This window comes from Mustela lutreola, chromosome 9 (assembly GCF_030435805.1).
Source record: "Mustela lutreola isolate mMusLut2 chromosome 9, mMusLut2.pri, whole genome shotgun sequence".
Lineage (NCBI taxonomy): Eukaryota > Metazoa > Chordata > Mammalia > Carnivora > Mustelidae > Mustela > Mustela lutreola.
In genome coordinates this window covers 11,273,571-11,403,277 of record NC_081298.1, presented here as the reverse complement: position 1 = coordinate 11,403,277, position 129,707 = coordinate 11,273,571, and the positions used below count along the sequence as shown (strand labels likewise).

At 44.9% G+C, this 129,707-nt stretch overlaps 1 protein-coding gene across 2 annotated transcripts; it reads right to left on the bottom strand.

The window, feature by feature from the left end:
• Positions 1-8,772: 8,772 nt before the first annotated feature.
• B4GALT5 (beta-1,4-galactosyltransferase 5) lies at positions 8,773-101,316 on the bottom strand. Of its 2 annotated transcripts, none has more exons than XM_059132863.1 (9): positions 101,226-101,316; positions 28,021-28,155; positions 19,051-19,164; positions 18,009-18,133; positions 16,890-17,006; positions 16,079-16,266; positions 15,255-15,377; positions 12,865-12,966; positions 8,773-11,932 (listed from the first exon to the last, which is right to left on the bottom strand). In XM_059132863.1, the coding sequence occupies exons 1-9, from the start codon at positions 101,299-101,301 to the stop codon at positions 11,785-11,787; spliced, it is 1,128 nt and encodes a 375-aa protein (XP_058988846.1). In that variant the 5' UTR covers positions 101,302-101,316; the 3' UTR covers positions 8,773-11,784. The 2 variants fall into 2 exon arrangements, with proteins under 2 accessions (XP_058988846.1, XP_058988845.1); XM_059132862.1 differs by lacking the exon at positions 101,226-101,316 and adding an exon at positions 85,074-85,405.
• Between the last annotated feature and the right edge of the window lie 28,391 nt (positions 101,317-129,707).

The window sequence follows — 129,707 nt, the reverse complement described above, 5'->3', positions numbered from 1 at the left end:
GCCACCTCCATGCTCGCCTGTGGCTTTCTTGCTGGTTTCTCTGATGCCACATTTGCTCCCAAGGGCAGCCAAAACAGGTCACTCCCCTGCTGAAACTTTGCACTGGCCTCTGGCTGCTCTCCCGCAAGTTCCAAAGCTCTCCCCAGGGCGTCCGGGACCCTCCTCTGGCCTCCTCCCCTCCGTTTCAGCCAGACTGGCTTCCTTTCACTTGCTCCAGCAAGCTAGATTCTTTGCTGCCTCCGGGCCTCTGCATTTTGCCCTTCCTCGTTCTGTAACGCTTATCCCTGGTCTCTTCATAACTGCCTTGTTTCTTTTAACCATCAGCTAAATCATGACCTCCCTAGAGGGCTCCTCCCTGGCCCTCCGACAACCAAAAGAGCCTGACCCTGTCCCTGGTCACTCTCAGTGCCATTACCCTGTTCATTTCCTTTATCGCTCTTAGCACGTCTGGAGCCCACTTATTTATTTTGTATTCTGTCTCTAGCTCTCTATCCTCTCTCTATCCTGCTAGCCTTCCCAGGATGCTGGTTCCGTGAAGGCAGGGATTTAGGTCTGTCTTGTTCACCGCCAGAGATGGAAACTGGGAATGCAGAGCCTGGCACATAGTAGATGCTCAGTAAATATCTGTGAGCTGACAGGATGGCTGCATGGAGGGGTGCCTGGGCAACCAGATAAATGAACTCAAACTAGGACTTCCATCATTCCACTCTCCCACTCCAGAACCTTCCTTGGCTCCCCACTGCCTGTAGAATAGACAGCAAGCTCTTTGGGCCTTCAGAGCGTTCTGAACTGGTTCCAGATACGATGGTGACGGCACTTCCGGCAGATACACACATCATTCGTGCTAAGCCATTAGGAAGTGGGCTGGCCAGTTCGCTGTCTGACAGGTCAGCAGCAGCAGAGAGGCTGGACGAATAAATGCAAGGATTCGTCAGTCGCTGAGAGAGCGAGGGAGCCCAGCCCGCTTTGGCCGAGCAGCCAGTAAGCAGGAAGGCTCGGCAGCAGACGCATCACGCCCAAACCGCTGACCTTTTCAAATTTAGATGGGAGTCATTCTGCTGTTTCAGGTGACTGCTCCTGGTCAGAGTTTCAAAGTGTATCAAGCTGGAAAGTGTGGCAACGGGGAAACTTTGAAGTCTGCCAGAAATGAGGCTGGCAGGGCCTCTGAGGAGGGGATGATTTGAATAACGACCCGGTTCTCTGATTAGAAGAGCCCTGTGGCGGCAAGTTAGTAAAAACACACTCCTGTGTAATCTCAGCGAAAGCCACAAAGACCCACAGCATCAGGAGCGAAGGTTCTCGGGGCTTCTGGAAGGTCTTGCCGGCCCACTTCTAGTCTAAGCCTTTCAAACTGGACTCTCTCGTTCGATGGGAGCCGCTCGGTGATGGAGGTGAGGTGGCTATGTGACCATGGGTGGGGCCCGCTCCTGAGTCACCGGCTCTGGAGAAGGGACCTGCCCCCACAGAGCAGTATAGCCTGTTTCTACGGCTCTTCAGATCAGTCCCTACCCCTGGCTGGGGTCACTGGAAAGCAGACTCTGATGGGTTGTCACACAGGCCACTTAGCTGGGGCCTGACCGGCGAGGGAGTGAGGGCAGCGAGAAGGGGCCCAGAGAGACTGGGCTGTGATGTGGCCGCAGCCGAGCTCTGAAGCTGGCACGGCTCTTCTGCCCCCATCAGGGCAAGAGGACGGGGTCTTTGGATCTCTGCGTCAACCAGACATGGGTTACAGGTGCCCCTGTGGAGGGGACATGGCTGCAGGCTGAGGGAGTCCTGGAGACGGCTGACTTGGTCCTCCACGGGGAGGTGGGCATTCCACGGTGTGGGTGTGGACTGTGGTCCGCTTCTCTGCACCTTCACCACCTAGAGCCAACGATGACCTGCTGGACGGCTGTCATTGGCTCCCCACTGGTGTCCCAGCTCCTGTTCTTTTCCCTCCTCCAACACCAACTCCATTACCAGTGACCTGAAGCCAGAGGAGCTCTCCCAATGAATACATCAGACCTCCTCACTCTGGTACTTAAAGCCCTCCAGTGGCCTTTGGAGACACTCAGACTAAAATCCCAATTCTTCGCCACGGTCCACAAGACCCTGCCTCTTGAGCCCCACCTCTGCCTGTAACCCCTGTCTCCCTCCTCCATGTTGTGCCAACCCACAGCCTTCTCTTTTTCTGAAGGAAACTGTTCTACCCCAGGACCTTTGCACTTGCTGTTCCCTCTGCCTAACACTCCTTTCTTCAGATTGCCCATGGCTGATTCTCTGTCCCTTATGTCTCATCTGAAATGTCCCCTCTCTACAGCCCTGAGCCACCCTTGATGCTACCACCGGTCATCAGGAGAAGGGGAGCCCCCAGGCCTGCTATGAGGCTCCCGCTATGTGGCAGACACAATCGCTCACTCCAAACCTGGCACCCATAATGCTACAGTAGAGTGGGGCTGCGCTGTCCCCCTAATAACCATGATCGCTGAATAATGATTCAGACTCACCATCACATGCGAATTCGCTGTGAGGACAAACAGCTCCCACGTACGCAATGATATCTGCTTGTCCCTGGCAGAAAACTTGCCGGGGAGGGTATGAGCCAAGCAGCTCCCTTAGGAGCACAGCTCTCCAGCCTTCTCTGTCACCCCCAAAGGCAGACCTTTCCTCTCTGTCCTCTATGCCACCCGCCCAGGTCCCGCCGCGCCTCACGACTGCTCACCAGGGCGTGCACCACAGAAGCGGTGCGATTTACTTCCAGAACAATAGTGGGTGGCTGAAATAGGCTCTGTGGGGAGCCTAGGGGTAAGGAGGAGAGGAAGTCAGGGAGTAAATCTACTCTTAATTCTAGAAAGAGCGGGGATGTGGGAAGATGCCCGATGGCAGGATCCCACTTCTGCAACCAGGGCTCGGCTGCCTGGGGAAGTCACTTCCCTTCTCCGGACTCCACTTCCTTCGCTGTCAGATAAAGAGAAATTAGATGAAACCAGGGGTGGCCCATAGAAGGACAAATCGAGAAACCTAGGAGTCTGGATAGATACACCTGCCCCCCTCCACACACGCGCACACCCCTCCTGTCTCTCTCTGTCTCTCTTACTTTCCAACAAATATCTTAACACCGTCTCCTGCCACGGGCCATTGTGGATGGTGGAGAGTTGAGATTCTTTGCCTTGGGAAGTTTCCAGGGCTGGGGGGGAGGGGCAGACCGCTCACACACCAGGGAACAACTAAATGAACAAGGAGATCACCTAGTGATCTGCTATGAAGAAAAATCACACGGGAATGGGACAGTCGGCTGCTTCCGACTGGGTGTTCGGGGAAGACATGTACCCTCTGAAACCGAAGTGTCCCCAGCACAGGGAAAAACAAGGGAAAACCCCCCTGAGGCTAATGTCCCCAACGTCAGCTTTAAGTGCATTCCAATTATTCACTTACTACGCAAAGTGCCAAGGCCCAAAGACAAAATGTAACCTTCGGTACATGAAATGAATTAGGGAGCCAGAGGCTGGCAAACATTTCCCGTCAAGGGCAGGAGAGTAAACAGTTTTGATCTGGGGAGCCACACGGAGTCTGTCACGACTGCTCAGCTCTGCCGTGGGCCACACGTAAACAGATGGCATGGCCGTGTTTCAGTGAAATTTTATTTGCAGAGACGGGCAGCTGGCTGGCCACAGCTTGCTAAGCCTGGCGTTAGGCTAAAATAGAAGAGAAGCATGAATGGAGAGGAGGGACCGCAGAACAAGGAAGGAGTCCAGGAAAATGAAACCAACATGGTGTACCGACTAGTTTATCACCGTGGAACACGGACTAGCAGTGACGTGGCAGGAAACTGAACGGGCCAACGAGGGAAGAAAAGACAATTGAGGCTCTGTCGGCTCGAAGGTGACATTACAGTGAGGAGTGACAGATTACACGGAAACACAGATGAGCCGGGCTGACAAGTGGAGGAAGGACACAACACTGAACCGTGTTTTCTTGGATCCTTGTCGAGGCTGCAGAGAGCTTCTGGCCACGGAGGACAACGCGGGACCTGAGGTTTTTGCGTCTGTCATTCTGCCCGAACGGGTGACCAAAGACAGCATACAGGCCAATCAGACTCTTAAAAAAATTTACAGATTAATTCAACAGATATTTGATAAGGGCCTACTATGTTGGGGGTACCAAGGCTTCAAGTGGAAAGCATGGACGTTCCTACTGGATGAGGTTAAAAAGTAGAATTCTTACTTTTTTAAAAGATTCTTTGTTTTAGAGAGAGAGAGAGAGAGTGCATGTGGGCACATAGGCGGGAGGGGCAGAGAATCTCAAGCAGACTCTCCGCTGAGCGCAGGGCCCCACATGGGGCTCGATCTCATGACCCTGAGATCATGACCTGGGCTGAAATCAAGAGCCAGATGCTCAACTGACCAAGCCACCCACATGCCCTTCATAAGCAGAATTTTATTGTTTTTAAGATTGTGGTAAAAATATGCATCACGTGAAAGTGGAATCTTAACCATTCTTACATGCCCAGCTCCGGATCGCTGGGTCTAGTCACAGAATTTTGCAACCCATCCCCGAAACTTCTTCATCCTGCAAAAATGGAACTGCACTCTCGTTGGCCAGCACCACTCCACTCCCTGTCCCTTCTGAGACTCAAGGCCCGCGGATCTACACACAGCCGTGTTCACTATGGGGCATGTGATGGGACCGTGGAAAAAGGGGAAAACCGAAAAAACTTCCACGTCCAACAGGAGGGAAGGCGTTAAATAAACGCGGCCGTTCAGAGGAAGAAGGCAGTTTCCGTTCCACAGAGATTCCTGAGGACCTACTACGTGCTGGGGCCAGTTCTTGGCACCGGGAGGAGAGTAAGGACAAAGCGGTCTCTGCCTTCATGGAGACGACATTTAGGTGGGGTTGACAGCCGACGAACCAAGAACCCGTAAAAATACCGGATTCAGAGTCGGAAATCTTGTGGAACAAAATAAAGGAGACCCGGGGATGCAGCATGTCGGCGAGCCGCTCCTGCGATGCCTCTCCGAGGAGGGGACCCCGAGTTTGCTTTGAGAAGCCTTTCCATCACAGGGAAGCCATCTCCGCGGAATATTAGGATAAAAAACCACAAGTAATTACAAGATGATTTCTGTTGTTCTTTTATTTGTTTATTTATTTATTTATTATTTTTTTTTTTTTAAAGATTTTATTTATTAATTTGACAGAGAGAAATCACAAGTAGACAGAGAGGCAGCCAGAGAGAGAGAGAGGGAAGCAGGCTCTCTGCCGAGCAGAGAGCCCGATGCGGGACTCGATCCCAGGACTCTGAGATCATGACCTGAGCCGAAGGCAGCGGCTTAACCCACTGAGCCACCCAGGCGCCCCTATTTATTTATTTTTAAAGATTTTTTTTTTTTAAGGATTTTATTTATTTATTTGACAGGCAGAGTTCACAAGTAGGCAGAGAGGCAGGCAGAGAGGAGGGTAGAAGCAGGTTCCCTGCTGAGCAGAGGGCCTGACGCAGGGCTCGATCCCAGGACCCTGAGATCATGACCTGAGCCAAAGGCAGAGGCTTTAACCCACTGAGCCACCCAGGCGTCCCTCTGTTGTTCTTTATCGTAAACGTGTCTTCATCTCCCCATACGCATGTGCAGGTAGACGGACATCAGGAGGAGCCAAATCCCACGATTCGAGGGTGAGGGATCTTGAATGTTCTCAGTGAGGCTGTTCTCATGTGTTTTTTTAATCCATAAAAATACTTATCAACTGTCTGTAAACAGAAGGCTTTTTTTTAAAAAAAAAGATTTTATTTATTTATCGGGGGTGGGGGGAGAGCGAGCACAGGCAGACAGAGTGGCAGCAGAGGCAGAGGGAGAAGCAAGCTCCCTGCTGAGCAAGGAGCCCGATGTGGGACTCGATCCCACGACGCTGGGATCATGACCTGAGCTGAAGGCAGCTGCCCAACCAACTGAGCCACCCAGGTGTCCCAACAGAAGGCATTTAAGAGCGCGCGCGCGCGCGCACACACACACACACGGAGCTTAGGGGTTCCGAGAATTCACGTCGGGGCAGACCCTGGCTGTCTCTGTGCGCTGGTCTTAGGACCTCCAGCAGACAGCGGCGTTGGTGGTTTTCCCTCCCCAGGTCTCGAGCCACGGCTATCACCAGGGGATTTTGCTCTCCCCAGGGTCATTTGGCAATTGTCTGGTGACAATTTTGGTTGTCACGACTGGGGAGGGAGGGGCACTGCTACTGGTTTGTAGAAGGTGGGTGCCAAGGGTCCAGCTATACACCCCCCATTCCCTGTACAGAGAATGATCCGGCCCCAGATGTTAAGAGCCTAGGGTTAAGCACCCTTGTTCTAGAAAGCGGGGCAATGTCTTCCTCACAGGGATGAAGACTAATTGGCACAGCCTGTGGCACAAACCCCAACAAATGGGAACTACTATTTTTAGGACTGTACTTCCCCCAAATTAATTTTTTTTTCTTGAGTGGGGAGGAAGTGGTAATCAGGAATCAATTCTGGTGACTTCTTACTGAAAGGGATCCTTGATTCTTTCAACAGCCACACGGGTCTTCACGGGCTATTTGTGTCTGCCGATCAGAACTGACGTGGGAAGGGCTCCTAATTCCTCCTGGGTTTTGTTTAGTCTCATCCACTGCCAGTGGTTCAGGAACATTCTTGCTAAATTAGCCCCTGTCTCTTCTTGGATATTCAGCTCTCTCTCTCCGGTGCCCATCTCCCTATGGCTCAGGCCACTCAGGTTTCTCTTAAAGGAAAATCAGGATCCAAACCCTCCCTGAGCTCCAGCCTTCTCTTCAATGGGATTGGAGAGGTGGCTGCCCTCACAGCGGCTTCACTGCCTCCCTGCTAAGCACCCCCCCCATTCCCTCCTCCCCACGCCCCAAGGCTCACCTTCCTCGTTTTCCCTGCACTCAGCACTGTGGACCCCTCCCTCCCCTCGAACCCTTCCCGTCCCTTTCCTGTCCTGCCCACTGCTGCTTCCTCCTAGCCCCCTGTCTGCCCTGCTCCTGCCCCCTCTGCGTCTCAGCTGTTACCAGTGGAGCCCTTCCGGCCGAGGGCCAAGGCCACCTTCTCTCTGGAGGGAGCTGCTCTACTCCGCTCCAGGGCGTCAGCATCCACTCCTGAATCTGGGCTCGTCTCCCAGGCCATCAGAGACACCATCCACCCTGGTCCCCACTGTTTGGGAGTCCCCAACTGGAGTACGTCCCAACTGTTTCGTGACCTCAGAACGCCCAAACTCAACACTCTCACAACCGATCTTGTGGTCTTCCGCACGAACCTGGTCCGATTCCAGGGCCCTCATCCCGGAATGGCCTTGTCGTGAACCCAAGTGGGGAAGCCAGAAGCTAGGTGGGTTGCTCCATCCCAACAGCAACCTGTTCCCTCAGCATCCCCTCAGCCCCGACTGCATACTGTGCCCATGTGACTGTGCGCCTCAGCATCCCCTCAGCCCCGACTGCATGCTGTGCCCATGTGACTGTGCGCCTCAGCATCCCCTCAGCCCCGACTGCATGCTGTGCCCATGTGACTGTGCGCCTCAGCATCCCCTCAGCCCCGACTGCATGCTGTGCCCATGTGACTGTGCGCCTCAGCATCCCCTCAGCCCCGACTGCATACTGTGCCCATGTGACTGTGCGCCTCAGCATCCCCTCAGCCCCGACTGCATGCTGTGCCCATGTGACTGTGCGCCCTGAACCTGGTCCCCCTCCTTCTCCTTTGCTTCTCTGCAGCCCAAGCCAACCAGTAAGATTACGTTTAATGACATCACACAGCCCCGCCTGGTGGCAACTCTCAAGGTCACAAGGTTCTAAGGATAAAACCCAACCTCCTTACCTGGGCACACAAGGCCCTACCAGGCATTTGGCTTCATCCACCTTGCGGCCGGGGCAGCCCTTCGTCCCTTGCACCGGCCCAGCAGTGTTCGGTCCTGCAGCTCGCCCGGTAACCTGCTGGTCCCGCACAACCCCACTGTTCACTGACCTCCCGCCAGGGACCCCTTCCACGCCATACGCCTGTGGTCAGCAGCCATGTCCTTTGCAGCACTCTTTGTGGTTAATTTTTTTTTTTTTAAAGATTGTATTTTTCTTTTCTGGGGAATGGGGAGGGACATTGGGGAGTCCAAGATGGAGGGCTTGATCCCAGAACCCTGAGACCGTGACGCAAGCCAAAATTAAGAGTCGGACGCTTAACCAACTGTGCCACCCAGGCGCCCCAGTTGTAATTTTAATCATCCCCTCCACTGGGGCTGTGGGGAAAGAGGACAGTAAGCTCAATGAGGCCACGGACCCTGTCCTTTTTGCTAATCATTATATTCCTAGCACCTGGACACAAAACTTTACGTTCAGTAAATACCAGTGAGCAGTAAACATTCAACAAACAGAAGCTATGATCACAGTCTCCAAGCGGAACCAGGCGACAGCAAACCCTGGACAGACCCCAGAGGAACTTCTGGATCCAAACTCCCAACTCCTTTCCTCCTCTCCCTGCCCAGGTGTCTTGTTTGACTCGATGGGCATCTCCTGGGCCCATTCTGGAAAGAAAACCCAAGTGTGGGAAGACGCCTGGGTGGCACGGTGGGGTTTAGTGCTTTTGCTCCATCGGCTGAGGCTGTCCCTCAGCTGGTCTGGTGCCTGGGCTCAGGCGGGCAGTCTTTCTCGGGAGCACCCGGGGCCAGCCCAGCCACGCGGAAGCCGCAAGCTTCTTGAAGGACCACACAGACGCTGAACTCCGTGAGAAAGAGAGGGGAAAGGCCTCCTAGAAGCCAGACTGATCTAGGCCAAGAAAGACGACCACCAAGGTTTGGTTCTTGAATATGTATTTTTTACTGAAAAAATCATCCATAAATTAACATACAAAAATGTACAAACACATGAGTAAATAATGTAATGACAAAGGACTATTTCTGTGAAAAGTGTTTTTAAAACATCTTTAGATTTCAGTGCAAAAATGTACCCCTGGCACCTCTTAAAACATAAGAGCAAGCTCAAAAAAAAAGTCGTGATGGAAGGAAGCTAGCTAGCTCCGTTCAACGCCATCGTCCACGGAGAGCGGGCACGGTCGGGACAGGCAGCTGTCGCTCAGCTACTCTGGACTGTGGTAGACAGAGGAGCTCCAACAGGAGCCCCTGTCACGTCAAAAGGAGTATTTTTGCAGTTAACTCCTCGCTCAGAAAACCAGCGTGAAAGGACAAACGTTTCCCTGCACGCAGCTGACACGGGACTGACTGAACAGGTCACCCATCAGTAGCCTTGAAAGAATTTCAGCTGCCAAAATACACGCAAGGTCACATTTGGTTCTTATTATCCGTTTCTTTTTTTTGTTGTTGTTAAACATGGGAATCTCACACCACTAACAGCTCATGGGCCTGGCTGTCTGTCTGTAACTTCCACGTTCCCACACGATAGCGTGGTGGGGGAACGACGGGGCGGTGCGCAGTAGGGTGTCTCCACTCATAAGACAAACTCACACATGATCGCAAAGTAATTTCAGTGACCCTACCTCAAGGAGTGAAAAGACACCTTCCTTTTGGCCTCAAATCGGCGTTTTCTTTTTAAAATCAGCTGTGTAGCCTTTTGCCAACGTTTTGTTCTTGGTGGCAGGTATGTTCGTGAAAAGCTTCGAACAAGACCATTTTACTACACGGCCGTGTACACACACGACATCCTTCACCAAGGATCGCTCTGTTCTGGCAAATTCTTCCAAATGACCTCATGGCTGTGTCCCCCGGAAAGCCTTCGGGGGGCTCACGGCCTTCGGGGCTGAGAGAGGACAGGAGGAGGGGCAGAGGCAAGGCCAGCACACAGGCCTGAGGGGAGATGGCAGAAAAGGGGGAAGAAATCTTTATTGCTCTGCGCACCGGACTTCAAAGGAAAACCAAGTGAGCTCCTGTGTGGAATGTTCCCTCATGAAGGTCTTTTAAAGCATGAGATGCTCAACATTCTTTTAAAAACACATGATACAACTTACCAGCATCTTCAAGGGCAGCAACCTGCTCTCTCATATGAGCCGATAAGAGCTTTGTAATGCAAGTCGGTTTTCTACAACACCGCTCTATTCTTCCAAAGAACAAAAGCATGAACAAAAAACAAGGCCTGGCCAATCACTCCCACAGCCTGTGGGGATCATATGTCCACGGAACCAACACATGCAACGGAGAAAACCCCAAACCCACACGTATATACACAAATATATCCCTACACACACATCCATGTAAACCATGAAAATTAAGGAAGTTGAAGGCAAACAAGGCAATTAAAAAAAATATGAAGTACTTTTCAGAAAGTACTCCTAATCACAATATATAAATATGCTTTATGGAAAAGGAGAGGAAAAGACTGGCATTGTTCAGAATCCTACAGAAGCCAAGAGGGACTATGGATGGAGGGATCTGGCTCAGGGAAAAACAGAGAGGCACAACTTCAAGGGCAATTTAGAATCTAACTTCAAGAAGTGCACGGAGTGTGAGCCCAGCACTCAGGCTTGGGTCCTGGCATCCAGGAGCTCGGTCTACCCACACAGCTCTGACTGGCCTCACCCTGGCCCCCAGCTGAGCCACAGCACCCAAGTGTCACCTGCTCCCTGGCTGACTGCTTCAGTCCATCGCTCATTAGTTCTATGAACTAGTTCACAATGTTGACGAAGAATCTTCCCAGAAACCAAAAAGGGAAAAATTCAGAGGAATCACTGAAGTTAGTTGATAATTTAGGCACAGATTTCAGAATTGTGGCCAAGTTCCACAAGAGCAAAAAAAAAAAGGGGGGGGGGCAGAAGAGGCAGAAAACCCACCCACCTGACCCCACCACTCTCGGTAATGAAAGGACAAAAACTTAAGTCCAGAGATCCAGGGGCGTGTGCACAGGAGGCCCCCTGAAGGGGTCTGCTTTGAGCAGGGAGAGGTCCTGTTTAGCAGAAGCCTGGGATGAGAGTGTATGTGCCCAACAGGGAGACAGAGTCCACAGCAAAGTCAAGAGCAAGACTTCTGGAAGAGGGAGGGAGGGGACAGGAGTCAGTGACCAGTGACAGACTGGACTGTTCCCATCTGTTTGTGACATGCCCTCTACCCACTCCCCTCCAAAGTGATAGACATCTGGGAAGGGAGAGCCTGCTACTGCATTTTAACGGAGTCCCTGCATTTGCCAACCAAGTGAGTGATCTAATATATATAAATCCTGTTTGAATTGGAGCCAGCTATAAAATTAAATTTAAAAAAGGCATTTTACATGGCTTATTTACAATTATACTTCTTCAAGAAGCAATTGTTACAGGTCTATTTATCTTCCCCACTCCCTCCCCCCACCCTCAATCCCCACCCAAAGCAGGTAATTAAAAAAAAAAAAAAAAGAAAAGAAACCAAAGAGAACACCAGAGATGGAGAAGAATGGTGTGTGGTGTTTCACTTGCTCTTCCTAAAACACAGCTGCCCTGTGGTGGGGTTGCCTCTTTGCTCTGAAGGCTGAGAAGCTCCAAAGGCCATTCGTAGGAACAGGCTCGGCGCCGGGACTCCGGCGGACATTGGTTCCTATCCTGGAGATCCCGGCGGGGACGCGACGCTGGGGTTCTAGACCGGGGGAGACGAGCAGCGGGACCAACGTCCGCCTTGTGGAAACAGAAAGCCAGTCCTGATGAAGGATGTTCCCAGCCACAGTGAAGGCGTTTTGTGCGTGTACTCTGTTCACATTTTCTCCTCGAACCCTGTGACCCTTCACCAGACACCGTATTTCTCTTCTCTTCCTGTGTGGAGCCCCAAGACCTCTCCCCAGGCTGCTTTCTTGGTGGCGGTGGGTCAAGCAAACATAGGTTCTCTCCTCATCTCAGTACTCGGTCACCTGAGCCAGCTCGGGTGTCAAGTTGACAGTAATGTTTTTATACAAGGCGTCGTACGTGATGTTTGCAAAGTAGTTCAAGTTGTTGAGGCCGTCCAGCCCTTGCCGTTCTTTGGACTTGCGCAGCAGAGCGTACCTGTTGGAGCAGAGAACAGAGGGTGGCTCTGAGTGAGGGCCCAACGCCCTCATGGTGGAGGACAGAGCAGGGCAGCCCACACACGGGTCACAACCCAGGGCAGCTCTCCGGCATCCCACGGCCGGCGGACAAGCCCACCCCGCCCAGCTGCTCCCTGCTGAAGGTTATTATTGGAGACCCCTCCTACTTCATGCCAGGGGCTTTGTTTATGACCTCATTTCATTTAATGCACCGCTCCTTAAGCAAACAAGGAAACCAAGGCTTCCGTTGTTCAATGGTTGGCCCAAGGTAAGGTTACGGAACGGGGAAACGGGAGGTAAGATACTAAAAATACACCAGGTGAGCAAGGTCAGGTCTGCATTCCGTGCCCTCTCACGCCCCTGACAACAGAGCTCATGCAATCAGAACTGGTGGTCCGGAGAGCAGTCCTCCTCCTCGTGAGCAAGACACAAAGGCACTCAACACAGAGCTGTCTCTCCATCCACATGCCCCCATGATCCCAGAATGGAACTTCCTGATCAAGTGCGCCCACATGAATAGAAGCTCAGGGGTAGCCTTCCTGAACCGGAGCTCACAGAAAGGGGAGCCAACTCTGCTTTGCCCTGTCAGTGTAAGCTACATGGGACCTTGAACTGAGTGGATCTTTCTCCAACTCCCTGAAGGCTACAGAGGAGACCATGAAGCTTAAGAGGCCAAAAGAGTGATTTCCTTCAAAGATCTGTGATCAAATTGTTCACCGATAATCTGCTTTCACACAAACGCCCGCCTCACAGGTACATGAAAACCTATCTAGAAACTGCAACACAGCCAGACCAGGACCCTGGAGAGAAGGCGGGGAGTAAGATGAGGGCTGAGTATGATATGCTCTGGGACATCTGCAAACGCAAAGTATAGAGGATGATGTGTAAGAACAACAAACAAACTGCACCAACCTTCCAAGAAATTGGACTTCTCCTCGGTGGTGATGAGGAATAGACTTGTACTTCCCGGTGTCACCTTCTGGCCGGCTCACAGAGTAGCCTGCATTCTGTACTCTGTCCCAGACAAAGACATTGGGCTTTCAGATTCCATGTTCAAGTACCCCAGACCACCACACCCACACCAAGGCTGAGAAACCCCAGGCTGAAAAGCAGAACAACTTCTCCATCTAAATGTTCAATCGCCCATGCCCCTGCGTAAGTTCACGGCTTTAGAAAAGAGGTCTATGATACCAAAACTTTTTGAAAGGCAAAAGGCAAGATTCTTGGGAGTAAGGTGAGACATAGGCTCTCAGGGACGGGGGCAACAGTGAGCGTTCATTCCCCTGTAGGTGAGTGCACACAAACGCTCCCTCTGCCGGCTTGTCTGGGTCCTATCAAAAGTGTCTGTCAAATAAATAAATAAAATCTTTAAAAAAAAAAAAAAAAAAAAAAAAAAAAAAAAAAAAAAAAGTGCTTTTCTCCCTGGTGGGCAGCGCCTTTCCTGTCCACAGCCTACCACAAAGCAAGTCAGTGAAGTCCGAGTTGTACTGTGTTGTCCCTGCTTATGAACTTTAATGACTGCACTCCCCCATCGTCAGGGAGATGAACTAATTTGTATGACATCCTCTAATCTCCGTGTAAAACTTCACAATACTAGGAGGAAAGCAGAACTTAAGGAGGTGTCCAGTTACTTATTCTTCATGTGATGAAGACAGAATTTCCCAAGCTGGATTTGCTGGGCACTTGACTGGGCTGTAAGAAGTAGCACGTGGAGGCAGACTCTGGGTATCGACATGGAATCCATGGTCATCATCACTATTTTAAAGCTTGGCAGAGTATTATTTCAACACCCTCCGCTTGACTCCAAATTATACTCTCTTTTTGTTTTGGGAAACGTGTTTTCTCTCCAGTTTGGTAAATACAGAGAGGTCTACAGTTGCCTGGGAAGGGTGCAGGGCACTGGGGAGAACCAGCTCCCCCGTCCCTGCGTCGGGGCTCCTGTCCCCTGTTCCTGCGCCAAGGGCTCCTGCTGAGCTGGGGAGAGCACGAGTGGAGAATTATGACAGATGTCCTGGGGGAGTTCAACTGGATTCAAGGACCGGTCAAACCAGTTACGTTTATCGAAAAGCTGTTCATCTTTACTAGGTTCCTAAGAAACCCAAATTAAGAGGATGAGATGCCATTTGTACCTCTCAGATTGAGAAAGAATTATCTGGAGCTCTTTTGTCCAGTACAGCAGCCAAGGGCTGAAATGTGGCAAAACATAAAAGCTTATCTACAACCAACGTGGGCGGTGATGTGAGAAGGCGGGAATGCTGACGCACGGCTGCTTGGAATCTTTCTGTGATCACTTTTGGAGGGAAACTCTGGTAACTATCCAAATGTAAAAAGAGCATTTACTTGACTTTGTAGTTCCACAGCTAGGAATTAATTCTGAAGAAATATTTGCACACGTGAACAAGGACGTTCAAAACTATGAACAATGTTCACTAAGAGGAAAGGATTAAAATAAAATATCATGCGTCTCCATAAAGGAATGTTGCGAATTGTTAAAGATAACAAAGTGGCTCTATCCCTGTTAACAGGGTTGGAAGAGGAGAAGGGATGGGTCTGGGTTGTTTGTGTTTGAATACAAAGAAGTAGAGAAAGAAAAGCCCTGTTAAAATAGCTGCTTCCTGGGAACGAGACAGCACAGCGACAGGGATTAAGAATTATACCCTTTGGTTTATGCACCTTTATTATCTGCGTTTTTACCAGCAAGTATTACTTTGTAATTAAAGCAACAAGTAACTTCCGTTTTTAAAACCCACCGAGAAAGTCAACAGATACAAGATGGAGATTGTTTTGCTTACTTGTTCCTTTTTAGGTTACTATTTACTTACTCATTCTGTAAAGAGATTAGTTTATACTACTCAAATATAGCATCATTCTCACAAACTTGTATAATATAAGCCTTATCCAACAGAACAGATAAATCTGGATATTCCTGTCACTAATACGTGATCTCTGGTTTGGGGAGGTTTCACTGAAATGTGCTTTGAATGTAAAATATGTACCAGATTTCAAAGGTATAGTAAGAGAAAAAATAAATGTGAAGTATATCTCATTAATATTTCATATTGATTATATGTTGGGTGGATATTATTTTTGATATAGTGTGATAAATATACTGTTGGCATGTTTTATTAATATGTTAAAATGAATTTCATCTCAAAGTTCTTTTTTTAACCTTTTTAAACATGACTACCAGAACACATCACATTACCTACATGGCTTGCACCCTATCCTATCTGTGTGGTGCTGTCTGGGGGAGCCCAAGGCAGCATTTCTAGAAGGCCCTGGAAACCGGAAGAGGGGAGTACCTGTTCCACAGGTCATCATCTTCTCCACCCCAACCCCAGAAAGCGTTCGGAAAGCCATTGATCTTCCGAAACTGTTCCACTGTTAAGCCGCTCACTCCACCAAAGAACTCGGTGTAAGGAAGCCTAGAAGGAGACATACAGCCTGAGTCATCTGGGAATCAAAGGACGGATTCTTCCCCTGGGGAGGGCCACCACGGCACTGGACAACTGCTTCCGGTATGACACAGCGCCTACCGCCCTCAACCACCTGCCATGCTCCCTCGCGCTGAAACACATCAACCTTTGTGGCCAACTGCATCTTACTCTAACTGATTTGTTTTGTAACAGCTTTACTGAGACAGAACTGTACATTCCAAACGATTCACCCATTTAAAAAGCATGCAATTCCATGTTTTTAGGATATTTGTGGAGTTGTGCAACCACGAACACCAATCCATTTTAATACCTTTCATCACCTTCAAAAGAAGCCCTGTACCCATTATTCTCATTCCCCTCCTCCCCACAACCCGATGCAACCGCTGTTCCTTCTGTTTCTATGGATTTGCCTATTCCGGACAAGTCACGGGACACAATCATGCAACATGTGGCTTCTGGTAACTAGCTTCTTTCACACAGCGGCGTTTTCAAGGTCCATCCCTCCAGCCCCGCAGGGCAGGGCTCCATTCCTTTTACCTGCCCGACAGTGCCCCGCGCCGGGGCTGTGTTCCATCTCCTTCGTGCCCCCGCCAGCCGCCGCGCGCTGGGGCAGAGCTAACAGGATTTCGCCATCTTTGCGCCTCGCAGCACCTTTAGAGTCAACCTCTTCCGGAGGAAATGATACTCACAGATACATATACTTGTCCAACTTCGTTGCAAAGTGCCTGGGCATCTGCCCGCATCCATAGTAGTTCCGATCGCTTTCTGGTATATGATCCACGTCGTGAAAAATAAGACAGTCCCAGTCCAGATCCTTCATTGCCTCTTGAAAACCGACATTGAACAGCATGGCTCGATTAAAGGGCTGGGTGCCAACCTAAAAGCAGCAAAACTGTCTTTTTAAAAGGACTCGTGGAACACCGTCTTCACCGCCTCAGCGCAGCCTGAAGGAGAGCTTCATGAACCCAACTGGGACAGATCACCTGGCCAGAGCGAGGCCTGGCCCGCAGTTCATCACGGCCTCTTGTAAGCCACTTGACATCTGGCCTCAATTTCCTTAGAAATAAGAAGGGTAACGGGCCCAGGCTCCTCTCTCCCACGACTGTTGTAAGAGCAGGCATTCGACCTCTCAGGCCTTTGGAGGAGCATCCAGCCCCATAAAGGGAAGAAGGAACAATATGGCCATTTCTCCCCACTGCTCCTTATCTTAAGGGGAATTTCCTGGGTCTGGAGACCCAAGACACCACCCAAGCACCTCTGGCGAAACCACCTTATAAGGGGCCTTTGTTCGAGGGTAAACAAAGTTCCATCCTGGACTCCCTCAAGTCTGCAGGTGCCGAGTAACACCCCAGCCAGAAGCCCGGAGCTGCTCTGTGCTCCCCTCTCACCTCTGCGGGGCTCAGTCCTAAGAGTTCAGTTTCACTGGCTCCGTCTGCCACGGCAGATTGGCTGAAACCACCCTGAACTGCTGTCTCAGAAAGAGCAGGACGGGCCACTCACCTGCTCGACCACGTAGAAGGCGAACCGCAGGCGCTGCCGCTGAAGCATGGGGATCAGGTGCCTGAGCAGGACCGGGAGGTGCTCGTGGCGGTTGCGGAAAGGGATGAGGATCGCCACCTGGAGAGGGTCACCGCACAACAGGCCGTCCCGTTAACGCACGCAACATCGGCTTTGCGGCAGGACCCTGCCACAGAATTAGTGACCAGCTAGCTCCCGGGGCACTCTAGAAGGTTGCCTTATCCGCGACCTCCACTCCATGGAGAGCTATGCCGGCAGGCGGACCCTTGGGCATAAGCACGCACCACACTGCGTAACACAGCCGGCCGGCTGAATCAGTCACTCTAACCACAACCCAGAGGCACACACTGGTTCTACACCATGACCCGCACACACGTGCCCACAGATACGAGCACACAACTGAAATGGACTCCGCAAGACAGTACTCCCCTGACAACACGCAGTACACTCTGACATGTATCTGTCTTTTACATATATACATTTTTAAAAAGCGCTGATCATTAAGTTGACCTTACATCCCAGTGATGGGCTGGAAAAGCCCGTCTAGTCCAGATCTGCCTTGCTCACTGCACGACGGGCACAGAAGCTGCACCTGAACAAATACTTGTTACAAGAATGGATGGACGCAGGCCAGTGTCAGGGGCCAGGTGGGTCCACACTGAGGCCTCCTGACCACCATATCATGCAGAAAACCACTAAGCAACTGTCAATGTTGGGCTGGAGAGCACCGTTCTTTGCTGCACTAAACTAACAGCCAACAATGCCGGACAAGGCACGAAGCAATAAATTTGTGAAGATGACTTTGACCAATGTGGCCCAAGAGACCTACCAACCCTCCCCCTCACTTAGCCAGTATTCCTGTAAAGACAAAAGGGTCCTGCACAGTCATAGGAACGATGCACGTTTCTGGGGCTACAGTGTTCTTAGGGAAACCCATGCCTTTGAAGTGTTGCCATCAAGTGCAGATACTTTGCAACAGGTCATAGGGTGCAAATACCAAATTATCGGAGTCTGTGAATCCCACGGTGGCTTGGAAGGCCGGCAAGGCCGGGCAAGGCCGGGCGGGCCTCCCAGCACCTCGGGCGTGGCCCCACACCCTACCTTCCATCGAGGCATGCAATCTGAAGGCTTCCAGTGACCTCCAAGCTTGATGGCTGGGTCTTTAGAGAAGATTTCATGGATGTCATCCATTGAGATTTCGCTCATGTTTATGTCTATTGGGCCCTCTAAACAGAGAGTGGGGGCGGGGGGAGAAAAAGAATTAAGAGGCCAAAAAGTGACAGCACGTTTTCCCTGTATGACCAGGGTTTCACTCTCTAGGGAGGGTCAGTGCTTTTTTTCCAGCTGACTGTGTTCTCCACAGAGACGGGAGGCCCTTCCCCTGCCTGCAACTCCCTGCACCTCAGCTCATCACTAGTGCTGCGTAAAGCGGCAAGTCAAGAAATCAAGACTCCGTGGAATGGCAGCTGAACTTCTCAAAGAGGAAGGAGGAAAGAGTAAGGCTGAACTTGGAGCCTCTCTGCGTGCTCCAGAGGCAAGCACAGACACAGGGCCCCGGTTCACTCATCAATGATCCCAAGTAATGCGGCCCAGACCCCAAACACTCGTCATCACTGACTTAAGTGAAGGGGGCCTGTGTGAAAGCCCAAAGGCACGAAAATATAGAAGGACTTACTGCCGTTGCTTGAGATTATACAGGAGACGGCAAGAACAAAAGGACAAGACCACAGAATTCTGAACCAACGCTTGGAGAAGTCACGTTCATCCGTATTACCAAATCAGGTATAATCAGCACGGGATTTATACTAAAAGATAAAGCTGGTTGCCTGTACTTTCTCTAGGACGTCCTAACAGGCCCCAAGTCATCAAGGAAGGGGTACATGCAAAGGGAAGACTGAGAAATATGGTAGAAAATGACACTAGGAACACAGGCAACCTTGCAGAAGGGCTGAAGAAGGGTGAGGACACAAGTAGCTTTTCTAATTCCTGTTTCCAACGGCAAGGAGGCATTCTATTCTCCACATAAGGGAGGCATCCTAAGAGATTGAGAACACTCTCTTTCATTTTAATAAAAAAAAAAAAAAAAAAAACAAAAAACAAAACCAGACACTTCAGTTTGAAAAGTGGGGGGCACTGTACTCACTCATGGAAGGGAGCCTCTCGGGGCAGGTATGGTTTGCAAAGTAGGTGAAGTCTTCAGGAAGAAACGTTGTGGTTTGTAGGAAGGTTTCACTGTGGTTCAAGTCAAGAGGATAATCTAGACAGGGAAAAGAAAAGGCAGCTCAGACCAGCACAGGTCATCAATTCTGCAATTCTCAGAGGCCTATCAAAGCATTTTTCTTAGCTATCATCTTCTGCAGAATCAGGATTCTGGACCAGCTCTTTGCTGCAGCTAAAAATTTGAACCATCAATAAAAAGGTTGACCAGATGATAAACCAGTGTCTCTGTTCTTATTGGTCTTACAGCTTTATATGTACTCACTGTCCAGCCGCAGAACTCAACAACGTAATTAAAAACAAACAAAAAACAACCAGCACCCGCCTCCCCCCATGTCCTACTCTCTACGGCAACTAGTTTCATTCCTTCCAGCCAATTACTTTAGTACGTACTTCCCATACAGCTGTTCCAGATGCTTCCATCACCTTACCCACAGACTTCCACTGTGGGGCCCATCTTCAGTATTTACCCTTAAGTCTTTACTCCGTAGATGACTATTCATTCATAGCTGAGAAATATGCCAAGTTAGGATTTCTTTTCCTGCATAATTTGGTTGTTCTTTTTCCCTAGAGTGACTGTTTTGTTTCTCTTTGCTTAGTTTTATATGGCATTGTGACTAACGCCATGCCCTCTGCCACCCACGGCCCCTCTTAGAAGGTCCACCAGCATGAGACATTCTCTCCTCGGTCTTCCCAGAGACGGTCCTGCGCCTTCCAATCCCACGGGCTCTCCCGGTGCCCGCTGCGCAGACACCGTCCTGCGGTCGGTCTCCCCTCCTTGGCGTCCTAGAGACTCCCTTCACTTCTCACCAGCGGGAGACCTCACTCTGCCTGGCTTCCATTTCTCCTCTTTTCTCACTGGAAAACTTCTTGCAAGTAGCTTCCTAGGCAGGGGGGGATGGAAGTGTTTGCAACCTTGCACATCTGACTGTTTTCGTTCTCACTTGATTCACAGGGTGCCAGGGTTTACAGAATGCTTGGCTGGAAAAAATTCTCCCTGAGGATTGTGCGAGTGCTCCCCACTGCCTTCTAGAATCCACCTACACCTGTTAAATCAGAAGCCATTCCAATCCGGCTCTTCGTGAAGGTGACTGGGAATTTCTTTCTGGAAATGAAGAACTTTGTCCTGGTTCAGGAAATGTCACATTTCTACTCTGAGTTCTATGCTTGCCCACTGTGTTGACCGTTTGACCTTTACAGTCTAGAAACTTGTATGCGCCTGTTCTAGAATTTGGGGGCAGGACTAGAGGTTATCACTGTGATGATGATTCCCTCCCTTCTGTATTCCGCATTCTCTTTCTGGAGAACAGAAAACACGAGTTAGATGTCAGACCTCCTGGTCCTCTGATTTTCTCATTTTCTCAATCTTTTTTGGGGGGATGCCTGGGTGGCTCAGTGGGTTAAGGCCTCTGCCTTCAGCTCAGGTCGTGATCCCAGGGTCCTAGGATCGAGCCCCGCATAGGGCTCTCTGCTCAGGGGGGAGCCTACATCCTCAATCTTTTTTTTTTTTTTTTTTTTTTTTTAAAGACTTTCTTTATTTGAGAGCGAGCACATGTGCACGAGTGGAGGGAGAGGCAGAGGGAGAAGAGGACGTGGACTCTTCAGAGTAGGGAGCCAACTCGGGGCTCCATCCCAGGACCCCAGGATCACGACCTGAGCAGAAGGCAGGCACTTAACCAACGTAGCCACCCAGGCCCCCCAGACCTTCTTTTCATTTTCATTTCCGCTATTTTTTTTTTTATTTTAAAAAGTCATTTTTATTTCCTGAGTGTTCATTTCTTACAATATACTCTTTTATTTCATGTTTGCAATCCTTTTCCCCCCAGCCTTGAGAAGGTGTGACAGCTGTTTTGCATTCTTCTTCTCCCAGCATCGCCTGTGTCTCTCCATCTGCTGCTCCTTGTTTGGTCTGATCCCTGCACAGTGCTCCTTTCACTGCTTACATTTAAGAGTGGGGCACTAACTGCAAGGGCTTGGGCTGAGGTTTTCCATTGCAGAGTGTTCTGGCCAGAAGTCTGGTTCGGGAGCCTCCAGCACCAGTATCTTAGGATCCTTCTTCTTGGTCCAATCAGATTCCCCAGAGAACGCTTTTTTTTTTTTTTTTTTTAAGTAATCCCTACCCCCAGTGTGGGGCTTGAACTCACAACCCTTAGATCAAGTCGCACACTCTCTGACTGAGCCAGCCAGGTGTCCCCAGAGCACTCTAGTCTTAACCTCCTGCCAGAAAGTTGCAGTCCTCGCTACAATACAAGCACACTGCGACAGAAAGAGAGAGGGGTTGGAAGCACTCAGGCCCAGCCAGGAGCCCCAAGCTGAGGGGCCCCTGTTTCACCATCCCTGAGGGTGATCAGGTCTCTAGTCCTCTGCCAGGATGGGGAAAGAACTGGGTATCCGACTGCTTTTTAAGCACCTTTCAACCAATTTTTATAGTAGCTGTCACTTTCATTCTCATCTGCAGAAGTACCCAATACTGCTACTTCCCAAGCTTCTGGAGGGTTCTAGGGGATAGCGGCTATCCCTGCGGCCACATCAAGCAGTCCGTTTTCTTGGGTCTGCTGGGCCCCGTATCACTGGTCTGTCTGCTTTCCGACTTCCAACTCCTTGTTCTCTTCATTCTTTGGGGTTTGTGCCACTGAGCCACACACATGAGAACACGCACACCCCCTCTTTACTGTCATTAGTGGGGCCTTGAGAGCGTGAAGTGGGTGCCTTTTTCCTAGGGAGTCTGTATGAAGGGGCCCTCCAACTTTTTTTTTTTTTTTTTCAGGTAAGGACACCAAGGCATCACATACACAACTGGTACAGCTACAACAGAGACCCGACTAAGGTCTGGGTTAGTGACCTCTCCAGTGTGCTGCACAGTTTTTTCAGAGTATGAAAATCCCTCTCGCCAATCCCCTTTGGGATTCATGCAGATTCTATGAAAATTAAAACTTCCTATTCAAACTCGCTTTTTGCACTGGAGAATTCTACAACCTTCAACTCAGATATTTTTCAAGCAACACTAAGAGGGATTCCAAGAATCTACGGCTAATAAATACAGGGAATCCTTTCACAGGGGCACAACTCTGAGAGTCCACTGCAAGAGAACGAAGTCTCTTAAGAGGGAAAGCGAGGAACACAATGCTTTCTGTCATTTTCAGTAGTAGCTTTCCTGACAAAAACACCAAGCCTGCATTATACAGACATGAACAGTGCCGGCATGAACCCTAAGAGCAAGATTACATTTTTGTTTTTTACAGAAATTACAGAAATCAGCCCCAAAGTCCCCAGTCTGTACATGCAAACGTGTCCTAAATCGATCCTTTCTGAAAGTACTGACACTTCAAAGACCTATGTCAAGAACCTCCAGTTCTAATCATTACTCTGGATAATTCTGATTTTGCTTCTTAATTACGTGTATGTGTGTGTGTGTTTAAATATATAAATGATTCTCTTTAAGAAAAGTTTTCATGGGTGCTAGAAAAGGTGTATTTTGTGATACGCACACGTGCAGAGGGAGCAGCTGCTGCCGAGCAGCACCACAGTAATTATATTTGCCTCTGAAGGAGAAGAAATTCCCAGAGGCATTATAATAGCATTTTCATAAGCAAATTAAAAATACAAAACACAGAAGCAGAGAATAAGAATTCTGGGCAGTGACAGAACCAAGTCTTAAAAGAACTACAACCTAAACAGGAAATAAGATGTAAAAACAAAAACAAAAAACTAGCGTGCAGAAGGGCTAAGACACTTTCTAGCCTTAATGATCCTACCTTTGGGGGTTTGCGTGAAGACACAGATAAAGCCGTTAAGACGTAGAGGAAATTAACTGCTTGTGACCTGATAAAGCTGCTTGGTTACTGTGGGGTGCCAGCTTGCCCAGAAATGGGGACGTCCGAATGACAGCTCCTTCCTCTTCTTCTTCTTCTTCTTTTTAAGATTTTATTTTTAAATTAATCCTACACCCAGCGTGGGGCTCAAACTCACAACCAGGAGACCAAGAGTCACAGGCTCCTCCCACTGAGCCAGCCAGGAGCCCCTTCCTCTTCCTCTGCACCTCCCTACTGCGTGAGGGAGCGGCTTCGAGGATAGAGCAAGCCTGCTGAATCTCTCTGGCCATGGCTTTATTTTTTAATTTAACTGTAATCTATTTTAAATCAGGACATGTTCTCCCAGCAAGGGAGGGAGAAGGGCAAAGAAGGCACTGCTTCTACATTTATAAAATGGAAAAACAACAGACATCCTTCCTACCTATAAATTCAGATGGCATAATGATTCAACCCTGCTTCACACTGGTGGTTCGGCAGCCACGCCTGCACATTAGATCATCTACGAGGCTTTAAAAAAATCCTAATAATGCCCAGGCTATTTCCCAGACTAATGAAATAAGAACCTCGGGGGGTGGGGTACAGACCTTGGTATTTTTTAAAGCCCCACCTTGTTGGCGGGGGAGGGTTTCCATGTGCACTGGGGTCGACAGGGCTACCCCAATACACAGTGATGGCTAAAATCTGCCTTTTCCTTTATCTTACCACATCCAGTTGAGCGGGGACTGGGAAATGCTGACCAACAGATTTCAGAAGAACCACCAACTTCCCCTTCCATTTGAGAAAAGACCGAACACTTGCCTCTCTGCTTGAAAAATGTGGATATTTATATATACTAGAATCATGCCATCAGAACCAATATCTGTAAAATGAAAGAATCAGCATTTTTCATGTGTCAGCATGCCTAAGGATAACCCCTGCACCTGCTGGGTGAGTAGACATAAGGAAGACTATGAACTAAATGCCTAAAAACCACGGAGAGAGAGGGGAAGAATATCTAGCTCACTGAACAGATTACAAAGCGCCCCAGCAATGACTTGATTCACTCTATTCGCCTCTGTCAACAGTCCTGTTTCCAAAAATGTGGGCAAGAGAACATTTTTCTGAGTATGTGACTACAAGGGGCTTGGGGCCAGAGGTGTGGGAAGGTTTGCGTGCATGTGTGTACACATGTGGGTAGAGAGGTAAGAAATCTCCCTCCGGGTGAAAGTCACAGGTAGAAGGGCACCTGCAAACTCCTATTTAAGGACGAGAAAGGACAGGTCACCCAACTGCTCGCCTTATCTATAAAACTAAGTGTCAGAGGTGGTGGTGGTGCCTGGCGGGCTCGGTCAGAAAAGTGTGTGACTCTTGATCTCAAGGTGGTGGGTTTGAGTCCCAGAGCAGGGGTAGAGATTACTAAAAAACATAAATAAACTTTAACAAACAAGCAAAAAAAGCCCTAATTGGGAATTTTCTTCTGATTCCAATGTTCTTTTGAATATCTCCCCCTCTGCTCACAGGAAGTTCTATAGGATTCCTGATCTCATACACTCATGGCTTTCAGTGACAGCAAGAAACTTCTCCAGGTTATCACATCAAGTGTATTTCCTGGCTCACAGTCCTCATCTCTTAAAGTGCGTTCTTATTAGATGATCACCACTTTAGCTTTCAAGGGAAAAGAAAGCTAGCGTTATACCTAAATGTCACATGAAACTTTTCAGCTACCCTCAACATCACGAAGGCTACTGAATGTGGGTGTGAGTCCCCAGCACCGTGTCCAGGGTTGGGCAGCAGAGGTCAGGGACCACCTCAGTCCTGCTGCTACCCTTGTCAAGCCCCTGGTGGCTCCTGGCCAGAGTGGTTGGGTCAGAAATGACAGTCCCCCCAACTGTCTTGGAAGCTTCAAGTCCAGGGTGCCCTCTCCGACGGTGCCAGGCAGAGAACTGCTTTGAAATGAATAAAAATGGTGGTTTTCACTCGATACACTTCCCATGAAGTAGTATTTCCTCTTTAATACCCACTCCCTTCCCTAGATGTGCCAATAAAACAGAAGCCAATTAGGATGATAAAGTTGAAATTAGGTTACAACACTTAAATGTTTTCTTGTTAAATCTATTCACTCATGCACTCAAAAACCACTTCCTGAGGGCCTATGTGCTAGGCAGTGTACGTGTGCTGGGGCTACATGGATGGAAGAGGCTATGAAGGCACTACGCGGACCCAGAAGTCAGCAGGCCCAACCCCGCAGCCACATGAAGTCCTGTAACTCCTGACTGCTTCCAGCCTCTCATCCCTAAAGTGGGGACACAGCATATAACCTACTGAGTCCCTCACAAGTCCATGAGGCAATGCAAGTCAAGTGGCTAGCACACTGTAAGACAGCCCCTGAGAGCAAAGACTTCCAATCTATAAGGGAAACAGACACCATGAACACAAAATGAATGATTATTTCAACCAGAGGGAGGCTGAGAAAAATTATTTCAGTGTATGATAATTTGAGAATAAACACATGCCACGTCAAATAATACCAGGTCCCTGGATAAGCCTTCCAAGACACAACTCGGTTGGTGCTTAGTTTTCAAGAACAGCCACCCTAGAGGAGTTAGTGAGACTTTGTGCCCTGCTTATGCTCCTCTAACTTCTGAGAGAGAGCAGACTACTTCGCTAAAGGCCCAGATGGAAGTCCTAGCAGTCATGTGACCTTGGAGAGGCATGAACACTCGGACAGGATAAATGACCCAGTGGCATCAATGTTCCTTTTTCCTGACTCATCAGGAGAAAGAGCTCTGGAGAAGCAGTCAAAGGACTCCCTACTTTCTTTTTAAGATTTTTTATTTATTTATTTGACAGAGATCACAAGTAGGCAGAGAGATGGACAGAGAGAGAGCAGGAAGCAGACTCCCCACTGAGCAGAGAGCCTGATGCGGGGCTCGATCCCAGGACCCTGAGATCATGACCTGAGCCAAAGGCAGAGGCTTAACCCACTGAGCCACCCAGGCGCCCCTATGTTTGGATTTTTTTAGGACTCCCAACTTTCATCACACGACAACAAGCAGGTTTGGGGCAGGGTTCAGGGAAAGTCATATGACCCAGCCACTCCAAAACCAAGATTATTTGTACTACAGAAGAAATGGAAGTCACCTAAAATCCTGCCTACCCACAGGGCCTTGCTGGAGTTGAGGGAGACAATGTGTGAGGGGATTATTTGCAAAACCTAATGCCACACACAATGAATTAGGAAACAGAAGTGCGCTCAGCCTTCTCCCATGGCTTGATCAGCCTTCTCCCATGGCTTGAGGTGCTTTACCGGTTCCTCTTCCAGGTCTGGGTCAGAGCTCAGGTAACTGTCCCCTGAAACCACAATCTGGCAGAAAAGCCCTGGGAAGTCAATCACTTGCTCTTTGCAAACAACAAGAAAGGAAGTGTTAAAGCTTCAGTTTGCTAACTATACTCCTTTGTTGCTAAGCTGGCCAGCAGGGCAGACTGAAGATAAATGAGGATGTGGTCAATTCTTTTAAGGATTTCGTTTCCCTCTGAGAGGCAATGCTTTCTCCTGAGACCCCAAGCACCACAGAATTCTCATCTGCAATGTTTGCAAAGCAATTTCACATTCCACAGTGAGCTCTGGATAACTGAAGAACTTACTATGGAAGAAAAGAGGGCTGATTTGAAGGAAAGAATATTTCTTAAACTGTACTCATTTTATAATACTGTACTAGGTTTGAGTGAAATTGGTAAGGAGCCACAGGAAAGCACACTAGTTCTCAGTTAAAGACATAAAAGGCAAATCATCAATGCTTAGCAAAATAATATCTCAGAATCTATTGTTTAAATAAAAATTATCCCTGGCCAGACAGGAGAAGCTGCACGACCGTCCCATTTAACCGCCTGGAAATACTTTCTATGTTCAATTTTTGGAAGAGTTAAAAAGAGAGACAAAAAAGACAGCTTTCAAAGGTGAGGAACTTACCATGTTTAGCCTCTATAAAAATAGTTAAGAGTCAAAATCATGATTCAGAAACAAGTTCTTTTAATATAATGTTAGGCAAGCCATCTAACCTCTGTGTTCTTTTTTCCTCTTTATATAATTAGTGCTTATAAGATAATAAAAGCCACAGGTAAAAGACTGAGAAGGCAGAAATGTTCACTCTCGTGTCTGTCATTGCTATCTTTAGCTAAATAGTCTGCAAAGCTTTCTGCAAAGCTGAACGATGCTGAGATTACCACCGAGAAACTCCGTCACGTAGCCGGAACTAAACCACAGATGAAAACCACGGCTGACCACAAAGGTAAACCAGGTAAACGATTAAGCTTTTCTTCCAGAAATTGGCTTTTTTGATTCGTGGAGACTGTTGCAGTCTCCATTTAAGAATTGAAATGGGAATTTGTGGAGTCTCAAGGCCTTGGTAGAGTCCCGCTGGACTGACCAAATTCGAGTCGCGTCCGACAAGAAGACAGAGCTGGAGCCATCTTCCCGTGCGGCCGCCCTGGCTAGATCTGCTTTGAATACACTGTGGACCACCACTACCTCCACATGCAACTAAACAGAACAAAACACGCCCACCAACCCCAAAGTGTGAAACCATACAATCATTAAGTGAAGGACCTCTGGTCGTGTGGAACATTTTTTGTAATCAAAAGTATTTCCAGAAACAGCTTTTGGTCCTCCTCTTTTGCTTGCGTCCTAACACACGCGTCCTTTCGGCCACCCTTAATATACTGTCAGCAAAATGAACAAGGATTCATTTTGCAAGAGTCTCTCTTTTTTTTTTTTTCTGTAATCAGGGAAGACGCAGCCAAACCTTCTTTTACAATGCACTTTTCCCCATCAAAAATAATTATTCGAACCAAATTCACCTCTGTGGGGAGGACATTCTTTTTTTTTTTTTGAAGATTTTATTTATTTGACAGAGAGAGATCACAAGTAGGCAGAGAGAGAGGAAGGGAAGCAGGCTTCCTGCTGAGCAGAGAGCAGGATGCGGGGCTCAATCCCAGTACCCTGGGATCATGACCTGAGCCGAAGGCAGAGGCTTTAACCCATTGAGCCACCCAGGTGCCCCGGGAGAAGACATTCTAATCAGACCATCACTTTACTAAAAATATACCTGAGTCATTCACGCTGCTGTTCCTCTTGGCATAAGCACTCCGAACCACCTGCTCATAGACCTGAGCGCCAATTGTTCTCATGTTGTCCCGGATCAGAATGCCTTGAGCTTGCATCATGAAGAGGTAGGTGTTCACTGCAGAGAACAGAAGGGGGAAAAGAGGTGAATTCAAAGACAATCATTAAAATAAAACAAACACAAATACTTGGGGTTTCTTTCTTTTTTAAACTTCTTTCAGCTCTAAAACTCCCCAAATGCCTTAACTCTATTTTCTATACTGGGGTCTACGTTTCCAGGACACTAACATTTCTTGGGTAGCTCAGTAGGACTAAAGGGAATTTCTGTCAATATTCAGCCGTTTCAGGGGTGGGGGAGGGACACAAACCCATAAATTTTAGAAGTATATTCCACCAAATTTATTCTTCAAATATCCAATCTGTATTCTGGCACTGTGATGACCCAAAACCTTTATGGATTGGATTAAAACATTTAAAAAAGATCTCATCTCCCTTAACTTGACCTTCTTAACACTCAACAGCTATACTCCGAGAAAGGAAACCACTATGCCTACTAGAAACTATGCCTACTAGAAACATTTAGGTCCAGATATGGTCCTGGCAATCTCTGAAAGTGGTGGTCTAAGGCTCCAGCGACTTTTCTTTGGGGGATCTGGAGAGACAAGAAGATAATGAAAGACTGTCCTCAGTCTGACCACCCACCCGCCCCACCCCGAAAGCCCAAAGCAATGGACAAAGAACCCGCAACTTGATCCAAGGGTCAAGTGAAACATATTCCCTTTGTACTATGTACAAATACTGAACTATCGCTTTGCACACCTGTGACCCATCTGTCAATTATACCTCAATAAAAGCAAAACAAAACAAGAAAGTTATTCTTAACAATTACTCAGATTAACTATCCCATTGTCATTCCTGGGGAATGATCTCCACTCGTGCTTTTTTGAAGTGTCTCGGAGATGTGAAACTAGGGAGTCACAAAGACGAGTGAGTATGGTTCCTGTTTGCTCCCTTGCAATCTCAAACACCATGTCATCCATTTTCAAGAAATACAAGGTTTCAAAACACAATCTGTTTTTGAAGATTTTATTTACTTGACAGAAAAGAGAGAGAGCACACGTGCGAGAACAGGAACACAAGCAAGGGGAGAGGGAGAGGGAGAAGCAGGCTTCCTAGCCAGCAGGGAGCCTGATGCCGGCTGGATCCCAGGATGCTGGGATCATGACCTGAGCCGGAGGCAGATGCTTAATGACCGAACCACCCAGGCGCCCCTCAAAACACAACTTCTTAACCAGCCATTCTAACCTACCCACTTTTCTCTTGACCACAGTACAAGGGGGGTGTCTTACAGGGGTGGCACATTTATAACTCCAAACTCCAGTGTGTGCTGGAGAGATCATCTGAGCACGTAACTGCCCTCCAACCAGGCCCCAGGCAGGGATGGTACCAAGCGCCTGGGCCACTCCGCCAGACTCATCCACGAGGCCTCGGGCTGTCCTGGCTCTTCCATTAGGCAAGTTTTATGGACACCACTTCATTATTATCCACAGAGTCCTGCACACAATGGGCAGTAAATAACGACTAAGTGAATGAAGTGCGGACGTCAATTTACTTTATTTCAAGCTCCTCTGTTTGGTGCTTGGACTGGAGACAGGGGTGGGGATGGGGACAGACCAACTGGCACAATTGTCCATGAAAACCCAAGGTGGCCCACATTAAATAGGGACATAAAATCTTGCAAAGGATTTAAATGATCTCTAAGGTATATCCTGAGCCATAAAATAATTTTAAAAAGTCAGTGTAATGCTTTCAGAAATGAGGTGGTTTCAAAGTCGGCCTTGCACCAATGGGAAGACAGCCACACATTCACTTTTGACAGGGCAGAGGAGAGATCAGATAGAATATTTATTCTCTACAGCTGGAGAAGCTATCGGAAAGGACCAGCTTCAAATCCTTAAAAAAGTGTAATTCTGTGAAGCCTCTGAAAGCAAGAGTCACATCTCAGTTTTAATCTACAGCAGACAGCACAGGTCACAGGAGACAGGATTCTAGAAATATCCCTAAACAGAAGATTTAAACTCCATACAATATCAAATTTCTAATGTGGTTTCAAAGTTTTTTTTTTTTAATCATTTGGGATATAGAGTATGTACATTATACATATTATATATAACTGCCCTGAAACCTTCCTTCCATCCCCAACATAATACTAAGCAAGCTGTCTTCAATAATATGAAAACAGTGGGGCACCTGGGTGGCTCAGTCAGCTAAGCGGCTGCCTTCAGCTCACATCATGATCCCAGAGTCCTGGGATCAAGTCACCACATCGGGTTCCCTGATCAGCAGGGGTGCCTGCTTCTCTCTCTGCTTACGTACTCTTTCCTTCAAATAAATAAATAAAGTCTTTAAAAAAATAATATGAATACAGATATTTACTAAACATTGCATGTAAGGCTGTTAGCTGGGCACTGCAGAAACATACTACTTCCCTTCCCCTAAATTTCAGTCTTCTGGGGTACTTTTATCTTCTGTACTGCAAAGGACACTGTTGTTGGCCCCTCTTTTAAATTCTCCCCTCCTTTTTAAAAAGATTTGTTGGTTTATTTTTGAGAGAGCAGGGGGGAGTGGCAGACAGAGAGGGAGAAAAGCAGATGCCCCACTGAGCACAGACAGCAATGGGAGGACACAATCCCAGGATCCCAAGAGCCAGATGCTCAACCAACTGAGCCACCCAGAGGCCTCTCTCCCTTTCTTGGATCTGGAATCCCACGTGGGGCCCATGAACTTGCACTTGTAGCAAGCTCACAAGTGATACCAAAGTGGGGGGTCTGAGGATATTTCCAGAACCATGGCTCTAGAGAACTTCAGCTACGTAAGAAACCATGAGTAACATCTGCTGAGCCTTTAATTACATAATTCTTTATCTCATTTAATTCTCATAATTATCCTAAGAGGCAAGTAATACTATTCAATTTACAGTCCATGTCTAGGCTCCAGGTGTGTCTCTACTCAAAGGACTGAGCTTTAAGACCCTGCTCATCCATGCTCTAGCCACAGCCTCTCCCTCAAAGATTTCAGGAACCGACATGGCTTACACGATTACTAAGGAGCCAGCCTCTCCAACCTTTATTCCCTCCACAAAGCTGCCAGATGGATTTTCCGTAATTAACAGATTTATCCACACTGCTCCTGTTCAAAAGCCTTCCATCCGGGGGCTTCTGCTCTCCTGTCTGCCATGCAAACCACATTAATCCTTCAACCCCCAGTTTACATACTTCTTCAGTCTTCTTCTGGAATTTCTGTGCTACTGTTAACAAATGATCAAAACTGGGCCCCTTGTTTCTATTTTGTCCTAAGCTGGCTAGCAACGGACTCACATGTTGGTCTTGCCATTCAACTAACAAATGTTTTTTCTTATTATCTACAGGAATTAGCACAACACTGAAAAAAATAAAAGGCCGAGGAAATAAATTCTGCCAAAAAAAAGAAAATAATCATAAATTCACAGTCTCAGGACTGGATGGGATTTTGAGGAACACTTGTCATCACCATTTAATGCTTCCACACCAAACCTAAAACTGTGCCTTCCAGGAAGACTGAGTCAGTATGTAAGCCACAGTTATCTTCGAAGAAAATCCTACTTTGGGTTTGGTCCAAAACGTTTCCCCATCACTTTACCCACTGGTTCTCATTCCACAGTCAAATCCTTTTCCCCCACCTGGGATAGCCGAGGTCAGAAGTTTCCTATTTCCCTCCACCCTCACCTCAACCCACCTAACCTTTCCTGCCCCGCAAGGCTAGGCAGCCCCACTTCCTTTGTGCGCCCCTCTGCATCCTGGCTGCTGGCCTCTGGATAGAGGCCCAGCAGTCTACACTTGACAAAGGGAGGTGCCATGCTGACGGAGTCGTCCAGGAGCAGTCTGATGGGCCCAGAAACAAGCAGGACCACCAGCAACCCTATTCCATCTGTTACAAAGTGGTCTACTCAATTGAGCCCCTCTTGGAGATTCACAATGCAGGATAACACAAGGCCAAAGAAATTCTACAACAGAGATGTCCAATGATTTAAAACTGGCCACTTCCCCAATTAGCCCCATTTCCTCCGCAAAACTAGCAACATAAGTGATTCTCCGCAGAACTTTGGGAAATTTCGTTTTATTAACAGAATTTAGAATTTCCCATTACCTGTAATCAACTGATAACTGCGGACGGTCACTGATAACAGCAGTCACACCACATTACTGATTCAGAAGCTTGCTGGAGTCAAAAATCCTCAATCTTTCTAGATACGGGCTACCGCTGCCCCTTTCCTCTTCTGTGCTCACGGTTATACAAATCCAACTAGAGGACCTTACAAATGTCCCTATTAAAGTCCTGCTACTAAATTTATGTGTATGGCTCTGTCCTGAGCTAGGAAGTACACAGGCACACACATTGCTTTCAACCTAAATTATTTAAATTTACATCTTGGGGGGGTGCCTGGGTGGCTCAGTCCGTTAAGCATCTGCCTTCAGCTCTGGTCATGGTCCCAGGGTCCTGGGATCAAGACCCACATCCGGCTCTCTGCTCAGTAGGGAGCCTGCTTCCCTAGGCCTCTCTGCTACTTATGATCTCTGTCTCTGTCAAATAAATAAAATCTTAAATAAAATAAAATAAAATTCACATCTTTGTGAAGTAGATATCATCACGATTTTTAAATTTTAGATAAGGAAGTCAAGTCCTCCAGAAGTCATCTATCCAAGGTCACATGGTAGCAAAGTCAAAAACCCAAGAGGGTGAAATCAGGTGTTCCCTAAGATTTTGATGAGCTTTTGGGAAAACAGTAGTTTCCAATAATATGGTCTTGATCAATGGTGACTGAATCACAGCTAAAAAACCCAATTTAAACTGGCACACAGCAGTTATATCCTCCATCGTGTCAACAAGTTATCTATGGAGCAACTGCTTTCCTGGGTACTTTTTACAGGCAGTACTAGGCCACAGGGGACCAAGGATGAGTAGGACAGCACAGGGTAAGGTACAGACACATACAAGAAATTATCATGCAGGGTGATAAATGCTAAAATAACATTTGCTACAAATTCAGGCTTACTAGTAACTTTTTTACGTTTTCACGAGAAACCATTATTATTATCGAGGCCCAGTACCTAGGTTGAAGGATCTCTTATGACCCGAATGCAATGGAGAAGAAGTAAGCCCCATTCAGGTTTGCATAATTGGAAATTTCCATCCAGGTGCCAATGTAAGTAGCCTTGGGCCATGGCTTTAACTGGAGCGTTTCGGGGAGCAAAGCACTGGGTCTCCTAATGGGAAGACATACTCTCTCCTCTCCATTAGAATTCTGGTCAGCCTCCATATCCATATGAATCAGGTAAATGATTTTCACTTGAACACACACATTAATAAATGACTCTGACGCATAAAAATTCCTTACAAGATAATGAGTCTGACATTCCAGATGAGAAGCAAAATAATCCAAGGAAAAGACAACATTATAAGATCCTGTATACTTAAAGAGCTCGTAATTTGTTATCCTAAACATGTATAATTCTCCGTGTTTGTTACATCTGGCTTGGTAATCTACAAGGAGGAAAAGAAAGCCATTCTTTTCCTGACTACCCTTAAAGATCTGTGTCTTATCCCCAAAAAGCAAACACCCCAACACGCACACATGTACGTACCCACACAGCCCAATCTGCCTTTCCTGCTTTATGTTCCCATTTGATCTACTACATATTTTCTTATTTGTCTTGTCTACTGCACACCTCCCTCACTGGAATGTGAGCTCCATGAGGTCAAGGAGCTATACCCCAGGTGGAGAGAACAGTGTGTCTGGAACCCAGAAGATGCACAACCAATATGTGAATAAGCCGGTCAGGACACTAAACAATGGAGTCTTCTGAACTTGCGCCCAAGGAGGCAGAGATATGGGACTCCAAGCCCTTCTCTTCTATTAGCTACCTCTCCTTTAAGAGAAACCCCAAATGTTGTTCCATGATCTAACCTGTTCCTAAGAAAAGTTCAGCAATTACTTTTTATCAATTGAGCCAAACTGCCAAATAGATTAGGTTTCCCCCCCAAAATGTTCTTTCCCCTCCTCCCAAAGTTGTCTAGTTTTTGTTTTTTTCCCACCCATGTTCTTAATATAATGTGCAAGTTTATTCAAAACCTTATACAAAAGGGGCACGTGGGTGGCACAGTCAGTTAATCATCCAACTCTTGCTTTCAGCTCAGATCATGATCTCATGGGTCATGAGGTCGAGCCCCACACTGGGCTCCCCACTCAGCGGGGAAGATTCTGGTTGAAGAATCTGGTTGAAGATTCTCCCTCTCCCTCTGTCTCCTTCCCCACTCTCATGCATACTCTCTCTCTTAAATAAATGAATCATCATTAAAAAAAAAAAAAGAAACCTTATCCAACATTACCTGTAACAGAAAAACACTGAGGAAAAACCTGAATGTCTATCCAAACAAGACTGGTTGAATAAATTCTTGTACATTCACCTGGATGGCGGCAGTACTATAAATTCTCGTACACTCACATGGATGGAGAAAGTACTACGAGGCCATAAAGAAAAGAGAGGAACCATTAAAAATAGCCCCAAACTGGAAAGAACCCATAAGTCCTTCTACAGTAGAACAAATTAAAAATTTGTAGCTTATCTGGATCTTGGAATACTATAGAGCGACCAGAATGAACAACCGTAACTATATGCAACCCTACTGACCGATCTCTCACACATCATATGGAACAAAGACACCAAGGAGAACATGGTGCCACTCCATGTAAATCAAGCTGAAAACAGGCACAACCAGAGTATAGCCTAAGAAGTCAGGAGAATACATATCCTTGGGATGGGTGGTGGGGTTGAAGGGGGCTTCTGGGAATTTTATTATTTCTTGGGCATACAAAGGTGTGTTCATTTTGTAAAAACTCATTAAGCTGTTCACTTATTTGTGAATAGTAAGTATATTTCCATAAAATTTATGCCCCCCCAAAGAGTAAAGAAAACCTGTAAACTGAATTCCAGGATATCTTGTTAAATGAAAAAAAAAAAAAAAAAAAGCAAAAAGCCTTAACTGCATGCACACACACGCACGTGTGCTGTTTCAGCAATGAGGTGAAATTTATATACTCATACATTTTTTATAAAAAGAAACATACAAAAGGCAAACCAGGTAAGACGCTTCTTATACACCTATTATGTGCCAAAAACTGCCCTCTGCTCTGTGGATAAAAAGTTAACTATAAATAAGATAGAGCAGTCCTTGTGATTATCTGTACTACATCACCCAGACAAGGAAACTGTAACTGGTCATGTGTCCAAAGGACAGGAGAATGGCTCTTAATCATACTGTGAGGCGGGGTCGGGAAAATACTCTCAAGGAGGTGGAGTCTAGGGGCACCTGGGTGGCTCAGTCAGTTAAGCGTCTGCTTTTGGCTCAGGTCATGATCCCAGGGTCCTGGGATCGAGCCCTACATTGGGCTCCCTGCTCAGCAAGGAGGCTTCTCCCTCTCCCTCTGCCTGTCGCTACCCCTGCTTGTGCGTGCTCTCTCTGTCAAATAAATAAATAAAATCTTTAAAGAAAAAAAAGAAGAGGTTGAGTCTAGGGTCGGGTCTGGAAAGAAGAGTGCAGCATAGGCTGGAGAAGAGCACCCAGGAGGACTAACGGGCATCAAGGGAGAAATAACATGTTTGAGAATCAAAAAGCAGTTCAGCAGGGCTGGACTGAAGGGTATATACTGCAAAAACGAGAAGGGAGGCTAGAAAGACAGAGGCGGTGAGATCACAAAGGGCTTTATGTGCTATATTTAGGGGCTTGACATTGAAGAAATAGTCCAGGATCAGATTTCCAGTGGGCCAACTAGCAGGTATTCATCAAAACAAGTGAATTCACCACTACTCAGATAGGCTCCAGATAAGGGACTGATATTTTTGGTATCTAGACCTAAGTTCCTTTATCCAAGGAAGAAAGTTTGGACGAGCTGACTGAGCCTGTGTGTGCAGAATCCCACTTGGTTATTAAAAGTTGGGTGTCCAAGTCTTACCAAAGGCCATATTTTCACTCGACGTGAAGCAGCAGGAGGGACATTCTGTCTGCCAAATCTTGGAGCCAGCAGATGGGAGTGAAAAATAGAAACCTGGGGACTACTCATAGTAACTACAGGGGGGGAGGGCTGTGGCGAGGGGCAGGCTTCTGGAGTGGGCAAGGGGCTGCTTCGCATGCGAGTGGGCTGCCAGACTCCCGTGTTCTTTCGCTGGGTTCACTCACACCAGGCATCTCTGTTCTGTCCACCCCTACAGACCATGCAATGTGTGATTTATAACATGTCAAATACAACGCAGGAAAACATGCCTGCAACAAATCTTATGATCCAGGGCTATACTCCATTCGGATGTCCACCCTCTCAAAGAACCAGGAAAGAGAGAGAATGTAAAGAGAACAGAAGCAGAAAAGGCAGGCCTAGAGGAAAAGGGAAGGCTGTTCACTTTCTCCCCCCTTCCCCCACACATTAAGAGACACAAGATAAGATGCAAATGTAGGGGAAAAAAAGAACAGAGATGGGTCATTGGAGTTTTGGACTTGAATTTTGCCGTGGGAGAGTACTGCAAAACATTCACTCCTCCCCCCCTTAAAAAGACTGATTGATTGATTGACTGATTGATTTGACAGACAAGAGATCACAAGTAGGCAGAGAGGCAGGCAGAGAGAGAGGAGGAAGCAGGCTCCCCCCTGAGCAGAGAGCCTGATGCAGGGCTCAATCCCAGGACTCTGGGATAATGACCTGAGCCGAAGGCAGAGAGGCCTAACCCACTGAGCCACCCAGGTGCCCCGTTCACTACCTTTTTTGACCAGTATTTTCTGAGAAAAATAAGAACCAGAAAAAATAACTGATCTCACCACCGAAAAAAGAGATCATCGATGTTCACTGCCCTGTACAGAGGTATTGTATAAAGAATGCATTCACTAGTATTCTGCTTATAAAGAGGATTCCTGGGAGAAGGAATATATTTCCTGAGCCCCGGTGTGCCAGCACTTTCCCAAATACCCATGTCACCTCATTCCCTCTTTACATTAAATCAGGGTAGGTTACCACCCTCATTTTATAGATGAGGGGCCTCAGGACTGGAAAAGTAACTTGACTGTGTGTAGCTAAGATTTGTCTCCAGAGTCCATGTATGTATGTATGTATGTATGTAATAAAAAATTTTAATTTACAGAGTCCAAGTTTTTAATGAATACTATGTTCCATCATCTCAGATTCTCAAATGCCTACAAATCCCTTAAACACACAGCTCATGTTCCCACACTTTGCTTATAGATTCCTTTTATCGTGATCTTCACTGTCAATATCATACCCCCGACTGGCTTCCAATATCATATTTCAGTAGTCCATGCCGGTGCTCATGATATATAGTATGGTGAGTCCCCAAAACTTTAAGTTTTATAAAAATGTAGTAAGTTTGAAGCTCTAATGTGAATCCTGAATTTCTGCATTTCAGATCTACTTAAAATGTTTGAGGCTTATACTACACACTGAGAGATATTAAGATCTAAGGTTCTGGGTGCCCAGTGACACATACTTAAGAAAGAAAATAAACCTGTTTTTGTTTTTAAGATGCGAGGAATTTTTTCGGGGCACCAGGTCATAAGCCTCCAACTCCGGATTTCGGCTCAGGTCATGATCTCAGGATTGTGAGATGGGAGCCTGGTGTGGGCCTCTACACTGGGTGTGGAGCCTGCTTAATTAAGATTCTCTCTCCCTCTGCTCCCCCTCCTCTCCACACTTGTGCATGCTGTCTTTAAAAAAAAAAAAAAAAAAAAAAAAAAAGATGCAAGGAATTTTTTGACAACAAATTTACAGCCTTTGGCACATCTATTTTAATGTTCAGGAGCAACTGTGTGGCAATTTTCACACAAAAAGTATTTAAAAAAAACTGGGTGTTGGCAAGGAAACATTAAGAGATTAAGGAACCCCCAAAGCTATTTTGGGGGAAAAATTTCACTTGCCAAGTCTTTTTCTTTCCTGGTTCTTCCCATCTGAAGCAGAAAAACTGCCAAGTCAATCACAGGTTCTTTTTTCCACCCTCCCTAGTTATTATTCCCAGCTATTAAAAAAAAAAACAAAACAAAAACCAAAAACCCAAGTGGTAAAAATTAACAACTATGAAATCCTCTGTAAACATTTCCACCGACCTGTTAGTCTATTATCTGTTAAATTATTAAACTGTACATGAGATTCAAAATGAAAATTCTTCCTGAACAAGTATTAACTAGCCAAGCAGCCTAAGGCAGTCACTTCAGCTTTCGCTGTTCCCCCCAAATTCTTAACAGCATGATTCCCAACCTCCTCAAGTACATACCCACAAGAGAGGCTCAGCCAACACGGATACCCCAATTCTGTACTGTGCAACCTGCATGGAACCCTGGGTCATTAAAAACTAGAAATTACCTTCCTGGTGCTGCCCACACAATGCCTACAGCCCCTGCCCTAGGGAGTGAAGTCTCTGGGAGGGCCCTGAAAACAATGTTGCTGCGGGCTCCAAACAAAGGCTCAGCCCAGCCCTTGGGCCTCACCTCCCCATTGTCAGGCCACCACGCCTCCGTGTGAATGCGCTCTGCCCAAACCTGGTTCATACGAAACTGTCCTGGTCCCTTTCATAGCTTTTCCTGGTATCACCCCACCCCCCAGGATTAGAATGACTTTGGCTCTTTTCCCACTGACACAAAGTCTTATCCACGACCCCACACATCTGAGCACGGCTCTTCCAGCAGGTTGTAAGAATACGGACTGTTTTCTTTATTTTTTTCATCTATAATGTCTGATTAATAGTAGACACTTAGCTATTTATTAAATTAATGAACTACGGCTCAGCACACAGCATGCTGTTGTGGTCGTTTGGTGGAGGTGACCTGTTATTGAAAGCTAGAAGTACTGGCTTTTCTGCAACCACACCACAAAGATTCAGCCAGAAAAGGGCAGACAGAGTGAAACTTACACTTGACTAACTTTGCTGGTGTTAAGTGTAAATTGGTATAACCCTTTGGAAAAACTGTTTGCAAATTCAACAAAGAGCCATAAAAATGTTCATATCCTCTCATCAAGCAATTTCAAGGAAACTATTCCAAATATGCAGACATTCTTTGCACTAAGTCTTTTATTAAATGATTTCTAAAAGCAAAAACTTGGAAAACAACTCAAAAGCAACAATAAGGTAACAGGTTAACTGTGATACATACAATTCTTGGAATCTTATACAGCTTTAAAAAGCTATGAAACCTCAGAGACACAACAAATGTAGAATACCTAGCACAGACTACTATACTTAACATGAACAAAGTTCTGTTAGATTATCCTAACTAGTGCTAAAGAATAAGCATATGCATGAGGCAAAAGAAGGCTAGAGGCAAGGTTACCTATGGGCTTAGGTGTTAACAGTATGTGAATTGACCTCCTGTTTCTACAACTTCACAACAGTTTAATATATATATATACATTAATAAATATATATAGAGAGAGGAGATATATATAGATATATAGATATATAATATACACACACACATATATATACACATAGGATTCCTCCAGCCAGACTGAAATTATCTGACAATAAACATTAATAAACAGAACATTTGTGATTTCATTCTTTAGCTGTTAGGCTGGGGGTGTGGGGTGCAGCAAGTAGATAAGGTTTATGCAGCTGTCATACTTGAATTATCTCCACATCAACACTCTGTTCTAGAAAGGCTGTCGATAAACAGCCACTCCTCAAATCCTCCCCGCCTTTAAGCCCAGGAGAGCTTCTTCGAACCAGAAATGTCAACAAGATCCAGGAATTTACGTACTGACAAGGAGTTCTAGTTTTCTGTCTCTTGGGGAGTGGATTAGCTGTATACCGCACAATAGACAGGTATGATGGGCAGAGTAAGAAACTCCTCATAAAAATCTTCCTTCTAAGGAAGATGGTGGAGAAGAAACTCCTCAACTGGGGAAGTCAACAATACCAGTGTTGGAGTTCCACCCTGGCTGGCTCTGCGGTTTCTGGGCCTCGGCCACCCCATCTATACAACATTCATGTTGAACTGTGTGCAGCTTTCTCAATCTTTCCAACTAAGCCTCAACCTCCATCACTGAGACACAGGAGATCTGCAGAAAGAACTACACTACATGCATTCAAAATGTAAGAGTACAGAATACGGAAACATTCGGATTCTTCTCCCTTCCCTCAGGTTGTTGAGGATCACTGAACTGCCAAGTCTCCTTACATTCAAAATCTCACAATTCTAAGTGTGTTTTCTCCTTTCTTCACTTTGGAACATTCATCTGCCTTCTCTCCTCTATCTTTCCACAGCTGGTTAGGGTTTGACTGTCCTACACTGTTGGCCTTCACTTCTGTAACAATGGTGCCTCGGCGCCCTTTCATGATAAAACTGGAGGGCCTCCGAATGGATGGGAAAGCACATTCTCAGAGCCAACTCCTTCTCCAAACAAGCCCCGCAGGACATTACACGGAAGCTACCTACAATAACAAGGATCATAAAAGGGCTTCTAAGTCTCTGTATTTCCTTCCTCTTATCATAGTGAAAAACTATGATTTAGTGATGATTTAAAAGAATGCAATTCTATAGCAAAGAGCTGAACCTCTTTACCTATGAAATGCTATCTGCCTACAGCTAAGTTTCTTCTACCCTTTTGCAAATATGAAACCCAAGATTTTAGGATGAAGCCAGAGAAGTTGCTTCCATTTTCAAAAGACTGATAATAATGGGGGGTGTCTGGGTGGTTCAGTCACTTAGGCTTCCGACTCTCCATTTCAGCTCAGGTCTTGATCTCAGGGTGGAGAGATCAGACGCCGAGTTGGGCTCCAGACTGGGCATGGAGCCTACTTAATAAAAAATTAAAAAATAGAAAGGGACTGATAATAATAAATGCTGGTGAGGATGTGGGGACATAGGTATCTCATGCCTGATGGAAGGAACATAAATTGGGATAACCAACCCTTAGAGGGCAACCTGGCAATGCGTGTCAAAATGAAACCCTCACCTTCTAACCCAAAAGCTACCACTTCAGCTTTTCATCCTCAAGAAGTAACTGGATAAATCTGTATATTCAAGGATGTTTATTGCAGTACTATTTATATAGGCAAAACCACAAACCCACCTCCATGTGCAAAAAAAAAGGGACTAGGGATAAAAATTAAGGCAAAGTCACACCGTGGAAATCTAAGCAATCATTATTTAATCTAAAAAAATCATCCTGGGGCCCCTGGGTGGCTCAGTGGGTTGGGGCCTCTGCGTTCGGTTCAGGTCATGATCCCAGGTCCTGGGATCGAGCCCCGCATCGGGCTCTCTGCTCAGTAAGGAGCCTGCTTCCTTCCTCCCTCTCTGCCTGCCTCTCTGCCTATTTGTGATCTGTCAAATAAATAAAAAAAAAAAATCTTTAAAAATAAAAAAAATCATCCTGTAGAAGAATGTATATAGTACAGCATATCTAAATTAAAGAAAAAGACACAGGGACGCCTGGGTGGCTCAGTTGGTTAAGCGACTGCCTTCGGCTCAGGTCATGATCCCAGCGTCCTGGGATCGAGTCCCGCATCGGGCTCCTTGCTCAGCAGGGAGCCTGCTTCTCCCTCTGCCTGCCATTCTGTCTGCCTGTGCTCGCTCTCTCTCCCTCTCTCTCTCTGACAAATAAATAAAATCTTTAAAAAAAAAAAAAAAAAGGAAAATATACATATAGAAGTTTTAAAATTTGTACATCAAATGTTCAGTGGCATCTCTGCTCAGAATTATGGGGTTTCTGCACTTTCTTTTCTTTGTTACAATGCAGCATTCCATGGCCATCAGAAAAATCCTTGTATAATGAAATTCTCTGTTCCAACAGCCTAAGTTCTTGCAGTAACCAAATCTGTTTGAATTGACCCCAAATTTTGAAGTTTCCAGAGTTACTGAGCATCCCTTTTCCACAGAGCACCCACTGAGTATCTATGAACACACTCTAGGAATGCTGCCTTCAAACATGGTCTTTTTCTTTCTTTTCATTTTTTTACAAGATTCTTTTTATGAGATAGAGGAGTGAGTGCGCAAACACGAGCTCCAGGGGCGAGAGGCAGAGGGGGGAGGGACTATCAAGCAAGCTCTGTGCTGAACTCGAGCTGAAGCAGGGCTCCATCTCTGACCCTGAGCTCATACCTGAACCAAAACGAAGAGTCAGATGCTTAACCGACTGAACCACCCAGGCACCCCTCTTTCTCTTCATTTTTTAAACAATCATTTTAATGATTTTAATGGCGGGGGGAGCAGGCAGTACACAAACACAACCAAGCTTCTGCGTTAGTAGCTCTTCACTCTACTGCTGCAGACCGAAATAATTTCCCCAATCCTAAACCATTACTTCACCTTCACCTACACCCTAATGATTCATAATTACCTTAGAACTTCCGATCCTTCTAGTTAAAACCTCACCAAGCACGCTTCCTCCACCTAGCCCACGATCCCGAAGTATCCATCCACGGACAGTTCTTTGGCTGCCCTCCTGATCCTCTTTTGGAAAGGAGATTATTCTCCATGTCCTATGGGGATAATATATTATAATCATATTACTGTTAGCCCAGAAGACTATAACAGACTAATAGGGTTATCTACTCTTTAGGAATTCAAATGTTTCCAAAAAGCATCATTCTAGCTGACATTAACACTTACACTGTTAGACACATGAAATCAGAGCCGTCATTTCCAGAGAAAGGCAACAATTACCAGAGAAAGCACTTGAAAACATCTTGACTCTCGGCACACACACTTAGCAAAGAAAGATCTTCCCTTGACACCCTAGAGGTATGAACCCTTCCTCTAGACCAGATGGTTTGTGCTTAGCAGACATGAAACTGTAGTCTTAGAAAGGGGTCCTCCGAGCCATGCAAAACGCTGGACTCATTTTTTCTCATCTATTGCATTGCTTTGTCTTTCACTTGGCCCAGAATGATCAGACACTAGCATTTCTTTATTTAGTTAAGTGATATTCATCTATTTAAGCAATGCAAGATCTACCTAGTCCACAGAAACAGAGGGGCCAAGCAAGAGAATGCTGGAAAGCATAATGCATGGTCAAAACTGGTAAGACTATCCTGAAACATTTAAAAAAAAAAAAAAAATCTTCCTCCAGATTACTTGATTGCAAAGGGGAAAACATACATTTACAGTGGAGAGTTCAGACGGACAACCTTTGACCAAGGGATCACGCTAACACTGGAACAAGCTACTATTACCTTCAGAATATTTCTACCAGTGACTTGTAACCTCCATCTAATCAAGCTATCAGAACTGTCTCCCAGTTGACAAAAATTCAGGGGAATTTTTAAAAAACACATCAAAATGACAGCAAGCAATTCCAGAATGTAGAACATTCTCTTAGAACAGTTACTATAATGAGGGGAATGGGGAGGGGCGGGAAGGCGGCTACAGACTGAGACTGAAGAGACACAATCAAATATAGTATGTGATCTGAGGGGAGGGTGGCTATAAATAACCCTTTGGGCACCCTTTGGGAAATCTGGATATGGTCTGGACATCAGAATGTATTTTCAAAGTACTGTTAATTTTCTTAATCTTACTAACAGTATTGTGGTTATGCAGGAAAACATCTTCATCATGTTTTTAAAAGATTTTATTTTTAAGCAATCTCTGTACCCACGGTGGGGCTTGAACTCATAACCTCAAAATCAAGAGTTGTATACTCTACCAACTGAGCCAACCAGGCATCCCAATCCTTATCATTTTTAAGAGATGTGTGCTGATGCATTTAGACGTTAAATGTCTGCTATATCTACAGTTTAATTTCACATGGCTGGGGGGTTACTCTTTCCAGTTTATTTAAAAATAAACCAATGGTACTAATTGTTGACCCCTGATGAAGGGTAATATGTACACTGTGTTTACTCTTCTAAATTTTTCTCAGGCTTAAATTTTTTCATAATAAAAATGAAGGGCAAAAGTTTGATTTTTTTTTTTAAGATTTTATTTATTTATTTGTCAGAGAGAGATCACAAGCAGGCAGAGAGGCAGGCAGAGAGAGAGGAGGAAGCAGGCTCCCTGCTGAGCAGAGAGCCCGATGCGGGGCTCGATCCCAGGACCTTGAGATCATGACCTGAGCCGAAAACAGCGACTTAACCCACTGAGCCACCCAGGCGCCCCGAAAAGTTTGATTTTGGATGTTATCTAAATTACTAACTAAATCTAAAATAAAGTAAATTAATACCGTATTAAGAATCCTGTAAATGGATCAAAAATTATAATATGGGGAGTAAATACATAAGTAATGTTCGCATAAGAAGCTAAAGCATTTGGTGGCTATCCTATGCCAACAAAATTTTTTTTTGTTTCTGAAACCAAGGACTGCCTATACTCTTTTCATATAATTTTACAGGCGAACTGTAGAGAAATTACAAATAAATTTTCCTGTTGCTCCCTCAGTTTATATTTGAATGGCTTTGCACTGCCGTCAAGGTCAAGATCAAACTCCTCTTGCATAGCATGACTCACCAGGGTCCATAAAACCTGGCCTGTCTCTGCAATTTCTTATCTTGCCACTCCCCAGTTCCACCCTCCCTGAACAGCAGCAACCAGCCAAGATCTCAGACAACACTGCTTCTCCCGCCTGGAACTTAAAGAGAAAAAAAAACCTGAGACAAAGTCAAGGAAAAAGTTCCAGGAAAAATCAACGATCACAAGGAACAGCACGTGCTCAGGATGAAAAGGGAGGGGGAATGGAGACACGCCAGTGACCGCCAAACCCAGCTGTGCTTCCCTCTCTCTTTCCGTACATTCCTAGCTTGGCTTGTTTTGTCACTCCCTTTCAAAATTATCTTTGCAGGTTTACCGAAAGAAAAGTGACTAAAAATTGCTGGGTCGACCTTATTCTTAGACAAAAATTCCTAGGACTGCACACCCAACAATCAAAAAAACAACCTTGGATAAGTTAAGAGTTAAAACTCAGTATGCCTAAAAACTTTATGAATACGACCCTCTGCTGACAACCACAGAACACAGAAATGCCACAAAAATTAAATTACGGTGCTTTGTAATAGATTTAGCATTTTATTTTTAAATGTTAACAAGACCGCCGGAGGGAGTAAGTTTATCAAGGGATAAGAATCCTAGCAGTTTAGCTAGTTCGCTCAGAGGCCAATTAACATTTCCCACCACGCCCAACACCTAGACTCCCCAGGCTTCCAAGCTGCGGAGGACCCTGTGGGTTTGTTGGCGGAGGGACCTGACCAATAAGCTGCTGCAAGCAATGCTCTAAGGGCTCCGTGCACGGGGAGGCAGGACTTTAACTAGTACAATCACGAGCCAATTTCCTATGCCTGTAGTCTGTTTCGCTTATTCTGCTGTCTGAAGACCCCGACGCCCAGTAATGTGGCTATATGATTTTCAGTTTCTCATTTCACCTTGGCTTTTCCTTTCCCACTGTTTTTTGAAAATCAGCAAATGACTCACATTCATAAACTGTCAGTAGCCATCTGTGATATTCACAATTAGATCACTGTTAAAACGGAGCAAAATTTTTAGCTCTAGACTTGTACTTCAACAATTTGGCAAATCATTAAGCGGATAAGTGATTTTATCTTTAAGGCCACCCTAAAAAAACCCGAATTCTTAAATGACTACAGGCCCAGAGTTTTCTGGTTAAAGACTAGACTCCCTCCCCTCTCCTCCAAATCCAGGCCCCCAAAGCTTGGCACTTTCTGGATCCCTACTCATAAAATGGCCAGGCCATGAATGGGGTAACTGAGAAATTTTTGAGGGGTAAAAAGTGAAAGAACAACAAAAAAGGGGGCAACTGGGTGGCTCAGTTGTGAAGCGTCTGCCTTCGGTTCAGGTCATGACCTGGGGTCCTAGGATTGAGCCCCGCATGGGGCTCCCTGCTCCATGGGGAGCCTGCTTCTCCCTCTCCCCACTCTCCCACTCCCCCCTGCTTGTGTTCCCTCTCTTGCTATGTCTCTGCCAAATAAATAAATAAAATCTTAAAAAAAAATTGTTCTATGACCTATATAAGAATAAAAGTAGGAGCGCCTGCCTGGATGGCTCCGTTGGTTAGGCATCTGACTCTTGATCTCAAGGTTTTTTGTTTGTTTGTTTGTTTGTTTTAAAGATTTTATTTATATATTTGACAGAGAGAGATCACAAGTAGGCAGAGAGGCAGGCAGAGAGAGAAGGGGAAGCAGGCTCCCCGCTGAGCAGAGAGCCCGATGCGGGACTCGATCCCAGGACCCTGAGATCATGACCTGAGCCGAAGGCAGCGGCTTAACCCACTGAGCCACCCAGGCGCTCCACAAGGTTTTAAGTTCAAACACTGTGTTGGGCTCCACACTGGGTGTGCAGCCTACTTAAAAAAAAAAAAAATCAGGTAACATCAACTACAATAACCCCTCTAAATGGATTCACAGTAAATTTTAAATGTCTTTGCTAATTTGCGGTTACAGCACAACACACTCAAGAAAATAATGCTCACAGCAGGTCACTAACACCGAGTAATTTTATATGAGATTATGTCTGCATTTGTGCTAAATAATTTATGCTTGGGGGTGGTAATAAAAACAGAGGTAAAGTTAAGCTATTGACTGAAGATACTAACCTTGTCAAACAGAGAGAGAAGGATAAACGGGTACCTTCCAGACCCAGTAGAGATGTACCTGTCAAGTGATCTCCTCCTTCTAGAAGAAGTCCCCTTGCTCTTACGGGCACCCCTGTTTGCACTTGGCAGATGCTCCCTGACTGCAAAGTGTGTCAGGCCGCGTGGTGCCAGGACTACAGCAGCACACAGCAAAACTACTAAGAAGCTGACCGAAGGGAGGAGAGGCACAACCGGATCCAAGACAGCGAGCAGCTGTCCATTGGGGGAGGGAAAGGAAGCCCTCCACAGTTGAGTGTTCTCACTCTTGAGAAGAACAAGGTTAAACAGCATTCATCCTCTGTGTTTAGAGGACTAGCGCCTGCTGCTTTCTGGTGAGTAATAATGAAGGGGAGTCATTCTGAGAAGCGGAGAGTAACTTCTGTATTCCTCTAGCTACATAAAGGCATAATCATCCCCAAATTACAAGACCCAGGCATTCGACTACCACCCCAGGAGGTGTGTGTGCCTATCTTCTAAAAGGCGCTATAGTTCTGCTGACTTCCTTGTCTGCATGCAGCCTTTTCAGAAGCTTAGAGTGCTAGCCGGGGAGCACTACAACTTTCTGATGTCATGTGGTGAGCATGGGCTAGAAAGGAACCACACGACTTCAAAGGTGGTCATAACTACACGAGCTGTTGTGCAGAGATGACCCACGCTCAACTAAAATACAAGTTCCTCCTGAGGAGGAGAGTCCGAATCTCCCTCTCCAGAGCTAGGCCCTAACAGAACACCACAGACACTGAGCCTGGTAAAACGTGCACCATCCCCCCCACCCCACCCCACCCCAGCATGGCACCCAAAAGCAGTTTCCCAAGGTCACACTTGCAGGACCGCGCTGCTCTTTAATCTATGACAACTCGGGTTAATCTGTACTAGTGTTCCTATTTTTTTAATTTAAAAAATATATATATTTTATTTATTTATTTCATAGAGAGAGAGCACAAGCAGAGGGAATGAGAGAAAGAGAAGTGGTCTCCCTGCTGAGCAGGGAGCCCGATGTGGGGGCTCGACCCCAGGACCCTGGGATTATGACCTGAGCCGAAAGCAGAAGTTTAACCAACTGAGCCACCCAGGTACCCCCAGTATTCCTATTTTTTAATCCACTTTCGTACCACTTAGACTGTGAACACCGATCTCTGACCCCTAATACTTCTTGGCAATGATGTTAAAGTAAGGCTTCTTTGATTCTCACTCAATCCATTTCTGATTTCTGAAGTAAACTGTCTCTATAGGGAAATGGGAGAAACTGCTTTTTTATTATCCAACTGAATGGATACGACAAAATTTAAATGTAACCAGAATGCAATACAAAATAAAAGTCATGTCCTGCAAAATTACACAAAGATTTGGCTAACGTGATAGATGAAATATCTTTTAAGTCATATGTTAGCACATGTTCTAGAAGATATTTTCCATCTTGGGGCACCTAGTTGGCTCAGTTGGGAAGAGCATTTGATTCTTACTGCTGGGGTTGTGAATTCAAGCCACACACTGGACGCAGAGCACTTTAAAAAAAACACAAAATTTTAAAAAAATAAGGTTTTTTAAAAGAGCTATTCTCCACCTTAAGACACAGAGTAAATAAATTTTATTTCTTCAAAGCACAGGAAAATGGCAAGGTAGAAAATCAGATGACATTGGAAGGGAGCCTAGATATCACCCCTCCTGATATACCAATCAGATACAGCCTGGGGCTCCTGAGCCAAATTAAAAGATGAAGGTCAACTTGGTTACTAATTTCCCAGAGACAGCCCAAGGGAATCAAGATAGAAAAACAGAACCAACCCTGGAACTCAAATAGGATTAAATGCATGTCACAGCATTATTTATAGTCCCGACAAGTAGATAGTAATTTGGCTGGACAAGAGTTTAGGCCCTTTCCTGAGCTGATTTGCCTACTGTTCAAAGAATGTAAGTGCCTTCCTATTTAGCCATGAGTCCTTAAGCTGATATACCCAATGGTGTGGATGCCCCCTCTGCAGGGCAAGACTACTAATCAGCTGGCCAGGGGATCTTGAAAAAAGCCTAGCAAAGCATGCAGGAGAGGATACAGATCATTGAGCCCTCGAAGCCATCCAGGGGCTCACAGGGCCTTTGGTGGGACACAGTGAGGCTGACAGGTAACAAGGCCACATTCTTTTCAAACTTCCTCCTTGCACAAACCTTCATCAAGAAGAAAATTAAGGGGTATCATTTAATTTCAATGAAGTATCATTATTTCCATTTTATAGAAAAACAAGTGGAGAGTCAAACACTTGCTTTGATGTGGCCTACAAGCTCTCACCAAGCTTGCTACTAAGACCTTGGCGAGCCTTGGCCTGCGGAAGTACCTCACTCAGTACAGGCTGCCGCTGCTCTTACAGCTAACTGGCAAAGGGGAAAAGTTCTCAGCGTTCCTGGAGCCCGAAGCAAAGACCCCTCCCATCTCTCAGATAGTGCATTCCATCCCTCGCCCACTAGGTGGTTACTTAAAAAGAGAAAAAAAGAAAAATTTTAAAACCTAGAGCCAGAGCCCAAACTAACCACAGTTGAAAAGGAGAAAACAATGGATACTTTGATCTTTCTTGTCAACTCTTTGCCGTGGACGGTTTTTAGCACTGCTGGGCCGACTCAATGAGCTCTGGGAAGTGACCTGAAAGCTCCACCGGAAGCCACCACCCCAGGGCTGCGTCCTGAAAACAACTTCTTGCCTCTAATTTTCTTCTCAAAAAATAGTGAAACTTTTTTAACTACTTTTTTTTTTTTTTTTTTGCAAGTGCCACTCTTCAAGTGAAACTAAAAATTCGTTTTTGTTCTACTCTCCACCATTCTCTGCCACCACAGTAAAGAACATTACTGAGCCTTGCCTAGGAGACTGAATGTTGGTTAAATAAACAACGCCTTGTTCACATGTCAACTGAGCTTTCAGTGAACTTAACTCCTGAACCCGAAAGGAGGGCCAGGTTCTCCCTCAATGCACTCCCTGCCATAAATACTGCTGTTATCTAGCACAGAGTCAAGGAGATAGGGCGAATAAAACCACGAATGCCTTGAAGCAACAGGCAAACGTTGCAGGACTTGTTCCTAACCTTAGCAATTTGTCAAACGAGCAAGCTCTAACATTATGCTCTCCAGAAATACCTCTCATCCCATTTCCAGAAGGATCTATTCTGACACACCTGCTACCTATAAGCTGTCTGTTTCAGGTTTTCTATCGACTTCAAATGAGACCACCCTGTCCTGATTTTAAAATGCCATATAATAGCAGAAAATCCACCAGATCACATCAGAGAAGCAATCGTCCAGCTACTTATTATCACGGTCACTATTTTACTAGTCACACAAACAAGAAGAAGAGGGCTGCATGGGCTGAAGGTACCGCTCCTCAAGCTCTTACAGCTTCTCAGATCCAGAGACCAGGAATGTTCTGGAACACAAGGCTAAATCACTGAGACCTCTCAGAAGCAAGGACCTCCTCTTTGAAACAGGCCTCAATATAAGCGGTTTGTATTAATTATTCAAAGAGGTTTAAAAAAAAATAATGAAAGCACTGACAGGCTACAACATGGATGAACCTTGAGGATGTTATGCTAAGTGAAATAAGCCAGAAACAGAAGTACAAATACCACATGATCCCACTTATGGGAGGGAGCTGTAAAAGGCACATTCATATAGACAAAGCAGAGTGTGATTACCAAGGAGCAGGAAAAGGCAGGGCTGGGGAGTTGTGGTTTGACAGGTGCAAAGTTTGTGTCCGGCATGAGCAGAAGTTCCAGGAATGCGCAGGAGTGATGTGATGGCAGCCCGGTATTCTCAGTGAACTTACAATGTGTGCAATGATCATTTTCATGTTATGTTTATTTTAACACAATTTTTAAAAAACCTTTTCAGTGTTCCAAGATTCACTGTTTCTGCATCACACCCCGTGCTCCATGCAACCCCGTGCCCTCCTTAATCCCCACCACCAGGCTCACCCCTCCCCTACCTCCTCCCCTCCAAACCTTCAGTTTGTTTCTCAGAATCCAGTCTCTCATGGTTTGTCTCCCCCTTCGATTTCCCACAATTCACTTTTCCTTTCCTTCTCCTTATGCTCCACAAGTGAAATCATATGATAACTAACTCTCTCTGCCTGATTTATTTCACTCAGCATAATCTCCTCCAGTCCCACCCATGTTGATACAGAAGTTGGGTATTCGTCCTTTCTCATGGAGGAATAATATTCCCTTGTGTATATGGACCATATCTTCTTTATCCATTCATCTGCTGAAGGGCATCTTGGCTCTTTCCAGTTTGGCAACTGTGGCCATTGCTGCTAAGAACTCTGGGGTACAGATGGCCCTTCTTTTCACTACATCTGTATCTCTGGGGTAAATACCCAGCAGTGCAACTGCAGGGTCATAGGGTAGTTTTAATTTCCCTATTTTTTTATTTATATATATTTTATTTTATTTATATATATTTTTTTATTTATATATATATATATATTATTTATTTATATTTATAATTTCTCTATTTTTAATTTCTTAAGGAACCTCCACACTGTTTTCCAAAGTTTTACCACAACTTTAAAAAAACTGTATGTAAGAGCTAGAATCAGTAAAATTAGAGGTGGTAAATAATAAGCCTAACCCAAGGGGTGTGAAGGTTCTTGTACTTCAAATCCATTTAAGAGTGAAAAGAATCAGGGCAGCTGGATGGCTCAGTCTGTTAAGTGTCTGACTCTTGATTTCAGCTCAGGTCATGATCTCAGAGTCATGAGATCGAGCCCGAGTCCTGCTCCATGCTGGGCATGGAGCCTGCCTAAGACTCTCTCTCCTCTGCCTCTCCCCCACTTAAAAAAAAAAAAAAAAAAAAAAAAAAAAAAAAAAAAAAAAAGAATGAAAAGAATCAACACTCCCAAAACATAGAATCAGCCCAGACAAAGCTACAGTGGCTCCCACTCTTCTCCATCCCGTCTCATGACGCTGAATGTCACGTGCACGCTGAAGGCTCCTGACTGAGCCCTGCCTTGCCTTCTCCTACGCACTGGTCTGCAGGCCAACTGCGTCCTTGACATCCCCACTTGGATGTCTAACAGTCTCTTCACAAGCACCTTGTCTAAACCAAAACACGGTCCTCACCCACCACCTGCCCCGCCTACAGCCTTCCTGTCTTGGTTTAAGTGCAACCCTACCCTGTCACCTCACCCCTTAACAGCCATTCTCAAGCAGGAACTGTGAGGCATTCTTTTGAACAGAAGTCAGATTATCTCAGTCCACTCTTTTCAGAAACTTCCAACGAATTCTCATTTCCCTCGGAGTAAAAGTCAAACTCTGGACTACGGCTGTCTCCTAAATCAGGAGTCAGCAAACCTGGGGGGGGGGGGCAAATCCTGCCCACCCCGTTTTTGTAAACGACATATTATTGGAACCCTGCCACAGCCCCATGTGTTGTCTATGGTTGCTTCCAGCTCGGGGCTACGCGCTGCTGGCAGAGACTGCACGGCCAGCAACAGGTGCAGCTGGCCCTTTGCACACACAGTCTGCCCACCACAGCTCTGAAAGACCTGTGCCTTGTCCTTACCCCCTCTAAGGGCAGCAATAACTTCTTTCAGCCTCACTCACTCCACAGCAGCCACAATGGCCTTCCTGCTGTTCTGGGACACCGTAAGCAAGTTCCCACCTCACATCCACCACCCAAGGGGCTCCCTCCTCCTCGCGCCTGCAAGGCAGCTCAACTCCTGAAAGTACTCAGTTGTCCCTTCAGTGAGACCTTCCCTAACCACACTGTATTTAACATTACAAGCCTAGCGCAGCAAAGGAAACACATACCTGCACCTTTCATTCTCTTGTTTATCCTTCTCCAAAGCGCTGATCACTTAACAGAAAATTCTGTGATTTCTATTCATTGATACCAGTGCCCAGTGTACAGTAGCTAGCATACAGTAGCAGCCCAATAAATAAATGTTACCTAGAGCTGAAAGTGAATGTGTGGTATGGCTAGCAAGCCTAAGGCAAAAATTCAAGATTTCGATTCTAATGGGGGAAGGGTTAAATGATTAACAGAAGAGATGGGAAAAATTAGGATCCATACTTAAAAAGATCTGAAAATACAATTTTGGCTTATGGCACATTCCAAGAATAGACAAATACCTCTAAAATTAAAGATAAATTTTTCAATTAAAAAATCAAACACGGGTCTAGAGTTGCAATTAAGTAATAAATACCATCTGTGCTCATAATCTGAAAACTGTTTCAAGCTCTAGCTTTCCAATTTATTCATATTCTACGGAATTTATTTTTAATCTTCAAAGTTAGCATCTTAATTTATATATAACCTATCATTCCATTCCAGTTTTCCACTAATACAGCTTTTCATTCCACCTTCTTAGCCGAAAGGACCAGAACTAGGGGGAAAAACCCCTCTTGCTTCAAAGAAGGCTAAAGAAAAGGTTTGTTAGCAAAAAAACCACACCAACTCGGAGCTGAGAAAATGGATAACTCCAGTTTGTTTTCAAGATTTATTTATCTTTGAAAGAGACAGAGAGAGAGAGCAAGCACAAGAAGGGGGAGGGGCAGAGGGAGAAGTAGACCCCACTAAGCAGGGAGCCTGCTCTGGGCTCAATCCCAGGACCCCATGATCACGACGTTTGCCAAAGCAGACACTTAACTGACTCTGAGCAACCCAGGCACCCAGTAACTCTAGTTTCTATAAGCAATTTTTAAAAGAAGAAAAACGTATTATGCTAGAAAGTCAAAGATGGACAAATGGTAGTAAATTCTTTGCCCCACAATCAAGAGCATCAAGGAAATTTGTAACAAACTGGCCTTAAGGGGGGATAGCTTAATAAATACAACTCTGACATTTAACAAGAATAATATACCTGAAATGAACTCAAAAACTATTATTAATGTTTAGAAAAAAGCTTAGAGACGTATGTACCAGGCAGCTTAAACAGCAGTTACTTGGAGGAATGGTGGGGTTATGCAGGGCTTTTAACATGCTATGATTATACATTTCCATAACTTTTTCATCTTCTGTAACTCCATATTCCTTTGTAAAAGAAAAATACAGAAATGATACAGAAGAGTAAAACAAGCTTCAATACAGCAGATAAAAATCCCCAACTAATGATTAATGAAGCAGTTATGTTAGAAATAAACTGTTTTGCTCTCACAAATATTTAATGTTCAGATGAGAATTTGCCAAGTATCTACACAAAAAGGTTGTTTTGTTTGGCCTAGTAGGTGTCTTCTGGTTTCCTTTTATCTTTATTTTTTTAATATTTTATTTATTCATTTGAAACAGAGAGAACAGCAGGGGGAGAAGCAGAGGAATGCAGAGAAGCAGAGGGAGAGGGAGAAGCAGAAGGAGGGGGAGAAGCAGAGGGAGAGGAAGCAGCAGACTCCTTGCTGAGCCAGAAGCCTGAACATGGGACTCGATCCCAGCACCTAGAGATCATGACCTGAGCTGAAGGCAGATGCTTTACCATCTGAGCCACCCAGGTGCCCCTCCTTTTATCTTTAAACTGTGACTTAACTACCAGGTAAATAGTCTGGTAGTTAAAAGCATCAATTTTGGGGGGTCTAGGTGGCTTGGTCAGTTAAGTGGTTAAGCACCTGCCTTCGTCTCAGGTCATCCCAGAGTTCTAGAATGGAGCCACGTCAGGCTCCCTGCTTGGGGCGGGGGTGGGGGTGGGGGGAGTCTGCTTCTCTATCTCCCTCTCCCCTCACTCATGCTCCATGCTCTCTCTCTCTCCAATAAAGAAAAGTAAAAAAAAAAATATTTTTTAAAAAAGTGATCAATTTCGGAGGTAAACTACCTGGGTTAAATCATAGTTGGCTGAATGATCTTAGGCAAATTACTTAACCATTCTGTGCCTCAGTTTCTTCATCCATAAAATAGGGACAACAATATTTGTACTTCCTTTAGGATTAAATGAGTTAATATTTGTAAAACACCAAGAAGAAAACCTAGAACATAATAAGGACATTTATTTAAATGCTTGTTATTTTCATTCATATAAAAATTCAGGTTCTAGAGTCTCTCCAAGTATTGGAAGATCTAGCAAAAACATGCGCAAGATTTCCACCCCACCACCTTGATGGAATCACCGGGTGTTGAGTAGCCTAGCGGCCGTCTCCTTTTAACAGAATACAATCTTCTTAGTCGGCCCTAAACCCTCATTTATGCCCTCTGATCTAAACTGAAAAAGGAAAATATTTTTATAAAATCAGATTTCATTGTTTTCTACACTCTAAGGAGTTACTTTTACATTATCAATCTAACTAGAGAGGCCTCTTTTAGGCAAAGTGTTTGAGCAATGGAAATATCATCAAACCATAAGGGCCCCGCACTGACCACTGAACTGAGTACGAACCAGCTCATTACGTGACCCACCTCCAAAGAGCCACAGGCCCTAACTGACCAATGGGCTACTTACACCCGGGCACAAGTTCCCAAAAAAGGGAAAAGTCCCTATGTCCCCATACCTCCTCACCTGCCCCCTTTAAAGACAGCCAGACAGCTGCTTCCTTGCTGTGTATTAGATCAACTTCTGTCTGCCTCAAGCGAATCCTTTCACCCCCTGTGCCACTGGGATCCCCGATCAAGTCATCCTGCATTCGCAGGCCCCCATCCCATCAGAGGGGCACCCCACTAACCATCCTTCAACATGGGAGTGCCTACTATGAAACAATAACGACCCAGAGACACTAAAAGCAGGCCCTGGGCCTGAACATAAGCTTTGCCATACACTGTCTGCATAGACTTGGCCATGTTACTTAGCCTCTCTGAACCTCACTTTCCTCACTTACAACACGAAGCAAGTAACACCTATCTCAGCGGGCTTGGAAGATAAGCAACACATGCAAAGTTCAAAGACCAGGGCCTTGTATGTGGCTGACACTCATGTGTTAGTTCAAAATTTATTGAAAGAAATCACTAAATTGTACACCTGAAACTAGCATTACATTGTATGTTAACTAACTGGAATTTAAATAAACACTCTTTAAAAAAAATTAATGGAAAAAAAAAAGAGAGAGAAAAAGCTGGTCCCTGAGCTGACGGAGGCCACAAGGCAGGGACTGGAGTGTACACACCCTTAAGTACCATGCACTGTTACTGGTGCTTTAACAGAAAGAAACTGAGGCATACGTGTGAGCTTAAATCACATGTTGAAGAGCAAAGAAGACTTCTACCCCCACTCCCCAGCAGGCACAGAGGGAGCCGAATGGGGTGCGATTCGTCTTTCCTTCAGCTCAGATGAAGGTCTGAGTCAGGATCCTGTGGTCCTGAGCTTATGAATAAACGTCTCAGTCCTGTGCGGCTTAGAAATAACAAATGTCAAACCCCTGAGTTAGTGATTAGGATAGAGTGGGCCTTTAGCAAGTCACAGTTATACTCTTTGTATGTGCCTTTGATTTTAGAATAATTTTAGATTTACAGAAAAACGGTGGCTATATTACAAAGAGTTCCCATACCATTATGACTTTTACCCACATTGTTATTCAGGTTGTGAAGACAGAGAAATGATTTCTAAGCTATTTTTTTTCTTTCTTTTTTTCTAAGCTAATTTTAAAACCCAGGACAACGGTAAAGACAGTCACTCTGGGGAAATCCTACTTGAAGCACTGAAACACACCAGACCACATGAGCAGAAGCAATTTAACGGGTCTGTTTAGATGTGTCGTACAGTATGTTTAAAGGCAGATGTGAGGAGGAGGTGACAACGCTCATCACAGACGTAGCAACACCCTCTCAACACGAGCTTCAGCAGGCAACTCCTCCAGGCTTCAAAAACACTGCGTACGCCCCACAGGGCCCATCACAACACAGTATTTCCTAACCTACCAGAAAATGAAACAGTCTGTGGCCCAGACAGGAGTTCGTCCCATTCCTTCCTTAGTATCTGTTTTACTCCTAGCAGCTGCCTATCAGAAAGGCAATGTAAAAATATCATTTTACATTTTACAAAATAGAATTTACAGACTCAGAAGACACATGTCCAGACAACAGCTAGAAAAGCGGGAAAATAAGTTACTGTTCCAGAAATTAAGTATGATTCACATTAACATTTGGACCGTTTTTCTTATTTCAGGCTCATTTTGAAGAACTCTAAAAACCTCCTGTCATAGACATTTCTGGGAAGTTTTTAAAACCTCATTCTTTTTAAGGTACTTTTTTTTTTTTTTTTTAATTTACCTGAGAGACAGAGAAGACGAGAGGGCAAGCAAGGGGTGGGGCAGAGGATGAGAGAGAAACTTAAGCAAACTCCTGGCTGAGCACAGAGCCCAACGTGGGGCTTGATCTCACAACCCTGAGATCACGACCTAAGCTGAAACCAAGAGTCGGACGCTCAACAGACTGAGCTAGCCAGGTACCTAGAAAGCCTTATTTTTTAAGAGTAGGAAGAAAGCATCATCTGAATCGAGGCATCAGAGTAACTCATGTGGAACGCTTGCTACAAGATGCCTGTGCAAGAAAACCGGCAGCATCTGGGCACCACAGAGGGATCTCTCCTCTTTGCCAGTGCTGGGATACTGTTCTGCAATCTACTCTGACTCAGCACCCAAAAGGCACGATGGGAAAAGGGAGGACCATAAAAAAGCCATGCATTAGTAATAAGAGCCTTGGCATCAAAGCAGAATGATTTGGAAAACAGGAGAATGTCTGCAGAGTAAGAAAAAGGGGAGCAAGCAGCTTAAATCACTTTTGGCAGTGTCACACCATTCGGAAACGTCCACTTAAAGTCATTTCTCTTCTTAAGCAGTCTTTTTCTCTTTTAGCCCTTAGTTTTGGGCCTAATTTGGGTCTCTTTATGTCCTTCCTACCTGAAATTCCAAATGGTTATTTACATTCTCCAAGAGGATCTCTCTGTGTTCATTTGCTCCTGTCAGCTTAAGGGCTGCACGTGAGTCAGACCACAGTGAGGACAGACTGGCACAACACTGCTCTGCAGAAGACCGAGGAGATACCCCACAGGTGGCAACAGTCCCCATCACCTAGAAATCAGTCCTCTCAACTCTAGGGCAAGTGAACAGGTGACTTCAACTGCCCATTCACAGCAGTACAAATCCATGTACTCTTAATGGTATCTACCATCAAATGATCAGGCCAGAATGAAGCTGGAAAGCCACCCGATGATGGAAGGCAAGGACCTACATAATGCAGACTTCATTCCACGTCTCTGGCACCAGGCCAGATTAGGAAAACTAAGCCTACTCCTAGACCAGTGGTTCTCAACCAGAGGTGATTTTGCTCCCCAGGAGACATGCTGCAACACCTGAGGCGTTGTGGGTTGTTGTAGCTCAGGGAGAAGGGTACTACTGGATCTAGTGGTTTTTAAAAGGCCAGGGACACCGTTAGAATTCTGCAGTGTGCCTCCAAGAGCAAAGCATTATCCAGCCCAAAAAGTCACAAGTGCCCTTACTGAGAAACTCTGCATTTACTTTGTGTTAAAACTTACTTTTAAGTTAGCTGTTAAACTGTTACACAAAAACCATAGTAGTAATGTACAAATTAAGTTTATAATGGTGGTTCATTTTAAATTAATAAACATATTTCTTCCAATTCCCTTTGAACTAAATGTGCCTTCTTTAATAAATGGAACACACACTAATCTTTTCTGCAACATAAGAAACAAAACACATGAACAAGAATTATATAAAGTAGCTTCTGCTTCTATGACTGAATAGCCTGCTATAAACCAGGGATCCCGCAGAGAACAACTAGAAAAGCCAGATTTAAAAAGGTATGAAGACTGAGGAGAGCTGCTGAGGCAACCAGGACTTTAGGGCACCAGATCCTGGGGTAGGGCGAAGCCCTCAAAAGTGAGCCAGCTTACTGCAATGGGTTTTATCATTCAGGGCACTTGCCAATTACGGGTACCAAGAATAAGGCTGAGGGAGCAGGCAGTCTGGGCACAGGACTGGAGCCACTACTAAGAGGCAGAGAAACCAGCAGAACTTTGGCAACACCTCCTTGTCTGGAGAAACAAAAATAGAGATTTAATGGACCAGAATCCTAGTGAAAAGAATTGAGCCAGTTTTCCCCCCAGGAGATCTGCAGAACCCCACAGCTGCATAGGTTAGGAGGCCAAGACACCAAACAGAAAGCCTCTGAAGTACAGAGAAGAGTTCATCCACTCCATGTGCTAAGGAGACAAGGACTGAAGTCCAGGACACATCCTGCTGAACACCCCAGGTTCTAGAACTCCCACAGGGCTACTCCCTAAGAGTACATGCCACCAGAAGTCAATGGAGCCTCACCATAGCCACACCCTACCTTCGGCGGCTCACTACCTGATCACTACCCTATTTGCCTAGCAAAGGGAGTAAGCCCACTCCAGATGAGGATGAAATCCTACAGGACCGCCGTTATTAATTTTTTCTTTTTTTACACAACATTCAGTTTTCAGCCAAAATTGCCAAACATGCCAAGAGACTGGTCCAAATGACTGAATATCAAAAGAAGAACCAGACAACAGGAAAAGACCCACAGTGGTACATTAATGTATTAATATATTTAATACAATTAATACATTAATTTAATACATTCATACTATTAATACACATTACACATATGTATTAATATCATAATTACTATAATTATAAAATATAAAAATATAAATATATTTATATATAAATTTTATAAATATAAAAATATAATAATTATATTATACATGTGTATTATACAACACATATATCATATACATATTATATATACATTATACATATTATACATACATATTAATACATTAATATCACTGTGTACTAGTGAGTCAAAATTTGCTTCAGTCCTAAGATGCACTGTGAAGAAACTCTATGAAAGTGTGCCTTTTAAAAATCTGTGTTTACTGATTTTAAAAAAAGAGTAAAGATGAGGAAAAAAATGGAGAATTTCATCATAAAAGTGGAAACTATAAAAAAGTACCAAGTAAACACTGTAGAACCAAGAAATACAGTAACTGAAATTAAGAAGTTAATTGATGGGTTTAACACTGGATTAGATACAGCAAAAAAAGGGGAATTAGTGGAACTTGATGTCAGGGCAATAAAAAATATCCACATTGAAGTCCAGAGAGAAGAACAGAAAAATACAGATTTGTATTTCTAAGGCTGATGAGCATCAGCCTTAGAAAGTGTCTTGGCAAAGAGTGTTTATGTGTCCACTGGATATTGTATGTGGAAATGAACACAGGTGCTACCTCTTTGACAATTATACAGGGTTTATGTTACTTTTCTGGAAAAGTAAAATAATCAGAACAATAATCCTAGGACTCAGTAAGAAAGATAGTGAGAGATTCTCCTCTTTTTAAAAAAGATTTATTTATTTGAGAGAGAGAGGAAGCATATGTGCAGAGTTTGGGGAGGGGCAGAGACAAAGGGAGAGAGAAACTCAAGCAGACTCTGTTCTGAGCTGCTGAGCATGAAGCCCAACATGGGGCTCGATCTCACAACCCTGAGATCAGAGCCGAGCTGAAACCAAGAGTTGGATGCTTAACTGACTGTGCCACCCACGTGCCCTGAGAGTCTTAACATAGTAAAGATCAAGAATCCAACAATTCTTAGTTATCTATCAATTTAAAGTTAAAATTATTATGAAAGATTGCAAACATACAGCAAAGCTGGAAGAATTCTGCAGTGAAGGGGGGCCTGAGTGGCTCAGTGGGATAAGGCTCTGCCTTTGACTCAGGTCATGGTCTCAGGGTCCTGGGATCGAGTCCCGCATCTGGCTCTCCGCTCAGCAGGGAGCCTACCTATTCCCCAATCTCCCCCTCACCCCCAGCCCTGCCCAGCCTGCCTCACTACCTACTTGTGATCTCTGTCAAATAAATAAAATCTTAAAAAAGAAAAAAATAAAAAAGGAAATTTGCAGTGAAAACCCATATACTCACAATCTTGGTTCTATTCTTTTCTTATCACAAATAATCCATCTAGCCATCCACCCATTCATCTCATTTTTTTCATGCATTTCCAAGTAAATTGTAGAGATCAGTAAACTGATCTCTAAATACTTCAGTATATCACTAGTAAGAGTTCAATATTTGCATAATTTTCCCCCTTCGGATATAAAGTTTCATAAAATGAAAGTGTGCGCTTGCTGAGTTTTGACAATTGCACACCTGCATAACCCAAATCCCTATCAAGACATGAAACATTACCATATTAACGTTTCCTCAGTCTCTTTCTGGTCAATCCCAACACTCATTTCTCCCTCCCAGAACAAGTGTCATTTCCAACCCACTCTTTTTCAGAAACGCATTTTGAATAATATTCGAGTCTATGGTGTGAGGAATCAATCTTAGAAAAGCAATGTTTAAAGAGATCATTTTAATTATAAGATATCAAATGAAAGCACATTCCTAAAGTTAAATTTATGTACTTATATATGTGAAGTTGGGAAAAAGTGACACCTTTAAATTTCTACAATTTCTTTAAATTCCCCTTTAAGTGATATTAATCTAACAGTTAACTTGCTACCAGTACCTTTTAATGTAGTAATATTCAGCCCCACAGAGGGCACACTGATTGGTATGCCCAACATATGAATCCTTTAAACAACTAAGAATAGTTGTTAAATAAAGGATTCATGTTTGCTGAAATTCTATTTTTATTAATTCATAGAAGCATAAAATACCCTAGGGAAGGACGAATCCTCAGCCACGGATTTCCATTTTATCCATAATTTAAATTCCTTGAATACTTGCATTTCCTTCCTGCGTATGACCAAACCGAATCTTTCTTGGCAAGAATGGATTGTTCTGTCTGCTGTGAACTATAGTTACCTCACTTTATTGGGCAACTGGTTAATTTAACGTTAGATTAGCAGACTGCCTGAGCTGTGCTCCTAGGATATTATTTAACAACAGGTAAGAGCTGTAAATGATCAAAACACCGCTTGTTGAGTCAGGCAAAACTTCCTTGAGGATTAATTTATTATTTTAATTTCTGAGATGGCCTACAGACAGGGAAGTGTGAGTCATCCTGATAAAAACAAAGGGGCAGCACTATCAGCCTGACTTAGACATTTGTACTATATAAAACACATTCCAAAGAATGTGCTTCTATGGCCTATGATAAAGTCCACACTTTCACAGAGGACTGAAAACCTGACACTGGCGCTAGACTGTACTTTAACATTTTAAGTTAAGATATAAAACCACATATACAATATGGGCTTAATTATGATTCTGAAAAATTACACACATACTAAAATACAAACAAACAAACAAAACAACCCAAAATGTTAACTGTAAATTATCTTTGGGTTATGAGATATGCTGCCCTTATTTTCTTTATGCTTGGCTTACTGGTCATTATTGGTTATTTTCCAAATTTTATACTTTCAATGTATTACTTTTATAATCCAAAATAAATATTAACTACTGGGGGGAAAAACCAAAACCCCAGCTGTGCCTGACTTGTAAATGATCCTTATCCCACTAGGATTATGGAGCTACAAGGCCCTTTGTACCTGTTTTATCCTTGCTGCTCACCCCGAGGATGCATATAATCTGGTTTTCCCACTTGGCCCACGTCTGTAAGGACAGCAGACGGTACTTCACCTGTTTCAAACCTACGCCCCCACACTCATGCTTTCTCACTACCTTCAGTATATTCCCATTTGCCAAGTTGTTGTTTTTTTTTTAACTTATTCACTGTAGTCTGCATTATAAAAACAATAGGCATGTTGAGTGTGCTTTTTCTATTTATACACAAGCCTCTCTCTGCCTCAGCACCACCCACAAAAAATCCTGGTATCATCATATCCTCATCATCATCCAAAGGTAAGTTTATGAAAACCCTTGGTTTAACAACTAGATCGAGCGTAAGCTCTGGTCTTGGCACCGCCCCGAAGACTGAGTAAATCCTTCACCATCTCTAAAATTCCATTTCCCCACCTGTAAAATACAGAGGTTGTTCCAGTACTCTTGAATATCCTCTCCAACTCTTTTACTCTGTAATTCTTCGAGCCTGTTCTATTCTGTATATGCAACCAGGTCCTGAAAGCACATCCAAGATTATAATCTCCCAGAGGGCAGAGTATCAGTCACAGGGGCAGCTAGCATTCACTGAGCAAGCAAGCGTACTTACGGTTGCCAGGAGGCTCCTAAGCACTTTACTAGGAAGTAGGAACTTTATCACCCCATGAGAAAGCTGAAGCAGGAACAGAATGGTTCAGTAATTTGCCCCAAGTCACAAAACCAGCAAACTGGAGAGCTGGGACATGAGCTCAGAAGGTGCGGCTCCACAGCCCAATGCGGTATTTTCCCTCCTATGGGCAGGCATACTTCCTCTGTCCTGAGCAAAAAAGCAAACACGGTACATATCTAACTTGGGTGTTTCTAAAGGTCTGTAAGGCAGATGAGTGACAGACAGACAGACTGGAAGAGGGAAGGGAGAGAGCAAGCAAGCTAGCTAGCTTGCTACACCTCTGTTTCTAGGAGTCTAGGGCCTGAGTACAAATATCCTTACTATTCTCACGGTTATACATCATTAAGAAACGAGCTTGCTTTCCTCAGCCACTTTCCAAAAGCCTGGCTGACAGTACGTTTCTTCTGAGATATGATTAGCTCAGCTCCATGGTCAGAGGCTGCGCAAATGAGGTCACGGTGCCAGTTCCACTCCAGGGCAGGCCTGCAGCTCTGCTTAAAGATGCTCTTGGCATCAGGAGTCGCCTGGGGGAAGCTCCCTAGTGCCCCTCTGCCACCTCGCAGGCGCCGGACACCAGTCATGAGGGAGAGCGTCGTGAAGGGGCAGAGGCACAGAACAATTCATCTCCGCACCGCGAGAATAACTCAAAACCACATGACGGGGACCCACTTTCAACAGAGCAATCAGCCACATCATGCCATTCTAAGAAGTAATAAGACTGAGATGCGCTGATACACTGAGTCAACTCGAAACTGCTCTTCCTTGCAGAACATCAGACATCTTAAATGTAGTTCACGGAAGACCTCCGGATTCACATTAGCTTCCAGGGAGAAGTTTTGATCCTTGTACTTCAAAGTGCCCTTTCTGTATGAAGAGTGGAATTGTGCTCAGATCACAGGGAGAAACGGGCTTATTCAACCTCTCTGCCGACCACTCCTGTGGGCCCATTCCAGGAATGCCTAAGTGGCCCTGTTTCCAGACAGCTAATAGCATCTATTCTTCTCCCAACGCTAGAGCTTAGGTTTCCTTTTCCTAAATCAAAAGGAAACAAAAACTGTAACTAAAAACTCATGGTGTCATCAAATTTATCCTAATCATACAGAGGCAGCATAGACAGTCAAGAGAATAGGCTCTCGGGGCAAGGCGGGGGGGGGGGCGGGCGGGTAGCTTGGATTAAAATTACATCTCCAAACCTCCCACAAGTTATGTGACCTTGAACAAATTATTGAACCCCTCCCAGCCTTGGTTTCCTCATCCGTAAAAGACCGACATCCCACAGAGGTAGAGTGTTTTAACAGGATAATACATGCAAAACACCTACAGAAAAGACTCAGCTAATGGAAACAGCGTCTGCTGCCACTGCCATGCTGGGTCACAGGACGATGGCACCGAGCTAGAAGGGGAGAGACAGAAATGCCATCTACTGAACAAGATAGTCACTTCTGGAAAGAGGCTTTCTCAGACATTACAGCTCCTATCTATGCTACAGGAAAGATTGAAGAAGGGGGAAAAAGACTCATGAGGATTATGTGGGTTAAATGTTTCACTTTGTGACCCACTCTGGTTAGCTAAAGATGTGCAGCCTTACAGGAAGTAATCAAGAATATCCTGTGTATTGAGAGACACGGAAAATAACCTAAAAAGAATTTCAGAAAGGTATGGTAACTGTATTTTCAGAATGCAAAACTAGGTGACGTGGCCCAGGCAATTCTTCCCCCCCAAAATGTGAATTTACTTATCAAAAAGTTTTATATAGGCTCTTTCCCCTTTTCTAAAACAATTCAGTCCTAAAGCCATTAGGTGGGGCCGCACCTAGGGGGGTTTCTGTGCTGAGGGGTCACAGAGGGAGGCCTGAGCACAGCAGGAGCCGGCTGCCCTCCCTGCAGCGTCAGGGAAGAGGGGGATGCTAGGGTGGGCTGCCGCAGGCCCAGCAGGGGGGAGAGGAGTGTCTACTGCGGGAGATGGGGCAGCCTGGTCCAGGGTGTCAGAGCCCAAGTGGGGTGCAGTGGACACCCATGCTGGCAGATGGGCTGGGGCAGGGTATGGGAGGTTAAGGGCGGGGCGGGGGGGGGTGGTGAGGAGGGAGGAAAGCCCAGGAAAGGGAACTGAACTGTTCCAGGTGAAAAGGATATATGAACAGCAATTGGGGACGAAGTAGCATGGTACATACAAAGGATTCATCAACTAAGTAAATATATTAAGAAAAACGGGAGCTAGGATTCCACAGTCAGAAAAAAGAGTTATAAATATGGAAAGGGAGAAAACTAGCAAGAACCCTGAAGCAATGGATTTAAATTGCAGGTACTAAGGTGAACTCCACAGTTTTCCGTTCATACGCAAGTAGAAATATAGATGTCAATGTGCGTATGTATGTACACATACATATATATATCCCATAACTTTATACATAGAGGCAAGAAGCCTTAACACTCCAATAGCAATAAGTGCCCTCAACACCTGGATCTTGGCTTCTAAATATCCATTCTCCACTAGAAAGACTCAAGAGTTCTTTGGAGAAATAACTGATTCCAGGTTTGGGATAAGGAAGGCACAAAGTGCCTAGAACATGTTGTTATGGCAGAAAGTAAAACAGTGATGCCAACCTGAATTATTTTTGATATAGAAGACATTACTGGGGCAACTGGCAGCACTCTGATGGAGGCTGAAGGATTAGACAGCCGTAACGTATCAATGTCAATTTCTTAACTTCAATGGTTGGATGGTCCTTTGTTGGAATATGCTTATTTGTTGAAAAAAAAAAAAAAAAAGTCTAGTATTTGGGGAGTGATAGAAAATCACACCACCAAATGGTTCAAGAAAAAGTTGATGTACTGTAATTGCACCTTTTCTGTTCAATTTGGGATTTCAAACTTTTTTTTTTTTTTTTAAGATTTTATTTGACAGAGATAAACACAGGGAGAGAGGGAACACAGCAGGGGTAGTGGGAGAGGGAGAAGCAGGTTACCTGCAGAGGAGGGAGCCCGATGCTGGGCTTGATCCCAGGACCCTGGGATCCATGAGCAGACACTTAACAACTGAGCCACCCAGGAATCCTGATTTCAAAGTTTTTAAAAATCATTTTTAGGGGCATCTGGATGGCTCAGTGGTTAAGCCTCTGCCTTCAGCTCAGGTCATGATCTCAGGGTCCTGGGATGGAACCTTGCATCGGGCTCTCTGCTCATCGGAGAGCCTGCTCCCCACCCCCACCCGCCCCTCTCTCTGCCTACTTGTGATCTCTGTCAAATAAATAAATAAAATCTTTTTTAAAAAAATCATTTTTTGCTTCCTCCTCTCTCTCTGCCTGTCTCTCTGCCTCCTTGTGATCTCTGTCAAATAAATAAATAAAATCTTTAAAAAGGGGGGGGGGCACCTGGGTGGCTCAGTGGGTTAAAGCCTCTGCCTTTGGCTCAGGTCATGATCCCAGGGTCCTGGGATCAAGCCCCGCATCAGGCTCTCTGCTCAGCAGGGAGCCTGCTTCCTCCTCTCTCTCTGCCTGTCTCTCTGCCTCCTTGTGATCTGTCAAATAAATAAATAAAATCTTTTAAAAAAATCATTTTTAAATAGTCTCACACATTTATCCAATTACATCACATTTTTATACAGTTCCCCTATGATGCTTATTTTGGGAGTGCACATTTGTTCCAAGGTAACTGATATATCTGACAACAATGAACAGAACTAAAAACTTCACATTTGCTTATGTGTAATTTCACCCATAAGGAACACCCAGATAACTATCCCCAGCTGAGCAGACATACACGCACTCACATACCCCAAATATCTACCAGCTACCTGACTTCACCAAGCAGGTGTCTGATACACGTCCGACGTGACATTTGGTTCTGCATCAGATAATCCTTCCACCACCAGGTAATAACTCACGGATTGGTTGGCCTGATGCCCACATCCGTGAGCAAACTTCTGGTCTCTTCAAAGTCAGGTGTTCTATTTTATGGTATTTCTCAACCATTTAATAGGTGTAAACCTGTGCTCTGTTTTAATTAGTTTCCTTTTTCATTAGGTCTGTTTTTAAAAAATGAGTCACTAATAAAGTTCTTAAGTGTCGCGTACCTAAACTCATTTTTCCCATAAGCTCTATGGCTTTTATTCAACAATTGTGTGGAGCATGAGGATTTTTAGGAATGCTCAAGTCATGTTATAGCAGAACTAACTGTATTTAGTATAACCACCTTTACAAAGAATAACCTGCATGCTATCAATGATGTCCCTATTCTGTATGTATTAGCTACAGAAAAGAGGTAGAAAAAGAAAATACAACATTTAGTTGCAACCTAAATTTCCAGCAACTCGGAAGCAAAGGAATATCCTGAATTTTCATTCTGTTTCATAGTTCCAGATGGGATATTCCAAAGGTCTAGAAAAGTCCAGAAAGCCTAGAGCAGGCCACACAAATTAACTACGTATTTAATTCCTTTAATTACAGATTTAGAAGGCACACCGTATCGCGCAGCTACATATGAAAACACGAGGGAAATAACAGCAGCAGTGGCCAGAACAGCCCAACTGACCCTCTTTGTTTTATCTGCTCTGACTTACCTTTGAGAAACTTCTCTGTCAAAGTTTAGTTACTTCCGACAAACGGGAGAAAAAACACCAGACTGGAGAAAAATAATCACGAAGTACAACAAGATTTCTGAAAAAGTGTTTATTTCTACTTTGCTGAATCCAATCAAAGGAGGAACTAGATCAAATACTATACTTTCACATTAAATTAGTCACACTGGTATAGGATTTCATGAAATTTTAAATTCTTCCACTTAATTTTACTAATAATCTTTAGAAATGAGATTAAACCAACTTGACACCAAAGGGACTGCAATTTGGTGTAGTTTTTCGCGTATCAGTAAACAGAACAAGTATGTTTTCTTCATAGCTTTCAAGAATTCCCTTGCGAGAAATAATCTTCTAGGGCGCCTGGGTGGCTCAGTGGGTTAAGCCGCTGCCTTCGGCTCAGGTCATGATCTCAGGGTCCTGGGATCAAGTCCCGCATCGGGCTCTCTGCTCAGCGGGGAGCCTGCTTCCTCCTCTCTCTCTCTGCCTGCCTCTCTGCCTACTTGTGATCTCTCTCTGTCAAATAAATAAATAAAATCTTTAAAAAAAAAAAAAAAAGAAATAATCTTCTAGCAAGACACTATGGTTAGTTATAGTAAGGGAAACACAGAACCAACCAGGAAAAGATGTTACAGCAGAGAAACTGCGAAAGGTTATTCCAGCACAAAACTTGCTACCACTCTTCCAAAATCAACTCTCTCAGACTAACAATTCCTAAGGTGCAAAATTTTCAAGTATCTGAATGTGTATAAAGATCAGAAGGAAACCAAGAAATGAAAACACTTGTGAGGAAAACATGATTATGAATAAATTATTGTAATTTTATCATTGTTGAAGCTGATTTAATAGTTTAACAATATTGTTCAACAGAACAAGGGTGGTAACATTTGTGAGATTATAATTAAACATGATTCATTCCGGAATGTTTCTGGTGAGACCAACTTACATAAATAATCTACTGGTAAGTTTGTTCAGATAGCACAATGAAGAGAGTCAATTTTTCACACATACAAAACAATTTAAAACTATAGCCTCAATCTATGCTGACTGTTTTTTTTTTTTTTTTTTTTTTTTTTTAAGATTTTATTTTTAGGCAATCTTTATACCCAACGTGGGGCTCGAACTCACAACCCTGAGATCAAGAGTTGCACGCTCACCAACTGAGCCAGCCAGGAGCCCCTATGCTGACTGTTTTAACTATTTTAATTTTAGAACTCTTAAATTAACCAAATAATACTAAAATCAAATCAGTGGTGGTAATGTTTAATTTGTGGATCTCGGGGGATGTTACTAAACACACACCACAAAATCTATGCCAAAATGAGTCCTAAAAGAGGTATTTTTTTCCACTTTCCTTTGCAAACTTTGTACTTGGCTTTGGTCAAGGCTGACATAAACAGCTACAGAAATTAGCAATACAGTCTCAGAAAAAAAGGTCATGGAAACCAAAGAACACAGGTTGGTTACCACCTGCGCAGGCACATTAGCAGTAATGGTCTGCTCCCAACGGCCCCTGAGGCTTCAGCATCCTTAACCCCAGCACCTGCTCCTCAAGCTCAGCAGAACCTTCCAGGTAACACCACAGCATGGAAAAACTTAGCCTTTGCAAACATGCTGACCTTTGTTCTTCTTGCACTGAATTCTGAGGTTTCAAATGAAGAACAGGGTAACAGAAAAAATTAAATCCTCCAGAAACTTCACTGCAATCAACTGCTTCAGCTCTAGTCTACTATGCACCCGTTCAGAGGAGCTGGTAATCCCAGCAGGAAATTTCCCGCATTCCCTTCCTGTCCCTCCTCCAGCTGAGCTCTGTGATCAAGGGGCTGGGGAAGGGAGAGGGGACAGGGACTGGTGAACACCTAACTAGTATCAAGACTTGCAAACATGTGGGGCGCCTGGGTGGCTCAGTGGGTTAAGCCGCTGCCTTCGGCTCAGGTCATGATCTCGGGGTCCTGGGATCGAGTCCCACATTGGGCTCTCTGCTCGGCGGGGAGCCTGCTTCCCTCTCTCTCTCTCTGCCTGCCTCTCAGTGTACTTGTGATTTCTCTCTGTCAAATAAATAAAAATCTTTAAAAAAAAAAAAAAAAAAAGACTTGCAAACATGTGATAATTTCTCTCCTTTATGGTTGCAATAATCTTGCATTTATATACTGCTTATTTTCTGAGCAAAAATGAAATCAAATTATCAAATTACCTAAAAACTTTAAAAATCCGTTTACTAATTAGTGTAAGCCTACCCTCATGTTTTCTTTTCTTTTCTTTTCTTTTCTTTTCTTTTCAAAAGGGGAATCTTTGGGCCCTTTACATCTTTCATAAATACAAAGGCCACATCAAAAAATTATCTTTGTTCGTGGGGATCCACTATACTATTCACTCTGCTTTTGCATAGGTTTGAAATTTTCTGTAGTAAAATAATTAAGGAAAAAAGTTATCTCAAACATAAAGCCAACCAGAAAAGTAGCTCTCTTACCTAAGGTTAATTCTCAATAGAGTTCAAATAAATCCAGATTTTCTAACTCACACAAATCTTAAGATTTCTCAATACTTAAAACCAGAATGAAAAAGCCAGACAAACCAAGTCAATGATGAAATAGGCAATTAAGCCAACAGCAAAGCATTTCACTTCCCCTCTCATATACATTCGCTTTCTCTCTCTCTCTCTCTCTCTCTCTCTCACACACACACACACACACACACACACACACACAGCACAACGGAGGGTTCTAGCTGTGCCTTCCAGACAGAGAAACTGATGGGTGTTGGTCTAGCACTGATCAGCTCAAGCTGTTATTGAAAATACAATCTTAGTGACAGAGGCAAGGTCATTTCCATCTTCCATCCAGCAGCATGAAGCACCAGAGACTCCTTATGAACAACGGTCTTACTTTCCAAGCCATCCACATGGACTTCCAATTTCAGAAAAGTGTTTTTTATCTTCATCTCTCCCTGGATGAAGTAAAATATAAAACAATTTCTCATGTCCTAGGCAAAAACTACCTCTCAAATTAAAGACTGGCAAGCATATTCACAGCATAAAGGTATAACTTTTATAAATTTGAAAATACCAAAGCCATTAACCTCAATATCTTCCTCATTAAAAATTAGAAACAATGTCCCCAGCAATATAAGAGAATTACTTTAGCTGCCCCATCCCAAATTTGGACTGATTATTTTCCTATGTTTATCCTTTTTTCATCTAAATGTCAAGTTTAGGTACCAGAGAAAACACTGACAAATTTATCTGTGACTTCCAATTGCAAAGCATTATCATACACACAGTATGTAGAACACAAAGCACTTGGAAGGGTTCAAATCCTTGCTGAATACAAAACCGGCAAAACTTGAAACTTTTACTTGTCATCTGCCCACAAACCAGGCCTCCACATCACCAAACATCTGACTGTACTGGGGCATAATTAATCTAAAAGTATGCTATGAATCACATCTATAAATCATTGTGTTTTTATTTGATCCTTTTAGTTCCTCACCCTGAAATCTCAGCGGTTAGCACGGCCCTGGTTAACATACCCAAACGAGCAGAACGGGCTAACTGTATTTTTCAGCACCTCAGATCTGTCCACCTCTACTTCACTTCCCTGACTTAACAAATAAACATTGATTAAACACCTACTGTGTGCCAAAACAGTGTTCTAGATGGGAATACAACAATGATCGAGAAAGATAAGTCCCGCTCAATGGACACTGATTTAGAGGTCTGAGGATGGGCAGGAGTACAGAAATTGGCCACTGAAGAGATAAAGGAAAAGAGCTACCTCGTCCGTGCTGGAGGGACAGGAGAGGAGTGCCATAAATGAAGCCAGAGAGGTAGGCTGAAGCTAGATCATGAAAGGCCTTGGAAGTTACAACAGTAAGTCTGAACTCTATCCCAAGTGGAATGAAAGCCACTGAAGGGTAGGAGACAAATTCATCATGTCTGACAAATCCCTCCTGAGCACCTACTCAGTGCCAGACTTGTATTCTAAAACCGACACTCTTCAGGGTAGAAGGGAAGAGGCCTTGGCATGTAAATTCATGCGTCCTCCACTGTCCAGAGCGCACCAGTGTTATAAAGAAACTTCAGGTCACTCAGGAGATAAACAGCAGACACATTCCTTGTAAATACGACCACCACCAAAAACTGGCACAACCAATGAGCCAATGGGGTAGGAAATTAAATGTGTTTTCAAGAATTTCTTAAAAGCGGGGTGCCTGGGTGGCTAAGTGGGTTAAAGCCTCTGCCTTCAGCTCAGGTCAAGATCCCAGGGTCCTGGGATCAAGCCCCGAATCAGGCTCTCTGCAGAGTGGGGAGCCTGCTTCCCCTGCTCTCTCTGCCTGCTTCTCTGCCTACTTGTGATCTCTGCCTGTCAAATAAGTAAATAAATAAATAAATAAAACATTAAAAAAAAAATTTCTTAAAAACTTTTTTGCTGTCTTAAATACCTATAGTTAAATCATACTGACTAGTATGTTTGCAGTTAAGGAATGTTAATACCAACTGAATAGCTGAACTGGACTGAACCAACCTTCAATTAAACACACCCATCTAGGAGTATAAAACCATTCAAAACTGAGTGTTTCTTACTATGGGGAAGCTGTACTCCCTAGCTGAATACTTAAAATGTAACACAGCTATGGTGTCTGCTTCATTCTCACTGAACCCCCAGCCCCAGCGCACTGTAGCGATGTAGTACATCATAAAGATTAAGTTAATGAAGTTATTAGCTCTAACAGTCAAATCAGGCAAATGGAAAAGCCAAGTTTATGTATTTTTTCTTTCATTACAGGCCTCACAACATAAACCTTTCTGAGTACCCACCTGTCTTTAATCGCTACGATTATCATTCACATTTAGGTAAATACATTTGCAATTCAGCTGGTACCCAGGACAAAAAAATAAAATTGCTGTATTTTACCTTGAGTTATAGGAGTTCAGCAGGTTTTACAAATTAGATTTTTCCATACTCCTCATTCTTTAGCACTCTGTTCATTTTCTGATAATGTTGTTTATGAAGGAAACGGGGTTGGTGGTGATTGGGGGGGAATCCTGTGGTTTGCATCACACACCTCCCAGTCATGCAGGGCCTGTCCTGGCAGCCTATTCCTCACCTCCACGGGCCACCCTGTGCCTGTGCCGATGACTGGGAGGCACGGGGAAACAGAATGCCCATCCTTATTCTGGTGAATAAGGAATTACCGATTTTCACCGAATCAGAAGACAGAAAACAAACAAACAAAACCCCATGCTTGATACCAAACAGAAAATCATACCTCCATGTCATCATTCCTAAATAACAAAATACAAAGGTGCTGGCTGGTTAATGGAGATTTGGGCTTTAAAAAAAGCCAAGAAAAACATACTTTTCCCTATCTTAAAAGTCAGCAGCCCCTTTCATTTCTGTATGATGAGTCCAGTGTTTCACTATGTTCACCAATCTATAATATTTTCCAACTTTCTCTTCTAAGGGGTATGTTTGGTTTTTTTTTTTTTAAGATTTTATTTATTTATTTGACAGGCAGAGATCACAAGTAGGCAGAGAGGCAGGCAGAGAGAGAGAATGAAGGAAGCAGGCTCTCTGCTAAGCAGAGAGCCTGATGCGGGGCTCAATCCCAGGACCCTGGGATCATGACCTGAGCGGAAGGAAGAGGCTTTAACCCACTGAGCCACCTGGGCGCCCCTCTACAGGGTATGTTTAATCAGTAAACTGTATTGTCCCCAACATCAAAAATCTGTGTCTCAACATCTGGCCTTGCCTTACACGGGCTTTCAGAGAACTGCAACTAGAGGCAGAAATGTATGCTTCAGTCCTATTAAACAAAATAATTAACAAAAAACATCAAATAAGATATGGACAGCCCCCCTTCTATCAGAGAAAGTCCTAGGACCCTTCTAAGACTTGAAATAGTTAACACAATCCACAAAGCATGTCAAGTGTGACAAAGAGTAACCATTTTCAAGATTTTATTTATTTTCGAGAAAGACAGACCAAGCAGAGGGAGGAGCAGAGGATGAGTATCTCAGGCAGACTCCATGCAGAGCCCAATTCAAGGCTCCATTTCACAGTCCTGAGATCAATCACCTGAGCTGAAACCCAAACTGACTGAGCCACCCCAGGCACCCCGAAGAGAGACCATTTTAAAGACAAAGAGAAATCAAGCAACCAGCATCAAACTTAAAAGAGGTTAAGAGCAAGATAAACCCAAAACCCTTGATGCCTGCTTCCTCAATAAATCAGATCAGTAGTAGATTGTGCAGGAAATGCCTTTTGGTAACTTAAAAACATTTAGAAGTGCCTCTAAGACCTTCACAGGCAGAAGAAGTAATAGGCAAGCTGTAGGGAGCAAAAGTTAAGTGATACTTAGAGACTAGTACATTTTTAAAAGTACAAACAAAAGAAAAAGAGATAAATTGAATCTCATTAAAATTAAAAATTTTGCACATCAAAGGACACTGTCAAGAGACTGCAAAGACAACCCACAGAATGCGAGGAGTTATTTGCAAACCATACATGTGGTAACGGTTTAATATTTAGAAAATAAAGAGTTTCTCACAGTTCAACAACAGACAATCCAATTTAAAAAAATGGGCAAAGGACCAGAACAGACATTTCTCCAAATAAGATACACAAATGGCCAATAAACACATGAAAAGATGCTGATCATTTGTCATTAAGAAAATGCAAAGCAAAACCACAATGAGCAATCACTTCACACCTACTAAGATGCCTATGCTTTTTTTTTTTTTAAGATTTTATTTATTGATGACAGACAGAGATCACAAGTAGGCAGAGAGGCAGGCAGAGAGAGAGAGAAGGGGAAGCAGGCTCCCCGCTGAGCAGAGAGCTCCATGCGGGGCTCGTCCTTCCCAGGACCCTGGGATCATGACCTGAGCCCAACGAAGGCAGAGGCTTTAACCCACTGAGCCACCCAGGTGCCCCGATGCCTATGCTTTAAATACAAAAACAAACCCCACAAAGACACAAAACAAAACAAAAAAAAAAAAGGAAAATAACAAGTGTGCCCAGGATGTGGGAAACTGGAACCCTCATCCTCTGCTGGTGGGAATGTACAATGGTGTGCAGTCCCTGTAGAAAAGTCAGGCAGTTCCTCAAAAAATTAACTAGAATTACGTAACCTAGCAATTGCAATCCTAAATATATACCCAAAAGAATTAAAAACAGAGGCTCAAATAGACATTTGAACACCAAAGGTCAGAGTAGAACTTACTCACATACCCAAAAGGTGGAAACCATTCGTGTGCTCATCAACAGATGAAAAAACAAAGTGTGGTGGCAGACACTTACAAGGGAGTATTACACAGCCATAAAAAGAACAAAGTTCTGACACACGCTTTCACATGGATGAGACTTGAAAACATGATGCAAAGTGAAATAAGCTAAATACAAAAAGGACTGTATGACGATTCCACTTATGTGAAGCACCTAGAAAAAGCACAAACTTCATAAAGACAGAAATTAGATCAGATGGTAACAGGGGCTGAGGAAAGGGGAATTACTGCTCAGTGGGATCAGAGTTTCTGCTTGAGGTGATGAAATTTTGGGGAACATCAGCGACGGTTGCATAACTCTGTGAATATAATTAAAGCCACAGAATTACACATTTAAATTACCAAAATACGTAACAAACATCATATTATATGTATTCACCCCAAAGAAACAGCAAGGAAAACAAGTCCAAAGTAGCATGGGGCAAAACGAATTCAAAGTCACTTCAGAATCAGGATTAACAGAAGCAGTGATCCTTCCCCCAGAGTAAATCTAATCCCAGGAATGAAGAGGCTGGCTGGCCAGACAACAGTTATCCTCATTCATTTCATTAACTATTTTAAGTACGTACAATGTGCTAGGCACTATCCTGGCACAAGAAAATCACAATCACAATCACAACCCAGAACACTTTCCTATCACTACTCTCTCTATAGGTTATGAGGATACGGATAAAGTGAGTTTTTCTTAAGTTAAAAGATTAAATGCTTTTATTTAAAGTACACAGTTTCATAACGAGTACATGAAAAATCCTACTGCAATCTTTGGTCCACATGGTTTAACTTCTTTAAGTTGCCAATTTGCCATCTTCTAAACTGGAATAAAGGATTTTTTTTTTTTTTTTAAATACACAAATGTGGGACGCCTGGGTGGCTCAGTTGGTTAAAGCAGCTGCCTTCGGCTCAGGTCATGATCCCAGGGTCCTGGGATCGAGTCCCACATCGGGCTCCTTGCTCGGCAGGGAGCCTGCTTCTCCCTCTGCCTCTGCCTGCCTCTCTGTCTGCCTGTGCTTGCTCGCTCTCTCTCCCTCTGTCTCTGACAAATAAATAAAATCTTAAAAAAAAAAAAATAAATACACAAATGTGACCACATCACAGCAATTAGGAAAATACTATTTTCTGGCTTCAGAGGACAATGGTCTACCAATCAGAAAACATAGTGGTGCCTGGGTGGCTCAGCTGGTGGCTTAGTTGTAGTTGGGCTGGTTGGTTTAGGCTCAGGTCATGATCTCGGGGTGGTGGGATCGAGCCCCTGCATAAGGCCCGATGCTCTGCGGGGACTCAGCTTCGGATTCTCGCTCTCCCTCCCCTTCTGCCTTTCCTCCCGTGCACGCTTTCACTCTCAGATAAATACATAAAATATTAAAAAGAGAGAAAAGAAAATATAAACATCACAAGCCCGAGTACAATTTAGACACGGCGCCTAGAAGGAGAACTCCTCAAAATGGGATAATGAGCAGTTTTATGAGGAAAAAAAAAAAATTCCTATTTTCCCATCTTTCCGAGCGCATGGTTGTTCAACAATGAGAACTGAGCTAAAGGTTTAAATGTCTATTAATCATACTTTTAGGACCACCTGGAGGGTGAAGAACACAGTTCCCTCTTTGTATCTATGTGTTTACAGCTCTTTAATAAATATAATAAACAGTCGTGCTCACTAGCAGAGCCTAGATTAATTTAAGTTTTAAAACACAACACTGAGCTTCCCTACAATCCATGCCTGCCTGTACCTGACATCCCACAGCATTTTCATCACCATAATTAGGCCAGGAATCGCCTCTGAGAACTGTTCATAATTGATGACAGTAACTAAGGCAACTCAGGAACAATGACCAGCTTCCCTTCTAGTGGCCGCTGAGTACCTGGTATCTGTAACCTGGGAAGGAGGAGGAACAGTACCAGAGTCTAGTAACTGCCTACTCAAACTAACGAGGAGGGGGGGGTGGGGACAGGACTCTAAAAGATTCCGGTGGGACTCCTGTGCCTGGGAAAACACTGCATTCAGGGGATCAGCAGGAGGCATGCGTGTTCTTTGGATGAAGCCACAATATAAAAAAAGAATTTACTGGGTCAAAATGTAATATTCATTTCCACTTAACATCAATTACCTAGGAGAGGGAGGATGGGCCAGAAGCTAATGAGTCCAGGGCTCGCTGTCATGCTTAAAAGCAAAAGTGTGAAACTAGGGAAAGGAGGGATTTAGCAGATTAAAGGTTAAAAGGATTTCCCCAAAAACAAAGAAAAACAAGAAGGGGGGGGGGGAGGAAAGGAAAGAAAAAAGGGGGGAAAATGGTCTTAACATCCTGAAGATATTGCCACAAAATTCTTTTTAGTTTTTCCCTTGACTAAGATAATACAAATTTTTGTCATAGTGATTTCAAACATACAGACTTCAGTGCAAAAATTCTTTTTAGGGCAAGTGTCCGCAAACAAGAGACCACAGGGTGTAAACTTTTCCATCACCCTGAAGGGTGAAACGGGGCCGTGTGCAGACTCACGCAAACACCTCATCCCTCCAGCAGTGCCACCGAAGCCACGGCTCAGCACTTCATCCAAGATGGGAAACCAAGTGAGGGGGCACCTGCATTTTTAAAAATGGGGTGCTTTAACTTGACCTAAGTTGTCACACCTTCTTCTACTTCAAGATTCAACCCACACTTGCTGAGATTCATGTAACCTCAGATCTGAAAGGGACCCTAGAATCTGTACTGTCACTAATGTCCGTTTACAGAGGAGAAAAAACTGAGGTAACACTTCCCATCTAGTTACTGGTAAAGCCGGACTGGAGCCCGGGTCCTTCTAGCTCTGTGTGGCACTAGCATGAGGCCAGAGAGGATTTCTTCTGTTTACAAATAATCACTGTAGGGGCGCCTGGGTGGCTCAGCGGGCTAAAAAGCCTCTGCCTTCGGCTCAGGTCATGATCCCAGGGTGCTGGGATCGAGCCCCACATAGGGCTCTCTGCTCAGCCCTTTACATGTATACTCATTTCTCACAACAGCCCGTGTGGAAGACAGTATCTTCTACCCGATAGGTAAGGAAAACTGAAAATAATTTGCCTGAGGGACCTTGCGGTAGGCAGTAGAGCAGGGGATTCTTAATCTTAGCGTGGGGAGTTCTAGTCCCACTCTGGGTGCACAGCCTACTTAAAAAGAAGTAAAATATTTTTTTAAAAATCTGTCCATTCAGTGGGTTGATTTAAACCTAGGTGTGGCTGATTTCAAAGCTAATGTTCACCCCTCTCCTATAAGTCCTTCCCACGGTCCAGGATCTGACATGACCTGAGCCCTCCCACATTTCTAAATTCATCTTTTACCACTCTTCCCATCATTGAAAAAATCCAGTCAACCTTCACTCAAACTCATCCTTGCCTCTGGTCCCTTACATGTGCACCCCTACCCTGCCCACCACCCCAAGACATGTTAGCGACAGTCAAGGTAAGTATCACCTCTTCAACAAGGCCTTCCCTAACCACTCAATCTAAAACACACTCAGTCACTCCCACCACTATCCGAAACTGTCCTCTGCACTGGCTGTACCTCCCATTAGAATAAAAGCACTATTGGGCGCCTGGGTGGCTCAGTGGGTTAAGCCGCTGCCTTCGGCTCAGGTCATGATCTCAGGGTCCTGGGATCGAGGCCTGCATCGGGCTCTCTGCTCAGCAGGGAGCCTGCTTCCCTCTCTCTCTGCCTGCCTCTCCATCTACTTGTGATTTCTCTCTGTCAAATAAATAAATAAAATCTTTAAAAAAAAAAAAAGAATAAAAGCACTATAAGGGCAAAACCCTCTCGCTGATGTAAAAGCCACCATGATTGCAGAAACATTCTGCTTTATTCATTTCTAGACTGCTCCATACACAAACGCGTATCAGACAAGAGGAGACACTCAAAAGAACGACAGGCTGAATAAAGGAGCAAATGCCTGCCTGAACTCCCATCTCACTAAGAACGACTGTCATATAATTTAGCAACTAACTACAAACTATCTCCTGTTTTTTCCCTAGTTGTTTCTTGTGATTAATTTTGTCTTTTAACCATATTTTTTTGTATGCCTCAGGGATATCTTATCCTCAACTTTGGGTGAGTTAATGACTCCACGTGGGCTTATGTGATCATCTATAAAACGAAAGAAGCAGTCAGAATTCTAGAATTCATGCGTTTCCCTCCCGTAGCTGGTAACATAATAGGCAGACATTCGAATACTAATTATTGACCCATAGATCTCAAATTCATTTTCTCACAATTTTCTACAAAAATGCACCTATTGTGCAAAGGCAGGGCCACACTTACTTAGCTAGTGTTAGAAACCTAAAGAGTAAGGGCCTTATACTAGTCGTATGCTGGCCTGCCTCTCCTCTCGAAACCTCTCCATTAACCTCTTCCAAGCCACACCCAATCTGTTTGCCTCTGATTATCCTTTATCTTGGCCAGTGTTAACCCCCAGTTTTCTCTATTTCGTTGACAGGTCTCAGCAGCATCACATTCCTTATTTCTTGCTTCTGCAAGTTCTGCTTGCTTTACATGGTTAGATGTGTCCAACAGATCTTCCATTATCAAAAAAGCTGCAAAACTGGGCAAGTCAAGAGCATTTTGGCTTCTACAGCTTTGGAATTTCTACTCTCCTGAAGAGTTCTAAAGAATCATAGCAACACAGAGACCCTTCTTCCTGGTAATTTAATATATGCTGCTCCCACTGGCCTGTCAAGCTGTTGGGGGCGGGGAGAAATGTCAGAATTAGAGCAGAATCATCTACTGGCTACACCACTGACGGTCTGGAACTGTAACTGATACTGCTTCTAAAGACTGTCCAAGATTAGCATACTTTCACTGTTAAACAAATTTCGACTCCAAACCCAGATCTTGTTTCCAATGTAGCAAAATTCTGCAAAGAAGCCATAAAACATCACCAAAGTCCTGGTCAAAAGTGTGCTGTTAGGTTTTAAAACTTCAACCTGTTCCCTAAACATGGTTTCCTTCTAGAATGACACAACTGAGAAAGTATTTGAGTGAGTGAGTGCTCATGGGCATGTGGGAAGTCGGGTTCTTTAACAGGACGAGGTTTTTTACTTTTTTACAAATAACACACATTCCACCACATGTATATCCTTCCACAAAAGCTCAAGAACTATCTATGTGCACTAGCATTTAGAGGGCATTTTCATGTGAGAAGAAAAAAGAAAAAAGGCGGTTCTCATACTAAACTGTGGGAAATCTGAAATTTTCCTGTAGTTATTAGAGAAAGTTGCATTCGAGGATACCTAGGTAGCTCAGCTGGCTCCTTCAGTCAGGGTCATGGTCCCGGGGTCATGGTCCCAGGGTTCTGGGATTGAGCATGTATCCTTTTTAAAAGATTTTATTTATTTGACAGAGAGAGCGAGAGAGAGATCACAAGTAGGCAGAGAGGCAGGCAGAGAGAGGGGGGGAAGCAGGCTCCAGGCTGAGCAGAGAGCCCAATGCAGGGGCTCCATCCCAGGACCCTGAGATCATGACTTAAGCCCAAGACAGTGGCTTAAAGCACTGAGCCACCCAGGCACCGCATAAAATGTGTATCTTATCTAAAATCTGAAGTCTAATATGTATGCAGAATGTGAATGAATTATCAACCTTCTGTATATAAAAACATCTCATTAAAAGTTTGGTTAAGGGGCGCCTGTGTGGCTCAGTTGGTTGAGCGACTGTCTTCCACTCAGGTCATGATCCTGGACTCCCGGGATCAAGTCCTACATCGGGCTCCCTGCTCTGCAGGGAGTCTGCTTCTCTCGCTGACCTCTCTCCTCTCATGCTCTCTCTCTCTCTAATAAATAAATAAAATCTTTAAAAAAGTAAAATAAAATAAATAAATAAAAATAAAAGTTTGGTGCCTAGGTGGCTCAGTCAGTTAAGCATCTGCTCTGGGACTGAGCCCCATGTCAGGTCCCTGCTCAGCAGAGTGCTGGCTTCTCCCTCTCCCTCCACCCCCTCGCCCCCACCTTGTGCACTCACATGCTCTCTCCCTCTCTCCCCCACCATCTCAAATTTAAGTTTAAAAAAAAAAAAGTTTGGTTAAGATGCACTTCTAGTTTTTCAAACAGTTTTGGGCTTTTCCCAAGTGTAAGATCAGAGAATCAAGTGACTTGCTCAAGGTCATTTGGCCAAATCAGGCAGAATTAGAATTACTGGTTCCTGCCCTACAAAAGCCAGCCATAAATCAAACTTTTCTTGGAACTAAGCAGACCAAAAGGGAAAAATCATTCCCTATTTCCTTTCCTCAATAATCAAAGGGCAAAGGAAAATCAGTTTAAGTAGCAGAACTTCAATTAATGAAATTTCATCAATAGACTAGTACCTCTAACCAGGATCAGGCACCTCTCCCAAAACTGGTTAACTGTTTTACCAACTCGTGAAGGTCATTAACCTCTCTACAGCCTTCCCATCTGAGGGCACCATAAACTTATTAGATGTTTTCCAATCAGCACTTCATATGTATATCTACAAATAGTTCACTTATCTTCTAAAAGACCTGGTCAGATGGGAATATGGGTATACTCTGAGCTGATACATCTCTTTCTCTCTCTCTCTCTCTTTTTTTTTTTTTTTAAGTTAAAGCATCATATAAACAAGTTCAAAGTTTTCTTCAGAACTCTGAAATGCATAGGGATATTTCACCAGGACAGGTGAAACAGTGACTGAGTAAATGAGCTTCAGGCTGTGGCTGGGAAAGAGCAAGAGAGGAGGCGTGAACACGTCTTCATCACCACCTCGGCTTCCTCTTCCATTTCAAATCCACCATCTCCATCTCTCTTTCTTTCTCTTCTTTAAAGTGGGCACGGAGCCCAATCTGGGGCTTGCACTCACCACCCTGAGATCAATTCCTGAACTGAGATCGAGAGTCCAATGCTTAACTGACAGAGCCACCCAGGCACCCCCACACCACATTTCTGTCCCATCCTTTTCATTCCTACTTTCAAACTACTGATGTAAGACACTACTTCTGAATTCGTAACAAAAATGTAATGTCCAGTAAAGCCGTACTCTGAAATCCCTAACTGGATTTGGATAGGGATATTAAAGTTAATTGAGAGCCCTCTGTTTGTTACAAACACACTACAGTCAGATTTAGTTAACACTCCTGACATCCAATTTCCTAAGCCAAATGGCACCATTAACCCCATTTCAGATGACCCTCAAATCCAGGAAAATTTCCCTTGCTCTCAGACTATAGGTCACCAATATTAAAAGCTGGCATTAGATCCAAAAACTACTAAGTTAATGGATAGGCTGACACTGGGACTGGACTGTATCATATATGAACAACTTTAAAACATTTATAACTGACATGACTTTTCTCTTATCTCAAATTCAATTCAAGTCTACCTATTTCTGAATACAACTGTAACATGCTCCTTGGACTATTTCTCTTTAGACCCTTGAGCAAAAAACATGGTCAAAAGGTATACAAACGAAATCAGAAGCAGGACTAGAAAAAATTAAACCCAGAAGGAAATGTAAGTCTAACATTTTCCATTATGCCAGAAGTCAGAATTGTCATTCTCTGGAAATGAATTAGGTTGAACTACTATCACACTGCCACTGTACAAACCATTTTTGACCTGCAAAAGTGGAAATTTCATATGGTTCAACCTAATATTATTTTCTAAGCTTATTTCAATAATTGTCTCAAATTAAGGTCTTCACAACCCAAGGCACATAAATCCTTGTATTTCTCTAGATTGCCTTAACCTTTGGAAAGATTTGCCACCCCACTGTCCAAAGCTGGTCATTTGAAAAATTAAGTCTATTAGCAGGAAAGCCAAGATTTTAAAAAGAAAAGGAAAAAAAAAAAGCCACCAAACCACTGAATATAACTGTGCTTGCAGGAGCCCTAAAGCCATTCCACATCTTTTTTATGGCTTGCCTTTCCCACTAACAAAATTTGAATCTTAAGTAGATCTGCCCTTTGGAAGACTTCCATTTAAGTAGAAACTAGTGAAAATTTAAGTACTTTGCAACTTTTTCACTTATCAGTGATACAAGAATCTAAGCACAGTAGGTGCCCATTACTTTACACTGGGGTTCCATTGACCTAACTCTATCCTTGAGAAATTTTAAGTAAGGTGGTAAGTTCCGTTTCTGCTGGAGAATCTGGCTTCTAACCTCTCTAATCTAAAGGGTGACCACCATCCCAGTGGGATTATTCTGCATGTAGATATGGCTGATTTATGTACAAACAACAGAAATAACCCCCATCACTGGAAGTGGTTATGGCTCCAAGACTGACTGCATTGAGGTCCAAATCTATCATTTCACACCCATTGTTATGGAGTCTGAGATCCAATATGTTAATGACCTCTTTTCTCAATTAGTTCCACTAATTATGCACCTGTTCTTGTTCTGCCAAAATTCCTATCTCCTCATCTGATCCGTCAGACCACACACTGTACTCTCCCAGAGGAATCCTTTTTCCTTAGATACTTCATGAACTGTAGAACAATCTAATGTTGCCTTTTCTACCTTCCCAGATCTAGTTTACGGTACAGATCATCAATATTCACCATTATGTGAAATATGCTCTAAAAAAAAAAAAAAATCAGGAGAGAATCTCCTGCTCTATCTGGAAATTTCTCTATTCAGCTAGTTCAGTGTTGACAGGTCAACAGAGAATGGCATTAGGCATTACCACAATCCTAAAGGGCATTCCCCTATAGGGGAGCCATCAACCCTTTCCTAACACCCAAACGACCCAGAACTTTTAGAGCAGAATTCACTCTCCTTGCCCCAGCTCCAACAGCATCTTCTGGTCATTCCTCACCCTGAACTGAAGTTTTTTCTAGAGCCTGTGGTAACACCATGTCAGACAAATACCTTCTTTAATCCTTCCATCTATTCCTGTCTTTTTGAAAAGTTACATGTAACTGCTTTAAAACACAGACACACACACACACACACACACACACACACAAAACACTCCCTGCGCACTGTAAGTGCTTTAAAAGGGAATTTATTCACTTCCTTAAAACTCCATGAGGTTAAGATTAACACTCCCATTTTACAGAGGAGAAAAGCTGAGGCCTGTTAACTTGCCCAAGGTCATAAAGGACAGGGATTTGAATCCAAGTCTGACCTCAGTGTCCTCTGACCTTAACCCTCATGCTGTATTTCCTTCCAATCTCTTTCTTCATGTCCTAAATGTCCGCTCGGTGGTCTTACAAAATCTGTGGGCAGTGTTCAGTTTCCCCAGAGATTGCCTTGCCTTTAAAGGACATGCCTTCGAGAAGAATGAGTTCCCATTCCATTTTTTCTCCATGCTCCTCCCTCCCACCTGGCACCATTTCCCCAAGGCTCTTATCACAAATTCTCCTCTAGGGCCAATTTACATGTCCTCTCGGTCCCCGAGCAGGAGCCGTAGGATACTAAAGGGCCACCTTCTACCTTGAGACTGGGGGGGGGAGGGGGCAAGCAGTAAAAGCGTGGAAACATCCAGACAAACCTTTCCCCAAGTCTTCGTTCAAGGAGGAAACTGTGGCCGAGGACCGGAGCGGGGTGGGGGTGGAGGGGTAGGGGCGCAGAGAATTTGGGGAAGGAAAAGAGGTACAGGGGCGGAGGTAACAACAAGGGTGTGCCCTTGGGGGAGGAGGAAGGAGACAGCAGGGGAGACGGCCTGGGTCGCTCAAGGGTTAGATTGAATGGGGGTGGACCTCCATAAGGTGGGGGGGTGTCACCCGGTGAGGAAAGGGGCCGCCAAGAAGAGGAGAGAATGTGTATGCTGGGGAGGAGGACCCGGAGGTGGATGTAACAGGAAAGTGGAGGGAAGAAAGGATAGGGAGGGGGCGCAGGAAACGGTGAACTCACCCGGGAGGAGAGAGGGGAAGGATGGATGGGAACCGGGGAGGTGGGGCACCTCGAGCCCCGAGCCCCTGGGCTCGGCGAAGATTAGCAGGCGGGCGGAGGAGGTTCAGGGGTCCGCGGAATGCCGGGAACCAGGGCGCGGGAGACCCCGGGGGAGGAGGAACGGGAGTTCTCGAGCCTAGCAGCGGGAAGAGGGGCTCGAGCGAGGCAAGGGCGGGAAAGGGGGAGTCCCGGCCCGGGGGGCGGAGGTGGAGGTACGGTCGGGTTCGCCAAGGGATGGGGTTAGGAGGACCGGGGGATGCGTGGGAGGCTAGCGGGGTGCGGGTGTGGGTTCCAGGGCCGGTCGGGGTGCAGAAAGCGGGAAATGTCCGGGCGTCCCATGAGGGTCGGGCGTGGGGTCTCCCGAGGGTCGGGCCGGGGTCCCCGCAGTATTCTGAGGGCCAGGCTCGGGCCAAGGTCCTCTGAGGGCCGGAGTTCCGTCAGGTTGGGGCGGGGGGGGGGGGTCCCAGGATGCCCCCCCCCGCCGAGGCCGGAGTGGCAGCCCCCAACCAGGACTCCAGGCTCCCTTCCTACCTATGCCGGGCGCCACATAGACGAAGTAGAGCAGCGAGGACGAGAGCGAGAAGAAGAAGAGCGCGGCGAGCAGCGAGCGGCGCGGCAGCCGCAGCAGCCCCCGGCGGACGCGCATGCTGCAGCCGGGCGGCCGCTGGCGAGCCGGGCCGGGCCTGCTCCCGCCGCTCCCCGTCCGCCGCCTCCTGGGCCGCCGCCGCTGCCTGGGCCTCGGTCACCACCTCCCGGGCCTCTCCGGCCGCCGCTCCCAGCCGCCGCCTCACCGCTCCCTGCCGCCGGCCGCCGCGGGCCGGGCCACATGAAGCGGGCGGGGGGCCTGAGCGGCCCGAAGCGAGCGCAGCGGCAGAGACGGGGCGGGGCGGACAGCGCGGGAGGCGGGGCGGGGGCGGGACTAGCGCCGCCGGGCACCGTCGCAAAAGACCGGCGCGCGCGCGCTGCCGGCCCGACCCCCCGGTCCGGCTCCCGCGGCGGAGCGGCGGCCCTCAGGGAACGTCGCTAAATGGCGACAGCCCCTCTTCTGGCGCAGCCACCGCCCAGGCTTTCGGGGAGCGTCGCTCAAATGCCGGTCGGCTCCGCTCGTGGGCGCCCCCAGCCCCAGAGCCAAGGGGCCGTCTGCAATGTCGGACGCGGCTGGTCGCCTGCTGCGGCAGTGGAGCGGAGATTGTAGGCATAAGGGCTCGGCATACACCTTCACTCATTCATTCATTCATTCGTTCATTCATTTCACCATTTATTGAAGGCCAGACATAGACCAGACACTGTTCTTGGTGCTGGGGATGCTACAAAGAACAAAATAGACAAAATCTGCCCTCGTGAACTTACACTCAAATGGGAGGAGAATAGGAGACAAAACAATTCATAATATCGGGAACTGATAAATGATATGAACGCAATAAAATAGGAGAATGTCTTGGAGGCAGGCTAGCGTGGTCAAGGAAGGCATCGTTGAGCAGGTGACCTGAGATGAGACGTAAAAGGGCGAAAGGCGGGCACAAAAGCCCTGAGGTTAAAGAGCTTCCTCTGTCCCCAGCTTATCCAAGGCCAAGATAGATAAAATCTAGTGAGGCAAAGCAGTGCGGTGGGAATGAGATTAGATCCCTACACAAGGCAAGGTCCACATCCCGCAGAACCATAAGGAGTGTAATGATAACAGTTATCAACGTGAACGCTTGGGTTGAAAGACGCGGTTCTTCACTTATCTCATTAAACTGCCCCAGCAGCCCTAAAACGTGTGCTCTTCTTACTCTTGTTATAGACGGAGAAGCAGTAAGGGATCACATCCAAACTGAGCTGTCTCCCAAGGCCACCCGACCTGGGACCACTAGGTGGTAATTTAGTTCAGCATGCCCTGGGGCTCCTAATTCTCATCCTGCAGGTAAATTGGCATCCTACTCCTTAGAATAGTGTGCGAGCACAACCACAACAATGCTTTAAGATCAGCCCCAGGCCAGAAGACCTCCAGAGACAGTAGGCAGTCTCTACAAACTCACTGTGAGGGCCAGAAAAACTAGCCCCAGCTTCAGGAAGCTCCCAGCTGAATTGGGGAGGAAAGTATTCCCTATGTAGGCACATTTCAAACCTGAAGAGGCTGTCTTGGAATGGCAGAAGCTGTCAGGAGGAGAGAGGACTTTTCAGGATTCTTTGAGAACCAACAATAATCCTGCTTTCTATTCCTAAAGTGATTTCTACTTTTTACGGTGTTTTGCCCTTCAAGCAAGGGCTCTAGAACCACGCCGTCTAGGTTCCCCAACTCCTAGCTCTTCCATTCTTAGCTGAGTGACTTTAGGCAAGTTACTTAACTTCTCTGTGCCTCTCAGTAAGGTGGGGGTTATTATTAGTAATAACTGCATGGGGTTGTTGTGAGGATTTGCATAATACACACAGAGTCCAGCACATGGTAAATGCACTTGGCTCTCACCTGACCAACATAAACAGAAGAAGCATAAACAACAAAAAAGAAAAGCAGAGAATTTTGACTCACATTGGGGTTCAAATCTTGGCTTGGTCTCAGCTGGCTGTGTGACTTTAGGCTAAGTCACTTACCCCTCAGATTCTATTCATTGTTTGTAAAATGGACCCAGTGCTGCCCACAGCCGCAGGCATATGATTTAGAATAAATGAAATCGCTGAGCTGAGGCCCTCAAGCAGAAGTGTGGAAGTAGCTGGAATAATCTGACCAGCAACTACTTCTTGTTGGACCCACACCATGGGCCCCCACCCCGCCATGTCTGTAGTAATCATTTTCAAACATACAGAGAAGTTGAAAGAACGGTACAAGCAGCACCTGTACACTCTCCGCCTGGATTCAGCAAGTGTTATCATTTTTCCAGATTTATCTCTCTATATTCCTAAGTCCAGATCCCACCCCACTCCCAAATTATTTAAAAGTAAGTTGTTGCCTTACTGGTGGTATTTCATGGAGAAATCCTTCAGCGAAAAATTACGTTCTCCTACATAACCACAATAATAATATCACACCTACGAGAATGAACGATTACACTGTAATAGGCCAAAATAGCCAGTGCATTCCCAAATTTCCCCAATTGCCTGAAGGATGTCTTCTATAGCTGTTTTTCTCAACAATATCAAATTAAGACTTATCCATTGCATTTGGACTTATTTCCATAGTATTTATTTACCTACAGCAGCGTCTGTACCTTTTTTTCATAATTTCTCCCAACATTTTATTTAAAACATTTTTTTAGGGGCGCCTGGGTGGCTCAGTGGGTTAAGCCGCTGCCTTTGGCTCGGGTCATGATCTCGGGGTCCTGGGATCGAGCCCCGCATTGGGCTCTCTGCTCAGCAGGGAGCCTGCTTCCCTCTCTCTCTCTCTCTGCCTGCCTCTCCATCTACTTGTGATTTCTCTCTGTCAAATAAATAAATAAAATCTTTAAAAAAAAAAAAAAAAAAAAAAATAAAACATTTTTTTAACCTATGGAGAACTTGAACGAATGATACAATGAACAGCTGTACGTCACTATGCAATGTTTTTGTTTAACTGAACCAGAGCTGGATCAATTAGATTTCCACGTGGGGGGGGGGGAAGAGACTGTTCACTCCTAACTTATACTATCCATAAAATCATTTCAAGATGGATTGTAAATCTGAATGCGAAAGGTCACAAAAAAGCTTTTAGATGAAGAAGAATATCTTCATGTCTTTGGGGTGGGCAGAGATTTGTCAGAGGAACAAACACTAAACAGAGGGGAAATTTTGATAAAAAGGGCTGTTTAAAATAAGAATTTCTCAGGGTGCCTGGGTGGCTCAGTGGGTTAAAGCCTCTGCCTTCAGCTCAGGTCATAGTCCCGGGGTGCTGGGATGGAGCCCTGCATGGGGCTCTCTGCTCAGCAGGGAGCCTGCTATCCCCTCTCTTTCTGCCCGCCTCTCTGCCTACTTGTGACCTCTGTCTGTCAAATAAATAAAATCTTTTAAAAAAATAAAATAAAATAATAATTTCTCATCATCAAAAGGCACCAGTAAGGAAAATGACAGGCAGCACTGTAAAAAGAAATAGAAATACATAGCTTATAAGAACTCATACAGAATTTTTTTTTTTTTTTAACCCACCCACTTGGGGCACCTGAGTGGCTCAGTGGGTTAAAGCCTCTGCCTTCGGCTCGGGTCATGATCCCAGAGTCCTGGGATTGAGCCCCATATCGGGCTCTCTGCTCAGTGGGGAACCTGCTTCCTCCTCTCTCTCTGCCTGCCTCTCTGCCTCCTTGTGATTTCTGTCTGTCAAATAAATAAATAAATCTTTAAAAAAAAAAAAACAAACCACCGACTTACAGAGACAACAAGACTGACAACCAAATAAGTTAAAAAAAAAAAAAAAAGACTTTACCAGGCATTTCATAAAAGGTATCTAAATGGCCAATAAACCAATAAAAAGCTGCTTCAAGCTTCTGAAAATGCAAAGGAAAAGCACACCTTGAAACCATCTGTGGGACGTGGTTCTGAGGAAGAGAGGGAGAGCTGCCCCCAAGGTTTGAGGAAGTCCCTCTTTGAATGGCACAGTAGTAGGAAAGTGTGACTCTGCCAAGCAGACGCAGAGGCAGGAGGCAAAGCCAGGAGACTGAGTGCTCTGGAAGCCTAGGGGAAGAGGTACTTCCAGCCTTGAGAGCAGGCTGACCTGACTTTTTGAAAGACTCTGTTGGAATCCGGCACTCCAGCACTCTGTCATTCCCCATCCATAAAATGGCACTCCTAGGATCGCCTTCTTCGGTGCATGGGGGCTGGGGGGTGGGGTCTGGAAATATTTCAGGGACTTCTACACTTCTGACCCCACGAGGAAAAAGAGGGTCTGGCCCCTCTGGAGTTCACAAAATGGGCTCCAGTTAGGAAGGGGAGTTGTGGAGATGCAACCAAATCAAAGCAAATGTCCTCACCTTTGGCCTCCAACTTAGCCTCGGCGGGCATGGAATTCTGCTGTTCCCCTATAAAAAGAGACAGAGAAGCCTTCCTACATCTGGGCTAGGTACTGATGACCAATCTTCACTCCTGTCCTATCAGAAATAACACGGTACTGAGAAAGATTGGGATTTTTTTCAACCTTTTCGTCTCATGTTAGGTTTCCAGCTTGCTCAAACATGCAACCGTTCATTCATTCCCTCCTCTCCCATTCAGCCGTTGGTCAAACAAGTTCACTGCATACTGGTCTCTGGTCAGGTGGTACCCCCCGAAGAGACCTTTCTTCTAAAATACCTTTCCATGCCAGAACTCTCTCTCCCCTTACTTAGCTTTTTTTTTTTTTTTAATTTTCATAGTACTTTTCATCCCTGACATGATATTATACATGTATCTGTTTATTTATTTGTTTTCTGTGTCCTGTATCAGAATATAAGCTCCATGATATGAGGGATTTTGTTTCCTTTTGTGCTATATCCTTGCATCTAGCACCTAGTGCCAGGCACCTAGTAGGTGCTCAATAATTGCTGGAGGAATGAAGAAATCACAGGTGTGCTCTGAGCATGTTGGCCTTGGTGGGTCCACAGGGGCCCAAGAGGAGGTTCTCGGAGTCCAAGTGGCAGGACCGACAGGAGAATAGCTAACTGTGGTACAAGATGGTAGGGACAGGACCCAGGCAACAGTCAGGGGGAGGCATTCCGTGAGATTCTAGATGGTCTTTGAAGGGGAATTGAGACAGGCTGGCTCAAAGGGCAGTGAAAGGAGGTGGGCCTGGCTGGAGCAGCCTGTCAGCCCCAGGACAAGGGAAAGAAAAGGGGCGAGGCTGGAGGTGCCTTGACCCCTGTGGCTCAGCAGGGGGCCCTGAGTCAGAAAGATCTGGCGACCAGCCAGTCCTGCCCCTTCCTTGTTCTCACCCTATGATCTGGACAAGTCATTCTACCTTTCTAAGCCTCCATTTCCACATCTGATTCCTTCCTTCAGAGGTTTCTACGAGGAAGATTTGTGATAGTATCTGTAAAGCATCTGGCACATGGCAGGTACTCAGTCACTGTTGCTGTTCTCACACTCTTTCCTGTGGGCCATAGGGAGCCCTTGAAGGTTCTGGAGGAGGGGAGTAACCTAAAGAAAGGGAGGTCCCTGGAGAAACCCCAGAGAGCACAAGCTGGGTCTCATGTGTGCTTGTCAGCACCCAGTAAACAGGCTTGCCCAAATCAAACACATAAAGAAAAGGACCCACAGCATAGAGTAAGGTCACAAGTGAATCCATGCCCTTCCTACCCTCTCTGACTCTACTGGAGGTTCCAGGAATCCGCCCCTAGGAAGCCATTGCTCAATCCACCGACACTAATCACCAGTAGTATGATAACATCACAGAGCAATGACTATCTCAGTTCAAACTCCCAGAGGCATGAGCAGATAAAGATCATTGACATGTGTGTAACTGCTCTCTGTGTCCGAGAACCCTGGCACTGAACGCTTCCTGCACCAGGAATGCCCGTTGACTGAGTGTTGACTGGGGGGCTCACCCTGGTAACCTTCAGCCAGGCAGTACTTCCTTTGCCACTCTTTTCCCTCTGCCACAGTAACCACCAATGTTCTGCAGAGCTGATGCCCCACCAGCTGAGTTCCAGGGTGAGGAGGAAACACCCCCAACCCCATCCTGATCAAGACATAAAGCTTTGTTTTAAGCCTCTGAGATACAGGGGCTGTTTACTACTGCAGCTTATCATGGCTTACCCTAACTGATCATGAATATACTTCTCTGCAACATGCATTCTCTCAACATTATTTTTATGAGCTATAACCACAGTGAAGCAAGTAGCTCAACTTTACTCATTTGCACTAGTATGTGGCATTTCACCGCACTTTTCTTCTTCCATGATGATATCTATCTGTTCAGGTTGTTTCCTTTTTTACTATTACCGGCCCATCAGTCCTTTGCTAAAATTCAAAATCCAAAAAAACCTAAGACCTAAAAGGCTTTTCATAATTTATTCAGCAGCCAGACCTGACCCAGCCTAAACATCTTCAGTGGTGAAACTCGACCTCAATAGACAGAAAGCTAACTATAATCTTTATCTCAGTGTGAATATTCATACGTTCCACTGAGGAAATATGTAGATTTTTTTGTTTACAGACTGACCTATCCCTCTTAAGGGGTGTTATATAAATATTCAGTGTATGTACCGTATAACCTTTCAAAATTCTGTGACCTTCACAATATCAAAGCACATCTGGCCCGCTGGGATTTGGATAAGGGCCTGTGGCCTAATGCAAACACTGCTGCAATGGACCTCTGTGGTAGAGTGTATTTTCCAGAGATGGTCTCAGCAATATTTCCCATCTTCATGCACTTCTAGAACTTTCTTTAATTCCCCTTTCTTTGAATCTGGGTGGGATTATGAATAACTTACAAGCCAATAAAAAGACGTGGAAATGATACTATACAGCTTCTGACTTGTTGGTTGGGACACACACCTTTGGAACCTTTAGCCACCATGCTCTGAGGAAGCCCCATGGAGTGGCCACAGATGGGTGCTCTGATCAATAGTCAGCATCAATCCCAAGACATGAGAGAGAATGACTCTTTAGATATTCCAGGCCCTTGCTGTGAAGTCACCCTAGACCCGTCTTCCCAGCTGAAGCCCCAGATATGCTGTCCCTGCTGTGCCCTTTCCACATCCATGAGCATAATAAAATAGTTCTTGTTTACACACTAAGCTTAGAGTGGTTTGTTCTACAGTGATATTACCCTTCTATTTTTTTATTTTAAGATTTTATTTATTTGACAGAGAGAGAAATCACAAGTAGGCAGAGAGGCAGGCAGAGAGAGAGGGGCAGGAAGCAGGCTGCCTGCAGAGCGGAGAGCCTGATGCGGGGCTCGATCCCAGGACCCTGGGATCATGACCTGAGCCGAAGGCAGAGGCCTTAACCCACTGAGCCATCCAGGCGCCCCTGATATTACCCTTCTACACATATCCTGTGCATGTAGACAAGTTTTTCCAGAGCACATACATATGAGAGTGGATTTACTGAGTAATCGGGTTTGCACATCTTCTACTAAACTATTTCCAAATTGTTTTTCAAAATGGGTGTACCAATTTACACTCCCCGCAGCAGTGAGTGAGGGTTCCTGTGACTTCCTGCCTCACCCAAAGTTGCTATGATCCGACTTTTCCAAGGCTCTGTTCTTCTGCTGTGAAACTCCTCTGCAGAGAGAAAGATATGAGGAACTGGTATAAAAGAGTCAGCAAAAGTCTTCCAAGAATGTTGATTTTAGAGAGGGCTATAAAATGTCTTTGCCATCAAAGACTGATTTATACCCCTTTTAAAAATTCTGCCACTGTCTTTTCTGTCCTGGACAGGAAGGCCTAAGGCATAAGCATTGCTCCTGGGAAGTATTAGCTGATAGAACTAATTTTCTTTTTTTGTTTTATTTTGCTTTGCTTTGTTTTGCCCAGTGTGGAGCCCAGTGAGGGGCTTGAACTTACAACCCTGAGATCAAGACCTGAGCCAAGATGAAGACTCAAATGTTCAACATACTGAGCCACCCAGGTGTGCCAAAAAGTAATTTTCTCATTCAGCAAATGTTTATCAAGTACCAAACTATGTGCCAGGCATTTTTATAAATGCTATCAGAAATGATGAGAACGAGGGCTAGGTACCAGGCATTTGTTAAACGTTTTTAGCTACTTAATGTTCATTCACCTTCCAAAACAGCTTTTGTTATCCACAAAAGAACAACCTTCTTTTGCTTGTGGTTCTCTGGGGTTGCTGACTCCATTTCCACCCTCAGACTTGTTATGATAATGAGCCCGCTGTGTCAGTCAGAACACTGTATTCCTCTGGTAATAGTGATCAGTTGGGGGTCGGACAGACTGGTCAGAGCCAATGAGATTCAACTCCTAGATATTTAAATGTGTGCATTTGGAGAAACCAACTTTCTCTTTCATGCTAGACTTAAATATGAAAGGTTGTGAGGCTGGAGCAATGGCAGCCATTTTATCAACATGTGGAGCCTGGCAATGAAGCTGGCATATGGAAAGAGACTGATGCAAACAACAAGAAATTGAATCCTAATGACATAATTTGAATCCTAAATCCAGTTAGCCCTGGTGGCCATCATTTTACCCCCCAGATTTTGTACTTGTTAAGGTTTTCCTGTTTTGTTTTGTTTTAGAGAGAGAATGCATGAACAGGAGAGGGGTAGTGGGAGAGGGAGAGACTCTTAAATAGGCTCCACACCAGTGCATGACCCTGAAAGCATGACCTGAGCCAAAATCAAAAGTTGGATGCTTAACTCACTGAGCACCTGGCACCCCTGTTGTGTTTTGTTTAGAACTGAAGTATAATACAGACATACACATATCACAAGTGAACAGCTCTCCTGTGTAGAGTGACTCTACACAGCTCTAACATAGCACTAGTTACACTGTTTTACACGTATGTATACACAAGGACGTCTGTTCAAGGGCATGCACATATTTGAGGAAGCACTTAAATAGTACTTACTCAGTGTCAGGCACTGTTCTAAAGCACTTAATGCACAGTAACTCACTCAACCCTTACAAAAACATCTCCAGGCAGGTACTATCATTGTCCTCAACTGCAGATGAGGAAACTGAAATCTAAAAAGGTCCAAGGTCACACAGCTGGCATCTTATAAATTATGTGACAGCTCTGGCTAGATTATACATTTCTTTGAGGGCAAGGAACGGCTGTCTCCTTTCTACCTTTGCCCGCCCCCTCCCCTGCCGCCCAGTGCCTCAATTAAGGCCTGGCACAATGTAGATCTTTAAAAGAATGAGTAAATGAAACTTTATGAATTCAACTGAGTCGGCTGTGAGAAAATTTTTAAAAACCTCAAAAATCCAAATATTAAAAAAAAAAAAAAGTCAGAGTGTTTCTCCTCCCACTAAAGCACAAAAGAACAAACTTCTTTTGTAAAGGGCCAGATGTTTTTGGTTTTGCAGGCTCTGTCACAACCACTTAATTCTGTGATTGTACAACAGCTCATGTGGCTGTATTCCAATTAAAGTTCATTTTCAAAGACAGGTAACGGGCCAGATTTGGCCTCTGGGTTGTAGTTTGCTAATCCGTGCAGTAGAGAATGAGTCTTTATTTTTATCAGAGTATTTACTACAGATAATTGCAGTTAGTAAAATCAATCAGTACTTTAATTTTTGCTTTGTTTTAAAATTTGTTTATTTGAGAGAGGGAGAGAAGAGAAAGGGCCCTGCACGTAAGGTGGGGGAGGGGCAGAGGGCGAGTGGACAGCCTGCTGAGCAGGGATCTGGATGTGGGGCTCCATCCCAGACCCTGAGATCATGACCCAAGCCAAAGGCAGCCACCCAGGCACCTCTGGTTTAAAAAATTATTCCTTTTTTTTTCTAAATATTTTATCTATTTATCTGACAAACACAGCACACATGTAGGGGGAGTGGATGAGAGGGAAGCAGGCCTCCTGCTGAGCAGGGAGCGCACGGAGGGGCTCCATCCCTGGACCTTGGGATCACGACCTGAGCCCACGGCAGATGCCTAATGACTGAGCCATCCAGGCGCCCCTAAAAAATTATTCTTTTTTTTAAGATTTTTTCTTTATTTATCTGACAGAGATCACAAGTAGGCAGAGAGGCAGGCAGAGAGAGAGGAGGAAGCAGGCTCCCTGCAGAGCAGAAAGCCCGATGCGGGGCTCGATCCTAGGACCCTGGGATCATGACCTGAGCCGAAGGCAGAGGCTTAACCCACTGAGCCACCCAGGTGCCCCTAAAAAATTATTCTTAAGCCACTACTCTTTAGTTGATTTCATGTACTTCCTTTACTATGTTAAGGTCAGAGAACATAATTTTCTTTTCCTTTCTTTTCTTTTCTTTCTTTCTTTCTTTCTTTCTTTCTTTCTTTCCTTCTTTCTTTCTTTATTTGACAGAGAGAGAGAGAGAGAATACAAGCAGAGGGGATGGCAGGCAGTGAGAGAGAGAGAAGCAGGCTCCCTGCTCATGTGGGGCTCGATCCCAGGACTCCAAGATCATGACCTGAGCTGAAGGCAGCTTAACTGACTGTGTCACCCAGGTGCCCCGAGAACATAATTTTCATCATGTCGCTTTAGTAATCAAAAACTTTGGTGGCTCCCTATAGCTTATAGAACAAAGCCTAATCTTCATTTGACCTTTAAGACCCTCCAGGATGTGATCGTGATCCTTTGTATCTCTTCCTTCTTTCCAATGTGTAAGTGGGGATGTAAACATCTGAAATTGTATAGCAAGGAGTGTGCTTAGTAAATTCTATGATTCTACACAGTAGTGTACTCAGTCAACATTCTATGATTTGACACAGAAGAAGGGGGTTCAGCTAAAATTCCTTATGTCTATACAGACAAAGAAGCTCTATAGACTTTCCATAAAGATAAGCAAAGAGGTTCTGCAAACACTCAGTAATTTTGTAGAGGCAGGAGTTCTATAAATCATATCAGATTCAAGCCACAAGAAGAAGCTCTGCCAACATTCCGTGACTCTGTATACATGAGGGTGTTCCTCAAAAACAGTTCATAAGTCTATATACAGGAAAGAAAAGTTAACCCAAACACCCTAAAATTCCAGATACAGGGAATGCTCTGTAAACGTTTTAGGATTTTTACACCTAGGAGGAGACTGCAAATATTATGTAATTCTATAGACAGAATAAGGCTAGGTAGATCTTCCTTGATTTCCTGGTGCACTTTGCAACCTGTTGGTGATCCTGAAGAGGGCTCTGCAAACAATGAATGATTCTACATGGAGGAGAGTATCTACTCCCCAGACTCTACCTAGAACAGGGGTGCTCAAGGCACCTGGGTGGCTCAGTGGGTGAAGCCTCTGCCTTCGGCTCAGGTCATGATCCCAGAGTCCTGGGATCAAGCCCCGCATCAGGCTCTCTGCTCAGCAGGGATCCTGCTTCCTCCTCTTTCTCTCTCTCTGCCTGCCTCTCTGCCTACTTGTGATCTCTCCCTCTCTGTCAAATAAATAAATAAAATCTTAAAAAAAAAATAGGGGTGCTCTATAAAGATTCCATGGTCCTAAACATAGGAATCTGTACGAAGTTAGTGTTGCTACAGATAGGAGGGAATTCTGTAAATATTTCTCAATTCCACATGAGGAGGGGGCAGGCAGTGCATAGAGGCCATAACTGTGTACAAGATGGTATTCTGCAGATAACTCACGATTTGATATGTAGGAGAGGGTTCAGAACGCATTCCAAGATCTTACACAGATGAAGGGGGTCCAGGAAATACTCCTTGATTCGACAAAGAGGACACAGAATCCCTGTAAGTATCCTCCAGTGTTACATATAAAATGATCTGGAAGCAGTTCATGATTTAATACACAGGAGGGTGCTTGGCAAAAGCTTGGGGATTTTGTGGGCTGTAGTGGGCTTGGCAAACCGGGCCTTATGAAGGAAAGCTGGGCACTGGGCAGTTTTACCAATGGACATGCGAGGCCAGAGGCTCCAAATATTTCAAGTGAACATAACAATGTTTTAGACCTAAAAACAATATTGACTCCAGAATATAAAAAGGAAGCTGCAAAAATTGAAATTAATCAGCTTAATTAAAATGTCTACAAAATATAATATTAGGCCAACTAGTCAACTGCTTCTGAATTCACATGATTACATCTAATTGTATCTAATGGGTCATGAGAGTGCATTTTGTTATCCTTAATAGGATATGGGTGGGCCTTAAAAAGTCATGCCAAAAGCCCAGCAAGATCCTAAAGTGGCCCCAGATGGGGAAGGTGCTGGAAAGTTCCTGCTGGAAGGTCACAGGACTCCTATCTCCAAGCCACCTGCTGCCCCTGTCCAGCCTGGGTCCTGACCAGAACACTGACATTTCAAAGCTGGGAATCTCCCAAGAGATGGACAGGGCTCCAAATGTCACCACTGATTAGGGGAAAGGAAGGGCCATGACAGCAACAGGGAAAGCCAATTAGCCAAGGACATTACATTGTAGCAGGTGTCTGGAAGAATCAGATATTGTCATGGTCTCAGGAAGGAAAAACAGCTGTTTCTGTTTTTCTACCTTCCTCCCCCTACACATCCTCTGAGTCTGGGGGAGGGCTTTGAGCTAGTAGCAGTACTCGGAGCAGAGTAATGGGGTCCAAAGCAAGGAGCTATGGCCACAGCTAAGCCCCAGAGTGGCAGACAGGAAAGAGGAGTGTTGATCAAAGACAGTGAGGGAAAATCTGAGTCTAGGGTCTTAACACCCCAGAGCCCGGCCCTCATCAATCAACTCACAGGACAGCAAATGTAATATTGCCCAGCGCTAGAGGCCACAGGATGGGCAGAGGTTATAGCTCTGTTTCTTGGTTTTCTTAACCCATACCCCATTTCAACAAACATAAAAGCATCTCAGTCTCCTGTGGCATCATATTAGATTATTTAAAAAAAAAAAAATGTTTTCTCTTCAAAAACTCTAAAAACAGTGAAAGGAACACATAGACTTTGGAGAGAGAGCGATTTCCTCAACCAGGCCCCAAAAGCACAGACTGTAAAGGAAAAGATTAATATATAGGAGTACATCAAAATTGAAATATTTCCTCTACGGCAAGAGTCCTCACAAAGGGGGAAATTGAGTGACAAGCTGGGAGACGATACTCGATACTCGTAACCACTAAAACAAAGGAATAAAATCCAGAATTTATAAAGAACTCATATAGATTGATAAGAAAGAAAAGATAATCATCCCAATGAAAAAGGATAGAAGGATTTGAAAGGCATCTCTGTGAGCATGAGAAACATATGAAACGATGCTCCATCTCCAGATTAATCAGGGAAATGCAAATTAGAACCAGAATCAGATACTGCTTTACATCCAAAGATTGACAGAAATTCTACTTGTACGTCTGTGCTCCAAAGAAACTCCGGCAAGTGAGAATAAGGAGATATATACCGGGTGTTCACTGCAGCCCTGAGTCTGACTGTGAACATTTGTAGGCAAACTAAATTCTGTTATTAGAGGAATAAGCTAATGAAATAGGGGTTAAAAAAAAAAAAAAAGAATCAGAACACCAAAAAAAAAAAAAAAAAAAAGAAATACGGTTTTACTGGTCACATGATGACATACTATGCAGCGGTGACAGTGAATGAACTAAAGCTTCTCTATGTATCAAGGCAAGAAAACAGCAAGCTACAGAAGGAGACATGAAGTAGCATAACATTTGGCTGAACTGTAAAACATATAAACAATGGAACTATAAAATATGACAAGAAAATAGGAAAGAGGGCTTTCTAACTATGATTGGAAACCCAGAAGTTATAAGGGTGCTTGGGTGGCTGGGCCGGTTAGGCATCTGAGTTTTGATTTCGGTTCAGGTCCTAGTCTCAGAGTGGCGGGATGGAGCCCCGCCTCGGCTCTGTGCTCAGTGGGAAGTCTACTGAGTCCCTCCCCCTCTCCCTCTGCCCTTCCCTGTGCTCTCTCTCTCTCTCTCTCTCTCATGCTCTCTCAAATGAAATAAGTAAAATCTCTTTTAAAAATATCCAGAAGCAATAAAAGAAAACATTAGTAAATTTGACTACGTTAAAAAAAAAAAAAAAAAAAACACCTTTATGGCGAAAACAGGGTAAGAGAAAAAAAGCCACTGTATGCAAAGTCAAAACACACATGACAAACCACAGAGAAATCCTTGCAGCTCATACCACAAAGAGCTATTCTCCTTTGTATAAGAAGAGCTCTTAGATAAGAAAAATGGACAACAGTCCAACAGGAAAAAAAACAGGACAAAGGAAACAGACAGTTCATAAAGAAGGAAACTCACATGGCTGTTAAACAGAAGGGAGACATGAAGTAGCATAACATTTGGCTCCTCAGCTCTCATTCTAAGAAATGCAAATGTAAACCACCAGGGTCCATCTCTCACGCAAAGTTCCGGAAGCCTGATAAGAGTTTGAGGCCATAGGGCACCTTCAGGATTCCTGATACCGGTGCGGTATAAACTAGCCCAACCGCTCTGAAGGGCAATTGGCAGAATCTATCAAAATAATACTTGCATAGGCCTTTTTGACGCAGCAATTCCATTTCCACGAGTTTGTCCTGCCTGAGAGTGAGATGACATTTATATGCAATTATTTATGGAAAGCATGGGTTGGAATAACAGAACAAAACAAACAACAACAAAGGAAAACAACCCCATTGTCCATTAGGAGGAGACTGGTAGCATAAAACGTCACCCATCAAATCACAGAATACTATGCAGAGTAGGAAAAAGAATGACAGTGTTGGGCGCCAGGGGGGCTCAGTGGGTTAAAGTCTCTGCCTTCGGCTCGGGTCAAGATCTCAGGGTCCTGGGATCGAGCCCCTCATCAGGCTCTCTGCTCAGCAAGGAGCCTGCTTCCCCCACCTCTCTCTCTGCCTGCCTCTCTGCCTACTTGTGATCTCTCAGTTTCTTTTCAGGAACATGGATCTCACTGGTGGTTTGCTTTTATGTTGCTTGAATGAACCATTTCCTTTCTCTCTCTCTCTCATTAACTCTCTCTCTCTCTCTCTCCACGCTCTCTGCCTTTCTCTCTCTCTATCTCCCCACCTCCTCACACACACACAGTTTCCCTGAAACCCTCCCCTGCCCTTCCCACTCTCTTAAGCTCACACACACCTATACACCTGCCAGGCTCAGCTCTGGCTTGACCTCCACCAGGAAGCTTCAGAGCCCAGGGGAGGGACCAAGGTGGTGAGTTGGGGCAGCAGGGAGGAGAGGAGTTGGGAGGCAGCTGGAGGAAGGGGAGCAGAGGTAATGCAGGGGGGCGGGGGGGGGGGAGGGGATGCCGTCACAGAACGCCTGATGAATCACAGTAAGGCTTTTACTCCACAAGAGGTGGGAGCCATGAGCATTTTGAGCTGAGGGCCATAGTCTAACTTAGGATTCCTTTGCATTCTAGAGAGAGGCTGATGAGAGCAGAAGCAAGAAGACCCAACAGCCTCAATCAGAATTAATGCCCCCCTTGGTCTGTGCACCCAGAACCCATGCACGAACTGCTTTAAACCAGCAAAAGCCTTTATTTCTTCAGTTTTATATTCTAGTTATCTATGAGCAGGTGAGAAGCACAGGGATTAAGACCAAGGGCTGTAGAGGCTGGCCCCTGGGCTGAAGCCCAGCCTCCCCACCTAATCACTCAGTGTAATTTAGTTTGTTGGAACCTCGCGGTATTTTTTCCCCCTATCAAATGAGGTTGATAAATTATACTGACCTCCACAAAGTTGTGAGGATTAAATGAGTTAATCCGTATGTAGGATGCCAAGAGCATGGTCAGTGCTCGGTAAATATTAGCTATTATTACAAAGTGTCTGTCTGCACAACTCTAATAAGAACTTCTCAGAAACTCTGTGTTGATTTAACCTGGGTGCCCAGAGGCAACCCTCAGGGGAGACTGATGGAGGTTCAAGCTGGCTGCAGGTCTTCTCCTCTCCCCTCCCCCCTTCCCAGTCTCCCCTCCCCTGTCCATAGTTTGTTATGATTCTTTTCTTTTCTTTTCTTTTTTTTTTTTTTTTTTTAAGATTTTACTTATTTATTTAGAAAGAGCAGGAGAGCAGGGGGTAGTGACAGAGGGAGAGGGAGAGAATCTTAAGCAGACTCCCCACTGAGCTCAGAGCCCTAAGTGGGGCTTGATCTTAAGACCCCGAAATCATCATGTGAGCCAAAGGCAAGTGTTGGATGCTTACCCGGCTGAGCCACTCAGGCACCCCAGTTTGTTGTGATTCTTGCAACCGTTTCCTGCAGTCTTTACCTGTTAACGCTTCCAAATATCTCCAACCAGTGGGCCACGGGCTTCCGGGACAGGTGCACAAAGTGGGGGGAGGCATTCAGTTACAGGATGGAGAGCTGGCGGGGCCTCAGAGCTCTTGCTGAATGTGCATCAAGGGAAAGAAATGGAAGACTGGAATGGTCAAGCCGGCACGGAGTGCGGGAGTTAGGAACAGAACGGGGGCGGGAATCCAGGTTTCCTCTCTGCAGGGCTGAGGTACTTTTGTTTCCTTTTGTAAATGTTTAATTACACAAATAAGGCAGACTCCTCGTTTTTTTTTTTTTTTTTAAATGCAGGTAGGTGTAAAAAATGTCTTTAATGATCACCCTGGGCCATCTGCCAGCATGCTTCATCCATACCCTCTGCTCTGTTTTCCACCAAAGCCCCTATTTCTCCTAAACATACTACCCACTGGAACAACAACTCCAAAAGGGCAGGGAGTTGGGTCTGTTGTAGTCACAGCACAGGTCTCAGTGTGAGGAGACTGCCTGGCACAGAGCAAGCGCCCAATGAACACCTGTGACAAGAATAAATGAGTGGGTGCTTGGGTGGCTCAGTCATTACGCTTCTGCCTTCATTTGGCTCAGGTCATGATCCTGGGGTCCTGGGATCGAGCCCCGCATTGGGTTCCCTGATCAGCAGTGAGCCTGCTTCTCCCTCTCCCACTCCCCCTGCTGTGTTCCCTCTCTCGCTGTATCTCTCTCTGTCAAATAAATAAATAAAATCTTTAAAAAAAAAAAGGAATAAATAATATTCTGCCAGCCTTCGTCCATCCATGGCAAAGGAATTATTATTATCAATTTGGCTTTTGTTGTTATTGTTGTTTATTCCAAGTTACTTATTTTAGGCAGGAGTTTTCCCTCAATTTGGCTTTTTTTTTTTTTTTTTAAACCATACAGACCAGCACCATCCAACAGCATGTACTACAGTGATGGAGACAGTCTACATCTATGTATCTGGAGATAGTCCAATATGCTAGCTCCCAGCCACTGGCCTCATGTGGCCACTGAGCACCTTCAGTGTGGCTAACACCACCGAGGAGCTGTATTTGAAGTTTTATTTAATTTTAATGAATTTACATTTAAATGTAAATAGCTACATATGGCTGGTGACAACTGTTTTGGATGTTTCCCCCCACCCCGGGCATTTACATATGTATGTTACTGATACACTGTTTTGCATTTTTGTGTTTTACATGAGTTTTCATGCTCTTTGTATCCTTATGCTTCTTGCTTTTTTTGGCTGAACACTATATTTTGGAAGTCCTTTCATATCAGGCCATATAGCTCTGCCCCATTCTTCTCAACTGCCGCACAGAAACCCATAGTGGGGATGTGAGGATGTACCGTAATTGGTTGAGCCATTCCCTCCTGGGAGATACTCAGGTGGTTTTCAATCTGTCACTATTAAAAATTGTGATGCAATGAATATTACTATCCATATCTCCTTGGGCATAAATATGACCTTTCTTTCATGAATATTAATATTAATAGTTATTGTTATAATTATAATAATAATCTCTTGGGCTCGTTCAGACTTTATTATGTGCCAGACATTGTACCGAGCCCTTTGCATGTGTCGAATGACTTACATCTTACTACAGTCCAATAAGGGAGGTTTTGTTATCATCTCTAGAGTGCAGATGCAGAAACTGAGCACAGAGAGGTTGAGTCATTTGCAGAAAGTCACATAGCTGATAAGTGACAAAGGCAGGATTTGAGTTCTCAAGCAGTTTCTTCCAGAGTTGCATGTCCAATTTCAGCTTTCCTCGCTCCTGCCAAACTACTCTACAGAGGATGGAGACAGACACGGCCCTGGGTCCTTCCTGTAGGGCTGAAATGCCATCCTAGGGCTCTCATTTCTGGGCAGAGACCTTGGGATCTTTGTTCTAGGGTATGTCACACATCCCTGGAAACTGGAAACTTGGTGGGGCCAAGCTGCAATTTGGGTCTATCTCGGCAGCACCAAACTCCTGCTGATATGCCGTATGTCTTCCCCCCAGGCTAGTGTGAGCTCAGAGTGGTATGACAACAGCGAGAGAGACAGTGAGAGCAGCTTGTGGACTTACGCAACCTGGTAGAAAGTGATACTGGCCGACTGGTTGAGATTGGAAACAAACAGGAAAGGAGTCAGGCAGAGCTTCCTGGAATCCAGGTCTAGGAGCTGCCAAATACAGGCCTCTTCTCTTTGGAACAATTGAATGTCACTGGGGTAACTGAACACTTCTGGCAAGAGAGGCCTCCTGCCCACAGCCTCACAGAGCGGCCTGTGTGAGCTAGGCCAGGCTCCAGAGGAAAAAAGGGCCTGGCAAGGTGCCCTGTGAGGCCATCTGAGGAGACACTGCAGTCTATCACACGGGACCGGCCTTTGCAGTAACCGGGCAGACGGGCCACAGGCTTGGGAATTCCCAGGGCGAGTCTCAGGCACAGAGACAGCTCACAGCAAGGGCTCCAGCCCAGTGGTCAGGCCCTGAATGCTGAAGCCAGGATGCCTGAAAAGCGAAGACGGTAGGTGTCTGCTAGCCCACCCAGCTGTCTTCCTGTGAGAGCCGTTGTTATCATGGCAAACACAAGGGCAGGAAGTGCACGGGCTTCAGACATTTCTGGAACTAGCATCTGAAAAGTCACCTGGAATTATGGCATCCATATTCTGTGTCCCTTTATCACTCAGCCCACAGGTTCCTTCATCTCTACTGCTCTTCTCTCTCCCTCCTTCCCCAAGCCCACAACCAAATATGGCTGCCTCACAGCACCGAAGCGCGCAACCTCTTCCTTAAACAACAGCTGACAAAAATCACTAGATCATAATCCCACAATCTCAGGAGAAAGGATGCGGTTGACTCATTTAATAAGGTCCCCAGCTTCATCCAGTCAACTCTGGCTGGAGGGCAGGGTTGTGTAGTTGTAAGCATGGCTTCCTAGGGCGTCCACACCTGTTGCAAAACCAGGGGTTGCGATGGGCTGGCCAGACCCCACATAATGTGTCCCCAGTGCTCTGTACCTGAATGAGGTAAGTTACAAAGAGACTGAAGCCAAGTTGCAGAAACTGCCAGAAGCCAGGAATTTGTTTCCTCAGGACAAGACCGAGCCTTGCCTCCGGGGAAAGGCTGAGGCAGCTTTCAGGAGCAAGGGGACCCAGCTGTCGGGCGGGGCTCTGCGGGGCCTGAGGAGCATCCAGACAGAGCAGACCAGCAGAGCCGTCTCCCACCAGGAAGCCTCGAGAACACCTGCAGGAAATATCAATCATCATAATAATACAAAAGAGCACTAATAGTAATCCTTATTCCGAGGTACTACCAGGCTTCCCTTTAGATATCTTAACTACATAACATTTTTAATCCTCACGATGATACAATGAAGTAGGTACTTAGGATCCTCATTGCAGAACACTTGTTGAATGACTTAACTTGAACTGATCACTTAACTCCTTTGTCCATGTTCACTCACTTCCTGAACAAATATTTACGGAACACCCATCGTGTGCCAGATGTGTTCGGGCTAGGTGTTGGGCCCACTATGGAGAGCAAAAATGATCTTGCTTTAACAAAGGTGATAGTCAAAGATTGGAGGGTCTGAAGGACAGAAAGTCATTAATTAGACAAAGAGGGAAGGGAACAGCATTCTAGATAGAAGGAAGAGCATATGCTAAGGGAGGAGTATGTGAAGCAAGACAAATGCAGGTAGACTAATGGTGAGCCAGGCAGACAGAGAAACAAGCAATATACACCTGTACGATGTGGACTCATTGAACCCTTACAATAATTACAATAATTCTGTGAGATCTTTACTATCACTTTTGCAGATGAGACAAGTGAGACACAGAGAAAGTAAGTAACTTGCCCAAGGACACACAGCTCTATCAGCAGTGGTAGAACAGAGATTAGAACCCAGGCCTCTTCAACCAGAATCCCAAGCAGCCCTAATTCTTACGTAAAGAAAGGAAAGAGACAGTCACCCACTGGGGGCAGGTGTGTAGGGTGGGGGCCTTCCAGGACGATTTTTACTTGCAGCTGTAGCCACAGGATTTGTGGTCTCCATAACAGAGGGGAGAAGAATGCACACAGCCTTTTCCAGCCACAGACAGGAATCCTTTCAGGCAGTTATTGATGTTCAGCTATGGGAAATGCCACAGGGAGACACACAGAGGAGCCAGCCCAGGGAGAGGACGGTGAGAAGACCAGGCTTTATCCTGGAGGGGCTCATTAGGAGTGAGTCTGTCAGAAGAGAAGAAGCCTGGACTCTGGAGCCCAGCCAACCCACCTACCTATCTTCCTTCCTTCCTGCCTCTCTCCCTCCCTCCCTCCCTTCCTTCTAAGATTTTATTTATTTGAGAGAGAGAGAGAGAGAGAGAGAGAACAGAGGGAGAGGGAGAAGCAGGCTTTCTGCCGAGCAGGGAGCCCCATGCAGGGCTTAATCCCAGGACCCTGGGACCATGATGATCTGAGCCGAAGGCAGACGCTTAATGACTGAGCCACCCAGGCACCCCCCAACCTCTGTTTCAAATGGCAGCTCTGTCACTCACAGATTGTGTAGCTTTAGGCAAGTTACATTTGAGCCTCCATTTCCTCCTACAAGCAGAATTATTCTCTCTCCCTCCCCCACCCCACTGCTCCCAGTACCCCCACCCCCAGAAGGCACTCACTGTTACTAGGTTCATATATCACCTTCCAGGTAAATTTTATTTTATTTATCTTTTTTTTTTTTAAGATTTTATTTATTTATTTGACAGACGGAGATCTCAAGTAGGCAGAGAAGCAGGGAGAGAGAGGAGGAAGCAGGCTCCCTGCTGAGCAGAGAGCCCGATGCAGGGCTCGATCCGAGCACCCCGGGACCATGACCCAAGCCCCTTATTTCCCTTTTTTAAAGATTTATTTATTTATTTGTAGAGAGTGAGTGGGGAGAGGAGCAGGGGGAGAGGAGGAGAGACTCCCAAGCAGACTCCCCACCACCTGACATAGGGCTTGATCTCATGACCCTGAGGTCAAGACCTGAGCCAAAATCAAGAGCCGGACTTGGTTAACTGACTGAGTCACCCAGGCACCCCACCTTCCAGGTAAATTTTAGATAAGATAGATACCTATATACCTATATAGAATATATGTATGTATGTATGTACATATATATATATACATGCATATATATGTATATGTATATGCACATATTATATCTATTAAGAATGTTTTTGGCTATAAGCACCAAAAACAAAACAAAACAAAACATGTACTATTTACTTATCAAAAAGTCTGGAGGTAGGGGCGCCTGGGTGGCTCAGTTGGTTAAGCGACTGCCTTCAGCTCAGGTCATGATCCCGGAGTCCCAGGATCGAGTCCCACATCGGGCTCCCAGCTCCATGGGGAGTCTGCTTCTCCCTCTGACCTTCTCCCCTCTCATGCTCTCTCTTTCTCACTCTCTCTCTCTCTCTCACACTCTCTCTCAAATAAATAAATAAATAAATAATCTTTAAAAAAAAAAGTCTGGAGGTAATAAGCACCTGTTTCAAGTGTCCACCTGTTACCTGTTGATGTCTAATAAAAATCTCAAATTTAACGTGGTCAAAATCGAACTTTTGATTCCTGAACCCCCCAAATCTATTTCCCCCTTACTAAACCCATGTTTGCTCAAAGCCAAAAGCTCATTAGAATCACTCTTGATTTCTCTGACTCACTTGTTACATCCAGTGCTGCCTGGCTTTCCTGTAAACCCAGAGGTGTACATACCATGAAGTGAAGGAGACAAGAGTTCAGGGTGCCTCATTTGGGCAGTCTGGCAATGTGGCTACAGGACCACATGATTCCGTTATACCTGCAAAAGTAAAGTATTGTAACTGCAATGAATAAGTCTGCTGTTTCAACAACTCCCCCGCATCCCTGCCTTGGCATCAGGTGGCATCGGGGAGCCACGGGCACGTGGGGGATCAGCTAAAGATAAGCTAAATTGGGGACTCTGTTCAGTTGAGGCTTAGTGGGTGTGATCATGAAGCTGTCCATCTCTTCCAAGCACAGTGAAGGTACAGCCTGCTGTCCTGGCATAGAAGTGGCTTCCAGAACCCTCCTATGGCCTCCATACTGACTCACCTAACATAGACACAAAGGTGCGGAGACAAAGGTCGTACTGCTAAGGAGGCTGGAAGAGGGAGGGAAGGAATCTGGGTCTTTGATGATATCCTGGCTCTCCTAAATGAACCAACTCTGAAACTGTTCGACACCCAGACATCTTACAAGTAAGGCATTCATTTGTAGGTTGGTTGTTGTTTTGTACTTAGAGCCAAAAAGATCTCAAAAGATACAACATCTAAGCTTATGTACATCTGAGGTTTACGCGGAGGGGATGTGGGATCGGGGAACACCACCTGGGACAGGGAGAGGGAGGCAACAAGGCAGTGAGAAGCCGATGAGAGGGAGACTCACTTCTTCTGGATATTTTTATTCTGCTCGAATTTTGTTGACCTTGAGTCAGCTTTTCCCATTTCGAAAACTAGAAAGTAAAACTTCAAAAGTCAGTGGAACAATTGAGTTTTACATCTCTTTTATGTGCATGAAATAAATAAAATTAATCTGACAAGCCTGGCCCTTGCTGAAATAGTCTCCGGGAAACCTTCAGGATGGCAAAAGAAGAAATGTTGACAAGTTCAGTTACTCAGGGGTCGGAAGGTGATCTGGGACCCAGCACGCAAAGTTCCAGAAACAGTCAGAATTTTTCCGGCCTGAACTTCCCACCACTGCGCAGCTCAGTGGGCCCAGCCTGATGTTCCAAAGGATTTCCAGGAAACTTAACACCAGCCGCAGCCCCTTGACATTCTTTTGAATGACTGTTTTAAATGCATCAGCCTGCTTCCTCTTTGAAGACAGTAGAGAAAATGTTGCTGACAAGCGAAGGGACCTCAGAGATGGTTTTGCCATCTGTTTTAGAAGTCAGGAGGTGGGATTTCTTTTTTTTCAAGGTCGTACAAAGTCGAACTGATGACCGGAAGGGAGTAACAAGAACTCCCCTGCCTGCCTGGGTGTATCTGGTTTGGCCCCTTCATGCTCCTGATTTGCCCGGGGTTCCTTATCTTCTCCTGGAGGCCTCCCAGAGTCTCAGTGTTAGTACTGGGAGGCTTGCCTTGAAAAAACGACCTTGACATTCAAAGTCCATGAGTTTGGAGAATGCTGCATTCTATAGTCCTTTACTGGAGATTTACAGAGCATGTTAGCAGATGAAAGCCTCTGGAAAATCCTACCATAAAGGAAACTGCCTAAAAAAAACCCACAACACAACACGACAAAACAAAACAAAACAAAAAACACCCCAAACAAAAGCTCTGGAATCAGTCTTCCTGGGTCCAAAATCTCAAGATTCCACCTTCTCGCTGGGGGCCCTGGGCAAATAATGCCTTGGACCCTCAATTTCCTCACCAATAAAATGAAGATATTAATAGCACCCATCTCACAGAGCTGTCACGAGGATGACCAGTGTTTCAAAATATAGTAATTTCTGGATTTTAGAAAAGTAATGTAGTTTATATGCCATATATTTTAGAACATCCCATAATCAAACACATTGATTTGAAACCCATGACTGCTGATTCACATGAAGAAGGCTTGACAAGATTATAAATAACCTCAGAGCAGGTCAGAGTTTGCTCCCAAATGAGTTTTGGTGCCAGACTGTGGGGAAACTATTGGTTTTCGCAGCTTTTGCAAAAAATTTTCATAATTTTAGATAAAGGAATGGGGGCTTGCAAGGAAAATAATAACTAATATTTATTTATTGAGCATTTATTTGAGCGAGGCAATGTTGCAGGCACTTCCCATGGATTAACTTCGTTGAATCCACAGAACGACCCCACGTGATCAATGCTATTGCATCTCCCCATAAGGCAGATGAGAAAACTGAGGCATAGAGGGACTAAGTAACTCATTCATGTGGCAGAGCTGGGATTTAAATGAGGTTATGAATATGAATGGTGCATCACAGTGCCTGGTACATGATTATCATTCTACAAATGGTAGTTATTATTGTCTTTTTTTTTTTTTTTTAAAAGATTTTATTTATTTATTTGTCAAAGAGAGAGCGAGAGGGAGCACAAGCAGACAGAGTGGAAGACAGAGTCAGAAGGAGAAGCAGGCTCCCTGCGGAGCAAGGAGCCCGATGTGGGACTCGATCCCAGGATGCTGGGATCATGACCTGAGCCGAAGGCAGCTGCTTAACCAACTGAGCCACCCAGGCGTCCCAGTTATTATTGTCTTTCATCGATGGTAGAAGAATTATGATTGATTTTTGTCTTCTTTTTGCAAAGGTGCAATTTCTAATTTTACTATAATAAAAGTATTCTCTGGGAAAAAGATTTTTTTTTAAGCTTTATTTATTTATTTGACAGAGAGAAAGAGGGATCATAAGCAGGCAGAGAGGCAGGCAGAGAGAGGGGGAAGCAGGCTCCCCACTGAGCAGAGAGCCTGATGTGGGGCTCCATTCCAGGACCCTGAGACCATGTCCTGAGCTGAAGGCAGAGGCTTAACCACTGAACCACCCAGGCACCCTTGGTTTTGTTTTTGTTTTTTTAAATGAAACTCAATTTCTGAATTGAGCCTCATCTTTCCATTGTTCTTCTAACCTTTCTGTCAAACTCAATGCTAGCCCTGGGCAGAAATGGATTTGTCACCTCACATCTGACTTCCTTGGGCATAGCTAGGCCAGATGCTGGACACCAGGACAGTCCTGGAGGGGCCAGCTTTAGGAAGAACCCACTGTTCGCCTGTGAAGAATGCGGTTAGCTGACTGCCCCCGGCTGCAGCATCTTTGGGATCTGTCTCAGCTTCCAAGCCAACAACATGCTCTTCCAGAATAGCCCCAGATCAGTGACTGAGCAGGGGAGGGTTCCAGGGCTGGCCATCTCTGCCCAACATGGGGCTCCTACAGTCTCTGCTCTGGGGCCCCGATGGAGTTGACAAGGGTTTGGCAGATCTGCATGGCAGTCTGAGGCTCCTTCAATCAATTCTGTTTTCTCTCATATTTATTTTTATTTATTTTTCACAATCATAACACCTCTCCTACCCCTGTAAACCTCACTCCATCCTAGCATCTGCTTCCCGGAGGGCATGAACTGACGCACTGCCCCTAGCTGCCCCACAGGCATTCCCACCCCACGTCCACATCTTCTCTGCCCAAAGAACCTCGATTTGGGGCTCAGCGAAGAGGTAGAAATCCCTTGATCGCTGGAGAGTGGGTGGCTTTCCAGTCCCAGCAGATAAAAGTCATGACCCATCTTTGGCAAAGCCTTGATCCCGTTCCCCTTCAGCAGTGATTGGTCAAGAATGGGCACGTGATCCCGCTCTTGTCCAGGGAAGGTCAGGGGAAATCTGGCAGCTCATTTCATTGAAGAGATAGAGTTTCAGAGGGTGAAGGCCTTTTGTCCCCATCAATTCCTTCCTGCTTTGATCGTGTCCCATGATCAAATGACATGTGAGGCCACCATAGCTGTGATGGATATTGGGTCTGAGGCCAAAAGCCAACCACTGGAGAAAGGAAGGAAGGGCAGGAAGTTGAGAAGAGCCTGCCTGGGTCCTTGACAACACCATCGAGCCACTGCAACAACTTCGGAGCTGCTGACCTCCAGAGTTTTTGTTATAAAAGATAATTACATTTCTTCTTCGCTTAACCCACTGTTAGTCGGACATGCTGTCACTGGCAGGTGAAAATATCCCACCCAATGTGGTCACTTTACTGATACTCTATTACCCAGATTCCCTGGGGGGGACTAGAAAGAAAGAGAGGAGGAAGAGGAAGGAAACCACAGCCGGCAAACCCTTGAAGGTACGGAGCTCAGAGTTCCCACAGAGGTGTTTGGACTTTCCCAGGAAGGAAGGCATTCAGAAAATCCTCCCATTTTCAAATTGCTAACACCTGCTTTCGACACTTGCCTCTCTCCTGCTTCAGGAAGTCCTTCCATGACTTTCCACTGCTCTCAGGACAGAGTTCAAACTTCTCATTATAAAGACCTGCAAGCACCGGGCCATCACTCCGCCCCTCCTTAGCTCATACTTGGGCCCCAGCCAGACTGAGCCACTTTTAGTCCTCTGATATCCTACCTCACCTCTAGGTGTTTGCATGTGCTAATTCCTCTACTCTTCCCCCCATTTCATCTGGCTCTCTCTTTACTCTTCAGGCCTCAGCCGAACTGCTGTCTTCTCCAGGAAGACTTCTTTGATTTCTAGACTGGATTCAGTAAATCCCTACATCTCTTATTGTACCTTATGCTAGCCTTTATTAAAACACTTCTTAAGGGGCGCCTGGCTGGCTCAGTCAGAAGAGCTTGTGACTCTTGATCTCCAGGTCGTAAGTTCAAGGCCCACATTGGGTATAGAGAACTCTAGAAGAAATAAATAAACTTAAAAAAGAGAAAACCTTATCAAACTAGATTGTAATTGTCTGCTCTTATGACTGGTGAAGTTGTCTTTGCTCTCACTATGCCATTTCCAGTTCTTTCTCCTGTTAGTCCTGCTGACCGAAAGCTATCTTAGGCCCATAGCCAGATGCTTGGCTGTTGACTCACAGAGGCAACTGCTTCCTATAGATCTCTCCAGTAACTCCCTTGATTTGGGGCTCAGCTAAGGGGTAGAAATTGCTTGATCTTTGGAGGGTGGACTGCTCTCCAGCCCCAGCAGATAAATCATGACCCATCTTAAGCAGAAGCAGTGATCCCATTCCCCTCCAGCAATGATTGGTCCAGAAAGGTCACGTGATCCGTCTAACTCAGTCTTACTTCCACTGTTGGGCACACTTGGTTTTTCGGTTTGACTGGTGACTCTTTTCTGATCCTTCAAGTCCTCCTCCAAACCTTCACTTCCTCACTCCTCTCATAATTGTGGGTGGTCCACTTCCTATAATACATCTCTCTTTTTTTTCTTTTTAAAGATTTTTATTTATTTGAGACAAAGAGAGACAACAAGCGGAGGGGGGGCAGAGGGAGAGGGAGAGGGAGAAGCAGGCTCCCTTCTGAGCAGGGACCCCCATGTGGGGCTGGATCTCGGGACCCTGGGATCATGACCTGAGCCGAAACCAGATGCCCAAACGACTGAGCCACCCAGGCGTCCCTACAATAGCTATTTACTTCTATTATTAATTCTTCTTATTCATTTTTTTTTCTTTTTAGAAGCAAGAAAAGTTTTGTTTTGTTGTTGTTGTTGTTTGTTTGTTTTTTAGTAGGCTCCATGCCCAGCCCATGGAGCCCAGCCTGGGGCTTGGACTCAGGACCCTGAGATCAAGACTGAGCTGAGATCAAGAGCCAGATGCTTAACTGACTGAGCCACCCACATGCCCTGAGAAGCAAGAAAAGAATTTAGAGGGCTGGTGTCATATAAAAATGATAGTAGACTCCTTAGGGAAGGGTTCTAATCATCATTTAATCCAATTCTTTTTTATTACAGATAGGGAAACTGATGCTCAAAGAGGCAATACAGATTGCTGGGGGTCTTAGGGCCAGGTTCTGTTAGAACCAAAATTAGAGGCCAGACTGAGAAGTTACAGTCTGAATCTGATCATGAGGAAATACCAGACAATTCCAAAATAGGAATATTATAAAAAAAAATTTAAAAGACCAGAGGTGGGGGAGAGTATTACTGAAAAATGTCAATATAATAAAAGACAAAGAAAGACTGTGAATGTTCCAGATTAAAGGAAACTAAAGAGGCGTGACAACTAAATGCAGTATTGAGCCCTCAACTGACTGGATCTTGAGCTGGAGGGAAGGAAACACTTCAAGACAATAGTGGATCGGTTAGTAAAATTGGTATGCAGTTGGTAAAATTTGTATTTTATCGTAATACAAATAGTAGATTAAAGAATTTTATCAATGTTAAAGTACCAAGTTGTGGGGTGGGGGGGAGGGGCAGGCCATCTGGCTGGCTCAGTTGGTGGAACATCTGACCCTTGATTTTGGCTCAAGCCATGATCCTAAGGTCCTAGGATGGAAGCCCATATTGGGCTCTCCACTCAGCGGGGATTTTGCTTGTCTCCCTCTTCTATTACCCCTCCCTCTGCTCTTACTCTCTCTCAAAAAAATAAATAAATCTTTTTAAAAAATATAATCTTTGGGGCGCCTGGGTGGCTCAGTGGTTTAAAGCCTCTGCCTTCAGCTCAGGTCATGATCCCAGAGTCCTGGGATTGAGCCCCATGTCAGGCTCTCTGCTTAGTGGGGAGTCAGCTTCTCTCTCTGTCTCTGCCTGCCTCTGCCTGCTTGTGATCGCTCTCTCTCTGTCAAGTAAATAAATAAAATCTTAAAAAAAAATATATATATATATATATATAATCTTTTTTTAAAAAAGTACCAATATTGATAACTACTGGGGTCCTCTAAGGAATCTTCCTATTCTTAGCAAATATACACCAAAAGTACTTAATGATAAGGGACCATGATATACCTAACTTATGCTCAAACGGTTCAAAAACGTGTGTCAACAGAGAGAGAGCATGAGAGACAGCGAGAGTGAGCACAAATGATAAAAAACAGAAAGTAAAATGTTAGCAATAGGCACATTGAGGTGAAGGGAATAGAGGTGCTCTTTGTCCCGTTTTTATTCATCTAACTCTTCTGTATCTTTAATAGTATTCACAAATTAAAGGATTCAAAACAAAAATTAAAATGTTAGAGGCCAAGCTCCTAGGTCAGCCCAGTCTTCCCCTCTCCGTGGTAAAGGCTCGCACAGAGCTTCAGGCAACTTTGGGACTTATGAGGGAGTTGACAAAATTCAGTCCAGAATAGTCGGGTCCTGATGAATTATTAATGCTTATCAGCAGGAAGAGCTTCATAATGGAATAAAGAGCCAAATGAGGGAAGTGTGATCGGCTTTAGAACCAGAATAATCTCAGAGAAGTGGTGGCCTTTTTTGTTCTGCCTTCCTGGCCTTCCATTTTTATAGTCTAGAGGTAGACCAGTTAGGGCACTTTGGACAGCAGGTAACCGGACACTCCATCAAGACAGCCTTAAAGGTTGACCCTTGTTATCTCAGGTAACAATAAATCAATGAGTAAGATGTTTCAGGTTTGGCTATTTCAACCTCTCAGTGTTAGGGCAATGGGTCCCCTTCTTGAGGATTCCTTTTGCCTTTCCCTTATAGCCTCAGAGTAAGTGCTATAGCTCCAAAGGTCACATTCTAGCACAACAATGTCCAAAGGATGGAAAAATGTATATAAGAAAGAAAAGGGGTTGGGGGAGAAAACATCTCTCTCTTAACAGGGAGGAGAATCCTGCCTGGAAGCCCTCCACAAACTACCCCTGCTGCTTCATTGGCCAGAATTGGGTCCCATGCTTACCCCAAGACTAGGACAAATGGAGAAAGGATTGCCATGGTTGGCTTAGATCAGTCAAAATTCATTCTCTGGGGGCGCTTGGGTGGCTCAGTCGGTTAAGCATCTGCCTTCGGTTCAGGTGATGATCCTGGGATCCTGGAGTTGAGTCCCACATTGGGTTTCCTGCTCAGTGGGAAGTCTGCTTCTCCCTCTACTCTTTGGCCCCACTCGTAACCTCACCCTCTTTCAAATAAATAAATAAAATCTTTTAAAATATTCATTCTCTGGGCCTTACATGTTGCTCCTCACCCCAACAAAATTAGGCTCTGATAGCAAGGAAGAAGGGGAATGAAGCCATCGACAGAGTCTACTTCATGGTTTTGGTTGTTTCCTGAGTGAGTGTCTTGGTTCTCTTCTCATGATCTGAACCAAATAATAACTTAGACCCACAAGAGTGCCAAGAAGCCCAGAGCCCTCGAGATACACGGCCTATACCGGGGACTCTACGTTGGACACCATTGTCTTGCCTGTCCAGCATTCATTCTCCCATGTATGCCCACTCAGTCTTTATCTGGGGAATGTCCCCTCCACAGGTCCAGTCCCTGTAGTTTGGGAGAGGCTATCTCTACCTCAGCAGGCATGTGACCAAGCCTAGACAATCAGAACATTGCCTTCCTGGTGTGACAGTGATGGGTTCAGAGACAGGCCATGACCTAAGTTAGTTCAATCAGAATGGATACTGGAACTACAGCAGAGTTTTCAGGAAATGACCCCCTTTTTCCTACCAGACTTGTACCTGGCAGAATGCAGGCCTGGAGCTCCTGGTTGCCATCTTGTCAGGTAGAGTCTGAGGATGGAGCCAAGATACTGGAGGTGGCAAGAGATGTCAAGATGGCAAGACACCAAGGCAAGAGACGTCAAGAGACTGTCTGGTGACCCCATTTGATTTCATGGATCCAGACAGCCCTAAAGCCAGAGCTCTCGGGTTGCTTCACCCAGTCCTTAAGGACCTTCACCCGGTCCTTAAGCCAATACATTGCCTCTTTTGCGGAAAGCCAGTTTCAAATGGGTTTTCTATCACTTACAAGTAAAAGAATCATGAGTTTCTCAACCTTCGGAGAAGTGTGTTTGAAAGGTCAGTTCCCTGGTCTGGTCCCCAAAGACTGAGTCCCCCTAAGGTTGGGGCCTGAAACTCTACTTTGGAATCAGCTCCTCCAAGTCCCCTAGCATAGGTGGTCCTGCCCACCACCATCGGAGCCTCTAGGACCTTGGGGAAGGGTGGTCTGTTATCCTAACAAGGGGTAAAAGAAATCCAGACCTTTTGATCACCAAGTCCAGCTACCTTCTTGGCAAAGAGGAGGGGAAATACCTTTCATTCTTTCCCAGTGACTCCAGAGTGGAGGAAATGAAAAGTAGTTAGTTTCTCAATCAGGTTATTCCACCACCATAAGCTTTGGTAATAACGCCCCTTGCTCCACAGTGTTGCTAAAGCAACTCGAAACAGTCAGGCAAGAACTATTTCCCAGCCAAACCCAGGAACTGCATACCTTGTCAGAGGGGCCAGATAGGGAGAGTACACCTCTGTAGCAACGGGAAATTGGTCTGTCTGTGGGGCAACAGGAGCGCTCAGGACATCCCACGCTAATAAATGACATGTAAAATTATTTCTACACCGCACTGGAACCAGGGATGCACAGATGGCCACCGGGATCTGACTTCTCTTCCTCATCTTGGGACCACTGTCCTCTGAGGGGGCTTCATTGGCAGAGAACGCCAACCCCCAAGCCAGTAATTGAACAGTTGAAAGATATTCTTGTTCTCAAGTATTTCACCAGAAGTCCAGGAAGAAGCTGACATTGGCCTGGGGTGGGGGTCATATAGTGATCCCTGAACCAGTTGCAGTAGCCAAAGATATATGGTGATGTGAATGGGCAGATGCAACTCTGGAGTTGCCGGGTGGGGTCAGTCTCACTTCCAGCATATAGGGATGGAGACCTAGGAACAGGGAAGATCATTGCATCCCTTAGCTTGGGCTTCCCTACAAGGAAACCCCAAGACAAGGATTTCAAGTGCAAGTACATTCTTTGGGAGATGATCCCAGGTAGCACCCTTAGGGGCTTGAGGGAATGAGACAGGGAAAGGTAGGAGGTCAAGATGTTTTTGAACAAGTTATCACTGTGGACAACTGGAGCTTAATCCCATCAGGGAACTCTGGGAGCCAGTGTAGAACATGCATCTCGGAGCTTTCCCATTGTAGGATTGAGAGCACTGAGGGGCTTAACTACCAACTCCTGTTAGTCCTTGTCTGAGAGCTACTCCCGGGAACGTTAATTGCCCATAATTTTAAGTGTGCAAGAACAAACCGACCCTTGGAGACCTAAGAAAGTCCTCAAAGAGATGAAGTCTAGGCCAGTGTTCATGGAAGGTTCTGACAATGGCCAGGTCAGGAGATTGGAAATGGGCAGTTGGGGCAGGGTGACCGACCATCCCCATTTGGGACAAGAGGGTTCTGGTCACTGCCGCCATCCCCATGTCACTTGAGACCCTAACTCCAGTTGAAGAAGTGTAACCTCTGTGCTCTCTCCTCCTCCGAACAAGCTTCTCTTTCCCTTCATCACTTCCTGTTTGACTAAAAGGTAGCCAAGCCTTCTGCCTACTCTCTGTCCTCATTGTTGTACCTCCTCGGTCCTCCACTTGGAACCCCAGTGATGCCAGAACCTCTGACCAGCTTCCAGAATCCTGCATACCCTACCACCTTGTTTCTGAATCATCTCAGCCCTAGGACTCCAGGAATTGTGGAGCTAGAAATGAAGGACCAGAACAGAGAAGGCACTTACTGGTCTCACAGAATCAAAATCAGGACTCTGTACCCCTCAGAATCCTTAGTGTCCTGTCATTTGGCTGACTGGACATTTCTTCAGAGCTGAGATGAACTCCCTTTAATATGCCCTTGTAGTCAGCAGAGGGCAGAAGTCATGTCATGTTGTGTGGTCTCAAGAAACACTGTGAAATACCTCTAGGGCCCCCTTCTAGCTCCCAAATGATCTCAGGGACTGCTTAACCTGTCCGAACATAAGTTATCACTTCCATCCCCCAAACCCCATCATCCCCTGACAGTTTGGGGGGTGGTTGTAGACCCCAATGGCAACAGTATTCTAGTATAAACTGGGGTTTCTCAGCATCTACACTATTGACATTTGAGGCCAAATCATATTGGGTGGGTCCTGTCCTTTGCAGGAATGTTCAGGTCCTGTCCTTTGTAGAATGTTCAGGAGCATATTTTGGCCCTTACCCACTTGATACCAGCAGGGTCCCCCACTGTTGTGACAATCACAAATGTTTTTGGCACTGCCAGATGTCCCCTAGGAGACCAAATGACCCCTGGTTTGGCACCACTGATGTTTCCTTAATATTATATAAAGCATAGCAATAAGCAACTTACGTCCATTGGCATGGAGCTGTGGATACCATTTACACAGGGACTCAAGCTCCTCACACATATACCGCAGCCCCTGCCAGCCCGCTGGCTTCTCCCAGTGAGTCACACACAGACTCTGGCACCACTGCCACTAACCCACCCCCCTCACCACGCAACACAGAACAATGGCGCTCTCTTTGGCTCTCCAACCTTCTCCACACACCCACTTAACTCTATCTCCCTGCACTGGAAAGGGCCTTTATGTGTGGGCAACTGTGTTTATGCTAAAGCAATAGAATGGTCTCCTTGGCCTCCAATCTCATGGCACATTAATACATTTCCCCTGAGTTTCTTGACCTTGGTCCTATTAATACTTAGGGCTGGATAATTCTCTGTCATGGGGGGTCATCCTGCACACTGAAGGATGTTTGGCAACGTCCCTGGCCTGTTACCCACCAGGCGTCAGTAGCACCCTCCCCCAACTGTGACAACCAACAATGTTTCCAGACATTGCAGCATGTCCCTTGGGGTCCAAAATCACCCCAGCTGAGGACCATTGTTAATCTGTCCTATAAGCCACCAAGGCTGATAAGATCACCATCATCTTACAGATGAGGAAATCAGGGTATGGAAACAGGAGGACTTGCTTAAATGGTAACGGACAAAGTCAGGGATTAGTGTTAATGTCCAAACCGAGTGATTCACAGAGTGTCTGGATGGCTCAGTCGGTTAAGCGTCCAGCTCTGGATTTCAGCTCAGGTCATGAGCTCAGGATCATGAGATCAAGCCCCGTGTCCCTCTCCCTCTGCCCCTCTCCCACCTCTAAAATAATATATTAATAAACAAATCTTCTTTTTTTAAAAAAAACACACACACAAAAACAGTCCCAAACTCAAAAAGAGTCCCAAACTCTCCAACTGATTAAATCCTCGTTAACAGAGGTCCCGGCTCCATCCCAGCCCCATCGTGCAGGAACCTTTTGGGATGGAGCCACCAGCTGTATATTCCACAAGGTGGCTTTCCAGATAGCAACAAAATTTCCAGGCACCAGCAGCTCTCCACATTCCACGGCTCCTGTCTTTTGTCCTTATAGCTTTTGCCTCATACATACCCCCAATGTTTTGAAATTACTTTTTTTTATCAAAAGAAATCTGCTTATATTGTACTAATTCATACATTTTGCAGATGGGATTAGCTGGACGGGCAGACTGTGTTAATAATGTCACTCATTGAGTACCTATGGAAAAAAATCCATGGTGTCCTCAAACAGAGAAGGAAGCCAACAGTGTGTCTAGGAACTGTTACTCTAACTTCTCCTGTACCTGGCGCCTTTTAGCTGGGTTATTTTCAAGGGCCACAGCAAACATTGGCATGTAAGAACCATTCCCATTTTAAAGGAGAAACCGAGGCCAAAAAGTTTAAGTGAGATTAAGCCCAAAGCCGCATGGAAGTACGAAGAATGTCATCATGTGCCTAAACCCAGTACTGGCAAGTAGATGTTATAGCGTTGTTGTGATTCACTTAGGCTGTGTAAGATTTATGGGTGTGTGCACCCAGACACAGAAAATTAGGGCTGAAGACAGGCCCAGTCTTCCCCTTAAACACATGGCCATCCAGCGCTCCCCACCCTCAAACTGAGGTTCTATAAGCAAGAAAGAAGGAGTGGATGGTTATTAGGTAGGTACCCATCAGTGTCTGCCACGTACCTCCCTCATTTTATAGCTGGGCAAGGCCCCACAGCAAGTTAATTGGCAAGATTGAACCTTGAGCCCAGAGTCTGGGCCAGTAGACTCTCCACTGTTACAACTGGGGACGGAAAGTCTGCTGGAGACTGTTTCCTGGGGAACAGCAAGCAGCCACTGGCCACGCAGACACACAGGAGCCCCCCCCCACCCCTTTCCTTGACAACCTAGAGCATCTACTCAGAATCTACCTGCTTAAGAAACAGAAGGTGACCCTCCAGTCACTAGCAGACTCCTTGTTCACGCAAAACCCTATGAGTCATTCTCCGAGGCTCTAGGGAAAAAGGACTCCCAGACAGGGGCCCATCCCAGAAAGAAATAAAACATTGGCCTCAGGCCCAGTCTTTCGGGGAAACCAGCTGGCCCACTGGGCTGGGGGGAAGAGGGGGGGCATCTTGAGCTGAAGTCTGTCCGGACAGAGCTGTTTCCTTATTCAATCATTTATTCACCAACTCTGTATAGATATGCCTTTTATCCCTTTATCCAACACATATTATTGGGGGGGCAAGGTAACTCTTTTGAATTGTATGCACTTAGTATTACAAACAGCACATGCTCCTTTGTTCAGCTTTGTTTTTAATTAATTTTTAATAATGAGTGATACATGAGCACTGTCTCCTTGATGAAAGGTAACTCACACTGGGACTCACGGGTGGTCTCTTTCTAGACTTCTTTGGTATGGATCCATGCAGGTCCATAGAAAAGTTTTGAATTGTTTCGTGTGTGTTTGAATGTATGCCATCATGAACTGTTTGTGATTTTTAAAATAGGAATTAAAATCAATTTTACTGAGATGCTCTTACCTGCCAGGCATGACCAGGTGCTAGCCACACAGCCGTAAACGTGGGACACCTGCTCTTTGAGCGTCCTAGGAGCTACAAGCAAAGAGATCGTTATAACGCAATCTATTACGTGCAATGAAAATGGAGAGACAGGCTGTTTTGAAAATCCGAAAGTGTACCCACTCCATCCCAGAGGTTATGGGGGGCCAGAGAGTACTAGTCAGGTGTATTTAGGTTTTTTTTTTTTTTTTTTTTTAAAGATTTTATTTATTTATTTGACAGAGAGAAATTACAAGTACACTGAGAGGCAGGCAGAGAGAGAGAGAAGGAAGCAGGCTCCCTGCTGAGCAGAGAGCCCGATGCGGGACTCGATCCTAGGACCCCGAGATCATGACCCGAGCCGAAGGCAGCGGCTCAACCCACTGAGCCACCCAGGCGCCCCTGTATTTAGGTTTTAAGTGACAGAATACCCACTAAGTAGTGAAATAAATTGGGGGGGGGGATTCATTGGTTTATGAGAAATCATGACATAAGACTGCCTTCACATGTGACTGGATCCAGGGGCTCAAATGATGTCAAAATATATATCTCTCGGGGCACCTGGGTGGCTCAGTGTGTTAGGCCTCTGCCTTCGGCTCGAGTTGTGATCTTGGGGTCCTGGGATCGAGCCCCGCAACGGGCTCTCTGCTCAGCGGGGAGCCTGCTTCCTCCTCTCTCTCTGCCTGCCTCTCTGCCTACTTGTGATCTCTCTGTCAAATAAATAAATAAATAAATAAAGTCTTGGGGGGGGGGGGGAAACATACATCTCCGTCTCTTCTCTTTCCTCTCTCTCGTTCTCTCTCTCCATCTCTGTGCTCTGCTTTTCTCTGTTTGGAATTAACTTTCAGATAGGCTTCCTGCACCTGTTGGCAAAGACGGCCAGCGGGCACCTCCTCCTTCCTTGCAGTAATGGCGACAAACCATTGTGGGGGGTGGAGGCTATGCTCATGGGTCAGGCTCAGTCATAGAGCCAGGGCCGCCTCCTTGAACCCCATGGATAAGCATGGGGGAGGGACTGGTTCCCCAACAGGAAATTGAGAGGCTGTTTTCTGATCCAGCAAAAACCAACGCTGTACAAGCAAGATAAAAGATCCCCCGCTATAGAAAGCTCCCTGGAGACATTGACCTCTAAGCTGAAAACTCAGGAATGAGCTGGATTATGCCAGGTGACAGGGAGAAAAGGGACAGAAAGGGTACACCTGGCAGAGGGAATGGAATGTCCAAAGGTCTGGAGAACATTGCTTGTTCCGGAAAATGTGAGTGATTTAATCTGACCCACGGGTACTGTGTAGGGAGGGAGCGGAAGTGATGAGGTCAGAGAGAAAGGCCAGAGGCCTTTAGGGAATTGCAAATTTAGCCAGGCCCTGCCCCAAACCCCTCCCCCCACTTCCCCACCGGGCATCCCAGTCCCAAGATCATGACTCAGTCATGGGGTTTTCACACTCTCTGGCTTCAAGCCTGGCACAGTTTCTGTATCTCAGCAAATGTCATTCATCAGCAGACCATGTCACCCTACTGATCCACTCTGTGGGTTCCTGAATGTCAGCTGATGGTCCCAGATTGGATAAGAACTCTTCCAGAGTTTCACAAGGCAAAGGAATTCCAACTTGAGAGTCAAGGGAGCATTAATACTTATGAGACAAGCTGGGCACATAGTCCACGATGTTCAGGCCAGTTTTGTTCAATTGGAAAGAGGGGAATCCCAGGTCTACGACCACCTTTTATAGATTGTGTCCTGTCCCTAGCAGCTGAGTCTCCTTTCCTCCTGAGAAGAACCCCAGGAGGGAAATGCTTTGGCTTTCCCCATGTCACACTGGGGTGAGGAACCGAGGCCCAGGATTGAGAAGACTTGCTCCAAACCGCACATCTTTTTCATCTTCGCTACAGAGCATCCCTGTTTCAAAAATGGGGAAACCAGGGACGCCTGGGTGGCTCAGTTGGTTAAGCAGCTGCCTTCGGCTCAGGTCATGATCCCAGCATCCTGGGATCGAGTCCCACATCGGGCTCCTTGCTCCGCAGGGAGCCTGCTTCTCCCTCTGACTCTGCCTTCCACTCTGCCTATGCTCGCTCTCGCTCGCTCTCTCTCTGACAAATAAATAAATAAAATCTTTAAAAAAAAAAAAAATGGGGAAACCAAAGCCCAGAGAATTGACACAACTTACCAGAGTCACACAGCAAAAGTGAGTCACACGGCAAGAGTCTGTTGCTGTGTGGGAAGGGGATAGGGTGCAGCCTCTTTGGGAAACAGTCTGGCATTTCCTCCAAAGGTTAAACATAGCATTACCGACCATAGCACCTAGCAATTCCACTCTCGGGAATAAACCCAAGAATGGAAACCACATGTCCACACAAAAACACGCCCAAGAAGATTTATAGTGACATTATTTATTATAGCCCAAAGTAAAAAGAACCCAAATGTTCAGCAACTGATGAATGGGTTAAAAAAAAAAAAAGGTGTTCTATTTGTACAATGGGGTCTTATTCTGCCACGAAAGGGAATGAAACTGTGACACAAGATGGATCCCAAACACAGGCAAAGTGAAGGAAAGCCCCAAAGAAACACATATTCTATGATCCCATGGATATGAAATGTTCAGAATGGGCAAATCTATAGAGGCAGAAAGTAAATTAGTGAGTGCCAGGGACTGGGATGGGGTCAGGGGTGGAAGGGAAACAGCGAGTGACTGATCATGGGGACGTGGTTTCTCTTTGGGATGATGAAAATATTCTTAGGGTGATGGCTGCACAGCTGTGAATATGTGAAAAACCATTGAATCGTACACTTGAAATGGGTGAATTATATCGTATGTGAATTGTATCTCCATAAAGCCTTAAAGTCACAAGTCAATCCTCTGCTTTATGCAGGTGACAATAACAGTCCTATGTCCCTCATGGGACTGTTCCATTGGTGAAGTATGTGGAGGGATGTCTAGCCCACCATGAGCAGTCGTTACAAAATCTACTATGATCACACGTGTGGTGCTGAGCGATCTCATTCCCCATGTCACTTTGGAGACAGCAAGAAAACAGATAATAATAATATCAATCACCAGTCAAACCATGAAGAAAGAGGAAGAGACGGGCACTGGGTCTCCCTGGGTGACGGGCTCAGGAACCATCCGTCCACGGTGCCTCTACTTCCCCCAGCAGAGCTTCACGGTGCTCCCTCTCTGACTCTTGATGGTTATGGGTTCTGAAGTTCATGCAATTTTAGAAAAAAAAAATACAAAGTTGTAAATATTAAATAGGTACGAAAGTGTTTATTGACAAAGAAAAAAATAGCTCATCTCACATTATTGGATATTTGGTGAGTTGGGACCCCTTTTCCTGAGATCTCTTTGAGCAATTATTTAGAAATGCCTCCTGATAGTACCCTAGCTGCCCTTCGTTGACTCCAGAACACTCTATAACTCCTAGTACCTACCAGGACTGGTAACTCATGGTAAACCTGCCTTTGGACCCAATAAAGATTTTCAATAAATGTCTGCTGAATGACTAATTGGGCAAATAGCTACATCCCAAATTAATAATCTTCATAGAGGACAATGCACATCCGCAGAACCAAAGTCATGCTTTTTTATTTCTTAAACAATGAAGAAGGTTTTGAGAAATCTCCTCTCCTTAAGGGCAAAGATTCTGCCCAAATGATTTTAAGGCCTCTGAAATGAGACTGACCTGTGTTAATTTCTGTTTCTGGTCCAATCACCTCCTTCTCTAAGCCTCAGTTTCCTCCTCCGTGCAATGGGCATGATTAAAAGGAATAAAGGAGAATCCTCTCACGTGTGTAAGTGACTTCACACAACGCCTAGACTATGTGCCTAATACATGAACTTCTGTTATTTTTCACTTTTTACTTATTTATTGGGCTAGATCATACCTGTAAAAAGTACAAAAGGTGAAAAGTCAATCTCTCTTCTTTCTTGTTCTTTTCCCCACCTACCCCTCCTCCAGACACACCACAACTGTGGGTCCCAAAATAGTTTCAAATTTGTAGAAATGTTCAAGAATAATTCTAATAATTGCAAAATCCCTATGATCCAGACTCACCAATTTTCAAAATATTTTGCCATGTTTGTTTTTATCACCCTCTCTTTCATGTGAATATATGTATTCATTATTAATGTTTATTTTTCTGGGGGCACCTGGGTGGCTCAGTCAGTTAAGCATCTGATTATTGATTTCAGCACAGGTCATGATCTCAGGGTGGTGGGGTTGAGCCCCACAACAGGCTCTGTGCTAGGCTCGGAGTCTGTTTATTCCTCTCCCTCTGCTCCCCCCCCGTCATTCTATCTCTCTCTCAAGTAAATAAAATCTTTAAAAAAGATAATTATTTTTCTGAACCATTTGAGAATAGATTATATACACCATGTGCCACTTACCCTTTAATTTTCAGCATACACTTCCTACGAAAAGGATATTATTTTATATTTATTTTATATAACTAAGCATGGTTACCATATTCAGGAAATTTACCTTGATACAACATATTCCAACTGTGTCAACTGTTGCAATAATGTCCTTTAATCATTGTTTCTCTCTAGGACAGGATCCAGCTCAAGGCCATGTTTTGCACTTAGTTATTATGTCTCTAGTTTTCTTTAATCTGGAATGATTCCTCAGCTTTTGTCTTTTATGACATTAACTTAAAAAAAAAACTTTAGATTTTATTTATTTTATTAGAGAGAGAGAGAAAGCAAGAGATTGAGAGCACTAGCGTGAACCAGGGGACGGGCAGATAGAGAAGCAGAAACCCCGCTGAGCAGGGAGCCTGATGCTGGGCTCGATCCCAGGACCCCAAGATCATGACCTGAGCCAAACTGAGGTGCCCAGGTGCCCCAAAGCATTCACTGTTAATTTTTGCCTGAATCAGTCTGTGATGGTTTTAAAATATATATATTTATATATTATGTATATTAATATGTATTAATATGTATTAATAATACATATTATTAATATATATTATATATAAAATATATATTTATATATTATGTATATAATATTTATATATATAAATTGTATAATATATAATATCACATATAAATATATATTAATAATAATATTAATATATAACAATATTATTAATATATATTAATAATATAATATATAACATATAATATAATATATATTATATATAATTATTATATATAATTATATATAGTAATAATTATTAAATATATAATATAGAAATATATAATAATTATATATTTCTATATTATATATTTATAAATTTATATTAATATATAAATATGTATAATATATAATCTATATATCTAATATATATCTAATATATAACAGTGAATGCTTTATATATATAAAGATAAATATATATATTAATATATCTATAAATATATATATATATATATATTTTTTTTTTTTGAGGGCACATGGGTGGCTCAGTTGTTAAGCATCTGACTTTGGCTCAGATTATGATCTCAGGATCCTGGGATCAAGCTCCGCGTTAGGCTCCATGCTCAGTGGGAAGTCTGCTTGTCCCTCTACCCTTCTCCTCACTCGTACATGCTCTCTCTCTCAAATAAACAAATTAATAAATAAACAAAATTTAAAAAAACATATTTTCTGATCATAGAAATATACACATTTGTCTTGTTTTCTTGTAAAGATGTATCTTGGAGTGCATCCCATCTGGGTACAATCTATTCCAAGGTCAGCTTTTATTTTCAGACCAATGGGCCTGTATAATTTTAGTGACAGTTGCTCCTGTTCATGCTCCTTTGCTTGCTTCTCATCTCTCTGACCTTGATCATGCTAAATGTACCCCACAGCTCTGACCTTGTTGGGTGTGCTCCCCAGCTCAGTCCGCAGACAGCTTCTCCCAGCCAGACTCCTGGCTTGAAATAGCATCTCAACACTGCCACCCCAGATGTATGTCTTCAGCCAACACCTCTGTCTTGAACTTCAGTAACAGGTTTCCATCTACCTCTTCCACATGTCCACTTAGATATCTAGCAGCTATCTCCAAAGGAACTTACCCCAAATCCAGATTCTGACATTTGCCTCACCCGACCAGCCTCATCTTAGTTCATGTCTCTTCCATCCTATTTGCCCAGGCCAAAAATCTGTACACCATCCTAGACTCCTCCTCGCCCCCCATATCCAGCCCAACCTGTCTTTTTGGTGCCACCTTTAAAATACATGCAGAATCAGAGCACCTGGGTGGCTCAGTTGGCTACATGTCCAACTCTTGGTTTCTGGTCAGGTCATGATCTCTTGGTTTCTGGTCAGGTCATGATCTCAAGGTTGTGAGATCAAGTCCCACATCAGGCTCCATGCTGGGTGTGGAGCCTGCTTGAGATTCTCTCTCTCAGGGGCACCTGGGTGGCTCAGTGGGTTAAAGTCCCTGCTTTTGGCTCAGGTCATGATCCCAGGGTCCTGGGATCAGGCCCTGCGTCGGGCTACTGCTCAGTGGGAGCCTGATTCCCTTCCTCTCTCTGCCTGTCTCTCTGCCTACTTGTTATCTCTGTCTGTCAAATAAATAAATAAAATCTTTATTTAAAAAAAAAAAGATTCTCTCTCTCCCTCTCCCCCATCCCTCTCTCTTAAAATAAAAATAAAATAAAATAAAAATACATCCAGAATCAACACTTCTTTGCTGATATCATTCCAGGCCAAACCACTATCATTTCTCATTGGGATTATTCTAGCAGCTTTGTCACTAGTCTAACTGCCCCCCCAATAACTTATTCTCAAATTGAAACCCCAAGTTAAGATAGAATCAGGCCACATCCCTTTCCTGCTCAAATTCCTCTAATGGCTGCTGTCTTATTCAGAGGAAAAGCCAAAATCCTCACCCTAGCCCATGAGGACCCGAGAGATCACATGTCCTACAACTTCTCCGATCTCAGCTCCACACTCTCCTCTCTGGCTGGAATGTTCTCTCCTACATGGCGCATGTCCTCCCCTTCTTTAAGTCGTTGCTTAAATGTCCCCTCCTCAAGGAGGCATTCCCTGAACAAAAACTGTAACCTCCCCGAATGTGTCTCGCATTCCATACACCCTTCTCTGTTTAATTTTTCTCCATAACACTGGTCACCATCTAAACCTCCACTAACAGAGAGAGCAGGGACCACATCTATTTGCATACAGAGGCACCCCCAGCACCTGGCCCTGTGCCTGGTAGGTGCTCAGTTAATATGTATTGCACGAATAAACAGATGAATGAATAAAGCATCTTTGTACCAAACACAAACTTGCTAGAGCTACACGCAGGGTGGGCACCCAAAAAGCGTTTGAATTCACGAAAGGAGGAATGAAGAGTGAGAATCCCACTTGTGAGATCAGAGGCTACTGTTCACAGTGACTTACTGAAATTTCCCTGCTGAAACAAGTCTGTCCTGCAGTCCAGGAGCTGATAACAGGGGCATTCAGGCTGGTTGGCACCGGACTGGCCCTGGATATGGTAATCAGAACACATCACAGGGTGAAGGGGAATTTTGTGGCCAGAGGCTCCAGGGGTGGAGCATTTAGGGAAGCTGATGCCGGTACCTCGGGTCAAAACAGAAACTTCAGTGGCTGGCAAGGCTCAATGCTCCCACCTGTGCCCCTTGGCCCCTCGACCAGTAACGGATTCCAATAGACCACAGATATTTTTTGGAGGAAACTTATTGAAATGTAACATACGTACAGAAAAACGCACACTTAAGTGACAGCTCAGTATTTTCACAAAGGCAACGCCCCTAGACCAGGATCAGAACATTCCCAATCCCTTAGAAGACCTTTTCCAGTCTCTACCACCACCCTCAACAGTGACACTGACCCTGATTTCCAACACTGATGATTACTTTTGCCTGTTTTTGCACTTCATATAATGGCATCATATGGCCCTCAGTCTTTTGTTTATTACTTCTTCACACGACATGTTTGCAGCAATGGCCAAAATTTCGATCTCCCCTCTTCCTCCACAAGCTCCAAGTGGGAATGAGAACTGAGTAACTCTGAGAGGCTGGTTTCTAGGCACCAGCCATTTCTTGGAGCCTCAAAACCATCCCGCGGGCTGCAGTTGTTAACGCTTCCATGTCACAGATGAGAGGACTAAGGCACAGAGAGCTTAAATAATGTGTTCCGCTGGGAAGCAGAGAGTCTGCATTGGAACACAGGTCTGTCTGATCTCCGAGTCATTCTCTTACCCACCATACACATTTCTTATTGATAAAATGACCCTTTACTGAACTCTCTCTTTGAGCTGAACATTGTGTTTGAGCTTTATTTGATTTTTCCCAAACTCTGAATGAGGAATATACCCTTATCCCTGCTTGACAGATGATGAAGGCAGAATTCAGCGAGGTTAAGTAACTTATCCAAGGTTGCACAGCCTAGGAAGGCATGACAATAAAAATTTAAACTTTACTGTATTGATCCCAAAGTCCAGTGCAGGGTGGTGTCAGCATCCAGCATTTATGGGCATCTTTCAAATATACCTACTGAGGCGGCACCTGGGTGACTCAATTGGTTAAGCGTCTGACTCTTGATTAAGGCTCAGGTTGTGATCTCGGCGTCCTGGGATCGAGCCCCGCATCAGCTCCATCTGAGCAGGGAGTCTGCTTGGGATTCTGTCTCTCCTTCTGCCCCTCCCCCGCTTGCCCATGTTGTCTCTCTCAATAAAATAAAATAAAATAAAGTAAAAATAAAACAACAGGGTGCCTGGGTGGCTCAGTGGGTTAAGCCTCTGCCTTCGGCTTGGGTCATGATCTCAGGGTCCTTGGATCAAGTCCCGCATCGGGCTCTCTGCTCGGCAGGGAGCCTGCTTCCTCCTCTCTCTCTCTCTCTCTGCCTGCCTTTCTGCCTACTTGTGATCTCTCTGTGTCGAATAAATAAATAAAATATCTTAAAAATAAATTAATAAATAAAGCAATAGCAGGTATCTTTTGCAGAGCTTCTCTGAGTCAGATGCTTTGAGTCAAGATTACGAATGACCCCCTCCCCATACATGTTCCTGCCTTCTCTTTACTGTTAAGAGAAGAAATGATTTTTAGCGGAACCCACAACTTTCTGGGGCTTCACCACATGTCCCACCCTTCTCTGCAGTGAGGTGGAGCGCCGTTTAGACTAAATGACAGCCAACGGAAAGCCCTGCTCCCACACATCCAAAGGACCAACGTCTGGGTCCTGTGCTTCCCGAGGACCGGGCAGGGCTCTTGCCTCCACTGTCCCCCTTCCCTCTGGCTGAAACGACAGCCGTAGAGTGAGGGAGCCGTCCTGGC

Excerpts from the sequence above, each read along its gene's own strand:
- B4GALT5 (XM_059132862.1), bottom strand. The coding sequence starts at position 85,188 with ATGCGCGTCCGCCGGGGGCTGCTGCGGCTGCCGCGCCGCTCGCTGCTC. Across the intron at positions 18,134-19,050 it reads CGAGAGGCTCCCTTCCATGA|AGGGCCCAATAGACATAAAC; the intron begins GTGAGTACAGTG and ends CTCTCTGTTTAG. Across the intron at positions 15,378-16,078 it reads TTGGACAAGTATATGTATCT|GCTTCCTTACACCGAGTTCT; the intron begins GTGAGTATCATT and ends GTCTCCTTCTAG.